Below are 139,665 nucleotides of genomic sequence, written 5' to 3' on the forward strand. Positions count from 1 at the left end.
GGATGTGTGTTGGTGTGTGTGTGTGTGTGTGTGTGTGTGTGTGTGTGTAAAAAGGACAGGAAGTCAGAAGCCCTTTAGGAATTTTCCAAAGGTATGAGTATCAGTGTGAAGGAGTGTGTGTATGTGAGTGTGTGTGTGTGTGTGTGTGTAAAAAGGACACGATGCCAGATACCCTCCAGAGATTCTGCAAGTGTGTGTGTGTAACAAGAACATGACGTCAGAGGCCTCAAGAGATTCTACAAGGGGGTGTGTGTGTGTGTGTGAGTGTGTGTAAAAAGGACACATGAAGTCAGAAACACCCCATAGATTCTTCAAAGGTGTATGTGTGTGCGTGTGTGTAAAAAGATCACGAAGTCAGAAGTCTTCCAGAGATTCAGTCAGTATGTGTGTGTGTGTGTGTGTGTGTGTGTTTGTGAAAAGGACACCTAGTAAGAAGCTCTCAAGAGATTCTACATGGGTGTATGTGTGAGTGTCTGTGGGTGTATGTGTGAGTGTCTGTGTGTGTATGTGTGTAAAAAGGACAAAAAGACAGAAGCCCTCTAGAGATTCTGCAAAGGTGTGTGTGTGTGTAAAACGGACACGATGTGAGAAGCCTTCTAGAGATTCTCCAAGGGTGTGTGGGTTTTTGCTATGTGTGTGTGTGTGTGTGTGTGTGTGCAAAAGAACACCAAGTCAGAAGCATTCTAGAGATTCTGCAAGGGTGTGTGTTTGTGTGTGTATGTTTGTGTAAAAAGTACACGATGTCAGAAGCACTCCAGAGATTTTGCCAGTACGTGTGTGTGCGTGATTGTAAAAAGGACACCAAGTACGAAGCTCACAATAGGTTCTGCAAGGATTTATGTGTGTGAGTGTGTGCGTGTGTAATAAGGTCACGAAGTCAGAAGCCCTCCAGAGATTATGCCAGTATGTGTGTGTGTGTGTGTTTGTGAAAAGGACACGTAGTAAGAGGCTCTCAAGAGATTCTGCAAGGGTGTATGTGTGTGTGTAAAAAGGACACGAATTCAAAAGCCTTCTAGGGTTTCTGCAAAGGAATGAGTGTGAGAGTGAGGGAGTGTGTGTGTGCGCTTGTGTGTGTGTGTGTGTAAAAAGGACACGAAGTCAGATGCCCTCCAGAGATTCTACAAGTGTGTCTGTGTGTGTATTAGTAAAAGGGACGAGAATTCAGGAACATTCTAGAAATTTTGCTAGGGTGTGTCTATGAGTATGTGTGTGTGTGTGAGTGTGTTTAAATAAACACGAAGTCAGAAGCACTCCAGAGACTCTTCAAGGGTGTGTGTGTGTGTGTGTGTGCGTGTGTTTTTGTAAAACGGACACAAAGTCAGAAGCCTTCTAGAGATTCTGCAATGGTGAGTGTGTTATGTTAAAAGGACATGAAGTCAGAAGTCATCCAGAGAATCGGCAAGGGTATGTGTGTGTTTGTGTGAGTGTGTGCGTGTGTAAAAAGAATAAGTCCGAAGCCCTCTAGAGTTAATGCAAGTGTGTGTGTGTGTGTGTGGGTGTTTGTATCTGTGTGAAATGGACACGAAATCAGAAGCCTTATGGAGATTCTGCAAAAATGTGTGTGTGTGTGTTTGTGTGTGTGTGTGTAAAAAAACACGAAGTCAGAAGCACTCCAGAGATTCTTCAAGTGTGTGTGTGTGTGTGTGTGTGTGTTTGTGTAAAACGGACACAAAGTCAGAAGCCTTCTAGAGATTCTGCAATGGTGAGTGTGTTATGTTAAAAGGACATGAAGTCAGAAGTCATCCAGAGATTCGGCAAGGGTATGTGTGTGTTTGTGTGAGTGTGTGCGTGTGTAAAAAGAACAATAAGTCCGAAGCCCTCTAGAGTTAATGCAAGTGTGTGTGTGTGTTTGTATCTGTGTGAAAAGGACACGAAATCAGAAGCCTTATGGAGATTCTGCAAAAATGTGTGTGTGTTTGTGTGTGTGTGTAAAAGTACATGTAGTCAGAAGCCTTGTAGAGATTCTGCAAGAGTTTATGTGTGTGTGTGTCTGTTCAAAAAGGACACAAAGTAAGAAGCCATCCAGGAATTCTGAAAGGATGTGTGTTGGTGTGTGTGTGTGTGTGTGTGTGTGTGTGTGTGTGTAAAAAGGACAGGAAGTCAGAAGCCCTTTAGGAATTTTCCAAAGGTATGAGTATCAGTGTGAAGGAGTGTGTGTATGTGAGTGTGTGTGTGTGTGTGTAAAAAGGACACGATGCCAGATACCCTCCAGAGATTCTGCAAGTGTGTGTGTGTAACAAGAACATGACGTCAGAGGCCTCAAGAGATTCTACAAGGGGGTGTGTGTGTGTGTGTGAGTGTGTGTAAAAAGGACACATGAAGTCAGAAACACCCCATAGATTCTTCAAAGGTGTATGTGTGTGCGTGTGTGTAAAAAGATCACGAAGTCAGAAGTCTTCCAGAGATTCAGTCAGTATGTGTGTGTGTGTGTGTGTGTGTGTGTTTGTGAAAAGGACACCTAGTAAGAAGCTCTCAAGAGATTCTACATGGGTGTATGTGTGAGTGTCTGTGGGTGTATGTGTGAGTGTCTGTGTGTGTATGTGTGTAAAAAGGACAAAAAGACAGAAGCCCTCTAGAGATTCTGCAAAGGTGTGTGTGTGTGTAAAACGGACACGATGTGAGAAGCCTTCTAGAGATTCTCCAAGGGTGTGTGGGTTTTTGCTATGTGTGTGTGTGTGTGTGTGTGTGTGCAAAAAGAACACCAAGTCAGAAGCATTCTAGAGATTCTGCAAGGGTGTGTGTTTGTGTGTGTATGTTTGTGTAAAAAGTACACGATGTCAGAAGCACTCCAGAGATTTTGCCAGTACGTGTGTGTGCGTGATTGTAAAAAGGACACCAAGTACGAAGCTCACAATAGGTTCTGCAAGGATTTATGTGTGTGAGTGTGTGCGTGTGTAATAAGGTCACGAAGTCAGAAGCCCTCCAGAGATTATGCCAGTATGTGTGTGTGTGTGTGTTTGTGAAAAGGACACGTAGTAAGAGGCTCTCAAGAGATTCTGCAAGGGTGTATGTGTGTGTGTAAAAAGGACACGAATTCAAAAGCCTTCTAGGGTTTCTGCAAAGGAATGAGTGTGAGAGTGAGGGAGTGTGTGTGTGCGCTTGTGTGTGTGTGTGTGTAAAAAGGACACGAAGTCAGATGCCCTCCAGAGATTCTACAAGTGTGTCTGTGTGTGTATTAGTAAAAGGGACGAGAATTCAGGAACATTCTAGAAATTTTGCTAGGGTGTGTCTATGAGTATGTGTGTGTGTGTGAGTGTGTTTAAATAAACACGAAGTCAGAAGCACTCCAGAGACTCTTCAAGGGTGTGTGTGTGTGTGTGTGTGCGTGTGTTTTTGTAAAACGGACACAAAGTCAGAAGCCTTCTAGAGATTCTGCAATGGTGAGTGTGTTATGTTAAAAGGACATGAAGTCAGAAGTCATCCAGAGAATCGGCAAGGGTATGTGTGTGTTTGTGTGAGTGTGTGCGTGTGTAAAAAGAATAAGTCCGAAGCCCTCTAGAGTTAATGCAAGTGTGTGTGTGTGTGTGGGTGTTTGTATCTGTGTGAAATGGACACGAAATCAGAAGCCTTATGGAGATTCTGCAAAAATGTGTGTGTGTGTGTTTGTGTGTGTGTGTAAAGGTACATGAACTCAGAAGCCTTGTAGAGATTCTGCAAGAGTTTATGTGTGTGTGTGTCTGTGTGTGTTTAAAAAGGACACAAAGTAAGAAGCCATCCAGGAATTCTGCAAGGATATGTGTGTGTGTGTGTGTGTGTGTGTGTGTGTGTGTGTGTGTGTAAAAAGGACAGGAAGTCAGAACCCCTCTAGGAATTTTCTAAAGGTATGAGTATCAGTGTGAGGGAGTGTGTGTATGTGGGTGTGTGTGTGTGTATAAAGAACACGATGTCAGAAACCCTCCAGAGATTCTGCAAGTGTGTGTGTGTAACAAGAACATGACGTCAGAGGCCTCAAGAGATTCTACAAGGGTGTGTGTGTGAGTGTGTGTAAAAAGGACACATGAAGTCAGAAACACTCCATAGATTCTGCAAAGGTGTGTGTATGTGTGTGCTTGTGTGTAAAAAGATCACGAAGTCAGAAGTCTTCCAGAGATTCAGTCAGTATGTGTGTGTGTGTGTGTTTGTGAAAAGGATACCTAGCAAGAAGCACTCAAGAGATTCTACATGGGTGTATGTGTGAGTGTCTGTGTGTGTATGTGTGTAAAAAGGACAAAAAGACAGAAGCCCTCTAGAGATTCTGCAAAGGTGTGTGTGTGTGTAAAACGGACACGATGTGAGAAGCCTTCTAGAGATTCTCCAAGGGTGTGTGGGTGTGTGTGCTATGTGTGTGTGTGTGTGTGTGTGTGCGTAAAAAGGACACCAAGTCAGATGCATTCTAGAGATTCTGCAAGGGTGTGTGTTTCTGTGTATATGTTTGTGTAAAAATGACACGATGTCAGAAGCACTCCAGAGATTCTGCCAGTATGTGTGTGTGTGTGTGATTGTAAAAAGGACACCAAGTACGAACCTCTCAATAGGTTCTGCAAGGTTTTATGTGTGTGAGTGTGTGCGTGTGTAATAAGGTCACGAAGTCAGAAGCCCTCCAGAGATTATGACAGTATGTGTGTGTGTGTGTTTGTGAAAAGGACTCGTAGTAAGAGGCTCTCAAGTGATTCTGCAAGGGTGTATGTGTGTGAGTGTGTATGTGTGTGTGTAAAAAGGACACGAAGTCAAAAGCCTTCTAGGGTTTCTGCAAAGGAATGAGTGTGAGAGTGAGGGAATGTGTGTGTGCGCTTGTGTGTGTGTGTGTGTAAAAAGGACACGAAATCAGATGCCCTCCAGAGATTCTACAAGCATGTCTGTGTGTGTATTAGTAAAAGGGACGAGAATTCTGGAGCCTTCTAGAAATTCTGCTAGGGTGTGTCTATGAGTATGTGTGTGTGTGTGTGTGTGAGTGTGTGTGTAAAAAAACACGAAGTCAGAAGCACTCCAGAGATTCTTCAAGTGTGTGTGTGTGTGTGTGTGTGTGTGCGTGTGTTAGTGTAAAACGGACACAAAGTCAGAAGCCTTCTAGAGATTCTGCAATGGTGAGTGTGTTATGTTAAAAGGACATGAAGTCAGAAGTCATCCAGAGATTCGGCAAGGGTATGTGTGTGTTTGTGTGAGTGTGTGCGTGTGTAAAAAGAACAATAAGTCCGAAGCCCTCTAGAGTTAAGGCAAGTGAGTGTGTGAGTGTGTGGGTGTTTGTATCTGTGTGAAAAGGACACGAAATCAGAAGCCTTATGGAGATTCTGCAAAAATGTGTGTGTGTGTTTGTGTGTGTGTGTAAAAGTACATGAAGTCAGAAGCCTTGTAGAGATTCTGCTAGAGTTTATGTGTGTGTGTGTCTGTGTGTGTTTAAAAAGGACACAAAGTAAGAAGCCATGCAGGAATTCTGCAAGGATATGTGTGTGTGTGTGTGTGTGTGTGTGTGTAAAAAGGACAGGAAGTCAGAAGCCCTCTAGAAATTTTCCAAAGGTATGAGTATCAGTGTGAGGGAGTGTGTGTATGTGAGTGTGTGTGTGTGTGTGTGTAAAAAGGACACGATGTCAGAAACCCTCCAGAAATTCTGCAAGTGTGTGTGTAACAAGAACATGACGTCAGAGGCCTCAAGAGATTCTACAAGTGTGTGTGTGTGTGTGTGTGTGAGTGTGTGTAAAAAGGACACATGAAGTCAGAAACACTCCATACATTCTGCAAAGGTGTGTGTATGTGTGTGCGTGTGTGTAAAAAGATCACGAAGTCAGAAGTCTTCCAGAGATTCAGTCCGTATGTGTGTGTGTATGTGTTTGTGAAAAGGACACCTAGTAAGAAGCTCTCAAGAGATTCTACATGGGTGTATGTGTGAGTGTCTGTGTGTGTATGTGTGTAAAAAGGACAAAAAGACAGAAGCCCTCTAGAGATTCTGCAAAGGTGTGTGTGTGTGTAAAACGGACACGATGTGAGAAGCCTTCTAGAGATTCTCCAAGGGTGTGTGGGTGTGTGTGCTATGTGTGTGTGTGTGTGTGTGTGTGTGTAAAAAGGAGACCAAGTCAGAAGCATTCTAGAGATTCTGCAAGGGTGTGTGTTTGTGTGTTTATGTTTGTGTAAAAAGGACACGATGTCAGAAGCACTCCAGAGATTCTGCCAGTATGTGTGTGTGTGTGTGTGTGTGATTGTAAAAAGGACACCAAGTACGAAGCTCTCAATAGGTTCTGCAAGGTTTTATGTGTGTGAGTGTGTGCGTGTGTAATAAGGTCACGAAGTCAGAAGCCCTTCAGAGATTATGCCAGTATGTGTGTGTGTGTGTGTGTTTGTGAAAAGGAGACGTAGGAAGAGGCTCTCAAGAGATTCTGCAAGGGTATATGTGTGTGAGTGTGTATGTGTGTGTGTAAAAAGGACACGAAGTCAAAAGCCTTCTAGGGTTTCTGCAAAGGAATGAGTGTCAGAGTGAGGGAGTGTGTGTGTGCGCTTGTGTGTGTGTGTGTGTAAAAAGGACACGAAGTCAGATGCCCTCCAGAGATTCTACAAGCGTGTCTGTGTGTGTATTAGTAAAAGGGACGAGAATTCAGGAGCCTTCTAGAAATTCTGCTAGGATGTGTCTATGAGTATGTGTGTGTGAGTGTGTGTGTGTGTAAAAAAACAAGAAGTCAGAAGCACTCCAGAGATTCTTCAAGTGTGTGTGTGTGTATGTGCGTGTGTTTGTGTGAAACGGACACAAAGTCAGAAGCCTTCTAGAGATTCTGCAATGGTGAGTGTGTTATGTTAAAAGGACATGAAGTCAGAAGTCATCCAGAGATTCGGCAAGGGTATGTGTGTGTTTGTGTGAGTGTGTGCGTGTGTAAAAAGAACAATAAGTCCGAAGCCCTCTATAGTTAATGCAAGTGTGTGTGTGTGTGTGTGTGTGCGGGTTTGTATCTGTGAGAAAAGGACACGAAATCAGAAGCCTTATGGAGATTCTGCAAAAATGTATGTGTGTGCTTGTGTGTGTGTGTAAAAGTACATGAAGTCAGAAGCCTTGTAGAGATTCTGCTAGAGTTTATGTGTGTGTGTGTCTGTGTGTGTTTAAAAAGGACAAAAAGTAAGAAGCCATCCAGGAATTCTGCAAGGATTTGTGTGTGTGTGTGTGTGTGTGTGTGTGTGTGTGTAAAAAGGACAGGAAGTCAGAAGCCCTCTAGGAATTTTCCAAAGGTATGAGTATCAGTTTGAGCGAGTGTGTGTATGTGAGTGTGTGTGTGTGTGTGTGTGTAAAAAGGACACGATGTCAGAAACCCTCCAGAGATTCTGCAAGTGTGTGTGTGTAACAAGAACATGACATCAGAGGCCTCAAGAGATTCTACAAGGGTGTGTGTGTGTGTGTGTGTGTGAGTGTGTGTAAAAAGGACACATGAAGTCAGAAACACTCCATAGATTCTGCAAAGGTGTGTGTATGTGTGTGTGTGTGTGTAAAAAGATCACGAAGTCAGAAGTCTTCCAGAGATTCAGTCAGTATGTGTGTGTGTGTGTGTTTGTGAAAAGGACACCTAGTAAGAAGCTCTCAAGAGATTCTACATGGGTGTATGTGTGAGTGTCTGTGTGTGTATGTGTGTAAAAAGGACAAAAAGACAGAAGCCCTCTAGAGATTCTGCAAAGGTGTGTGTGTGTGTGTGTAAAACGGACACGATGTGAGAAGCCTTCTAGAGATTCTCCAAGGGTGTGTGGGTGTGTGTGCTATGTGTGTGTGTGTGTGTGTGTAAAAAGGACACCAAGTCAGAGCATTCTAGAGATTCTGCAAGGGTGTGTGTTTCTGTGTATATGTTTGTGTAAAAATGACACGATGTCAGAAGCACTCCAGAGATTCTGCCAGTATGTGTGTGTGTGTGTGATTGTAAAAAGGACACCAAGTACGAAGCTCTCAATAGGTTCTGCAAGGTTTTATGTGTGTGAGTGTGTGCGTGTGTAATAAGGTCACTAAGTCAGAAGCCCTCCAGAGATTATGCCAGTATGTGTGTGTGTGTATGTGTTTGTGAAAAGGACACGTATTAAGATGCTCTCAAGACATTCTGCAAGGGTGTATGTGTGTGAGTGTGTATGTGTGTGTGTAAAAAGGACAGGAAGTCAAAAGCCTTCTAGGGTTTCTGCAAAGTAATGAGTGTGAGAGTGAGGGAATGTGTGTGTGCGCTTGTGTGTGTGTGTGGAAAGGACACAAAGTCAGATGCCCTCCAGAGATTCTACAAGCGTGTCTGTGTGTGTATTAGTAAAAGGGGCGAGAATTCAGGAGCCTTCTAGAAATTCTGCTAGGGTGTGTCTATGAGTATGTGTTTGTGTGTGAGTGTGTGTGTAAAAAAACACGAAGTCAGAAGCACTCCAGATATTCTTCACGTGTGTGTGTGTGCGTGTGTTTGTGTAAAACGGACACAAAGTCAGAAGCCTTCTAGAGATTCTGCAATGGTGAGTGTGTTATGTTAAAAGGACATGAAGTCAGAAGTCATCCAGAGATTAGGCAAGGGTATGTGTGTGTTTGTGTGAGTGTGTGCGTGTGTAAAAAGAACAATAAGTCCGAAGCCCTCTAGAGTTAATGCAAGTGTGTGTGTGTTTGTATCTGTGTGAAAAGGACACGAAATCAGAAGCCTTATGGAGATTCTGCAAAAATGTGTGTGTGTGTTTGTGTGTGTGTGTAAAAGTACATGAAGTCAGAAGCCTTGTAGAGATTCTGCTAGAGTTTATGTGTGTGTGTGTCTGTGTGTGTTTAAAAAGGACACAAAGTAAGAAGCCATCCAGGAATTCTGCAAGGATTTGTGTGTGTGTGTGTGTGTGTAAAAAGGACAGGAAGTCAGAAGCCCTTTAGGAATTTTCCAAAGGTATGAGTATCAGTGTGAGCGAGTGTGTGTATGTGAGTGTGTGTGTGTGTGTGTGTGTATAAAAAGGACACGATGTCAGAAACCAGAAACCCTCCAGAGATTCTGCAAAGGTGTGTGTATGTGTATGCGTGTGTGTAAAAAGATCACGAAGTCAGAAGTCTTCCAGAGATTCAGTCAGTATGTGTGTGTGTGTGTGTGTTTGTGAAAAGGACACCTAGTAAGAAGCTCTCAAGAGATTCTACATGGGTGTGTGGGTGAGTGTCTGTGTGTGTATGTATGTAAAAAGGACAAAAAGACAGAAGCCCTCTAGAGATTCTGCAAAGGTGTGTGTGTTTGTAAAACGGACACGATGTGAGAAGCCTTCTAGAGATTCTCCAAGGGTGTGTGGGTGTGTGTGCTATGTGTGTGTGTGTGTTTGTGTGTGTAAAAAGGACACCAAGTCAGAAGCATTCTAGAGATTCTGCAAGGGTGTGTGTATGTTTGTGTAAAAAGGACACGATGTCAGAAGCACTCCAGAGATTCTGCCAGTATGTGTGTGTGTGTGTGTGTGTGTGTGTGATTGTAAAAAGGACACCAAGTACGAATCTCTCAATAGGTTCTGCAAGGTTTTATGTGTGTGAGTGTGTGCGTGTGTAATAAGGTCACTAAGTCAGAAGCCCTCCAGAGATTATGCCAGTATGTGTGTGTGTGTATGTGTTTGTGAAAAGGACACGTATTAAGAGGCTCTCAAGACATTCTGCAAGGGTGTATGTGTGTGAGTGTGTATGTGTGTGTGTAAAAAGGACACGAAGTCAAAAGCCTTCTAGGGTTTCTGCAAAGTAATGAGTGTGAGAATGAGGGAATGTGTGTGTGCGCTTGTGTGTGTGTGTGGAAAGGACACAAAGTCAGATGCCCTCCAGAGATTCTACAAGCGTGTCTGTGTGTGTATTAGTACAAGGGACGAGAATTCAGGAGCCTTCTAGAAATTCTGCTAGGATGTGTCTATGAGTATGTGTGTGTGAGTGTGTGTGTGTGTAAAAAAACAAGAAGTCAGAACACTCCAGAGATTCTTCAAGTGTGTATGTGTGTGTGTGCGTGTGTTTGTGTAAAATGGACACAAAGTAAGAAGCCATCCAGGAATTCTGCAAGGATATGTGTGTGTGTGTGTGTGTGTGTGAGTGTGTTTGTAAAAAGTACAGGAAGTCAGAAACCCTCTAGGAATTTTCCAAAGGTATGCGTATCAGTGTGAGGGAGTGTGTGTATGTGTGAGTGTGTGAGTGTGTGTAAAAAGGACACATGAAGTCAGAAACACTCCATAGATTCTGCAAAGGTGTGTGTATGTGTGTGCGTGTGTGTAAAAAGATCACGAAGTCAGAAGTCTTCCAGAGATTCAGTCAGTATGTATGTGTGTGTGTGTGTGTGTGTTTGTGAAAAGGACACCTAGTAAGAAGCTCTCAAGATATTCTACATGGGTGTATGTGTGAGTGTCTGTGTGTAAAAAGGACAAAAAGACAGAAGCCCTCTAGAGATTCTGCAAAGGTGTGTGTGTGTGTGTGTAAAACGGACACGATGTGAGAAACCTTCTAGAGATTCTCCAAGAGTGGGTGGGTGTGTATGCTATGTGTGTGTGTGTGTGTAAAAAGGACACCAACACAGAAGCATTCTAGAGATTCTGCAAGGGTGTGTGTTTGTGTGTGTATGTTTGTGTAAAAAGGACACGATGTCAGAAGCTCTCCAGAGATTCTGCCAGTATGTGTGTGTGTGTGTGTGTGATTGTAAAAAGGACAACAAGTACGAAGCTCTCAATAGGTTCTGCAAGGTTTTATGTGTGTGAGTGTGTGCGTGTGTAATAAGGTCACTAAGTCAGAAGCCCTCCAGAGATTATGCCAGTATGTGTGTGTGTGTGTGTGTGTGTGTGTTTGTGAAAAGGACACGTAGTAAGAGGCTCTCAAGAGATTCTGCAAGGGTGTATGTGTGTGAGTGTGTATGTGTGTGTGTAAAAAGGACACGAAGTCAAAAGCCTTCTAGGGTTTCTGCAAAGGAAGGAGTGTGAGAGTGAGAGAGTGTGTGTGGGCGCTTGTGTGTGTGCGCTGGTGTGTGTGTGTGTAAAAAGGACACGAAGTCAGATGCCCTCCAGAGATTCTACAAGCGTGTCTGTGTGTGTATTAGTAAAAGGGACGAGAATTCAGGAGCCTTCTAGAAATTCTGCTAGGGTGTGTCTATGAGTATGTGTGTGCGTGTGAGTGTGTGTGTAAAAAACACGAAGTCAGAAGCACCCAGAGACTCTTCAAGTGTGTGTGTGTGCGTGTGTTTGTGTAAAACGGACACAAAGTCAGAGGCCTTCTAGAGATTCTGCAATGGTGAGTGTGTTATGTTAAAAGGACATGAAGTCAGAAGTCATCCAGAGATTCGGCAAGGGTATGTGTGTGTTTGTGTGAGTGTGTGCGTGTGTAAAAAGAACAATAAGTCCGAAGCCCTCTAGAGTTAATGCAAGTGTGTGTGTGTGTGTGTGTGTGTGTGTGTGTTTGTATCTGTGTGAAAAGGACACGAAATCAGAAGCCTTATCGAGATTCTGCAAAAATGTGTGTGTGTGTTTGTGTGTGTGTGTAAAAGTACATGAAGTCAGAAGCCTTGTAGAGATTCTGCAAGAGTTTATGTGTGTGTGTGTCTGTGTGTGTTTAAAAAGGACACAAAGTAAGAAGCCATCCAGGAATTCTGCAAGGATATGTGTGTGTGTAAAAAGGACAGGAAGTCAGAAACCCTCTAGGAATTTTCCAAAGGTATGAGTATCAGTGTGAGGGAGTGTGTGTATGTGAGTGTGTGTGTGTGTGTGTGTGTAAAAAGGAAACGATGTCAGAAACCCTCCAGAGATTCTGCAAGTGTGTGTGTGTAACAAGAACATGACGTCAGAGGCCTCAAGAGATTCTACAAGGGTGTGTGAGTGTGTGTGTGTGAGTGTGTGTAAAAAGGACACATGAAGTCAGAAACACTCCATAGATTCTGCAAAGGTGTGTGTATGTGTGTGCGTGTGTGTAAAAAGATCATGAAGTCAGACGTCTTCCAGAGATTCAGTCAGTATGTGTGTGTGTTTGTTTTTGTGTTTGTGAAAGGACACCTAGTAAGAAGCTCTCAAGATATTCTACATGGGTGTATGTGTGAGTGTCTGTGTGTGTATGTGTGTAAAAAGGACAAAAAGACAGAAGCCCTCTAGAGATTCTGCAAAGGTGTGTGTGTGTGTAAAACGGACACGATGTGAGAAGCCTTCTAGAGATTCTCCAAGGGTGTGTGGGTGTGTGTGCTATGTGTGTGTGTGTGTGTGTGTGTGTGTAAAAAGGACACCAACACAGAAGCATTCTAGAGATTCTGCAAGGGTGTGCGTATGTTTGTGTTAAAAGGACACGATGTCAGAAGCACTCCAGAGATTCTGCCAGTATGTGTGTGTGTGTGTGTGTGTGATTGTAAAAAGGACACCAAGTACGAAGCTCTCAATAGGTTCTGCAAGGTTTTATGTGTGTGAGTGTGTGCGTGTGTAATAAGGTCACTAAGTCAGAAGCCCTCCAGAGATTATGCCAGTATGTGTGTGTGTGTATGTGTTTGTGATAAGGACACGTATTAAGAGGCTCTCAAGACATTCTGCAAGGGTGTATGTGTGTGAGTGTGTATGTGTGTGTGTAAAAAGGACACGAAGTCAAAAGCCTTCTAGGGTTTCTGCAAAGTAATGAGTGTGAGAGTGAGGGAATGTGTGTGTGCGCTTGTGTGTGTGTGTGTGAAAAGGACACAAAGTCAGATGACCTCCAGAGATTCTACAAGCGTGTCTGTGTGTGTATTAGTAAAAGGGGCGAGAATTCAGGAGCCTTCTAGAAATTCTGCTAGGGTGTGTCTATGAGTATGTGTGTGTGTGAGTGTGTGTGTAAAAAAACACGAAGTCAGAAGCACTCCAGAGATTCTTCAAGTGTGTGTGTGTGTGTGTGTGTGTGTGTTTGTGTAAAACGGACACAAAGTCAGAAGCCTTCTAGAGATTCTGCAATGGTGAGTGTGTTATGTTAAAAGGACATGAAGTCAGAAGTCATCCAGAGATTCGGCAAGGGTATGTGTGTGTTTGTGTGAGTGTGTGCGTGTGTAAAAAGAACAATAAGTCCGAAGCCCTCTAGAGTTAATGCAAGTGTGTGTGTGTGTGTTTGTATCTGTGTGAAAAGGACACGAAATCAGAAGCCTTATGGAGATTCTGCAAAAATGTGTGTGTGTTTGTGTGTGTGTGTAAAAGTACATGTAGTCAGAAGCCTTGTAGAGATTCTGCAAGAGTTTATGTGTGTGTGTGTCTGTGTGTGTTCAAAAAGGACACAAAGTAAGAAGCCATCCAGGAATTCTGAAAGGATGTGTGTTGGTGTGTGTGTGTGTGTGTGTGTGTGTAAAAAGGACAGGAAGTCAGAAGCCCTTTAGGAATTTTCCAAAGGTATGAGTATCAGTGTGAAGGAGTGTGTGTATGTGAGTGTGTGTGTGTGTGTGTAAAAAGGACACGATGCCAGATACCCTCCAGAGATTCTGCAAGTGTGTGTGTGTAACAAGAACATGACGTCAGAGACCTCAAGAGATTCTACAAGGGGGTGTGTGTGTGTGTGTGAGTGTGTGTAAAAAGGACACATGAAGTCAGAAACACCCCATAGATTCTTCAAAGGTGTATGTGTGTGCGTGTGTGTAAAAAGATCACGAAGTCAGAAGTCTTCCAGAGATTCAGTCAGTATGTGTATGTGTGTGTGTGTGTGTGTTTGTGAAAAGGACACCTAGTAAGAAGCTCTCAAGAGATTCTACATGGGTGTATGTGTGAGTGTCTGTGGGTGTATGTGTGAGTGTCTGTGTGTGTATGTGTGTAAAAAGGACAAAAAGACAGAAGCCCTCTAGAGATTCTGCAAAGGTGTGTGTGTGTGTAAAACGGACACGATGTGAGAAGCCTTCTAGAGATTCTCCAAGGGTGTGTGGGTTTTTGCTATGTGTGTGTGTGTGTGTGTGTGCAAAAAGAACACCAAGTCAGAAGCATTCTAGAGATTCTGCAAGGGTGTGTGTTTGTGTGTGTATGTTTGTGTAAAAAGTACACGATGTCAGAAGCACTCCAGAGATTTTGCCAGTACGTGTGTGTGTGTGATTGTAAAAAGGACACCAAGTACGAAGCTCACAATAGGTTCTGCAAGGATTTATGTGTGTGAGTGTGTGCGTGTGTAATAAGGTCACGAAGTCAGAAGCCCTCCAGAGATTATGCCAGTATGTGTGTGTGTGTGTTTGTGAAAAGGACACGTAGTAAGAGGCTCTCAAGAGATTCTGCAAGGGTGTATGTGTGTGTGTAAAAAGGACACGAATTCAAAAGCCTTCTAGGGTTTCTGCAAAGGAATGAGTGTGAGAGTGAGGGAGTGTGTGTGTGCGCTTGTGTGTGTGTGTGTGTAAAAAGGACACGAAGTCAGATGCCCTCCAGAGATTCTACAAGTGTGTCTGTGTGTGTATTAGTAAAAGGGACGAGAATTCTGGAACATTCTAGAAATTTTGCTAGGGTGTGTCTATGAGTATGTGTGTGTGTGTGAGTGTGTTTAAATAAACACGAAGTCAGAAGCACTCCAGAGACTCTTCAAGGGTGTGTGTGTGTGTGTGTGTGTGCGTGTGTTTTTGTAAAACGGACACAAAGTCAGAAGCCTTCTAGAGATTCTGCAATGGTGAGTGTGTTATGTTAAAAGGACATGAAGTCAGAAGTCATCCAGAGAATCGGCAAGGGTATGTGTGTGTTTGTGTGAGTGTGTGCGTGTGTAAAAAGAATAAGTCCGAAGCCCTCTAGAGTTAATGCAAGTGTGTGTGTGTGTGTGGGTGTTTGTATCTGTGTGAAATGGACACGAAATCAGAAGCCTTATGGAGATTCTGCAAAAATGTGTGTGTGTGTGTTTGTGTGTGTGTGTAAAGGTACATGAAGTCAGAAGCCTTGTAGAGATTCTGCAAGAGTTTATGTGTGTGTGTGTCTGTGTGTGTTTAAAAAGGACACAAAGTAAGAAGCCATCCAGGAATTCTGCAAGGATATGTGTGTGTGTGTGTGTGTGTGTGTGTGTGTAAAAAGGACAGGAAGTCAGAAACCCTCTAGGAATTTTCTAAAGGTATGAGTATCAGTGTGAGGGAGTGTGTGTATGTGGGTGTGTGTGTGTGTATAAAGAACACGATGTCAGAAACCCTCCAGAGATTCTGCAAGTGTGTGTGTGTAACAAGAACATGACGTCAGAGGCCTCAAGAGATTCTACAAGGGTGTGTGTGTGAGTGTGTGTAAAAAGGACACATGAAGTCAGAAACACTCCATAGATTCTGCAAAGGTGTGTGTATGTGTGTGCTTGTGTGTAAAAAGATCACGAAGTCAGAAGTCTTCCAGAGATTCAGTCAGTATGTGTGTGTGTGTGTGTGTTTGTGAAAAGGATACCTAGCAAGAAGCACTCAAGAGATTCTACATGGGTGTATGTGTGAGTGTCTGTGTGTGTATGTGTGTAAAAAGGACAAAAAGACAGAAGCCCTCTAGAGATTCTGCAAAGGTGTGTGTGTGTGTAAAACGGACACGATGTGAGAAGCCTTCTAGAGATTCTCCAAGGGTGTGTGGGTGTGTGTGCTATGTGTGTGTGTGTGTGTGTGTGTAAAAAGGACACCAAGTCAGATGCATTCTAGAGATTCTGCAAGGGTGTGTGTTTCTGTGTATATGTTTGTGTAAAAATGACACGATGTCAGAAGCACTCCAGAGATTCTGCCAGTATGTGTGTGTGTGTGATTGTAAAAAGGACACCAAGTACGAAGCTCTCAATAGGTTCTGCAAGGTTTTATGTGTGTGAATGTGTGCGTGTGTAATAAGGTCACGAAGTCAGAAGCCCTCCAGAGATTATGACAGTATGTGTGTGTGTGTGTTTGTGAAAAGGACTCGTAGTAAGAGGCTCTCAAGTGATTCTGCAAGGGTGTATGTGTGTGAGTGTGTATGTGTGTGTGTAAAAAGGACACGAAGTCAAAAGCCTTCTAGGGTTTCTGCAAAGGAATGAGTGTGAGAGTGAGGGAATGTGTGTGTGCGCTTGTGTGTGTGTGTGTGTAAAAAGGACACGAAATCAGATGCCCTCCAGAGATTCTACAAGCATGTCTGTGTGTGTATTAGTAAAAGGGACGAGAATTCTGGAGCCTTCTAGAAATTCTGCTAGGGTGTGTCTATGAGTATGTGTGTGTGTGTGTGTGTGTGTGAGTGTGTGTGTAAAAAAACACGAAGTCAGAAGCACTCCAGAGATTCTTCTAGTGTGTGTGTGTGTGTGTGTGTGTGCGTGTGTTAGTGTAAAACGGACACAAAGTCAGAAGCCTTCTAGAGATTCTGCAATGGTGAGTGTGTTATGTTAAAAGGGCATGAAGTCAGAAGTCATCCAGAGATTCGGCAAGGGTATGTGTGTGTTTGTGTGAGTGTGTGCGTGTGTAAAAAGAACAATAAGTCCGAAGCCCTCTATAGTTAATGCAAGTGTGTGTGTGTGTGTGTGTGTGCGGGTTTGTATCTGTGAGAAAAGGACACGAAATCAGAAGCCTTATGGAGATTCTGCAAAAATGTATGTGTGTGCTTGTGTGTGTGTGTAAAAGTACATGAAGTCAGAAGCCTTGTAGAGATTCTGCTAGAGTTTATGTGTGTGTGTGTCTGTGTGTGTTTAAAAAGGACAAAAAGTAAGAAGCCATCCAGGAATTCTGCAAGGATTTGTGTGTGTGTGTGTGTGTGTGTGTGTGTGTGTGTGTGTGTGTGTAAAAAGGACAGGAAGTCAGAAGCCCTCTAGGAATTTTCCAAAGGTATGAGTATCAGTTTGAGCGAGTGTGTGTATGTGAGTGTGTGTGTGTGTGTGTGTAAAAAGGACACGATGTCAGAAACCCTCCAGAGATTCTGCAAGTGTGTGTGTGTAACAAGAACATGACATCAGAGGCCTCAAGAGATTCTACAAGGGTGTGTGTGTGTGTGTGTGTGTGTGAGTGTGTGTAAAAAGGACACATGAAGTCAGAAACACTCCATAGATTCTGCAAAGGTGTGTGTATGTGTGTGTGTGTGTGTAAAAAGATCACGAAGTCAGAAGTCTTCCAGAGATTCAGTCAGTATGTGTGTGTGTGTGTGTTTGTGAAAAGGACACCTAGTAAGAAGCTCTCAAGAGATTCTACATGGGTGTATGTGTGAGTGTCTGTGTGTGTATGTGTGTAAAAAGGACAAAAAGACAGAAGCCCTCTAGAGATTCTGCAAAGGTGTGTGTGTGTGTGTGTAAAACGGACACGATGTGAGAAGCCTTCTAGAGATTCTCCAAGGGTGTGTGGGTGTGTGTGCTATGTGTGTGTGTGTGTGTGTGTAAAAAGGACACCAAGTCAGAGCATTCTAGAGATTCTGCAAGGGTGTGTGTTTCTGTGTATATGTTTGTGTAAAAATGACACGATGTCAGAAGCACTCCAGAGATTCTGCCAGTATGTGTGTGTGTGTGTGATTGTAAAAAGGACACCAAGTACGAAGCTCTCAATAGGTTCTGCAAGGTTTTATGTGTGTGAGTGTGTACGTGTGTAATAAGGTCACGAAGTCAGAAGCCCTCCAGAGATTATGACAGTATGTGTGTGTGTGTGTGTGTGTGTGAAAAGGACACGTAGTAAGAGGCTCTCAAGAGATTCTGCAAGGGTGTATGTGTGTGAGTGTGTATGTGTGTGTGTAAAAAGGACACGAAGTCAAAAGCCTTCTAGGGTTTCTGCAAAGGAATGAGTGTGAGAGTGAGGGAATGTGTGTGTGCGCTTGTGTGTGTGTGTGTGTAAAAAGGACACGAAGTCAGATGCCCTCCAGAGATTCTACAAGCGTGTCTGTGTGTGTATTAGTAAAAGGGACGAGAATTCAGGAGCCTTCTAGAAATTCTGCTAGGGTGTGTCTATGAGTATGTGTGTGTGTGTGAGTGTGTGTGTAAAAAAACACGAAGTCAGAAGCACTCCAGAGATTCTTCAAGTGTGTGTGTGTGTGTGTGTTTGTGTGTGTGTTTGTGTAAAACGTACACAAAGTCAGAAGCCTTCTAGAGATTCTGCAATGGTGAGTGTGTTATGTTAAAAGGACATGAAGTCAGAAGTCATCCAGAGATTCGGCAAGGGTATGTGTGTGTTTGTGTGAGTGTGTGCGTGTGTAAAAAGAACAATAAGTCCGAAGCCCTCTAGAGTTAAGGCAAGTGAGTGTGTAAGTGTGTGGGTGTTTGTATCTGTGTGAAAAGGACACGAAATCAGAAGCCTTATGGAGATTCAGCTAAAATGTGTGTGTGTGTTTGTGTGTGTGTGCAAAAGTACATGAAGTCAGAAGCCTTGTAGAGATTCTGCTTGAGTTTATGTGTGTGTGTGTCTGTGTGTGTTTAAAAAGGACACAAAGTAAGAAGCCATCCAGGAATTCTGCAAGGATATCTGTGTGTGTGTGTGTGTGTGTGTAAACAGGACAGGAAGTCAGAAGCCCTATAGGAATTTTCCAAAGGTATGAGTATCAGTGTGAGGGAGTGTGTGTATGTGAGTGTGTGTGTGTGTGTGTGTAAAAAGGACACGATGTCAGACACCCTCCAGAGATTCTGCAAGTGTGTGTGTGTAACAAGAACATGACGTCAGAGGCCTCAAGAGATTCTACAAGGGTGTGTGTGTGTGTGTGTGTGTGTGTGTGAGTGTGTGTAAAAAGGACACATGAAGTCAGAAACACTCCATACATTCTGCAAATGTGTGTGTATGTGTGTGCGTGTGTGTAAAAAGATCACGAAGTCAGAAGTCTTCCAGAGATTCAGTCAGTATGTGTGTGTGTGTATGTGTTTGTGAAAAGGACACCTAGTAAGAAGCTCTCAAGAGATTCTACATGGGTGTATGTGTGAGTGTCTGTGTGTGTATGTGTGTAAAAAGGACAAAAAGACAGAAGCCCTCTAGAGATTCTGCAAAGGTGTGTGTGTGTGTGTAAAACGGACACGATGTGAGAAGCCTTCTAGAGATTCTCCAAGGGTGTGTGGGTGTGTGTGCTATGTGTTTGTGTGTGTGTGGGTGTGTAAAAATTACACCAAGTCAGAAGCATTCTAGAGATTCTGCAAGGGTGTGTGTTTGTGTGTGTATGTTTGTGTAAAAAGGACACGATGTCAGAAGCACTACAGAGATTCTGCCAGTATGTGTGTGTGTGTGTTTGATTGTAAAAAGGACACTAAGTACGAAGCTCTCAATAGGTTCTGCAAGGTTTTATGTGTGTGAGTGTGTGCGTGTGTAATAAGGTCACGAAGTCAGAAGCCCTTCAGAGATTATGCCAGTATGTGTGTGTGTGTGTGTGTGAAAAGGAGACGTAGGGAGAGGCTCTCAAGAGATTCTGCAAGGGTATATGTGTGTGTGTAAAAAGGACACGAAGTCAAAAGCCTTCTAGGGTTTCTGCAAAGGAATGAGTGTGAGAGTGAGGGAGTGTGTGTGTGCGCTTGTGTGTGTGTGTGTGTGTGTGTAAAAAGGACACGAAGTCAGATGCCCTCCAGAGATTCTACAAGCGTGTCTGTGTGTGTATTAGTAAAAGGGACGAGAATTCAGGAGCCTTCTAGAAATTCTGCTAGGATGTGTCTATGAGTATGTGTGTGTGAGTGTGTGTGTGTGTAAAAAAACAAGAAGTCAGAAGCACTCCAGAGATTCTTCAAGTGTGTGTGTGTGTTTGTGCGTGTGTTTGTGTGAAACGGACACAAAGTCAGAAGCCTTCTAGAGATTCTGCAATGGTGAGTGTGTTATGTTAAAAGGACATGAAGTCAGAAGTCATCCAGAGATTCGGCAAGGGTATGTGTGTGTTTGTGTGAGTGTGTGCGTGTGTAAAAAGAACAATAAGTCCGTAGCCCTCTAGAGTTAATGCAAATGTGTGTGTGTGTGTGTGGGTTTGTATCTGTGTGAAAAGGACACGAAATCAGAAGCCTTATGGAGATTCTGCAAAAATGTGTGTGTGTGTTTGTGTGTGTGTGTAAAAGTACATGAAGTCAGAAGCCTTGTAGAGATTCTGCTAGAGTTTATGTGTGTGTGTGTCTGTGTGTGTTTAAAAAGGACACAAAGTAAGAAGCCATCCAGGAATTCTGCAAGGATTTGTGTGTGTGTGTGTGTGTGTAAAAAGGACAGGAAGTCAAAAACCCTCTAGGAATTTTCCAAAGGTATGAGTATCAGTGTGAGCGCGTGTGTGTGTGTGAGTGTGTGTGTGTGTGTGTGTGTGTAAAAAGGAGACGATGTCAGAAACCCTCCAGAGATTCTGCAAGTGTGTGTGTGTAACAAGAACATGACGTCAGAGGCCTCAAGAGATTCTACAAGGGTGTGTGTGTGTGTGTGTGAGTGTGTGTAAAAAGGACACATGAAGTCAGAAACACTCCATAGATTCTGCAAATGTGTGTGTATGTGTGTGCGTGTGTGTAAAAAGATCACGAAGTCAGAAGTCTTCCAGAGATTCAGTCAGTATGTGTGTGTGTGTGTGTGTGTTTGTGAAAAGGACACCTAGTAAGAAGCTCTCAAGAGATTCTACATGGGTGTATGTGTGAGTGTCTGTGTGTGTATGTGTGTAAAAAGGACAAAAAGACAGAAGCCCTCTAGAGATTCTGCAAAGGTGTGTGTGTGTGTGTTTAAAACGGACACGATGTGAGAAGTCTTCTAGAGATTTTCCAAGGGTGTGTGTGCTATGTTTGTGTGTGTGTGTGTGTGTGTAATAAGGTCACGAAGTCAGAAGCCCTCCAGAGATTATGCCAGTATGTGTGTGTGTGTGTTTGTGAAAAGGACACGTAATAAGAGGCTCTCAAGAGATTCCGCAAGGGTGTATGTGTGTGAGTGTGTGTGTGTGTGTGTAAAAAGGACACGAAGTCAAAAGCCTTCTAGGGTTTCTGCAAAGGAATGAGTGTGAGAGTGAGGGAGTGTGTGTGTGCGCTTGTGTGTGTGTGTGTGTGTGTAAAAAGGACACGAAGTCAGATGCCCTCCAGAGATTCTACAAGCGTGTCTGTGTGTGTATTAGTAAAAGGGATGAGAATTCAGGCGCCTTCTAGAAATTCTGCTAGGGTGTGTCTATAAGTATGTGTGTGTGTGTGAGTGTGTGTGTAAAAAACACGAAGTCAGAAGCACTCCAGAGATTCTTCAAGTGTGTGTGTGTGTTTGTGCGTGTGTTTGTGTAAAACGGACACAAAGTCAGAAGCCTTCTAGAGATTCTGCAATGGTGAGTGTGTTATGTTAAAAGGACATAAAGTCAGAAGTCATTCAGAGATTCGGCAAGGGTATGTGTGTTTTTGTGTGCGTGTGTGCGTGTGTAAAAAAACAATAAGTCCGAAGCCCTCTAGAGTTAATGCAAGTGTGTGTGTGTGTTTGTATCTGTGTGAAAAGGACACGAAATCAGAAGCCTTATGGAGATTCTGCAAAAATGTGTGTGTGTGTTTGTGTGTGTATGTAAAAGTACATGAAGTCAGAAGCCTTGTAGAGATTCTGCAAGAGTTTATGTGTGTGTGTGTCTGTGTGTGTTTAAAAAGGACACAAAGTAAGAAGCCATCCAGGAATTCTGCAAGGATATGTGTGTGTGTGTGTGTGTGTGTGTGTGTGTGTGTAAAAAGGACAGGAAGTCAGAAGCCCTCTAGGAATTTTCCAAAGGTATGAGTATCAGTGTGAGGGAGTGTGTGTATGTGAGTGTGTGTGTGTGTAAAAAGGACACGATGTCAGAAACCCTCCAGAGATTCTGCAAGTGTGTGTGTGTGTAACAAGAACATGACGTCAGAGGCCTCAAGAGAATCTACAATGGTGTGTGTGTGTGTGAGTGTATGTAAAAAGGACACATGAAGTCAGAAACACTCCATAGATTCTGCAAAGGTGTGTGTATGTGTGTGCGTGTGTGTAAAAAGATCATGAAGTCCGACGTCTTCCAGAGATTCAGTCAGTATGTGTGTGTGTGTGTGTGTGTTTGTGAAAGGACACGTAGTAAGAAGCTCTCAAGATATTCTACATGGGTGTATGTGTGAGTGTCTGTGTGTGTATGTGTGTAAAAAGGACAAAAAGACAGAAGCCCTCTAGAGATTCTGCAAAGGTGTGTGTGTGTGTAAAACGGACACGATGTGAAAAGCCTTCTAGAGATTCTCCAAGGGTGTGTGGGTGTGTGTGCTATGTGTGTGTGTGTGTGTGTGTGTGTGTGTGTAAAAAGGACACCAAGTCAGAAGCATTCTAGAGATTCTGCAAGGGTGTGTGTTTGTGTGTGTATGTTTGTGTAAAAAGGACACGATGTCAGAAGCACTCCAGAGATTCTGCCAGTATGTGTGTGTGTGTGTGTGATTGTAAAAAGGACACGAAGTCAGATGCCCTCCAGAGATTCTACAAGCGTGTCTGTGTGTGTATTAGTAAAAGGGACGAGAGTTCAGGAGCCTTCTAGAAATTCTGCTAGGGTGTGTCTATGAGTATGTGTGTGTGTGTGTGTGTGAGTGTGTGTGTAAAAAAACACGAAGTCAGAAGCACTCCAGAGATTCTTCAAGTGTGTGTGTGTGTTTGTGCGTGTGTTTGTGTAAAACGGACACAAAGTCAGAAGCCTTCTAGAGATTCTGCAATGGTGAGTGTGTTATGTTAAAAGGACATGAAGTCAGAAGTCATCCAGAGATTCGGCAAGGGTATGTGTGTGTTTGTGTGAGTGTGTGCGTGTGTAAAAAGAACAATAAGTCCGAAGCCCTCTAGAGTTAATGCAAGTGTGTGTGTGTGTGTTTGTATCTGTGTGAAAATGACACGAAATCAGAAGCCTTATGGAGATTCTGCAAAAATGTGTGTGTGTGTGTGTGTGTGTGTGTGTAAAAAGGACAGGAAGTCAGGAGCCCTTTAGGAATTTTCCAAAGGTATGAGTATCAGTGTGAGGGAGTGTGTGTATGTGAGTGTGTGTGTGTGTGTGTAAAAAGGACACGATGTCAGAAACCCTCCAGAGATTCTGCAAGTGTGTGTGTGTAACAAGAACATGACGTGAGTGTCTGTTGGTGTATGTGTGAGTGTCTGTGTGTGTATGTGTGTAAAAAGGACAAAAAGACAGAAGCCCTCTAGAGATTCTGCAAAGGTGTGTGTGTGTGTAAAACGGACACGATGTGAGAAGCCTTCTAGAGATTCTCCAAGGGTGTGTGGGTGTGTGCTATGTGTGTGTGTGTGTGTGTGTGTGCAAAAAGGACACCAAGTCAGAAGCATTCTAGAGATTCTGCAAGGGTGTGTGTTTGTGTGTGTATGTTTGTGTAAAAAGGACACGATGTCAGAAGCACTCCAGAGATTTTGCCAGTATGTGTGTGTGTGTGTGTGCGTGATTGTAAAAAGGACACCAAGTACGAAGCTCTCAATAGGTTCTGCAAGGTTTTATGTGTGTGAGTGTGTGCGTGTGTAATAAGGTCACGAAGTCAGAAGCCCTCCAGAGATTATGCCAGTATGTGTGTGTGTGTGTGTGTTTGTGAAAAGGACACGTAGTAAGAGGCTCTCAAGAGATTCTGCAAGGGTGTATGTGTGTGAGTGTGTATGTGTGTGTGTTAAAAGTACACGAAGTCAAAAGCCTTCTAGGGTTTCTGCAAAGGAATGAGTGTGAGAGTGATGGAGTGTGTGTGTGCGCTTGTGTGTGTGTGTGTGTGTGTAAAAAGGACACGAAGTCAGATGCCCTCCAGAGATTCTACAAGCGTGTCTGTGTGTGTATTAGTAAAACGGACAAGAATTCAGGAGCCTTCAAGAAATTCTGCTAGGGTGTGTCTATGAGTATGTGTGTGTGTGTGAGAGTGTGTGTAAAAAAACACGAAGTCAGAAGCACTCCAGAGATTCTTTAAGTGTGTGTGTGTGTGTGCGTGTGTTTGTGTAAAACGGACACAAAGTCAGAAGCCATCTAGGGATTCTGCAATGGTGAGTGTGTTATGTTAAAAGGACATGAAGTCAGAAGTCATCCAGAGATTCGGCAAGGGTATGTGTGTGTTTGTGTGAGTGTGTGCGTGTGTAAAAAGAACAATAAGTCCGAAGCCCTCTAGAGTTAATGCAAGTGTGTGTGTGTGTGTTTGTATCTGTGTGAAAAGGACACGAAATCAGAAGCCTTATGGAGATTCTGCAAAAATGTGTGTGTGTAAAAGTACATGAAGTCAGAAGCCTTGTAGAGATTCTGCAAGAGTTTATGTGTGTGTGTGTCTGTGTGTGTTTAAAAAGGACACAAACTAAGAAGCCATCCAGGAATTCTGCAAGGATATGTGTGTGTGTGTGTGTGTGTGTGTGTGTGTGTGTGTGTGTAAAAAGGACAGGAAGTCAGAAACCCTCTAGGAATTTTCCAAAGGTATGAGTATCAGTGTGAGGGAGTGTGTGTATGTGAGTGTGTGTGTGTGTGTGTGTGTAAAAAGGACACGATGTCAGAAGCACTCCAGAGATTCTGCCAGTATGTGTGTGTGTGTGTGTGATTGTAAAAAGGACACCAAGTACGAAGCTCTCAATAGGTTCTGCAAGGTTTTATGTGTGTGAGTGTGTGCGTGTGTAATAAGGTCACTAAGTCAGAAGCCCTCCAGAGATTATGCCGGTATTTGTGTGTGTGTGTGTGTGTGTTTGTGAAAAGGACACGTAGTAAGAGGCTCTCAAGAGATTCTGCAAGGGTGTATGTGTGTGAGTGTGTATGTGTGTGTGTAAAAAGGACACGAAGTCAAAAGCCTTCTAGGGTTTTTGCAAAGGAATGAGTGTGAGAGTGAGGGAGTGTGTGTGTGCGCTTGTGTGTGTGTGTGTGTAAAAAGAACACGAAGTCAGATGCCATCCAGAGATTCTACAAGCGTGTCTGTGTGTGTATTAGTAAAAGGGACGAGAGTTCAGGAGCCTTCTAGAAATTCTGCTAGGGTGTGTCTATGAGTATGTGTGTGTGTGTGTGAGTGTGTGTGTAAAAAAACACGAAGTCAGAAGCACTCCAGAGATTCTTCAAGTGTGTGTGTGTGTTTGTGCGTGTGTTTGTGTAAAACGGACACAAAGTCAGAAGCCTTCTAGAGATTCTGCAATGGTGAGTGTGTTATGTTAAAAGGACATGAAGTCAGAAGTCATCCAGAGATTCGGCAAGGGTATGTGTGTGTTTGTGTGAGTGTGTGCGTGTGTAAAAAGAACAATAAGTCCGAAGCCCTCTAGAGTTAATGCAAGTGTGTGTGTGTGTTTGTATCTGTGTGAAAAGGACACGAAATCAGAAGCCTTATGGAGATTCTGCAAAAATGTGTGTGTGTGTTTGTGTGTGTGTGTAAAAGTACATGAAGTCAGAAGCCTTGTAGAGATTCTGCAAGAGTTTATGTGTGTGTGTGTCTGTGTGTGTTTAAAAAGGACACAAAGTAAGAAGCCATCCAGGAATTCTGAAAGGATGTGTGTGTGTGTGTGTGTGTGTGTGTGTGTAAAAAGGACAGGAAGTCAGGAGCCCTTTAGGAATTTTCCAAAGGTATGAGTATCAGTGTGAGGGAGTGTGTGTATGTGAGTGTGTGTGTGTGTGTGTGTGTAAAAAGGACACGATGTCAGAAACCCTCCAGAGATTCTGCAAGTGTGTGTGTGTAACAAGAACATGACGTCAGAGGCCTCAAGAGATTCTACAAGGGTGTGTGTGTGTGTGTGTGTGTCAGTGTGTGTAAAAAGGACACATGAAGTGAGAAACATCACTTAGATTCTGCAAAGGTGTGTGTATGTGTGTGCGTGTGTGTAAAAAGATCACGAAGTCAGAAGTCTTCCAGAGATTCAGTCAGTATGTGTGTGTGTGTGTGTGTTTGTGAAAAGGACACCTAGTAAGAAGCTCTCAAGAGATTCTACATTGGTGTATGTGTGAGTGTCTGTTGGTGTATGTGTGAGTGTCTGTGTGTGTATGTGTGTAAAAAGGACAAAAAGACAGAAGCCCTCTAGAGATTCTGCAAAGGTGTGTGTGTGTGTAAAACGGACACGATGTGAGAAGCCTTCTAGAGATTCTCCAAGGGTGTGTGGGTGTGTGCTATGTGTGTGTGTGTGTGTGTGTGTGTGCAAAAAGGACACCAAGTCAGAAGCATTCTAGAGATTCTGCAAGGGTGTGTGTTTGTGTGTGTATGTTTGTGTAAAAAGGACACGATGTCAGAAGCACTCCAGAGATTTTGCCAGTATGTGTGTGTGTGTGTGTGCGTGATTGTAAAAAGGACACCAAGTACGAAGCTCTCAATAGGTTCTGCAAGGTTTTATGTGTGTGAGTGTGTGCGTGTGTAATAAGGTCACGAAGTCAGAAGCCCTCCAGAGATTATGCCAGTATGTGTGTGTGTGTGTGTGTTTGTGAAAAGGACACGTAGTAAGAGGCTCTCAAGAGATTCTGCAAGGGTGTATGTGTGTGAGTGTGTATGTGTGTGTGTAAAAAGGACACGAAGTCAAAAGCCTTCTAGGGTTTCTGCAAAGGAGTGAGTGTGAGAGTGAGGGAGTGTGTGTGTGCGCTTTTGTGTGTGTGTGTGTGTAAAAAGGACACGAAGTCAGATGCCCTCCAGAGATTCTACAAGCGTGTCTGTGTGTGTATTAGTAAAAGGGACGAGAATTCAGGAACCTTCTAGAAATTCTGCTAGGGTGTGTTTATGAGTATGTGTGTGTGTGTGTGAGTGTGTTTAAATAAACACGAAGTCAGAGGCACTCCAGAGACTCTTCAAGGGTGTGTGTGTGTGTGTGCGTGTGTTTGTGTAAAACGGACACAAAGTCAGAAGCCTTCTAGAGATTCTGCAATGGTGAGTGTGTTATGTTAAAAGGACATGAAGTCAGAAGTCATCCAGAGATTCGGCAAGGGTATGTGTGTGTGTGAGTGTGTGCGTGTGTAAAAAGAACAATAAGTCCGAAGCCCTCTAGAGTTAATGCAAGTGTGTGTGTGTGTGGGTGTGGGTGTTTGTATCTGTGTGAAAAGGACACGAAATCAGAAGCCTTATGGAGATTCTGCAAAAATGTGTGTGTGTGTGTGTTTGTGTGTGTGTGTAAAAGTACATGAAGTCAGAAGCCTTGTAGAGATTCAGCAAGAGTTTATGTGTGTGTATGTCTGTGTGTGTTTAAAAAGGACACAAAGTAAGAAGCCATCCAGGAAAACTGCAAGGATATGTGTGTGTGTGTGTGTGTTTGTGTGTAAAAAGGACAGGAAGTCAGAACCCTCTAGGAATTTTCAAAAGGTATGAGTATCAGTGTGAGGGAGTGTGTGTATGTGAGTGTGTGCGTGTGTGTGTGTGTAAAAAGGACACGATGTCAGAAACCCTCTAGGAATTTTCCAAAGGTATGAGTATCAGTGTGAGGGAGTGTGTGTATGTGGGTGTGTGTGTGTGTATAAAGAACACTATGTCAGAAACCCTCCAGAGATTCTGCAAGTGTGTGTGTGTAACAAGAACATGACGTCAGAGGCCTCAAGAGATTCTACAAGGGTGTGTGTGTGAGTGTGTGTAAAAAGGACACATGAAGTCAGAAACACTCCATAGATTCTGCAAAGGTGTGTGTATGTGTGTGCGTGTGTGTAAAAAGATCACGAAGTCAGAAGTCTTCCAGAGATTCAGTCAGTATGTGTGTGTGTGTGTGTTTTTGAAAAGGATACCTAGCAAGAAGCACTCAAGAGATTCTGCATGGGTGTATGTGTGAGTGTCTGTGTGTGTATGTGTGTAAAAAGGACAAAAAGACAGAAGCCCTCTAGAGATTCTGCAAAGGTGTGTGTGTGTGTAAAACGGACACGATGTGAGAAGCCTTCTAGAGATTCTCCAAGGGTGTGTGTGTGTGTGTGCTATGTGTGTGTGTGTGTGTGTGTAAACAGGACACCAAGTCAGAAGCATTCTAGAGATTCTGCAAGGGTGTGTGTTTGTGTGTGTATGTTTGTGTAAAAAGGACACGATGTCAGAAGCACTCCAGAGATTCTGCCAGTATGTGTGTGTGTGTGATTGTAAAAAGGACACCAAGTACGAAGCTCTCAATAGGTTCTGCAAGGTTTTATGTGTGTGAGTGTGTGCGTGTGTAATAAGGTCACGGAGTCAGAAGCCCTCCAGAGATTATGCCAGTATGTGTGTGTGTGTGTTTGTGAAAAGGACACGTAGTAAGAGGCTCTCAAGAGATTCTGCAGGGGTGTATGTGTGTGAGTGTGTATGTGTGTGTGTAAAAAGGACACGAAGTCACAAGCCTTCTATTGTTTCTGTAAAGGAATGAGTGTGAAAGTGAGGGAGTGTGTGTGTGCGCTTGTGTGTGTGTGTGTGTGTAAAAAGGACACGAAGTCAGATGCCCTCCAGAGATTCTACAAGCGTGTCTGTGTGTGTATTAGTACAAGGGACGAGAATTCAGGAGCCTTCTAGAAATTCTGCTAGGGTGTGTCTATGAGTATGTGTGTGTAAAAAAACACGAAGTCAGAAGCACTCCAGCGATTCTTCAAGTGTGTGTGTGTGTGTGCGTGTGTTTGTGTAAAACGGACACAAAGTCAGAAGCCTTCTAGAGATTCTGCAATGGTGAGTGTGTTATGTTAAAAGGACATGAAGTCAGAAGTCATCCAGAGATTCGGCAAGGGTATGTGTGTGTTTGTGTGAGTGTGTGCGTGTGTAAAAAGAACAATAAGTCCGAAGCCCTCTAGAGTTAATGCAAGTGTGTGTGTCTGTTTGTATCTGTGTGAAAAGCACACGAAATCAGAAGCCTTATGGAGATTCTGCAAAAATGTGTGTGTGTTTGTGTGTGTGTGTAAAAGTACATGAAGTCAGAAGCCTTGTAGAGATTCTGCAAGAGTTTATGTGTGTGTGTGTTTCTGTGTGTGTTTAAAAAGGACACAAAGTAAGAAGCCATCCAGGAATTCTGCAAGGATATGTGTGTGTGTGTGTGTGTGTGTGTGTGAGTGTGTATAAAGGACAGGAAGTCAGAAGCCCTCTAGGAATTTTCCAAAGGTATGAGTATCAGTGTGAGGGAGTGTGTGTGTGTGTAAAAAGGACACGATGTCAGAAACCCTCCAGAGATTCTGCAAGTGTGTGTGTGTAACAAGAACATGACGTCAGAGGCCTCAAGAGATTCTACAAGGGTGTGTGTGTGTGTGTGTGAGTGTGTGTAAAAAGGACACATGAAGTCAGAAACACTCCATAGATTCTGCAAAGGTGTGTGTATGTGTGTGTGCGTGTGTAAAAAGATCACGAAGTCAGAAGTCTTCCAGAGATTCAGTCAGTATGTGTGAGTGTGTGTGTGTGTTTGTGAAAAGGACACCTAGTAAGAAGCTCTCAAGAGATTCTACATGGGTGTATGTGTGAGTGTCTCTGTGTATGTGTGTAAAAAGGACAAAAAGACAGAAGCCCTCTAGAGATTCTGCAAAGGTGTGTGTGTGTGTAAAACGGACACGATGTGAGAAGCCTTCTAGAGATTCTCCAAGGGTGTGTGGGTGTGTGTGCTATGTGTGTGTGTGTGTGTGTAAAAAGGACACCAAGTCAGAAGCATTCTAGAGATTCTGCAAGGGTGTGTGTTTGTGTGTGTATGTTTGTGTAAAAACGACACGATGTCAGAAGCACTACAGAGATTCTGCCAGTATGTGTGTGTGTGTGTTTGATTGTAAAAAGGACACCAAGTACGAAGCTCTCAATAGGTTCTGCAGGGTTTTATGTGTGTGAGTGTGTGCGTGTGTAATAATGTCAGGAAGTCAGAAGCCCTCCAGAGATTACTCCAGTATGTGTGTGTGTGTGTGTGTTTGTGAAAAGGACACATAGTAAGAGGCTCTCAAGAGATTCTGCAAGGGTGTATGTGTGTGAGTGTGTATGTGTGTGTGTAAAAAGGACACGAAGTCAAAAGCCTTCTAGGGTTTCTGCAAAGGAGTGAGTGTGAGAGTGAGGGAGTGTGTGTGTGCGCTTGTGTGTGTGTGTGTGTGTAAAAAGGACACGAAATCAGATACCCTCCAGAGATTCTACAAGCATGTCTGTGTGTGTATTAGTAAAAGAGACGAGAATTCAGAAGCCTTCCATAAATTCTGCTAGGGTGTGTCTATGAGTATGTGTGTGTGTGTGAGTGTGTGTGTAAAAAAACACGAAGTCAGAAGCACTCCAGAGACTCTTCAAGTGTGTGTGTGTGTGTGTGTGCGTGTGTTTGTGTAAAATGGACACAAAGTCAGAAGCCTTCTAGAGATTCTGCAATGGTGAGTGTGTTATGTTAAAAGGACATGAAGTCAGAAGTCATCCAGAGATTCGGCAAGGGTATGTGTGTGTTTGTGTGAGTGTGTGCGTGTGTAAAAAGAACAATAAGTCCGAAGCCCTCTAGAGTTAATGCAAGTGTGTTTGTGTGTGTTTGTATCTGTGTGAAAAGGACACGAAATCAGAAGCCTTATGGAGATTCTGCAAAAATGTGTGTGTGTGTTTGTGTGTGTGTGTAAAAGTACATGAAGTCAGAAGCCTTGTAGAGATTCTGCTAGAGTTTATGTGTGTGTGTGTCTGTGTGTGTTTAAAAAGGACACAAAGTAAGAAGCCATCCAGGAATTCTGCAAGGATTTGTGTGTGTGTGTGTGTGTGTAAAAAGGACAGGAAGTCAGAAGCCCTTTAGGAATTTTCCAAAGGTATGAGTATCAGTGTGAGCGAGTGTGTGTATGTGAGTGTGTGTGTGTGTGTGTGTGTATAAAAAGGACACGATGTCAGAAACCAGAAACCCTCCAGAGATTCTGCAAAGGTGTGTGTATGTGTATGCGTGTGTGTAAAAAGATCACGAAGTCAGAAGTCTTCCAGAGATTCAGTCAGTATGTGTGTGTGTGTGTGTGTGTTTGTGAAAAGGACACCTAGTAAGAAGCTCTCAAGAGATTCTACATGGGTGTGTGGGTGAGTGTCTGTGTGTGTATGTATGTAAAAAGGACAAAAAGACAGAAGCCCTCTAGAGATTCTGCAAAGGTGTGTGTGTGTGTAAAACGGACACGATGTGAGAAGCCTTCTAGAGATTCTCCAAGGGTGTGTGGGTGTGTGTGCTATGTGTGTGTGTGTGTTTGTGTGTGTAAAAAGGACACCAAGTCAGAAGCATTCTAGAGATTCTGCAAGGGTGTGTGTATGTTTGTGTAAAAAGGACACGATGTCAGAAGCACTCCAGAGATTCTGCCAGTATGTGTGTGTGTGTGTGTGTGTGTGATTGTAAAAAGGACACCAAGTACGAATCTCTCAATAGGTTCTGCAAGGTTTTATGTGTGTGAGTGTGTGCGTGTGTAATAAGGTCACTAAGTCAGAAGCCCTCCAGAGATTATGCCAGTATGTGTGTGTGTGTATGTGTTTGTGAAAAGGACACGTATTAAGAGGCTCTCAAGACATTCTGCAAGGGTGTATGTGTGTGAGTGTGTATGTGTGTGTGTAAAAAGGACACGAAGTCAAAAGCCTTCTAGGGTTTCTGCAAAGTAATGAGTGTGAGAATGAGGGAATGTGTGTGTGCGCTTGTGTGTGTGTGTGGAAAGGACACAAAGTCAGATGCCCTCCAGAGATTCTACAAGCGTGTCTGTGTGTGTATTAGTACAAGGGACGAGAATTCAGGAGCCTTCTAGAAATTCTGCTAGGATGTGTCTATGAGTATGTGTGTGTGAGTGTGTGTGTGTGTAAAAAAACAAGAAGTCAGAACACTCCAGAGATTCTTCAAGTGTGTATGTGTGTGTGTGCGTGTGTTTGTGTAAAATGGACACAAAGTAAGAAGCCATCCAGGAATTCTGCAAGGATATGTGTGTGTGTGTGTGTGTGTGTGTGAGTGTGTTTGTAAAAAGTACAGGAAGTCAGAAACCCTCTAGGAATTTTCCAAAGGTATGCGTATCAGTGTGAGGGAGTGTGTGTATGTGTGAGTGTGTGAGTGTGTGTAAAAAGGAAACATGAAGTCAGAAACACTCCATAGATTCTGCAAAGGTGTGTGTATGTGTGTGCGTGTGTGTAAAAAGATCACGAAGTCAGAAGTCTTCCAGAGATTCAGTCAGTATGTATGTGTGTGTGTGTGTGTGTTTGTGAAAAGGACACCTAGTAAGAAGCTCTCAAGATATTCTACATGGGTGTATGTGTGAGTGTCTGTGTGTAAAAAGGACAAAAAGACAGAAGCCCTCTAGAGATTCTGCAAAGGTGTGTGTGTGTGTGTGTGTGTAAAACGGACACGATGTGAGAAACCTTCTAGAGATTCTCCAAGAGTGGGTGGGTGTGTATGCTATGTGTGTGTGTGTGTGTAAAAAGGACACCAACACAGAAGCATTCTAGAGATTCTGCAAGGGTGTGTGTTTGTGTGTGTATGTTTGTGTAAAAAGGACACGATGTCAGAAGCTCTCCAGAGATTCTGCCAGTATGTGTGTGTGTGTGTGTGTGATTGTAAAAAGGACAACAAGTACGAAGCTCTCAATAGGTTCTGCAAGGTTTTATGTGTGTGAGTGTGTGCGTGTGTAATAAGGTCACTAAGTCAGAAGCCCTCCAGAGATTATGCCAGTATATGTGTGTGTGTGTGTGTGTGTGTGTGTTTGTGAAAAGGACACGTAGTAAGAGGCTCTCAAGAGATTCTGCAAGGGTGTATGTGTGTGAGTGTGTATGTGTGTGTGTAAAAAGGACACGAAGTCAAAAGCCTTCTAGGGTTTCTGCAAAGGAAGGAGTGTGAGAGTGAGAGAGTGTGTGTGGGCGCTTGTGTGTGTGCGCTGGTGTGTGTGTGTGTAAAAAGGACACGAAGTCAGATGCCCTCCAGAGATTCTACAAGCGTGTCTGTGTGTGTATTAGTAAAAGGGACGAGAATTCAGGAGCCTTCTAGAAATTCTGCTAGGGTGTGTCTATGAGTATGTGTGTGCGTGTGAGTGTGTGTGTAAAAAACACGAAGTCAGAAGCACCCAGAGACTCTTCAAGTGTGTGTGTGTGCGTGTGTTTGTGTAAAACGGACACAAAGTCAGAGGCCTTCTAGAGATTCTGCAATGGTGAGTGTGTTATGTTAAAAGGACATGAAGTCAGAAGTCATCCAGAGATTCGGCAAGGGTATGTGTGTGTTTGTGTGAGTGTGTGTGTGTGTAAAAAGAACAATAAGTCCGAAGCCCTCTAGAGTTAATGCAAGTGTGTGTGTGTGTGTGTGTGTGTTTGTATCTGTGTGAAAAGGACACGAAATCAGAAGCCTTATGGAGATTCTGCAAAAATGTGTGTGTGTGTTTGTGTGTGTGTGTAAAAGTACATGAAGTCAGAAGCCTTGTAGAGATTCTGCAAGAGTTTATGTGTGTGTGTGTCTGTGTGTGTTTAAAAAGGACACAAAGTAAGAAGCCATCCAGGAATTCTGCAAGGATATGTGTGTGTGTAAAAAGGACAGGAAGTCAGAAACCCTGTAGGAATTTTCCAAAGGTATGAGTATCAGTGTGAGGGAGTGTGTGTATGTGAGTGTGTGTGTGTGTGTGTGTAAAAAGGAAACGATGTCAGAAACCCTCCAGAGATTCTGCAAGTGTGTGTGTGTAACAAGAACATGACGTCAGAGGCCTCAAGAGATTCTACAAGGGTGTGTGAGTGTGTGTGTGTGAGTGTGTGTAAAAAGGACACATGAAGTCAGAAACACTCCATAGATTCTGCAAAGGTGTGTGTATGTGTGTGCGTGTGTGTAAAAAGATCATGAAGTCAGACGTCTTCCAGAGATTCAGTCAGTATGTGTGTGTGTTTGTTTTTGTGTTTGTGAAAGGACACCTAGTAAGAAGCTCTCAAGATATTCTACATGGGTGTATGTGTGAGTGTCTGTGTGTGTATGTGTGTAAAAAGGACAAAAAGACAGAAGCCCTCTAGAGATTCTGCAAAGGTGTGTGTGTGTGTAAAACGGACACGATGTGAGAAGCCTTCTAGAGATTCTCCAAGGGTGTGTGGGTGTGTGTGCTATGTGTGTGTGTGTGTGTGTGTGTGTGTAAAAAGGACACCAACACAGAAGCATTCTAGAGATTCTGCAAGGGTGTGTGTATGTTTGTGTTAAAAGGACACGATGTCAGAAGCACTCCAGAGATTCTGCCAGTATGTGTGTGTGTGTGTGTGTGTGTGATTGTAAAAAGGACACCAAGTACGAAGCTCTCAATAGGTTCTGCAAGGTTTTATGTGTGTGAGTGTGTGCGTGTGTAATAAGGTCACTAAGTCAGAAGCCCTCCAGAGATTATGCCAGTATGTGTGTGTGTGTATGTGTTTGTGATAAGGACACGTATTAAGAGGCTCTCAAGACATTCTGCAAGGGTGTATGTGTGTGAGTGTGTATGTGTGTGTGTAAAAAGGACACGAAGTCAAAAGCCTTCTAGGGTTTCTGCAAAGTAATGAGTGTGAGAGTGAGGGAATGTGTGTGTGCGCTTGTGTGTGTGTGTGTGAAAAGGACACAAAGTCAGATGACCTCCAGAGATTCTACAAGCGTGTCTGTGTGTGTATTAGTAAAAGGGGCGAGAATTCAGGAGCCTTCTAGAAATTCTGCTAGGGTGTGTCTATGAGTATGTGTGTGTGTGAGTGTGTGTGTAAAAAAACACGAAGTCAGAAGCACTCCAGAGATTCTTCAAGTGTGTGTGTGTGTGTGTGTGTGTGTGTTTGTGTAAAACGGACACAAAGTCAGAAGCCTTCTAGAGATTCTGCAATGGTGAGTGTGTTATGTTAAAAGGACATGAAGTCAGAAGTCATCCAGAGATTCGGCAAGGGTATGTGTGTGTTTGTGTGAGTGTGTGCGTGTGTAAAAAGAACAATAAGTCCGAAGCCCTCTAGAGTTAATGCAAGTGTGTGTGTGTGTTTGTATCTGTGTGAAAAGGACACGAAATCAGAAGCCTTATGGAGATTCTGCAAAAATGTGTGTGTGTTTGTGTGTGTGTGTAAAAGTACATGTAGTCAGAAGCCTTGTAGAGATTCTGCAAGAGTTTATGTGTGTGTGTGTCTGTGTGTGTTCAAAAAGGACACAAAGTAAGAAGCCATCCAGGAATTCTGAAAGGATGTGTGTTGGTGTGTGTGTGTGTGTGTGTGTAAAAAGGACAGGAAGTCAGAAGCCCTTTAGGAATTTTCCAAAGGTATGAGTATCAGTGTGAAGGAGTGTGTGTATGTGAGTGTGTGTGTGTGTGTGTAAAAAGGACACGATGCCAGATACCCTCCAGAGATTCTGCAAGTGTGTGTGTGTAACAAGAACATGACGTCAGAGGCCTCAAGAGATTCTACAAGGGGGTGTGTGTGTGTGTGTGAGTGTGTGTAAAAAGGACACATGAAGTCAGAAACACCCCATAGATTCTTCAAAGGTGTATGTGTGTGCGTGTGTGTAAAAAGATCACGAAGTCAGAAGTCTTCCAGAGATTCAGTCAGTATGTGTGTGTGTGTGTGTGTGTGTGTGTTTGTGAAAAGGACACCTAGTAAGAAGCTCTCAAGAGATTCTACATGGGTGTATGTGTGAGTGTCTGTGGGTGTATGTGTGAGTGTCTGTGTGTGTATGTGTGTAAAAAGGACAAAAAGACAGAAGCCCTCTAGAGATTCTGCAAAGGTGTGTGTGTGTGTAAAACGGACACGATGTGAGAAGCCTTCTAGAGATTCTCCAAGGGTGTGTGGGTTTTTGCTATGTGTGTGTGTGTGTGTGTGTGCAAAAAGAACACCAAGTCAGAAGCATTCTAGAGATTCTGCAAGGGTGTGTGTTTGTGTGTGTATGTTTGTGTAAAAAGTACACGATGTCAGAAGCACTCCAGAGATTTTGCCAGTACGTGTGTGTGTGTGATTGTAAAAAGGACACCAAGTACGAAGCTCACAATAGGTTCTGCAAGGATTTATGTGTGTGAGTGTGTGCGTGTGTAATAAGGTCACGAAGTCAGAAGCCCTCCAGAGATTATGCCAGTATGTGTGTGTGTGTGTGTTTGTGAAAAGGACACGTAGTAAGAGGCTCTCAAGAGATTCTGCAAGGGTGTATGTGTGTGTGTAAAAAGGACACGAATTCAAAAGCCTTCTAGGGTTTCTGCAAAGGAATGAGTGTGAGAGTGAGGGAGTGTGTGTGTGCGCTTGTGTGTGTGTGTGTGTAAAAAGGACACGAAGTCAGATGCCCTCCAGAGATTCTACAAGCGTGTCTGTGTGTGTATTAGTAAAAGGGACGAGAATTCAGGAACATTCTAGAAATTTTGCTAGGGTGTGTCTATGAGTATGTGTGTGTGTGTGAGTGTGTTTAAATAAACACGAAGTCAGAAGCACTTCAGAGACTCTTCAAGGGTGTGTGTGTGTGTGTGTGTGTGTGCGTGTGTTTTTGTAAAACGGACACAAAGTCAGAAGCCTTCTAGAGATTCTGCAATGGTGAGTGTGTTATGTTAAAAGGACATGAAGTCAGAAGTCATCCAGAGAATCGGCAAGGGTATGTGTGTGTTTGTGTGAGTGTGTGCGTGTGTAAAAAGAATAAGTCCGAAGCCCTCTAGAGTTAATGCAAGTGTGTGTGTGTGTGTGGGTGTTTGTATCTGTGTGAAATGGACACGAAATCAGAAGCCTTATGGAGATTCTGCAAAAATGTGTGTGTGTGTGTTTGTGTGTGTGTGTAAAGGTACATGAAGTCAGAAGCCTTGTAGAGATTCTGCAAGAGTTTATGTGTGTGTGTGTCTGTGTGTGTTTAAAAAGGACACAAAGTAAGAAGCCATCCAGGAATTCTGCAAGGATATGTGTGTGTGTGTGTGTGTGTGTGTGTGTGTGTAAAAAGGACAGGAAGTCAGAACCCCTCTAGGAATTTTCTAAAGGTATGAGTATCAGTGTGAGGGAGTGTGTGTATGTGGGTGTGTGTGTGTGTATAAAGAACACGATGTCAGAAACCCTCCAGAGATTCTGCAAGTGTGTGTGTAACAAGAACATGACGTCAGAGGCCTCAAGAGATTCTACAAGGGTGTGTGTGTGAGTGTGTGTAAAAAGGACACATGAAGTCAGAAACACTCCATAGATTCTGCAAAGGTGTGTGTATGTGTGTGCTTGTGTGTAAAAAGATCACGAAGTCAGAAGTCTTCCAGAGATTCAGTCAGTATGTGTGTGTGTGTGTGTTTGTGAAAAGGATACCTAGCAAGAAGCACTCAAGAGATTCTACATGGGTGTATGTGTGAGTGTCTGTGTGTGTATGTGTGTAAAAAGGACAAAAAGACAGAAGCCCTCTAGAGATTCTGCAAAGGTGTGTGTGTGTGTAAAACGGACACGATGTGAGAAGCCTTCTAGAGATTCTCCAAGGGTGTGTGGGTGTGTGTGCTATGTGTGTGTGTGTGTGTGTGTAAAAAGGACACCAAGTCAGATGCATTCTAGAGATTCTGCAAGGGTGTGTGTTTCTGTGTATATGTTTGTGTAAAAATGACACGATGTCAGAAACACTCCAGAGATTCTGCCAGTATGTGTGTGTGTGTGTGATTGTAAAAAGGACACCAAGTACGAAGCTCTCAATAGGTTCTGCAAGGTTTTATGTGTGTGAGTGTGTGCGTGTGTAATAAGGTCACGAAGTCAGAAGCCCTCCAGAGATTATGACAGTATGTGTGTGTGTGTGTTTGTGAAAAGGACTCGTAGTAAGAGGCTCTCAAGTGATTCTGCAAGGGTGTATGTGTGTGAGTGTGTATGTGTGTGTGTAAAAAGGACACGAAGTCAAAAGCCTTCTAGGGTTTCTGCAAAGGAATGAGTGTGAGAGTGAGGGAATGTGTGTGTGCGCTTGTGTGTGTGTGTGTGTAAAAAGGACACGAAATCAGATGCCCTCCAGAGATTCTACAAGCATGTCTGTGTGTGTATTAGTAAAAGGGACGAGAATTCTGGAGCCTTCTAGAAATTCTGCTAGGGTGTGTCTATGAGTATGTGTGTGTGTGTGTGTGTGTGTGTGAGTGTGTGTGTAAAAAAACACGAAGTCAGAAGCACTCCAGAGATTCTTCAAGTGTGTGTGTGTGTGTGTGTGCGTGTGTTAGTGTAAAACGGACACAAAGTCAGAAGCCTTCTAGAGATTCTGCAATGGTGAGTGTGTTATGTTAAAAGGACATGAAGTCAGAAGTCATCCAGAGATTCGGCAAGGGTATGTGTGTGTTTGTGTGAGTGTGTGCGTGTGTAAAAAGAACAATAAGTCGAAGCCCTCTAGAGTTAAGGCAAGTGAGTGTGTGAGTGTGTGGGTGTTTGTATCTGTGTGAAAAGGACACGAAATCAGAAGCCTTATGGAGATTCTGCAAAAATGTGTGTGTGTGTTTGTGTGTGTGTGTAAAAGTACATGAAGTCAGAAGCCTTGTAGAGATTCTGCTAGAGTTTATGTGTGTGTGTGTCTGTGTGTGTTTAAAAAGGACACAAAGTAAGAAGCCATGCAGGAATTCTGCAAGGATATGTGTGTGTGTGTGTGTGTGTGTGTGTGTAAAAAGGACAGGAAGTCAGAAGCCCTCTAGAAATTTTCCAAAGGTATGAGTATCAGTGTGAGGGAGTGTGTGTATGTGAGTGTGTGTGTGTGTGTGTGTAAAAAGGACACGATGTCAGAAACCCTCCAGAAATTCTGCAAGTGTGTGTGTAACAAGAACATGACGTCAGAGGCCTCAAGAGATTCTACAAGTGTGTGTGTGTGTGTGTGTGAGTGTGTGTAAAAAGGACACATGAAGTCAGAAACACTCCATACATTCTGCAAAGGTGTGTGTATGTGTGTGCGTGTGTGTAAAAAGATCACGAAGTCAGAAGTCTTCCAGAGATTCAGTCCGTATGTGTGTGTGTATGTGTTTGTGGAAAGGACACCTAGTAAGAAGCTCTCAAGAGATTCTACATGGGTGTATGTGTGAGTGTCTGTGTGTGTATGTGTGTAAAAAGGACAAAAAGACAGAAGCCCTCTAGAGATTCTGCAAAGGTGTGTGTGTGTGTAAAACGGACACGATGTGAGAAGCCTTCTAGAGATTCTCCAAGGGTGTGTGGGTGTGTGTGCTATGTGTGTGTGTGTGTGTGTGTGTGTAAAAAGGACACCAAGTCAGAAGCATTCTAGAGATTCTGCAAGGGTGTGTGTTTGTGTGTTTATGTTTGTGTAAAAAGGACACGATGTCAGAAGCACTCCAGAGATTCTGCCAGTATGTGTGTGTGTGTGTGTGTGATTGTAAAAAGGACACCAAGTACGAAGCTCTCAATAGGTTCTGCAAGGTTTTATGTGTGTGAGTGTGTGCGTGTGTAATAAGGTCACGAAGTCAGAAGCCCTTCAGAGATTATGCCAGTATGTGTGTGTGTGTGTGTGTTTGTGAAAAGGAGACGTAGGAAGAGGCTCTCAAGAGATTCTGCAAGGGTATATGTGTGTGAGTGTGTATGTGTGTGTGTAAAAAGGACACGAAGTCAAAAGCCTTCTAGGGTTTCTGCAAAGGAATGAGTGTGAGAGTGAGGGAGTGTGTGTGTGCGCTTGTGTGTGTGTGTGTGTGTAAAAAGGACACGAAGTCAGATGCCCTCCAGAGATTCTACAAGCGTGTCTGTGTGTGTATTAGTAAAAGGGACGAGAATTCAGGAGCCTTCTAGAAATTCTGCTAGGATGTGTCTATGAGTATGTGTGTGTGAGTGTGTGTGTGTGTAAAAAAACAAGAAGTCAGAAGCACTCCAGAGATTCTTCAAGTGTGTGTGTGTGTATGTGCGTGTGTGTGTGTGAAACAGACACAAAGTCAGAAGCCTTCTAGAGATTCTGCAATGGTGAGTGTGTTATGTTAAAAGGACATGAAGTCAGAAGTCATCCAGAGATTCGGCAAGGGTATGTGTGTGTTTGTGTGAGTGTGTGCGTGTGTAAAAAGAACAATAAGTCCGAAGCCCTCTATAGTTAATGCAAGTGTGTGTGTGTGTGTGTGTGTGCGGGTTTGTATCTGTGAGAAAAGGACACGAAATCAGAAGCCTTATGGAGATTCTGCAAAAATGTATGTGTGTGCTTGTGTGTGTGTGTAAAAGTACATGAAGTCAGAAGCCTTGTAGAGATTCTGCAAGAGTTTATGTGTGTGTGTGTCTGTGTGTGTTTAAAAAGGACAAAAAGTAAGAAGCCATCCAGGAATTCTGCAAGGATTTGTGTGTGTGTGTGTGTGTGTGTGTGTGTGTGTGTGTAAAAAGGACAGGAAGTCAGAAGCCCTCTAGGAATTTTCCAAAGGTATGAGTATCAGTTTGAGCGAGTGTGTGTATGTGAGTGTGTGTGTGTGTGTGTGTGTAAAAAGGACACGATGTCAGAAACCCTCCAGAGATTCTGCAAGTGTGTGTGTGTAACAAGAACATGACATCAGAGGCCTCAAGAGATTCTACAAGGGTGTGTGTGTGTGTGTGTGTGTGTGAGTGTGTGTAAAAAGGACACATGAAGTCAGAAACACTCCATAGATTCTGCAAAGGTGTGTGTATGTGTGTGTGTGTGTAAAAAGATCACGAAGTCAGAAGTCTTCCAGAGATTCAGTCAGTATGTGTGTGTGTGTGTGTTTGTGAAAAGGACACCTAGTAAGAAGCTCTCAAGAGATTCTACATGGGTGTATGTGTGAGTGTCTGTGTGTGTATGTGTGTAAAAAGGACAAAAAGACAGAAGCCCTCTAGAGATTCTGCAAAGGTGTGTGTGTGTGTGTGTAAAACGGACACGATGTGAGAAGCCTTCTAGAGATTCTCCAAGGGTGTGTGGGTGTGTGTGCTATGTGTGTGTGTGTGTGTGTGTAAAAAGGACACCAAGTCAGAGCATTCTAGAGATTCTGCAAGGGTGTGTGTTTCTGTGTATATGTTTGTGTAAAAATGACACGATGTCAGAAGCACTCCAGAGATTCTGCCAGTATGTGTGTGTGTGTGTGATTGTAAAAAGGACACCAAGTACGAAGCTCTCAATAGGTTCTGCAAGGTTTTATGTGTGTGAGTGTGTGCGTGTGTAATAAGGTCACGAAGTCAGAAGCCCTCCAGAGATTATGACAGTATGTGTGTGTGTGTGTGTGTGTGAAAAGGACACGTAGTAAGAGGCTCTCAAGAGATTCTGCAAGGGTGTATGTGTGTGAGTGTGTATGTGTGTGTGTAAAAAGGACACGAAGTCAAAAGCCTTCTAGGGTTTCTGCAAAGGAATGAGTGTGAGAGTGAGGGAATGTGTGTGTGCGCTTGTGTGTGTGTGTGTGTAAAAAGGACACGAAGTCAGATGCCCTCCAGAGATTCTACAAGCGTGTCTGTGTGTGTATTAGTAAAAGGGACGAGAATTCAGGAGCCTTCTAGAAATTCTGCTAGGGTGTGTCTATGAGTATGTGTGTGTGTGTGAGTGTGTGTGTAAAAAAACACGAAGTCAGAAGCACTCCAGAGATTCTTCAAGTGTGTGTGTGTGTGTGTGTTTGTGTGTGTGTTTGTGTAAAACGTACACAAAGTCAGAAGCCTTCTAGAGATTCTGCAATGGTGAGTGTGTTATGTTAAAAGGACATGAAGTCAGAAGTCATCCAGAGATTCGGCAAGGGTATGTGTGTGTTTGTGTGAGTGTGTGCGTGTGTAAAAAGAACAATAAGTCCGAAGCCCTCTAGAGTTAAGGCAAGTGAGTGTGTGAGTGTGTGGGTGTTTGTATCTGTGTGAAAAGGACACGAAATCAGAAGCCTTATGGAGATTCAGCTAAAATGTGTGTGTGTGTTTGTGTGTGTGTGCAAAAGTACATGAAGTCAGAAGCCTTGTAGAGATTCTGCAAGAGTTTATGTGTGTGTGTGTCTGTGTGTGTTTAAAAAGGACACAAAGTAAGAAGCCATCCAGGAATTCTGCAAGGATATCTGTGTGTGTGTGTGTGTGTGTGTGTGTGTAAACAGGACAGGAAGTCAGAAGCCCTATAGGAATTTTCCAAAGGTATGAGTATCAGTGTGAGGGAGTGTGTGTATGTGAGTGTGTGTGTGTGTGTGTGTGTGTAAAAAGGACACGATGTCAGACACCCTCCAGAGATTCTGCAAGTGTGTGTGTGTAACAAGAACATGACGTCAGAGGCCTCAAGAGATTCTACAAGGGTGTGTGTGTGTGTGTGTGTGTGTGTGTGAGTGTGTGTAAAAAGGACACATGAAGTCAGAAACACTCCATACATTCTGCAAATGTGTGTGTATGTGTGTGCGTGTGTGTAAAAAGATCACGAAGTCAGAAGTCTTCCAGAGATTCAGTCAGTATGTGTGTGTGTGTATGTGTTTGTGAAAAGGACACCTAGTAAGAAGCTCTCAAGAGATTCTACATGGGTGTATGTGTGAGTGTCTGTGTGTGTATGTGTGTAAAAAGGACAAAAAGACAGAAGCCCTCTAGAGATTCTGCAAAGGTGTGTGTGTGTGTGTAAAACGGACACGATGTGAGAAGCCTTCTAGAGATTCTCCAAGGGTGTGTGGGTGTGTGTGCTATGTGTTTGTGTGTGTGTGTGTGTGTAAAAATTACACCAAGTCAGAAGCATTCTAGAGATTCTGCAAGGGTGTGTGTTTGTGTGTGTATGTTTGTGTAAAAAGGACACGATGTCAGAAGCACTACAGAGATTCTGCCAGTATGTGTGTGTGTGTGTTTGATTGTAAAAAGGACACTAAGTACGAAGCTCTCAATAGGTTCTGCAAGGTTTTATGTGTGTGAGTGTGTGCGTGTGTAATAAGGTCACGAAGTCAGAAGCCCTTCAGAGATTATGCCAGTATGTGTGTGTGTGTGTGTGTGAAAAGGAGACGTAGGTAGAGGCTCTCAAGAGATTCTGCAAGGGTATATGTGTGTGTGTAAAAAGGACACGAAGTCAAAAGCCTTCTAGGGTTTCTGCAAAGGAATGAGTGTGAGAGTGAGGGAGTGTGTGTGTGCGCTTGTGTGTGTGTGTGTGTGTGTGTAAAAAGGACACGAAGTCAGATGCCCTCCAGAGATTCTACAAGCGTGTCTGTGTGTGTATTAGTAAAAGGGACGAGAATTCAGGAGCCTTCTAGAAATTCTGCTAGGATGTGTCTATGAGTATGTGTGTGTGAGTGTGTGTTTGTGTAAAAAAACAAGAAGTCAGAAGCACTCCAGAGATTCTTCAAGTGTGTGTGTGTGTTTGTGCGTGTGTTTGTGTGAAACGGACACAAAGTCAGAAGCCTTCTAGAGATTCTGCAATGGTGAGTGTGTTATGTTAAAAGGACATGAAGTCAGAAGTCATCCAGAGATTCGGCAAGGGTATGTGTGTGTTTGTGTGAGTGTGTGCGTGTGTAAAAAGAACAATAAGTCCGTAGCCCTCTAGAGTTAATGCAAATGTGTGTGTGTGTGTGTGTGTGGGTTTGTATCTGTGTGAAAAGGACACGAAATCAGAAGCCTTATGGAGATTCTGCAAAAATGTGTGTGTGTGTTTGTGTGTGTGTGTAAAAGTACATGAAGTCAGAAGCCTTGTAGAGATTCTGCTAGAGTTTATGTGTGTGTGTGTCTGTGTGTGTTTAAAAAGGACACAAAGTAAGAAGCCATCCAGGAATTCTGCAAGGATTTGTGTGTGTGTGTGTGTGTGTGTAAAAAGGACAGGAAGTCAAAAACCCTCTAGGAATTTTCCAAAGGTATGAGTATCAGTGTGAGCGCGTGTGTGTGTGTGAGTGTGTGTGTGTGTGTGTGTAAAAAGGAGACGATGTCAGAAACCCTCCAGAGATTCTGCAAGTGTGTGTGTGTAACAAGAACATGACGTCAGAGGCCTCAAGAGATTCTACAAGGGTGTGTGTGTGTGTGTGTGAGTGTGTGTAAAAAGGACACATGAAGTCAGAAACACTCCATAGATTCTGCAAATGTGTGTGTATGTGTGTGCGTGTGTGTAAAAAGATCACGAAGTCAGAAGTCTTCCAGAGATTCAGTCAGTATGTGTGTGTGTGTGTGTGTTTGTGAAAAGGACACCTAGTAAGAAGCTCTCAAGAGATTCTACATGGGTGTATGTGTGAGTGTCTGTGTGTGTATGTGTGTAAAAAGGACAAAAAGACAGAAGCCCTCTAGAGATTCTGCAAAGGTGTGTGTGTGTGTGTGTAAAACGGACACGATGTGAGAAGTCTTCTAGAGATTTTCCAAGGGTGTGTGTGCTATGTTTGTGTGTGTGTGTGTGTGTGTAATAAGGTCACGAAGTCAGAAGCCCTCCAGAGATTATGCCAGTATGTGTGTGTGTGTGTTTGTGAAAAGGACACGTAATAAGAGGCTCTCAAGAGATTCCGCAAGGGTGTATGTGTGTGAGTGTGTGTGTGTGTGTGTAAAAAGGACACGAAGTCAAAAGCCTTCTAGGGTTTCTGCAAAGGAATGAGTGTGAGAGTGAGGGAGTGTGTGTGTGCGCTTGTGTGTGTGTGTGTGTGTGTAAAAAGGACACGAAGTCAGATGCCCTCCAGAGATTCTACAAGCGTGTCTGTGTGTGTATTAGTAAAAGGGATGAGAATTCAGGCGCCTTCTAGAAATTCTGCTAGGGTGTGTCTATAAGTATGTGTGTGTGTGTGAGTGTGTGTGTAAAAAACACGAAGTCAGAAGCACTCCAGAGATTCTTCAAGTGTGTGTGTGTGTTTGTGCGTGTGTTTGTGTAAAACGGACACAAAGTCAGAAGCCTTCTAGAGATTCTGCAATGGTGAGTGTGTTATGTTAAAAGGACATAAAGTCAGAAGTCATTCAGAGATTCGGCAAGGGTATGTGTGTTTTTGTGTGCGTGTGTGCGTGTGTAAAAAAACAATAAGTCCGAAGCCCTCTAGAGTTAATGCAAGTGTGTGTGTGTGTTTGTATCTGTGTGAAAAGGACACGAAATCAGAAGCCTTATGGAGATTCTGCAAAAATGTGTGTGTGTGTTTGTGTGTGTATGTAAAAGTACATGAAGTCAGAAGCCTTGTAGAGATTCTGCAAGAGTTTATGTGTGTGTGTGTCTGTGTGTGTTTAAAAAGGACACAAAGTAAGAAGCCATCCAGGAATTCTGCAAGGATATGTGTGTGTGTGTGTGTGTGTGTGTGTGTGTGTGTAAAAAGGACAGGAAGTCAGAAGCCCTCTAGGAATTTTCCAAAGGTATGAGTATCAGTGTGAGGGAGTGTGTGTATGTGAGTGTGTGTGTGTGTAAAAAGGACACGATGTCAGAAACCCTCCAGAGATTCTGCAAGTGTGTGTGTGTGTAACAAGAACATGACGTCAGAGGCCTCAAGAGAATCTACAATGGTGTGTGTGTGTGTGAGTGTATGTAAAAAGGACACATGAAGTCAGAAACACTCCATAGATTCTGCAAAGGTGTGTGTATGTGTGTGCGTGTGTGTAAAAAGATCATGAAGTCAGACGTCTTCCAGAGATTCAGTCAGTATGTGTGTGTGTGTGTGTGTGTTTGTGAAAGGACACGTAGTAAGAAGCTCTCAAGATATTCTACATGGGTGTATGTGTGAGTGTCTGTGTGTGTATGTGTGTAAAAAGGACAAAAAGACAGAAGCCCTCTAGAGATTCTGCAAAGGTGTGTGTGTGTGTAAAACGGACACGATGTGAAAAGCCTTCTAGAGATTCTCCAAGGGTGTGTGGGTGTGTGTGCTATGTGTGTGTGTGTGTGTGTGTGTGTAAAAAGGACACCAAGTCAGAAGCATTCTAGAGATTCTGCAAGGGTGTGTGTTTGTGTGTGTATGTTTGTGTAAAAAGGACACGATGTCAGAAGCACTCCAGAGATTCTGCCAGTATGTGTGTGTGTGTGTGTGATTGTAAAAAGGACACCAAGTACGAAGCTCTCAATAGGTTCTGCAAGGTTTTATGTGTGTGAGTGTGTGCGTGTGTAATAAGGTCACGAAGTCAGAAGCCCTCCAGAGATTATGCCGGTATTTGTGTGTGTGTGTGTGTGTTTGTGAAAAGGACACGTAGTAAGAGGCTCTCAAGAGATTCTGCAAGGGTGTATGTGTGTGAGTGTGTATGTGTGTGTGTTAAAAGTACACGAAGTCAAAAGCCTTCTAGGGTTTCTGCAAAGGAATGAGTGTGAGAGTGATGGAGTGTGTGTGTGCGCTTGTGTGTGTGTGTGTGTGTGTGTGTAAAAAGGACACGAAGTCAGATGCCCTCCAGAGATTCTACAAGCGTGTCTGTGTGTGTATTAGTAAAACGGACAAGAATTCAGGAGCCTTCAAGAAATTCTGCTAGGGTGTGTCTATGAGTATGTGTGTGTGTGTGAGAGTGTGTGTAAAAAAACACGAAGTCAGAAGCACTCCAGAGATTCTTTAAGTGTGTGTGTGTGTGTGCGTGTGTTTGTGTAAAACGGACACAAAGTCAGAAGCCATCTAGGGATTCTGCAATGGTGAGTGTGTTATGTTAAAAGGACATGAAGTCAGAAGTCATCCAGAGATTCGGCAAGGGTATGTGTGTGTTTGTGTGAGTGTGTGCGTGTGTAAAAAGAACAATAAGTCCGAAGCCCTCTAGAGTTAATGCAAGTGTGTGTGTGTGTGTTTGTATCTGTGTGAAAAGGACACGAAATCAGAAGCCTTATGGAGATTCTGCAAAAATGTGTGTGTGTAAACGTACATGAAGTCAGAAGCCTTGTAGAGATTCTGCAAGAGTTTATGTGTGTGTGTGTCTGTGTGTGTTTAAAAAGGACACAAACTAAGAAGCCATCCAGGAATTCTGCAAGGATATGTGTGTGTGTGTGTGTGTGTGTGTGTGTAAAAAGGACAGGAAGTCAGAAACCCTCTAGGAATTTTCCAAAGGTATGAGTATCAGTGTGAGGGAGTGTGTGTATGTGAGTGTGTGTGTGTGTGTGTGTAAAAAGGACACGATGTCAGAAGCACTCCAGAGATTCTGCCAGTATGTGTGTGTGTGTGTGTGTGATTGTAAAAAGGACACCAAGTACGAAGCTCTCAATAGGTTCTGCAAGGTTTTATGTGTGTGAGTGTGTGCGTGTGTAATAAGGTCACGAAGTGAGAAGCCCTCCAGAGATTATGCCGGTATTTGTGTGTGTGTGTGTGTGTTTGTGAAAAGGACACGTAGTAAGAGGCTCTCAAGAGATTCTGCAAGGGTGTATGTGTGTGAGTGTGTATGTGTGTGTGTAAAAAGGACACGAAGTCAAAAGCCTTCTAGGGTTTTTGCAAAGGAATGAGTGTGAGAGTGAGGGAGTGTGTGTGTGCGCTTGTGTGTGTGTGTGTGTAAAAAGAACACGAAGTCAGATGCCATCCAGAGATTCTACAAGCGTGTCTGTGTGTGTATTAGTAAAAGGGACGAGAGTTCAGGAGCCTTCTAGAAATTCTGCTAGGGTGTGTCTATGAGTATGTGTGTGTGTGTGTGAGTGTGTGTGTAAAAAAACACGAAGTCAGAAGCACTCCAGAGATTCTTCAAGTGTGTGTGTGTGTTTGTGCGTGTGTTTGTGTAAAACGGACACAAAGTCAGAAGCCTTCTAGAGATTCTGCAATGGTGAGTGTGTTATGTTAAAAGGACATGAAGTCAGAAGTCATCCAGAGATTCGGCAAGGGTATGTGTGTGTTTGTGTGAGTGTGTGCGTGTGTAAAAAGAACAATAAGTCCGAAGCCCTCTAGAGTTAATGCAAGTGTGTGTGTGTGTTTGTATCTGTGTGAAAAGGACACGAAATCAGAAGCCTTATGGAGATTCTGCAAAAATGTGTGTGTGTGTTTGTGTGTGTGTGTAAAAGTACATGAAGTCAGAAGCCTTGTAGAGATTCTGCTAGAGTTTATGTGTGTGTGTGTCTGTGTGTGTTTAAAAAGGACACAAAGTAAGAAGCCATCCAGGAATTCTGCAAGGATTTGTGTGTGTGTGTGTGTGTGTGTAAAAAGGACAGGAAGTCAAAAACCCTCTAGGAATTTTCCAAAGGTATGAGTATCAGTGTGAGCGCGTGTGTGTGTGTGAGTGTGTGTGTGTGTGTGTGTGTGTAAAAAGGAGACGATGTCAGAAACCCTCCAGAGATTCTGCAAGTGTGTGTGTGTAACAAGAACATGACGTCAGAGGCCTCAAGAGATTCTACAAGGGTGTGTGTGTGTGTGTGTGAGTGTGTGTAAAAAGGACACATGAAGTCAGAAACACTCCATAGATTCTGCAAATGTGTGTGTATGTGTGTGCGTGTGTGTAAAAAGATCACGAAGTCAGAAGTCTTCCAGAGATTCAGTCAGTATGTGTGTGTGTGTGTGTGTTTGTGAAAAGGACACCTAGTAAGAAGCTCTCAAGAGATTCTACATGGGTGTATGTGTGAGTGTCTGTGTGTGTATGTGTGTAAAAAGGACAAAAAGACAGAAGCCCTCTAGAGATTCTGCAAAGGTGTGTGTGTGTGTGTGTAAAACGGACACGATGTGAGAAGTCTTCTAGAGATTTTCCAAGGGTGTGTGTGCTATGTTTGTGTGTGTGTGTGTGTGTGTAATAAGGTCACGAAGTCAGAAGCCCTCCAGAGATTATGCCAGTATGTGTGTGTGTGTGTTTGTGAAAAGGACACGTAATAAGAGGCTCTCAAGAGATTCCGCAAGGGTGTATGTGTGTGAGTGTGTGTGTGTGTGTGTAAAAAGGACACGAAGTCAAAAGCCTTCTAGGGTTTCTGCAAAGGAATGAGTGTGAGAGTGAGGGAGTGTGTGTGTGCGCTTGTGTGTGTGTGTGTGTGTGTAAAAAGGACACGAAGTCAGATGCCCTCCAGAGATTCTACAAGCGTGTCTGTGTGTGTATTAGTAAAAGGGATGAGAATTCAGGCGCCTTCTAGAAATTCTGCCAGGGTGTGTCTATAAGTATGTGTGTGTGTGTGAGTGTGTGTGTAAAAAACACGAAGTCAGAAGCACTCCAGAGATTCTTCAAGTGTGTGTGTGTGTTTGTGCGTGTGTTTGTGTAAAACGGACACAAAGTCAGAAGCCTTCTAGAGATTCTGCAATGGTGAGTGTGTTATGTTAAAAGGACATAAAGTCAGAAGTCATTCAGAGATTCGGCAAGGGTATGTGTGTTTTTGTGTGCGTGTGTGCGTGTGTAAAAAAACAATAAGTCCGAAGCCCTCTAGAGTTAATGCAAGTGTGTGTGTGTGTTTGTATCTGTGTGAAAAGGACACGAAATCAGAAGCCTTATGGAGATTCTGCAAAAATGTGTGTGTGTGTTTGTGTGTGTATGTAAAAGTACATGAAGTCAGAAGCCTTGTAGAGATTCTGCAAGAGTTTATGTGTGTGTGTGTCTGTGTGTGTTTAAAAAGGACACAAAGTAAGAAGCCATCCAGGAATTCTGCAAGGATATGTGTGTGTGTGTGTGTGTGTGTGTGTGTGTGTGTAAAAAGGACAGGAAGTCAGAAGCCCTCTAGGAATTTTCCAAAGGTATGAGTATCAGTGTGAGGGAGTGTGTGTATGTGAGTGTGTGTGTGTGTAAAAAGGACACGATGTCAGAAACCCTCCAGAGATTCTGCAAGTGTGTGTGTGTGTAACAAGAACATGACGTCAGAGGCCTCAAGAGAATCTACAATGGTGTGTGTGTGTGTGAGTGTATGTAAAAAGGACACATGAAGTCAGAAACACTCCATAGATTCTGCAAAGGTGTGTGTATGTGTGTGCGTGTGTGTAAAAAGATCATGAAGTCAGACGTCTTCCAGAGATTCAGTCAGTATGTGTGTGTGTGTGTGTGTGTTTGTGAAAGGACACGTAGTAAGAAGCTCTCAAGATATTCTACATGGGTGTATGTGTGAGTGTCTGTGTGTGTATGTGTGTAAAAAGGACAAAAAGACAGAAGCCCTCTAGAGATTCTGCAAAGGTGTGTGTGTGTGTAAAACGGACACGATGTGAAAAGCCTTCTAGAGATTCTCCAAGGGTGTGTGGGTGTGTGTGCTATGTGTGTGTGTGTGTGTGTGTGTGTAAAAAGGACACCAAGTCAGAAGCATTCTAGAGATTCTGCAAGGGTGTGTGTTTGTGTGTGTATGTTTGTGTAAAAAGGACACGATGTCAGAAGCACTCCAGAGATTCTGCCAGTATGTGTGTGTGTGTGTGTGATTGTAAAAAGGACACCAAGTACGAAGCTCTCAATAGGTTCTGCAAGGTTTTATGTGTGTGAGTGTGTGCGTGTGTAATAAGGTCACGAAGTCAGAAGCCCTCCAGAGATTATGCCGGTATTTGTGTGTGTGTGTGTGTGTTTGTGAAAAGGACACGTAGTAAGAGGCTCTCAAGAGATTCTGCAAGGGTGTATGTGTGTGAGTGTGTATGTGTGTGTGTTAAAAGTACACGAAGTCAAAAGCCTTCTAGGGTTTCTGCAAAGGAATGAGTGTGAGAGTGATGGAGTGTGTGTGTGCGCTTGTGTGTGTGTGTGTGTGTGTGTAAAAAGGACACGAAGTCAGATGCCCTCCAGAGATTCTACAAGCGTGTCTGTGTGTGTATTAGTAAAACGGACAAGAATTCAGGAGCCTTCAAGAAATTCTGCTAGGGTGTGTCTATGAGTATGTGTGTGTGTGTGAGAGTGTGTGTAAAAAAACACGAAGTCAGAAGCACTCCAGAGATTCTTTAAGTGTGTGTGTGTGTGTGCGTGTGTTTGTGTAAAACGGACACAAAGTCAGAAGCCATCTAGGGATTCTGCAATGGTGAGTGTGTTATGTTAAAAGGACATGAAGTCAGAAGTCATCCAGAGATTCGGCAAGGGTATGTGTGTGTTTGTGTGAGTGTGTGCGTGTGTAAAAAGAACAATAAGTCCGAAGCCCTCTAGAGTTAATGCAAGTGTGTGTGTGTGTGTTTGTATCTGTGTGAAAAGGACACGAAATCAGAAGCCTTATGGAGATTCTGCAAAAATGTGTGTGTGTGTTTGTGTGTGTGTGTAAAAGTACATGAAGTCAGAAGCCTTGTAGAGATTCTGCTAGAGTTTATGTGTGTGTGTGTCTGTGTGTGTTTAAAAAGGACACAAAGTAAGAAGCCATCCAGGAATTCTGCAAGGATTTGTGTGTGTGTGTGTGTGTGTGTAAAAAGGACAGGAAGTCAAAAACCCTCTAGGAATTTTCCAAAGGTATGAGTATCAGTGTGAGCGCGTGTGTGTGTGTGAGTGTGTGTGTGTGTGTGTGTGTGTAAAAAGGAGACGATGTCAGAAACCCTCCAGAGATTCTGCAAGTGTGTGTGTGTAACAAGAACATGACGTCAGAGGCCTCAAGAGATTCTACAAGGGTGTGTGTGTGTGTGTGTGAGTGTGTGTAAAAAGGACACATGAAGTCAGAAACACTCCATAGATTCTGCAAATGTGTGTGTATGTGTGTGCGTGTGTGTAAAAAGATCACGAAGTCAGAAGTCTTCCAGAGATTCAGTCAGTATGTGTGTGTGTGTGTGTGTTTGTGAAAAGGACACCTAGTAAGAAGCTCTCAAGAGATTCTACATGGGTGTATGTGTGAGTGTCTGTGTGTGTATGTGTGTAAAAAGGACAAAAAGACAGAAGCCCTCTAGAGATTCTGCAAAGGTGTGTGTGTGTGTGTGTAAAACGGACACGATGTGAGAAGTCTTCTAGAGATTTTCCAAGGGTGTGTGTGCTATGTTTGTGTGTGTGTGTGTGTGTGTGTAATAAGGTCACGAAGTCAGAAGCCCTCCAGAGATTATGCCAGTATGTGTGTGTGTGTGTTTGTGAAAAGGACACGTAATAAGAGGCTCTCAAGAGATTCCGCAAGGGTGTATGTGTGTGAGTGTGTGTGTGTGTGTGTAAAAAGGACACGAAGTCAAAAGCCTTCTAGGGTTTCTGCAAAGGAATGAGTGTGAGAGTGAGGGAGTGTGTGTGTGCGCTTGTGTGTGTGTGTGTGTGTGTAAAAAGGACACGAAGTCAGATGCCCTCCAGAGATTCTACAAGCGTGTCTGTGTGTGTATTAGTAAAAGGGATGAGAATTCAGGCGCCTTCTAGAAATTCTGCTAGGGTGTGTCTATAAGTATGTGTGTGTGTGTGAGTGTGTGTGTAAAAAACACGAAGTCAGAAGCACTCCAGAGATTCTTCAAGTGTGTGTGTGTGTTTGTGCGTGTGTTTGTGTAAAACGGACACAAAGTCAGAAGCCTTCTAGAGATTCTGCAATGGTGAGTGTGTTATGTTAAAAGGACATAAAGTCAGAAGTCATTCAGAGATTCGGCAAGGGTATGTGTGTTTTTGTGTGCGTGTGTGCGTGTGTAAAAAAACAATAAGTCCGAAGCCCTCTAGAGTTAATGCAAGTGTGTGTGTGTGTTTGTATCTGTGTGAAAAGGACACGAAATCAGAAGCCTTATGGAGATTCTGCAAAAATGTGTGTGTGTGTTTGTGTGTGTATGTAAAAGTACATGAAGTCAGAAGCCTTGTAGAGATTCTGCAAGAGTTTATGTGTGTGTGTGTCTGTGTGTGTTTAAAAAGGACACAAAGTAAGAAGCCATCCAGGAATTCTGCAAGGATATGTGTGTGTGTGTGTGTGTGTGTGTGTGTGTGTGTAAAAAGGACAGGAAGTCAGAAGCCCTCTAGGAATTTTCCAAAGGTATGAGTATCAGTGTGAGGGAGTGTGTGTATGTGAGTGTGTGTGTGTGTAAAAAGGACACGATGTCAGAAACCCTCCAGAGATTCTGCAAGTGTGTGTGTGTGTAACAAGAACATGACGTCAGAGGCCTCAAGAGAATCTACAATGGTGTGTGTGTGTGTGAGTGTATGTAAAAAGGACACATGAAGTCAGAAACACTCCATAGATTCTGCAAAGGTGTGTGTATGTGTGTGCGTGTGTGTAAAAAGATCATGAAGTCAGACGTCTTCCAGAGATTCAGTCAGTATGTGTGTGTGTGTGTGTGTGTTTGTGAAAGGACACGTAGTAAGAAGCTCTCAAGATATTCTACATGGGTGTATGTGTGAGTGTCTGTGTGTGTATGTGTGTAAAAAGGACAAAAAGACAGAAGCCCTCTAGAGATTCTGCAAAGGTGTGTGTGTGTGTAAAACGGACACGATGTGAAAAGCCTTCTAGAGATTCTCTAAGGGTGTGTGGGTGTGTGTGCTATGTGTGTGTGTGTGTGTGTGTGTGTAAAAAGGACACCAAGTCAGAAGCATTCTAGAGATTCTGCAAGGGTGTGTGTTTGTGTGTGTATGTTTGTGTAAAAAGGACACGATGTCAGAAGCACTCCAGAGATTCTGCCAGTATGTGTGTGTGTGTGTGTGATTGTAAAAAGGACACCAAGTACGAAGCTCTCAATAGGTTCTGCAAGGTTTTATGTGTGTGAGTGTGTGCGTGTGTAATAAGGTCACGAAGTCAGAAGCCCTCCAGAGATTATGCCGGTATTTGTGTGTGTGTGTGTGTGTTTGTGAAAAGGACACGTAGTAAGAGGCTCTCAAGAGATTCTGCAAGGGTGTATGTGTGTGAGTGTGTATGTGTGTGTGTTAAAAGTACACGAAGTCAAAAGCCTTCTAGGGTTTCTGCAAAGGAATGAGTGTGAGAGTGATGGAGTGTGTGTGTGCGCTTGTGTGTGTGTGTGTGTGTGTGTGTAAAAAGGACACGAAGTCAGATGCCCTCCAGAGATTCTACAAGCGTGTCTGTGTGTGTATTAGTAAAACGGACAAGAATTCAGGAGCCTTCAAGAAATTCTGCTAGGGTGTGTCTATGAGTATGTGTGTGTGTGTGAGAGTGTGTGTAAAAAAACACGAAGTCAGAAGCACTCCAGAGATTCTTTAAGTGTGTGTGTGTGTGTGCGTGTGTTTGTGTAAAACGGACACAAAGTCAGAAGCCATCTAGGGATTCTGCAATGGTGAGTGTGTTATGTTAAAAGGACATGAAGTCAGAAGTCATCCAGAGATTCGGCAAGGGTATGTGTGTGTTTGTGTGAGTGTGTGCGTGTGTAAAAAGAACAATAAGTCCGAAGCCCTCTAGAGTTAATGCAAGTGTGTGTGTGTGTGTTTGTATCTGTGTGAAAAGGACACGAAATCAGAAGCCTTATGGAGATTCTGCAAAAATGTGTGTGTGTAAACGTACATGAAGTCAGAAGCCTTGTAGAGATTCTGCAAGAGTTTATGTGTGTGTGTGTCTGTGTGTGTTTAAAAAGGACACAAACTAAGAAGCCATCCAGGAATTCTGCAAGGATATGTGTGTGTGTGTGTGTGTGTGTGTGTGTGTAAAAAGGACAGGAAGTCAGAAACCCTCTAGGAATTTTCCAAAGGTATGAGTATCAGTGTGAGGGAGTGTGTGTATGTGAGTGTGTGTGTGTGTGTGTGTGTGTAAAAAGGACACGATGTCAGAAGCACTCCAGAGATTCTGCCAGTATGTGTGTGTGTGTGTGTGTGATTGTAAAAAGGACACCAAGTACGAAGCTCTCAATAGGTTCTGCAAGGTTTTATGTGTGTGAGTGTGTGCGTGTGTAATAAGGTCACGAAGTGAGAAGCCCTCCAGAGATTATGCCGGTATTTGTGTGTGTGTGTGTGTGTTTGTGAAAAGGACACGTAGTAAGAGGCTCTCAAGAGATTCTGCAAGGGTGTATGTGTGTGAGTGTGTATGTGTGTGTGTAAAAAGGACACGAAGTCAAAAGCCTTCTAGGGTTTTTGCAAAGGAATGAGTGTGAGAGTGAGGGAGTGTGTGTGTGCGCTTGTGTGTGTGTGTGTGTAAAAAGAACACGAAGTCAGATGCCATCCAGAGATTCTACAAGCGTGTCTGTGTGTGTATTAGTAAAAGGGACGAGAATTCAGGAGCCTTCTAGAAATTCTGCTAGGGTGTGTCTATGAGTATGTGTGTGCGTGTGAGTGTGTGTGTAAAAAACACGAAGTCAGAAGCACCCAGAGACTCTTCAAGTGTGTGTGTGTGCGTGTGTTTGTGTAAAACGGACACAAAGTCAGAGGCCTTCTAGAGATTCTGCAATGGTGAGTGTGTTATGTTAAAAGGACATGAAGTCAGAAGTCATCCAGAGATTCGGCAAGGGTATGTGTGTGTTTGTGTGAGTGTGTGTGTGTGTAAAAAGAACAATAAGTCCGAAGCCCTCTAGAGTTAATGCAAGTGTGTGTGTGTGTGTGTGTGTGTTTGTATCTGTGTGAAAAGGACACGAAATCAGAAGCCTTATGGAGATTCTGCAAAAATGTGTGTGTGTGTTTGTGTGTGTGTGTAAAAGTACATGAAGTCAGAAGCCTTGTAGAGATTCTGCAAGAGTTTATGTGTGTGTGTGTCTGTGTGTGTTTAAAAAGGACACAAAGTAAGAAGCCATCCAGGAATTCTGAAAGGATGTGTGTGTGTGTGTGTGTGTGTGTGTGTGTGTGTGTGTGTAAAAAGGACAGGAAGTCAGGAGCCCTTTAGGAATTTTCCAAAGGTATGAGTATCAGTGTGAGGGAGTGTGTGTATGTGAGTGTGTGTGTGTGTGTGTGTAAAAAGGACACGATGTCAGAAACCCTCCAGAGATTCTGCAAGTGTGTGTGTGTAACAAGAACATGACGTCAGAGGCCTCAAGAGATTCTACAAGGGTGTGTGTGTGTGTGTGTGTGTCAGTGTGTGTAAAAAGGACACATGAAGTGAGAAACATCACTTAGATTCTGCAAAGGTGTGTGTATGTGTGTGCGTGTGTGTAAAAAGATCACGAAGTCAGAAGTCTTCCAGAGATTCAGTCAGTATGTGTGTGTGTGTGTGTTTGTGAAAAGGACACCTAGTAAGAAGCTCTCAAGAGATTCTACATTGGTGTATGTGTGAGTGTCTGTTGGTGTATGTGTGAGTGTCTGTGTGTGTATGTGTGTAAAAAGGACAAAAAGACAGAAGCCCTCTAGAGATTCTGCAAAGGTGTGTGTGTGTGTAAAACGGACACGATGTGAGAAGCCTTCTAGAGATTCTCCAAGGGTGTGTGGGTGTGTGCTATGTGTGTGTGTGTGTGTGTGTGTGCAAAAAGGACACCAAGTCAGAAGCATTCTAGAGATTCTGCAAGGGTGTGTGTTTGTGTGTGTATGTTTGTGTAAAAAGGACACGATGTCAGAAGCACTCCAGAGATTTTGCCAGTATGTGTGTGTGTGTGTGTGCGTGATTGTAAAAAGGACACCAAGTACGAAGCTCTCAATAGGTTCTGCAAGGTTTTATGTGTGTGAGTGTGTGCGTGTGTAATAAGGTCACGAAGTCAGAAGCCCTCCAGAGATTATGCCAGTATGTGTGTGTGTGTGTGTGTTTGTGAAAAGGACACGTAGTAAGAGGCTCTCAAGAGATTCTGCAAGGGTGTATGTGTGTGAGTGTGTATGTGTGTGTGTAAAAAGGACACGAAGTCAAAAGCCTTCTAGGGTTTCTGCAAAGGAGTGAGTGTGAGAGTGAGGGAGTGTGTGTGTGCGCTTTTGTGTGTGTGTGTGTGTAAAAAGGACACGAAGTCAGATGCCCTCCAGAGATTCTACAAGCGTGTCTGTGTGTGTATTAGTAAAAGGGACGAGAATTCAGGAACCTTCTAGAAATTCTGCTAGGGTGTGTTTATGAGTATGTGTGTGTGTGTGTGAGTGTGTTTAAATAAACACGAAGTCAGAGGCACTCCAGAGACTCTTCAAGGGTGTGTGTGTGTGTGTGCGTGTGTTTGTGTAAAACGGACACAAAGTCAGAAGCCTTCTAGAGATTCTGCAATGGTGAGTGTGTTATGTTAAAAGGACATGAAGTCAGAAGTCATCCAGAGATTCGGCAAGGGTATGTGTGTGTGTGAGTGTGTGCGTGTGTAAAAAGAACAATAAGTCCGAAGCCCTCTAGAGTTAATGCAAGTGTGTGTGTGTGTGGGTGTGGGTGTTTGTATCTGTGTGAAAAGGACACGAAATCAGAAGCCTTATGGAGATTCTGCAAAAATGTGTGTGTGTGTGTGTTTGTGTGTGTGTGTAAAAGTACATGAAGTCAGAAGCCTTGTAGAGATTCAGCAAGAGTTTATGTGTGTGTATGTCTGTGTGTGTTTAAAAAGGACACAAAGTAAGAAGCCATCCAGGAAAACTGCAAGGATATGTGTGTGTGTGTGTGTTTGTGTGTAAAAAGGACAGGAAGTCAGAACCCTCTAGGAATTTTCAAAAGGTATGAGTATCAGTGTGAGGGAGTGTGTGTATGTGAGTGTGTGCGTGTGTGTGTGTGTAAAAAGGACACGATGTCAGAAACCCTCTAGGAATTTTCCAAAGGTATGAGTATCAGTGTGAGGGAGTGTGTGTATGTGGGTGTGTGTGTGTGTATAAAGAACACTATGTCAGAAACCCTCCAGAGATTCTGCAAGTGTGTGTGTGTAACAAGAACATGACGTCAGAGGCCTCAAGAGATTCTACAAGGGTGTGTGTGTGAGTGTGTGTAAAAAGGACACATGAAGTCAGAAACACTCCATAGATTCTGCAAAGGTGTGTGTATGTGTGTGCGTGTGTGTAAAAAGATCACGAAGTCAGAAGTCTTCCAGAGATTCAGTCAGTATGTGTGTGTGTGTGTGTGTGTTTTTGAAAAGGATACCTAGCAAGAAGCACTCAAGAGATTCTGCATGGGTGTATGTGTGAGTGTCTGTGTGTGTATGTGTGTAAAAAGGACAAAAAGACAGAAGCCCTCTAGAGATTCTGCAAAGGTGTGTGTGTGTGTAAAACGGACACGATGTGAGAAGCCTTCTAGAGATTCTCCAAGGGTGTGTGTGTGTGTGTGCTATGTGTGTGTGTGTGTGTGTGTAAACAGGACACCAAGTCAGAAGCATTCTAGAGATTCTGCAAGGGTGTGTGTTTGTGTGTGTATGTTTGTGTAAAAAGGACACGATGTCAGAAGCACTCCAGAGATTCTGCCAGTATGTGTGTGTGTGTGTGTGATTGTAAAAAGGACACCAAGTACGAAGCTCTCAATAGGTTCTGCAAGGTTTTATGTGTGTGAGTGTGTGCGTGTGTAATAAGGTCACGGAGTCAGAAGCCCTCCAGAGATTATGCCAGTATGTGTGTGTGTGTGTTTGTGAAAAGGACACGTAGTAAGAGGCTCTCAAGAGATTCTGCAGGGGTGTATGTGTGTGAGTGTGTATGTGTGTGTGTAAAAAGGACACGAAGTCACAAGCCTTCTATGGTTTCTGTAAAGGAATGAGTGTGAAAGTGAGGGAGTGTGTGTGTGCGCTTGTGTGTGTGTGTGTGTGTAAAAAGGACACGAAGTCAGATGCCCTCCAGAGATTCTACAAGCGTGTCTGTGTGTGTATTAGTACAAGGGACGAGAATTCAGGAGCCTTCTAGAAATTCTGCTAGGGTGTGTCTATGAGTATGTGTGTGTAAAAAAACACGAAGTCAGAAGCACTCCAGCGATTCTTCAAGTGTGTGTGTGTGTGTGTGCGTGTGTTTGTGTAAAACGGACACAAAGTCAGAAGCCTTCTAGAGATTCTGCAATGGTGAGTGTGTTATGTTAAAAGGACATGAAGTCAGAAGTCATCCAGAGATTCGGCAAGGGTATGTGTGTGTTTGTGTGAGTGTGTGCGTGTGTAAAAAGAACAATAAGTCCGAAGCCCTCTAGAGTTAATGCAAGTGTGTGTGTCTGTTTGTATCTGTGTGAAAAGCACACGAAATCAGAAGCCTTATGGAGATTCTGCAAAAATGTGTGTGTGTTTGTGTGTGTGTGTAAAAGTACATGAAGTCAGAAGCCTTGTAGAGATTCTGCAAGAGTTTATGTGTGTGTGTGTTTCTGTGTGTGTTTAAAAAGGACACAAAGTAAGAAGCCATCCAGGAATTCTGCAAGGATATGTGTGTGTGTGTGTGTGTGTGTGTGTGTGTGAGTGTGTATAAAGGACAGGAAGTCAGAAGCCCTCTAGAAATTTTCCAAAGGTATGAGTATCAGTGTGAGGGAGTGTGTGTGTGTGTAAAAAGGACACGATGTCAGAAACCCTCCAGAGATTCTGCAAGTGTGTGTGTGTAACAAGAACATGACGTCAGAGGCCTCAAGAGATTCTACAAGGGTGTGTGTGTGTGTGTGTGAGTGTGTGTAAAAAGGACACATGAAGTCAGAAACACTCCATAGATTCTGCAAAGGTGTGTGTATGTGTGTGCGTGTGTGTAAAAAGATCACGAAGTCAGAAGTCTTCCAGAGATTCAGTCAGTATGTGTGAGTGTGTGTGTGTGTTTGTGAAAAGGACACCTAGTAAGAAGCTCTCAAGAGATTCTACATGGGTGTATGTGTGAGTGTCTCTGTGTGTATGTGTGTAAAAAGGACAAAAAGACAGAAGCCCTCTAGAGATTCTGCAAAGGTGTGTGTGTGTGTAAAACGGACACGATGTGAGAAGCCTTCTAGAGATTCTCCAAGGGTGTGTGGGTGTGTGTGCTATGTGTGTGTGTGTGTGTGTGTGTGTAAAAAGGACACCAAGTCAGAAGCATTCTAGAGATTCTGCAAGGGTGTGTGTTTGTGTGTGTATGTTTGTGTAAAAAGGACACGATGTCAGAAGCACTACAGAGATTCTGCCAGTATGTGTGTGTGTGTGTTTGATTGTAAAAAGGACACCAAGTACGAAGCTCTCAATAGGTTCTGCAGGGTTTTATGTGTGTGAGTGTGTGCGTGTGTAATAATGTCAGGAAGTCAGAAGCCCTCCAGAGATTACTCCAGTATGTGTGTGTGTGTGTGTTTGTGAAAAGGACACATAGTAAGAGGCTCTCAAGAGATTCTGCAAGGGTGTATGTGTGTGAGTGTGTATGTGTGTGTGTAAAAAGGACACGAAGTCAAAAGCCTTCTAGGGTTTCTGCAAAGGAGTGAGTGTGAGAGTGAGGGAGTGTGTGTGTGCGCTTGTGTGTGTGTGTGTGTGTAAAAAGGACACGAAATCAGATGCCCTCCAGAGATTCTACAAGCATGTCTGTGTGTGTATTAGTAAAAGAGACGAGAATTCAGAAGCCTTCCATAAATTCTGCTAGGGTGTGTCTATGAGTATGTGTGTGTGTGTGAGTGTGTGTGTAAAAAAACACGAAGTCAGAAGCACTCCAGAGACTCTTCAAGTGTGTGTGTGTGTGTGTGTGCGTGTGTTTGTGTAAAATGGACACAAAGTCAGAAGCCTTCTAGAGATTCTGCAATAGTGAGTGTGTTATGTTAAAAGGACATGAAGTCAGAATTCCTCCAGAGATTCAGCAAGGGAATGTGTGTGTTTGTGTGAATGTGTGCGTGTGTAAAAAGAACAATAAGTCCGAAGCCCTCTAGAGTTAATACAAGTGTGTGTGTGTGTGGGGGGGGGGGTGGTGTTTGTATCTGTGTGAAAAGGACACGAAATCAGAAACCTTATGGAGATTCTGCAAAAATGTGTGTGTGTGTGTTTGTGTGTGTGTGTAAAAGTACATGAAGTCAGAAGCCTTGTAGAGATTCTGCAAGAGTTTATGTGTGTGTGTGTGTCTGTGTGTGTTTAAAAAGGACACAAAGTAAGAAGCCATCCAGGAATTCTCCAAGGACATGTGTGTGTGTGTGTGTGTGTGTGTGTGTGTGTGTGTGTGTAAAAAGGACAGGAAGTCAGAAACCCTCTAGGAATTTTCCAAAGGTATGAGTATCAGTGTGAGGGAATGTGTGTATGTGAGTGTGTGTGTGTGTGTGTAAAAAGGACACGATATCAGACACTCTCCAGAGATTCTGTAAGTGTGTGTGTGTAACAAGAACATGACGTCAGAGGCCTCAAGAGATTCTACAAGGGTGTGTGTGTGTGTGTGTGTGTGAGTGTGTGTATAAAGGACACATGAAGTCAGAAACACTCCATAGATTCTGCAAAGGTGTGTGTATGTGTTTACGTGTGTGTAAAAAGATCACGAAGTCAGAAGTCTTCCAGAGATTCAGTCAGTATGTGTGTGTGTGTATGTGTTTGTGAAAAGGACACCTAGTAAGAAGCTCTCAAGAGATTCTACATGGGTGTATGTGTGAGTGTCTGTGTGTGTATGTGTGTAAAAAGGACAAAAAGACAGAAGCCCTCTAGAGATTCTGCAAAGGTGTGTGTGTGTGTAAAACGGACACGATGTGAGAAGCCTTCTAGAGATTCTCCAAGGGTGTGTGGGTGTGTGTGCTATGTGTGTGTGTGTGTGTGTGTAAAAAGGACACCAAGTCAGAAGCATTCTAGAGATTCTGCAAGGGTGTGTGTTTGTGTGTGTATGTTTGTGTAAAAAGGACACGATGTCAAAAGCTCTCCAGAGATTCTGTCAGTATGTGTGTGTGTGTGTGATTGTAAAAAGGACACCAAGTACGAAGCTCTCAATAGGTTCTGCAAGGTTTTATGTGTGTGAGTGTGTGCGTGTGTAATGAGGTTACGAAGTCTGAAGCCCTCCAGAGATTATCCCAGTATGTGTGTGTGTGTGTTTGTGAAAAGGAGACGTAGGAAGAGGCTCTCAAGAGATTCTGCAAGGGTGTATGTGTGTGAGTGTGTATGTGTGTGTGTAAAAAGGACACGAAGTCAAAAGCCTTCTAGTGTTTCTGCAAAGGAATGAGTGTGAGAGTGAGGGAGTGTGTGTGCGCGCTTGTGTGTGTGTGTGTGTAAAAAGGACACGAAGTCAGATGCCCTCCCGAGATTCTACTAGCGTGTCTGTGTGTGTATTAGTAAAAGGGACGAGAATTCAGGAGCCTTCTAGAAATTCTGCTAGGATGTGTCTATGAGTATGTGTGTGTGAGTGTGTGTGTGTGTAAAAAAACACGAAGTCAGAAGCACTCCAGAGATTCTTCAAGTGTGTGTGTGTGTTTGTGCGTGTGTTTGTGTGAAACGGACACAAAGTCAGAAGCCTTCTAGAGATTCTGCAATGGCGAGTGTGTTATGTTAAAAGGACATGAAGTCAGAAGTCATCCAGAGATTCGGCAAGGGTATGTGTGTGTTTGTGTGAGTGTGTGCGTGTGTAAAAAGAACAATAAGTCCGAAGCCCTCTAGAGTTAATACAAGTGTGTGTGTGGGTGTTTGTATCTGTGTGAAAAGGACACGAAATCAGAAACCTTATGGAGATTCTGCAAAAATGTGTGTGTGTGTGTATGTGTGTGTGTGTAAAAGTACATGAAGTCAGAAGCCTTGTAGAGATTCTGCAAGAGTTTATGTGTGTGTGTGTCTGTGTGTGTTTAAAAAGGACACAAAGTAAGAAGCCATCCAGGAATTCTCCAAGGACATGTGTGTGTGTGTGTGTGTGTGTGTGTGTGTGTGTGTAAAAAGGACAGGAAGTCAGAAACCCTCTAGGAATTTTCCAAAGGTATGAGTATCAGTGTGAGGGAGTGTGTGTATGTGAGTGTGTGTAAAAAGGACACGATATCAGAAACCATCCAGAGATTCTGTAAGTGTGTGTGTGTAACAAGAACATGACGTCAGAGGCCTCAAGAGATTCTACAAGGGTGTGTGTGTGTATGTGTGTGAGTATGTGTAAAAAGGACACATGAAGTCAGAAACACTCCATAGATTCTGCAAAGGTGTGTGTATGTGTTTACGTGTGTGTAAAAAGATGACGAAGTCAGAAGTCTTCCAGAGATTCAGTCAGTATGTGTGTGTGTGTATGTGTTTGTGAAAAGGAAACCTAGTAAGAAGCTCTCAAGAGATTCTACATGGGTGTATGTGTGAGTGTCTGTGTGTGTATGTGTGTAAAAAGGACAAAAAGACAGAAGCCCTCTAGAGATTCTGCAAAGGTGTGTGTGTGTGTAAAACGGACACGATGTGAGAAGCCTTCTAGAGATTCTCCAAGGGTGTGTGGGTGTGTGTGCTATGTGTGTGTGTGTGTGTGTGTGTGTAAAAAGAACACCAAGTCAGAAGCATTCTAGAGATTCTGCAAGGGTGTGTGTTTTTGTGTGTATGTTTGTGTAAAAAGGACACGATATCAGAAGCTCTCCAGAGATTCTGCCAGTATGTGTGTGTGTGTGTGTGATTGTAAAAAGGACACCAAGTACGAAGCTCTCAATAGGTTCTGCGGGGTTTTATGTGTGTGAGTGTGTGCGTGTGTAATAATGTCAGGAAGTCAGAAGCCCTCCAGAGATTACTCCAGTATGTGTGTGTGTGTGTTTGTGAAAAGGACACATAGTAAGAGGCTCTCAAGAGATTCTGCAAGGGTGTATGTGTGTGAGTGTGTATGTGTGTGTGTAAAAAGGACACGAAGTCAAAAGCCTTCTAGGGTTTCTGCAAAGGAGTGAGTGTGAGAGTGAGGGAGTGTGTGTGTGCGCTTTTGTGTGTGTGTGTGTGTGTAAAAAGGACACGAAATCAGATGCCCTCCAGAGATTCTACAAGCGTGTCTGTGTGTGTATTAGTAAAAGGGACGAGAATTCAGGAACCTTCTAGAAATTCTGCTAGGGTGTGTTTATGAGTATGTGTGTGTGTGTGTGAGTGTGTTTAAATAAACACGAAGTCAGAGGCACTCCAGAGACTCTTCAAGGGTGTGTGTGTGTGTGTGCGTGTGTTTGTGTAAAACGGACACAAAGTCAGAAGCCTTCTAGAGATTCTGCAATGGTGAGTGTGTTATGTTAAAAGGACATGAAGTCAGAAGTCATCCAGAGATTCGGCAAGGGTATGTGTGTGTGTGAGTGTGTGCGTGTGTAAAAAGAACAATAAGTCCGAAGCCCTCTAGAGTTAATGCAAGTGTGTGTGTGTGTGGGTGTGGGTGTTTGTATCTGTGTGAAAAGGACACGAAATCAGAAGCCTTATGGAGATTCTGCAAAAATGTGTGTGTGTGTGTGTTTGTGTGTGTGTGTAAAAGTACATGAAGTCAGAAGCCTTGTAGAGATTCAGCAAGAGTTTATGTGTGTGTATGTCTGTGTGTGTTTAAAAAGGACACAAAGTAAGAAGCCATCCAGGAAAACTGCAAGGATATGTGTGTGTGTGTGTTTGTGTGTAAAAAGGACAGGAAGTCAGAACCCTCTAGGAATTTTCAAAAGGTATGAGTATCAGTGTGAGGGAGTGTGTGTATGTGAGTGTGTGCGTGTGTGTGTGTGTAAAAAGGACACGATGTCAGAAACCCTCTAGGAATTTTCCAAAGGTATGAGTATCAGTGTGAGGGAGTGTGTGTATGTGGGTGTGTGTGTGTGTATAAAGAACACTATGTCAGAAACCCTCCAGAGATTCTGCAAGTGTGTGTGTGTAACAAGAACATGACGTCAGAGGCCTCAAGAGATTCTACAAGGGTGTGTGTGTGAGTGTGTGTAAAAAGGACACATGAAGTCAGAAACACTCCATAGATTCTGCAAAGGTGTGTGTATGTGTGTGCGTGTGTGTAAAAAGATCACGAAGTCAGAAGTCTTCCAGAGATTCAGTCAGTATGTGTGTGTGTGTGTGTGTTTTTGAAAAGGATACCTAGCAAGAAGCACTCAAGAGATTCTGCATGGGTGTATGTGTGAGTGTCTGTGTGTGTATGTGTGTGAAAAGGACAAAAAGACAGAAGCCCTCTAGAGATTCTGCAAAGGTGTGTGTGTGTGTAAAACGGACACGATGTGAGAAGCCTTCTAGAGATTCTCCAAGGGTGTGTGTGTGTGTGTGCTATGTGTGTGTGTGTGTGTGTGTAAACAGGACACCAAGTCAGAAGCATTCTAGAGATTCTGCAAGGGTGTGTGTTTGTGTGTGTATGTTTGTGTAAAAAGGACACGATGTCAGAAGCACTCCAGAGATTCTGCCAGTATGTGTGTGTGTGTGTGTGTGATTGTAAAAAGGACACCAAGTACGAAGCTCTCAATAGGTTCTGCAAGGTTTTATGTGTGTGAGTGTGTGCGTGTGTAATAAGGTCACGGAGTCAGAAGCCCTCCAGAGATTATGCCAGTATGTGTGTGTGTGTGTTTGTGAAAAGGACACGTAGTAAGAGGCTCTCAAGAGATTCTGCAGGGGTGTATGTGTGTGAGTGTGTATGTGTGTGTGTAAAAAGGACACGAAGTCACAAGCCTTCTATGGTTTCTGTAAAGGAATGAGTGTGAAAGTGAGGGAGTGTGTGTGTGCGCTTGTGTGTGTGTGTGTGTGTGTAAAAAGGACACGAAGTCAGATGCCCTCCAGAGATTCTACAAGCGTGTCTGTGTGTGTATTAGTACAAGGGACGAGAATTCAGGAGCCTTCTAGAAATTCTGCTAGGGTGTGTCTATGAGTATGTGTGTGTGTGTGAGTGTGTGTGTAAAAAAACACGAAGTCAGAAGCACTCCAGCGATTCTTCAAGTGTGTGTGTGTGTGTGTGCGTGTGTTTGTGTAAAACGGACACAAAGTCAGAAGCCTTCTAGAGATTCTGCAATGGTGAGTGTGTTATGTTAAAAGGACATGAAGTCAGAAGTCATCCAGAGATTCGGCAAGGGTATGTGTGTGTTTGTGTGAGTGTGTGCGTGTGTAAAAAGAACAATAAGTCCGAAGCCCTCTAGAGTTAATGCAAGTGTGTGTGTCTGTTTGTATCTGTGTGAAAAGCACACGAAATCAGAAGCCTTATGGAGATTCTGCAAAAATGTGTGTGTGTTTGTGTGTGTGTGTAAAAGTACATGAAGTCAGAAGCCTTGTAGAGATTCTGCAAGAGTTTATGTGTGTGTGTGTTTCTGTGTGTGTTTAAAAAGGACACAAAGTAAGAAGCCATCCAGGAATTCTGCAAGGATATGTGTGTGTGTGTGTGTGTGTGTGAGTGTGTATAAAGGACAGGAAGTCAGAAGCCCTCTAGGAATTTTCCAAAGGTATGAGTATCAGTGTGAGGGAGTGTGTGTGTGTGTAAAAAGGACACGATGTCAGAAACCCTCCAGAGATTCTGCAAGTGTGTGTGTGTAACAAGAACATGACGTCAGAGGCCTCAAGAGATTCTACAAGGGTGTGTGTGTGTGTGTGTGAGTGTGTGTAAAAAGGACACATGAAGTCAGAAACACTCCATAGATTCTGCAAAGGTGTGTGTATGTGTGTGCGTGTGTGTAAAAAGATCACGAAGTCAGAAGTCTTCCAGAGATTCAGTCAGTATGTGTGAGTGTGTGTGTGTGTTTGTGAAAAGGACACCTAGTAAGAAGCTCTCAAGAGATTCTACATGGGTGTATGTGTGAGTGTCTCTGTGTGTATGTGTGTAAAAAGGACAAAAAGACAGAAGCCCTCTAGAGATTCTGCAAAGGTGTGTGTGTGTGTAAAACGGACACGATGTGAGAAGCCTTCTAGAGATTCTCCAAGGGTGTGTGGGTGTGTGTGCTATGTGTGTGTGTGTGTGTGTGTAAAAAGGACACCAAGTCAGAAGCATTCTAGAGATTCTGCAAGGGTGTGTGTTTGTGTGTGTATGTTTGTGTAAAAAGGACACGATGTCAGAAGCACTACAGAGATTCTGCCAGTATGTGTGTGTGTGTGTTTGATTGTAAAAAGGACACCAAGTACGAAGCTCTCAATAGGTTCTGCAGGGTTTTATGTGTGTGAGTGTGTGCGTGTGTAATAATGTCAGGAAGTCAGAAGCCCTCCAGAGATTACTCCAGTATGTGTGTGTGTGTGTGTGTTTGTGAAAAGGACACATAGTAAGAGGCTCTCAAGAGATTCTGCAAGGGTGTATGTTTGTGAGTGTGTATGTGTGTGTGTAAAAAGGACACGAAGTCAAAAGCCTTCTAGGGTTTCTGCAAAGGAGTGAGTGTGAGAGTGAGGGAGTGTGTGTGTGCGCTTGTGTGTGTGTGTGTGTGTAAAAAGGACACGAAATCAGATGCCCTCCAGAGATTCTACAAGCATGTCTGTGTGTGTATTAGTAAAAGAGACGAGAATTCAGAAGCCTTCCATAAATTCTGCTAGGGTGTGTCTATGAGTATGTGTGTGTGTGTGAGTGTGTGTGTAAAAAAACACGAAGTCAGAAGCACTCCAGAGACTCTTCAAGTGTGTGTGTGTGTGTGTGCGTGTGTTTGTGTAAAATGGACACAAAGTCAGAAGCCTTCTAGAGATTCTGCAATAGTGAGTGTGTTATGTTAAAAGGACATGAAGTCAGAATTCCTCCAGAGATTCAGCAAGGGAATGTGTGTGTTTGTGTGAATGTGTGCGTGTGTAAAAAGAACAATAAGTCCGAAGCCCTCTAGAGTTAATACAAGTGTGTGTGTGTGTGTGGGGGGGGGTGGTGTTTGTATCTGTGTGAAAAGGACACGAAATCAGAAACCTTATGGAGATTCTGCAAAAATGTGTGTGTGTGTGTGTTTGTGTGTGTGTGTAAAAGTACATGAAGTCAGAAGCCTTGTAGAGATTCTGCAAGAGTTTATGTGTGTGTGTGTGTCTGTGTGTGTTTAAAAAGGACACAAAGTAAGAAGCCATCCAGGAATTCTCCAAGGACATGTGTGTGTGTGTGTGTGTGTGTGTGTGTGTGTGTGTGTGTAAAAAGGACAGGAAGTCAGAAACCCTCTAGGAATTTTCCAAAGGTATGAGTATCAGTGTGAGGGAATGTGTGTATGTGAGTGTGTGTGTGTGTGTGTAAAAAGGACACGATATCAGACACCCTCCAGAGATTCTGTAAGTGTGTGTGTGTAACAAGAACATGACGTCAGAGGCCTCAAGAGATTCTACAAGGGTGTGTGTGTGTGTGTGTGTGTGAGTGTGTGTAAAAAGGACACATGAAGTCAGAAACACTCCATAGATTCTGCAAAGGTGTGTGTATGTGTTTACGTGTGTGTAAAAAGATCACGAAGTCAGAAGTCTTCCAGAGATTCAGTCAGTATGTGTGTGTGTGTATGTGTTTGTGAAAAGGACACCTAGTAAGAAGCTCTCAAGAGATTCTACATGGGTGTATGTGTGAGTGTCTGTGTGTGTATGTGTGTAAAAAGGACAAAAAGACAGAAGCCCTCTAGAGATTCTGCAAAGGTGTGTGTGTGTGTAAAACGGACACGATGTGAGAAGCCTTCTAGAGATTCTCCAAGGGTGTGTGGGTGTGTGTGCTATGTGTGTGTGTGTGTGTGTGTGTAAAAAGGACACCAAGTCAGAAGCATTCTAGAGATTCTGCAAGGGTGTGTGTTTGTGTGTGTATGTTTGTGTAAAAAGGACACGATGTCAAAAGCTCTCCAGAGATTCTGTCAGTATGTGTGTGTGTGTGTGATTGTAAAAAGGACACCAAGTACGAAGCTCTCAATAGGTTCTGCAAGGTTTTATGTGTGTGAGTGTGTGCGTGTGTAATGAGGTTACGAAGTCAGAAGCCCTCCAGAGATTATCCCAGTATGTGTGTGTGTGTGTTTGTGAAAAGGACACGTAGGAAGAGGCTCTCAAGAGATTCTGCAGGGGTGTATGTGTGTGAGTGTGTATGTGTGTGTGTAAAAAGGACACGAAGTCACAAGCCTTCTATGGTTTCTGTAAAGGAATGAGTGTGAAAGTGAGGGAGTGTGTGTGTGCGCTTGTGTGTGTGTGTGTGTGTAAAAAGGACACGAAGTCAGATGCCCTCCAGAGATTCTACAAGCGTGTCTGTGTGTGTATTAGTACAAGGGACGAGAATTCAGGATCCTTCTAGAAATTCTGCTAGGGTGTGTCTATGAGTATGTGTGTGTGTGTGAGTGTGTGTGTAAAAAAACACGAAGTCAGAAGCACTCCAGCGATTCTTCAAGTGTGTGTGTGTGTGTGTGCGTGTGTTTGTGTAAAACGGACACAAAGTCAGAAGCCTTCTAGAGATTCTGCAATGGTGAGTGTGTTATGTTAAAAGGACATGAAGTCAGAAGTCATCCAGAGATTCGGCAAGGGTATGTGTGTGTTTGTGTGAGTGTGTGCGTGTGTAAAAAGAACAATAAGTCCGAAGCCCTCTAGAGTTAATGCAAGTGTGTGTGTCTGTTTGTATCTGTGTGAAAAGCACACGAAATCAGAAGCCTTATGGAGATTCTGCAAAAATGTGTGTGTGTTTGTGTGTGTGTGTAAAAGTACATGAAGTCAGAAGCCTTGTAGAGATTCTGCAAGAGTTTATGTGTGTGTGTGTTTCTGTGTGTGTTTAAAAAGGACACAAAGTAAGAAGCCATCCAGGAATTCTGCAAGGATATGTGTGTGTGTGTGTGTGTGTGTGTGAGTGTGTATAAAGGACAGGAAGTCAGAAGCCCTCTAGGAATTTTCCAAAGGTATGAGTATCAGTGTGAGGGAGTGTGTGTGTGTGTAAAAAGGACACGATGTCAGAAACCCTCCAGAGATTCTGCAAGTGTGTGTGTGTAACAAGAACATGACGTCAGAGGCCTCAAGAGATTCTACAAGGGTGTGTGTGTGTGTGTGTGAGTGTGTGTAAAAAGGACACATGAAGTCAGAAACACTCCATAGATTCTGCAAAGGTGTGTGTATGTGTGTGCGTGTGTGTAAAAAGATCACGAAGTCAGAAGTCTTCCAGAGATTCAGTCAGTATGTGTGAGTGTGTGTGTGTGTTTGTGAAAAGGACACCTAGTAAGAAGCTCTCAAGAGATTCTACATGGGTGTATGTGTGAGTGTCTCTGTGTGTATGTGTGTAAAAAGGACAAAAAGACAGAAGCCCTCTAGAGATTCTGCAAAGGTGTGTGTGTGTGTAAAACGGACACGATGTGAGAAGCCTTCTAGAGATTCTCCAAGGGTGTGTGGGTGTGTGTGCTATGTGTGTGTGTGTGTGTGTGTAAAAAGGACACCAAGTCAGAAGCATTCTAGAGATTCTGCAAGGGTGTGTGTTTGTGTGTGTATGTTTGTGTAAAAAGGACACGATGTCAGAAGCACTACAGAGATTCTGCCAGTATGTGTGTGTGTGTGTTTGATTGTAAAAAGGACACCAAGTACGAAGCTCTCAATAGGTTCTGCAGGGTTTTATGTGTGTGAGTGTGTGCGTGTGTAATAATGTCAGGAAGTCAGAAGCCCTCCAGAGATTACTCCAGTATGTGTGTGTGTGTGTGTGTTTGTGAAAAGGACACATAGTAAGAGGCTCTCAAGAGATTCTGCAAGGGTGTATGTTTGTGAGTGTGTATGTGTGTGTGTAAAAAGGACACGAAGTCAAAAGCCTTCTAGGGTTTCTGCAAAGGAGTGAGTGTGAGAGTGAGGGAGTGTGTGTGTGCGCTTGTGTGTGTGTGTGTGTGTAAAAAGGACACGAAATCAGATGCCCTCCAGAGATTCTACAAGCATGTCTGTGTGTGTATTAGTAAAAGAGACGAGAATTCAGAAGCCTTCCATAAATTCTGCTAGGGTGTGTCTATGAGTATGTGTGTGTGTGTGAGTGTGTGTGTAAAAAAACACGAAGTCAGAAGCACTCCAGAGACTCTTCAAGTGTGTGTGTGTGTGTGTGTGCGTGTGTTTGTGTAAAATGGACACAAAGTCAGAAGCCTTCTAGAGATTCTGCAATAGTGAGTGTGTTATGTTAAAAGGACATGAAGTCAGAATTCCTCCAGAGATTCAGCAAGGGAATGTGTGTGTTTGTGTGAATGTGTGCGTGTGTAAAAAGAACAATAAGTCCGAAGCCCTCTAGAGTTAATACAAGTGTGTGTGTGTGTGGGGGGGGTGGTGGTGTTTGTATCTGTGTGAAAAGGACACGAAATCAGAAACCTTATGGAGATTCTGCAAAAATGTGTGTGTGTGTGTTTGTGTGTGTGTGTAAAAGTACATGAAGTCAGAAGCCTTGTAGAGATTCTGCAAGAGTTTATGTGTGTGTGTGTGTCTGTGTGTGTTTAAAAAGGACACAAAGTAAGAAGCCATCCAGGAATTCTCCAAGGACATGTGTGTGTGTGTGTGTGTGTGTGTGTGTGTGTGTGTGTAAAAAGGACAGGAAGTCAGAAACCCTCTAGGAATTTTCCAAAGGTATGAGTATCAGTGTGAGGGAATGTGTGTATGTGAGTGTGTGTGTGTGTGTGTAAAAAGGACACGATATCAGACACCCTCCAGAGATTCTGTAAGTGTGTGTGTGTAACAAGAACATGACGTCAGAGGCCTCAAGAGATTCTACAAGGGTGTGTGTGTGTGTGTGTGTGTGAGTGTGTGTAAAAAGGACACATGAAGTCAGAAACACTCCATAGATTCTGCAAAGGTGTGTGTATGTGTTTACGTGTGTGTAAAAAGATCACGAAGTCAGAAGTCTTCCAGAGATTCAGTCAGTATGTGTGTGTGTGTATGTGTTTGTGAAAAGGACACCTAGTAAGAAGCTCTCAAGAGATTCTACATGGGTGTATGTGTGAGTGTCTGTGTGTGTATGTGTGTAAAAAGGACAAAAAGACAGAAGCCCTCTAGAGATTCTGCAAAGGTGTGTGTGTGTGTAAAACGGACACGATGTGAGAAGCCTTCTAGAGATTCTCCAAGGGTGTGTGGGTGTGTGTGCTATGTGTGTGTGTGTGTGTGTGTGTGTAAAAAGGACACCAAGTCAGAAGCATTCTAGAGATTCTGCAAGGGTGTGTGTTTGTGTGTGTATGTTTGTGTAAAAAGGACACGATGTCAAAAGCTCTCCAGAGATTCTGTCAGTATGTGTGTGTGTGTGTGATTGTAAAAAGGACACCAAGTACGAAGCTCTCAATAGGTTCTGCAAGGTTTTATGTGTGTGAGTGTGTGCGTGTGTAATGAGGTTACGAAGTCAGAAGCCCTCCAGAGATTATCCCAGTATGTGTGTGTGTGTGTTTGTGAAAAGGAGACGTAGGAAGAGGCTCTCAAGAGATTCTGCAAGGGTGTATGTGTGTGAGTGTGTATGTGTGTGTGTAAAAAGGACACGAAGTCAAAAGCCTTCTAGTGTTTCTGCAAAGGAATGAGTGTGAGAGTGAGGGAGTGTGTGTGCGCGCTTGTGTGTGTGTGTGTGTGTAAAAAGGACACGAAGTCAGATGCCCTCCCGAGATTCTACTAGCGTGTCTGTGTGTGTATTAGTAAAAGGGACGAGAATTCAGGAGCCTTCTAGAAATTCTGCTAGGATGTGTCTATGAGTATGTGTGTGTGAGTGTGTGTGTGTGTAAAAAAACACGAAGTCAGAAGCACTCCAGAGATTCTTCAAGTGTGTGTGTGTGTTTGTGCGTGTGTTTGTGTGAAACGGACACAAAGTCAGAAGCCTTCTAGAGATTCTGCAATGGCGAGTGTGTTATGTTAAAAGGACATGAAGTCAGAAGTCATCCAGAGATTCGGCAAGGGTATGTGTGTGTTTGTGTGAGTGTGTGCGTGTGTAAAAAGAACAATAAGTCCGAAGCCCTCTAGAGTTAATACAAGTGTGTGTGTGGGTGTTTGTATCTGTGTGAAAAGGACACGAAATCAGAAACCTTATGGAGATTCTGCAAAAATGTGTGTGTGTGTATGTGTGTGTGTGTAAAAGTACATGAAGTCAGAAGCCTTGTAGAGATTCTGCAAGAGTTTATGTGTGTGTGTGTCTGTGTGTGTTTAAAAAGGACACAAAGTAAGAAGCCATCCAGGAATTCTCCAAGGACATGTGTGTGTGTGTGTGTGTGTGTGTGTGTGTGTAAAAAGGACAGGAAGTCAGAAACCCTCTAGGAATTTTCCAAAGGTATGAGTATCAGTGTGAGGGAGTGTGTGTATGTGAGTGTGTGTAAAAAGGACACGATATCAGAAACCATCCAGAGATTCTGTAAGTGTGTGTGTGTAACAAGAACATGACGTCAGAGGCCTCAAGAGATTCTACAAGGGTGTGTGTGTGTATGTGTGTGAGTATGTGTAAAAAGGACACATGAAGTCAGAAACACTCCATAGATTCTGCAAAGGTGTGTGTATGTGTTTACGTGTGTGTAAAAAGATGACGAAGTCAGAAGTCTTCCAGAGATTCAGTCAGTATGTGTGTGTGTGTATGTGTTTGTGAAAAGGAAACCTAGTAAGAAGCTCTCAAGAGATTCTACATGGGTGTATGTGTGAGTGTCTGTGTGTGTATGTGTGTAAAAAGGACAAAAAGACAGAAGCCCTCTAGAGATTCTGCAAAGGTGTGTGTGTGTGTAAAACGGACACGATGTGAGAAGCCTTCTAGAGATTCTCCAAGGGTGTGTGGGTGTGTGTGCTATGTGTGTGTGTGTGTGTGTGTGTGTAAAAAGAACACCAAGTCAGAAGCATTCTAGAGATTCTGCAAGGGTGTGTGTTTTTGTGTGTATGTTTGTGTAAAAAGGACACGATATCAGAAGCTCTCCAGAGATTCTGCCAGTATGTGTGTGTGTGTGTGTGATTGTAAAAAGGACACCAAGTACGAAGCTCTCAATAGGTTCTGCAAGGTTTTATGTGTGTGAGTGTGTGCGTGTGTAAAAAGGTCACGAAGTCAGAAGCCCTCCAGAGATTATGCCAGTATGTGTGTGTGTGTGTTTGTGAAAAGGACACGTAGGAAGAGGCTCTCAAGAGATTCTGCAAGGGTGTATGTGTGTGAGTGTGTATGTGTGTGTGTAAAAAGGACACGAAGTCAAAAGCCTTCTAGTGTTTCTGCAAAGGAATGAGTGTGAGAGTGAGGGAGTGTGTGTGTGCGCTTGTGTGTGTGTAAAAAGGACACGAAGTCAGATGCCCTCCAGAGATTCTACAAGCGTGTCTGTGTGTGTATTAGTAAAAGGGACGAGAATTCAGGAGCCTTCTAGAAATTGTGCTAGGATGTGTCTATGAGTATGTGTGTGTGAGTGTGTGTGTGTAAAAAAACACGAAGTCAGAAGCACTCCAGAGATTCTTCAAGTGTGTGTGTGTGTTTGTGCGTGTGTTTGTGTGAAACGGACACAAAGTCAGAAGCCTTCTAGAGATTCTGCAATGGCGAGTGTGTTATGTTAAAAGGACATGAAGTCAGAAGTCATCCAGAGATTCGGCAAGGGTATGTGTGTGTTTGTGTGAGTGTGTGCGTGTGTAAAAAGAACAATAAGTCCGAAGCCCTCTAGAGTTAATGCAAGTGTGTGTGTGTGTGTGGGGGGGGGTGTTTGTATCTGTGTGAAAAGGACACGAAATCAGAAGCCTTATGGAGATTCTGCAAAAATGTGTGTGTATGTTTGTGTGTGTGTGTGTCTGTGTGTGTTTAAAAAGGACACAAAGTAATAAGCCATCCAGGAATTCTGAAAGGATGTGTGTTGGTGTGTGTGTGTGTGTGTGTGTGTGTGTGTGTAAAAAGGACAGGAAGTCAGAAGCCCTTTAGGAATTTTCCAAAGGTATGAGTATCAGTGTGAGGGAGTGTGTGTATGTGAGTGTGTGTGTGTGTGTGTGTAAAAAGGACACGATGTCAGAAACCCTCCAGAAAATCGGCAAGTGTGTGTGTGTGTGTAACAAGAACATGACGTCAGAGGCCTCAAGAGATTCTACAAGGGTGTGTGTGTGTGTGTGTGTGAGTGTGTGTAAAAAGGACACATGAAGTCAGAAACGCCCCATAGATTCTGCAAAGTTGTATGTGTGTGCGTGTGTGTAAAAAGATCACGAAGTCAGAAGTCTTCCAGAGATTCAGTCAGTATGTGTGAGTGTGTGTGTGTGTTTGTGAAAAGGACACCTAGTAAGAAGCTCTCAAGAGATTCTACATGGGTGTATGTGTGAGTGTCTGTGGGTGTATGTGTGAGTGTCTGTGTGTGTATGTGTGTAAAAAGGACAAAAAGACAGAAGCCCTCTAGAGATTCTGCAAAGGTGTGTGTGTGTGTAAAACGGACACGATGTGAGAAGCCTTCTAGAGATTCTCCAAGGGTGTGTGTGTGTGTGTGCTATGTGTGTGTGTGTGTGTGTGTAAACAGGACACCAAGTCAGAAGCATTCTAGAGATTCTGCAAGGGTGTGTGTTTGTGTGTGTATGTTTGTGTAAAAAGGACACGATGTCAGAAGCACTCCAGAGATTCTGCCAGTATGTGTGTGTGTGTGTGTGATTGTAAAAAGGACACAAAGTACGAAGCTCTCAATAGGTCTGCAAGGTTTTATGTGTGTCAGTGTGTGCGTGTGTAATAAGGTCACGAAGTCAGAAGCCCTCCAGAGATTATGCCAGTATGTGTGTGTGTGTGTGTTTGTGAAAAGGACACGTAGTAAGAGGCTCTCAAGAGATTCTGCAGGGGTGTATGTGTGTGAATGTGTATGTGTGTGTGTAAAAAGGACACGAAGTCAAAAGCCTTCTAGGGTTTCTGCAAAGGAATGAGTGTGAGAGTGAGGGAGTGTGTGTGTGCGCTTGTGTGTGTGTGTGTGTGTAAAAAGGACACGAAGTCAGATGCCCTCCAGAGATTCTACAAGCGTGTCTGTGTGTGTATTAGTAAAAGGGACGAGAATTCAGGAGCCTTCTAGAAATTCTGCTAGGGTGTGTCGATGAGTATGTGTGTGCGTGTGAGTGTGTGTTTAAATAAACACGAAGTCAGAAGCACTCCAGAGACTCTTCAAGTGTGTGTGTGTGTGTGCGTATGTTTGTGTAAAACGGACACAAAGTCAGAAGCCTTCTAGAGATTCTGCAATGGTGAGTGTGTTATGTTAAAAGGACATGAAGTCAGAAGTCATCCAGAGATTCGGCAAGTGTATGTGTGTGTTTGTGTGAGTGTGTGCGTGTGTAAAAAGAACAATAAGTCCGAAGCCCTCTAGAGTTAATGCAAGTGTGTGTGTGTGTGTGTGTTTGTATCTGTGTGAAAAGGACACGAAATCAGAAGCCTTATGGAGATTCTGCTAAATTTGTGTGTGTGTGTTTGTGTGTGTGTGTAAAAGTACATGAAGTCAGAAGCCTTGTAGAGATTCTGCAAGAGTTTATGTGTGTGTGTGTCTGTGTGTGTTGCCTTCTAGTGATTCTCCAAGGGTGTGTGGGTGTGTGTGCTATGTGTGTGTGTGTGTGTGTGTAAAAAGGACACCAAGTCGGAAGCATTCTAGAGATTCTGCAAGTGTGTGTGTTTGTGTGTGTATGTTTGTGTAAAAAGGACACGATGTCAGAAGCACTCCAGAGATTCTGCCAGTATGTGTGTGTGTGTTGTGTGTGTGTGTGATTGTAAAAAGGACACCAAGTACGAAGCTCTCAATAGGTTCTGTAAGGTTTTATGTGTGTGAGTGTGTGCGTGTGTAATAAGGTCACGAAGTCAGAAGCCCTCCGGAGATTATGCCAGTATGTGTGTGTGTGTGTGTGTTTGTGAAAAGGACTCGTAGTAAGAGGCTCTCAAGAGATTCTGCAAGGGTGTATGTGTGTGAGTGTGTATGTGTGTGTGTAAAAAGGACACGAAGTCAAAAGCCTTCTAGGGTTTCTGCAAAGGAATGAGTGTGAGAGTGAGGGAGTGTGTGTGTGCGCTTGTGTATGTGTGTGTGTGTAAAAAGGACACGAAATCAGATGCCCTCCAGAGATTCTACAAGCGAGTCTGTGTGTGTATTAGTACAAGGGACGAGAATTCAGGAGCCTTCTAGAAATTCTGCTAGGGTGTGTCTATGAGTATGTGTGTGTGTGTGAGTGTGTGTGTAAAAAAACACGAAGTCAGAAGCACTCCAGAGATTCTTCAAGTGTGTGTGTATGTGTGTGCGTGTGTTTGTGTAAAACGGACACAAAGTCAGAAGCCTTCTAGAGATTCTGCAATGGTGAGTGTGTTATGTTAAAAGGACATGAAGTCAGAAGTCATCCAGAGATTCGGCAAGGGTATGTGTGTGTTTGTGTGAGTGTGTGCGTGTGTAAAAAGAACAATAAGTCCGAAGCCCTCTAGAGTTAATGCAAGTGTGTGTGTGTGTTTGTATCTGTGTGAAAAGCACACGAAATCAGAAGCCTTATGGAGATTCTGCAAAAATGTGTGTGTGTTTGTGTGTGTGTGTAAAAGTACATGAAGTCAGAAGCCTTGTAGAGATTCTGCAAGAGTTTATGTATGTGTGTGTGTGTCTGTGTGTGTTTAAAAAGGACACAAAGTAAGAAGCCATCCAGGAATTCTGCAAGGATATGTGTGTGTGTGTGTGTGTGTGTGTGTGTGTAAAAAGGACAGGAAGTCAGAAACCCTCCAGAGATTCTGCAAGTGTGTGTGTGTAACAAGAACATGACGTCAGAGGCCTCAAGAGATTCTACAAGGGTGTGTGTGTGTGTGAATGTGTGTAAAAAGGACACATGAAGTCAGAAACACTCCATAGATTCTGCAAAGGTGTGTGTATGTGTGTGCGTGTGTGTAAAAAGATCACGAAGTCAGAAGTCTTCCAGAGATTCAGTCAGTATGTGTGTGTGTGTGTGTTTGTGAAAAGGACACCTAGTAAGAAGCTCTCAAGAGATTCTACATGGGTGTATGTGTGAGTGTCTCTGTGTGTATGTGTGTAAAAAGGACAAAAAGACAGAAGCCCTCTAGAGATTCTGCAAAGGTGTGTGTGTGTGTAAAACGGACACGATGTGAGAAGCCTTCTATAGATTCTCCAAGGGTGTGTGGGTGTGTGTGCTATGTGTGTGTGTGTGTGTGTGTGTGTAAAAAGGACACCAAGTCAGAAGCATTCTAGAGATTCTGCAAGGGTGTGTGTTTGTGTGTGTATGTTTGTGTAAAAAGGACACGATGTCAGAAGCACTACAGAGATTCTGCCAGTATGTGTGTGTGTGTGTTTGATTGTAAATAGGACACCAAGTACGAAGCTCTCAATAGGTTCTGCAGGGTTTTATGTGTGTGAGTGTGTGCGTGTGTAATAATGTCAGGAAGTCAGAAGCCCTCCAGAGATTATGCCAGTATGTGTGTGTGTGTGTGTGTTTGTGAAAAGGACTCGTAGTAAGAGGCTCTCAAGAGATTCTGCAAGGGTGTATGTGTGTGAGTGTGTATGTGTGTGTGTAAAAAGGACACGAAGTCAAAAGCCTTCTAGGGTTTCTGCAAAGGAATGAGTGTGAGAGTGAGGGAGTGTGTGTGTGCGCTTGTGTATGTGTGTGTGTGTAAAAAGGACACGAAATCAGATGCCCTCCAGAGATTCTACAAGCGAGTCTGTGTGTGTATTAGTACAAGGGACGAGAATTCAGGAGCCTTCTAGAAATTCTGCTAGGGTGTGTCTATGAGTATGTGTGTGTGTGTGAGTGTGTGTGTAAAAAAACACGAAGTCAGAAGCACTCCAGAGATTCTTCAAGTGTGTGTGTATGTGTGTGCGTGTGTTTGTGTAAAACGGACACAAAGTCAGAAGCCTTCTAGAGATTCTGCAATGGTGAGTGTGTTATGTTAAAAGGACATGAAGTCAGAAGTCATCCAGAGATTCGGCAAGGGTATGTGTGTGTTTGTGTGAGTGTGTGCGTGTGTAAAAAGAACAATAAGTCCGAAGCCCTCTAGAGTTAATGCAAGTGTGTGTGTGTGTTTGTATCTGTGTGAAAAGCACACGAAATCAGAAGCCTTATGGAGATTCTGCAAAAATGTGTGTGTGTTTGTGTGTGTGTGTAAAAGTACATGAAGTCAGAAGCCTTGTAGAGATTCTGCAAGAGTTTATGTATGTGTGTGTGTGTCTGTGTGTGTTTAAAAAGGACACAAAGTAAGAAGCCATCCAGGAATTCTGCAAGGATATGTGTGTGTGTGTGTGTGTGTGTGTGTGTGTAAAAAGGACAGGAAGTCAGAAACCCTCCAGAGATTCTGCAAGTGTGTGTGTGTAACAAGAACATGACGTCAGAGGCCTCAAGAGATTCTACAAGGGTGTGTGTGTGTGTGAATGTGTGTAAAAAGGACACATGAAGTCAGAAACACTCCATAGATTCTGCAAAGGTGTGTGTATGTGTGTGCGTGTGTGTAAAAAGATCACGAAGTCAGAAGTCTTCCAGAGATTCAGTCAGTATGTGTGTGTGTGTGTGTTTGTGAAAAGGACACCTAGTAAGAAGCTCTCAAGAGATTCTACATGGGTGTATGTGTGAGTGTCTCTGTGTGTATGTGTGTAAAAAGGACAAAAAGACAGAAGCCCTCTAGAGATTCTGCAAAGGTGTGTGTGTGTGTAAAACGGACACGATGTGAGAAGCCTTCTATAGATTCTCCAAGGGTGTGTGGGTGTGTGTGCTATGTGTGTGTGTGTGTGTGTGTGTGTAAAAAGGACACCAAGTCAGAAGCATTCTAGAGATTCTGCAAGGGTGTGTGTTTGTGTGTGTATGTTTGTGTAAAAAGGACACGATGTCAGAAGCACTACAGAGATTCTGCCAGTATGTGTGTGTGTGTGTTTGATTGTAAATAGGACACCAAGTACGAAGCTCTCAATAGGTTCTGCAGGGTTTTATGTGTGTGAGTGTGTGCGTGTGTAATAATGTCAGGAAGTCAGAAGCCCTCCAGAGATTATGCCAGTATGTGTGTGTGTGTGTGTGTTTGTGAAAAGGACACATAGTAAGAGGCTCTCAAGAGATTCTGCAAGGGTGTATGTGTGTGAGTGTGTATGTGTGTGTGTAAAAAGGACACGAAGTCAAAAGCCTTCTAGGGTTTCTGCAAAGGAGTGAGTGTGAGAGTGAGGGAGTGTGTGTGTGCGCTTGTGTGTGTGTGTGTGTGTGTAAAAAGGACACGAAATCAGATGCCCTCCAGAGATTCTACAAGCATGTCTGTGTGTGTATTAGTAAAAGAGACGAGAATTCAGGAGCCTTCTAGAAATTCTGCTAGGGTGTGTCTATGAGTATGTGTGTGTGTGTGAGTGTGTGTGTAAAAAAACACGAAGTCAGAAGCACTCCAGAGACTCTTCAAGTGTGTGTGTGTGTGTGTGTGTGCGTGTGTTTGTGTAAAATGGACACAAAGTCAGAAGCCTTCTAGAGATTCTGCAATAGTGAGTGTGTTATGTTAAAAGGACATGAAGTCAGAAGTCCTCCAGAGATTCAGCAAGGGTATGTGTGTGTTTGTGTGAATGTGTGCGTGTGTAAAAAGAACAATAAGTCCGAAGCCTCTAGAGTTAATACAAGTGTGTGTGTGTGGGGGGGGGGGGTGTTTGTATCTGTGTGAAAAGGACACGAAATCAGAAACCTTATGGAGATTCTGCAAAAATGTGTGTGTGTGTGTTTGTGTGTGTGTGTAAAAGTACATGAAGTCAGAAGCCTTGTAGAGATTCTGCAAGAGTTTATGTGTGTGTGTGTCTGTGTGTGTTTAAAAAGGACACAAAGTAAGAAGCCATGCAGGAATTCTCCAAGGACATGTGTGTGTGTGTGTGTGTGTGTGTGTGTGGAAAAAGGACAGGAAGTCATAAACCCTCTAGGAATTTTCCAAAGGTATGAGTATCAGTGTGAGGGAATGTGTGTATGTGAGTGTGTGTGTGTGTAAAAAGGACACGATATCAGACACCCTCCAGAGATTCTGTACGTGTGTGTGTGTAACAAGAACATGACGTCAGAGGCCTCAAGAGATTCTACAAGCGTGTGTGTGTGTGTGTGTGTGTGAGTGTGTGTAAAAAGGACACATGAAGTCAGAAACACTCCATACATTCTGCAAAAGTGTGTGTATGTGTTTACGTGTGTGTAAAAAGATCACGAAGTCAGAAGTCTTCCAGAGATTCAGTCAGTATGTGTGTGTGTGTATGTGTTTGTGAAAAGGACACCTAGTAAGAAGCTCTCAAGAGATTCTACATGGGTGTATGTTTGAGTGTCTGTGTGTGTATGTGTGTAAAAAGGACAAAAAGACAGAAGCCCTCTAGAGATTCTGCAAAGGTGTGTGTGTGTGTAAAACGGACACGATGTGAGAAGCCTTCTAGAGATTCTCCAAGGGTGTGTGGGTGTGTGTGCTATGTGTGTGTGTGTGTGTGTGTGTAAAAAGGACACCAAGTCAGAAGCATTCTAGAGATTCTGCAAGGGTGTGTGTTTGTGTGTGTATGTTTGTGTAAAAAGGACACGATGTCAAAAGCTCTCCAGAGATTCTGCCAGTATGTGTGTGTGTATGTGTGTGTGATTGTAAAAAGGACACCAAGTACGAAGCTCTCAATAGGTTCTGCAAGGTTTTATGTGTGTGAGTGTGTGCGTGTGTAATAAGGTCACGAAGTCAGAAGCCCTCCAGAGATTATGCCAGTATGTGTGTGTGTGTGTTTGTGAAAAGGAGACGTAGGAAGAGGCTCTCAAGAGATTCTGCAAGGGTGTATGTGTGTGAGTGTGTATGTGTGTGTGTAAAAAGGACACGAAGTCAAAAGCCTTCTAGTGTTTCTGCAAAGGAATGAGTGTGAGAGTGAGGGAGTGTGTGTGTGCGCTTGTGTGTGTGTGTGTGTGTGTGTGTGTGTAAAAAGGACACGAAGTCAGATGCCCTCCCGAGATTCTACAAGCGTGTCTGTGTGTGTATTAGTAAAAGGGACGAGAATTCAGGAGCCTTCTAGAAATTCTGCTAGGATGTGTCTATGAGTATGTGTGTGTGAGTGTGTGTGTGTGTAAAAAAACACGAAGTCAGAAGCACTCCAGAGATTCTTCAAGTGTGTGTGTGTTTGTGCGTGTGTTTGTGTGAAACGGACACAAAGTCAGAAGCCTTCTAGAGATTCTGCAATGGCGAGTGTGTTATGTTAAAAGGACATGAAGTCAGAAGTCATCCAGAGATTCGGCAAGGGTATGTGTGTGTTTGTGTGAGTGTGTGCGTGTGTAAAAAGAACAATAAGTCCGAAGCCCTCTAGAGTTAATACAAGTGTGTGTGTGGGTGTGTGGGTGTTTGTATCTGTGTGAAAAGGACACGAAATCAGAAACCTTATGGAGATTCTGCAAAAATGTGTGTGTGTGTGTGTTTGTGTGTGTGTGTAAAACTACATGAAGTCAGAAGCCTTGTAGAGATTCTGCAAGAGTTTATGTGTGTGTGTGTCTGTGTGTGTTTAAAAAGGACACAAAGTAAGAAGCCATCCAGGAATTCTCCAAGGACATGTGTGTGTGTGTGTGTGTGTGTGTGTGTAAAAAGGACAGGAAGTCAGAAACCCTCTAGGAATTTTCCAAAGGTATGAGTATCAGTGTGAGGGAGTGTGTGTATGTGAGTGTGTGTAAAAAGGACACGATATCAGAAACCATCCAGAGATTCTGTAAGTGTGTGTGTGTAACAAGAACATGACGTCAGAGGCCTCAAGAGATTCTACAAGGGTGTGTGTGTGTATGTGTGTGAGTGTGTGTAAAAAGGACACATGAAGTCAGAAACACTCCATAGATTCTGCAAAGGTGTGTGTATGTGTGTGCGTGTGTGTAAAAAGATCACGAAGTCAGAAGTCTTCCAGAGATTCAGTCAGTATGTGTGTGTGTATGTGTTTGTGAAAAGGAAACCTAGTAAGAAGCTCTCAAGAGATTCTACATGGGTGTATGTGTGAGTGTCTGTGTGTGTATGTGTGTAAAAAGGACAAAAAGACAGAAGCCCTCTAGAGATTCTGCAAAGGTGTGTGTGTGTGTAAAACGGACACGATGTGAGAAGCCTTCTAGAGATTCTCCAAGGGTGTGTGGGTGTGTGTGCTATGTGTGTGTGTGTGTGTGTGTAAAAAGAACACAAAGTCAGAAGCATTCTAGAGATTCTGCAAGGGTGTGTGTTTTTGTGTGTATGTTTGTGTAAAAAGGACACGATATCAGAAGCTCTCCAGAGATTCTGCCAGTATGTGTGTGTGTGTGTGTGATTGTAAAAAGGACACCAAGTACGAAGCTCTCAATAGGTTCTGCAAGGTTTTATGTGTGTGAGTGTGTGCATGTGTAATAAGGTCACGAAGTCAGAAGCCCTCCAGAGATTATGCCAGTATGTGTGTGTGTGTGTTTGTGAAAAGGACACGTAGGAAGAGGCTCTCAAGAGATTCTGCAAGGGTGTATGTGTGTGAGTGTGTATGTGTGTGTGTAAAAAGGACACGAAGTCAAAAGCCTTCTAGTGTTTCTGCAAAGGAATGAGTGTGAGAGTGAGGGAGTGTGTGTGTGCGCTTGTGTGTGTGTAAAAAGGACACGAAGTCAGATGCCCTCCAGAGATTCTACAAGCGTGTCTGTGTGTGTATTAGTAAAAGGGACGAGAATTCAGGAGCCTTCTAGAAATTCTGCTAGGATGTGTCTATGAGTATGTGTGTGTGAGTGTGTGTGTGTAAAAAAACACGAAGTCAGAAGCACTCCAGAGATTCTTCAAGTGTGTGTGTGTGTTTGTGCGTGTGTTTGTGTGAAACGGACACAAAGTCAGAAGCCTTCTAGAGATTCTGCAATGGCGAGTGTGTTATGTTAAAAGGACATGAAGTCAGAAGTCATCCAGAGATTCGGCAAGGGTATGTGTGTGTTTGTGTGAGTGTGTGCGTGTGTAAAAAGAACAGTAAGTCCGAAGCCCTCTAGAGTTAATGCAAGTGTGTGTGTGTGTGTGTGGGTGGGTGTTTGTATCTGTGTGAAAAGGACACGAAATCAGAAGCCTTATGGAGATTCTGCAAAAATGTGTGTGTATGTTTGTGTGTGTGTGTGTCTGTGTGTGTTTAAAAAGGACACAAAGTAAGAAGCCATCCAAAATTCTGAAAGGATGTGTGTTGGTGTGTGTGTGTGTGTGTGTGTGTGTAAAAAGGACAGGAAGTCAGAAGCCCTTTAGGAATTTTCCAAAGGTATGAGTATCAGTGTGAGGGAGTGTGTGTATGTGAGTGTGTGTGTGTGTGTGTGTAAAAAGGACACGATGTCAGAAACCCTCCAGAGATTCGGCAAGTGTGTGTGTGTAACAAGAACATGACGTCAGAGGCCTCAAGAGATTCTACAAGGGTGTGTGTGTGTGTGTGTGTGAGTGTGTGTAAAAAGGACACATGAAGTCAGAAACACCCCATAGATTCTGCAAAGGTGTATGTGTGTGCGTGTGTGTAAAAAGATCACGAAGTCAGAAGTCTTCCAGAGATTCAGTCAGTATGTGTGTGTGTGTGTGTGTGTGTTTGTGAAAAGGACACCTAGTAAGAAGCTCTCAAGAGATTCTACATGGGTGTATGTGTGAGTGTCTGTGTGTGTATGTGTGTAAAAAGGACAAAAAGACAGAAGCCCTCTAGAGATTCTGCAAAGGTGTGTGTGTGTGTAAAACGGACACGATGTGAGAAGCCTTCTAGAGATTCTCCAATGTTGTGTGGGTTTGTGCTATGTGTGTGTGTGTGTGTGTGTGTGTGTGCAAAAAGGACACCAAGTCAGAAGCATTCTAGAGATTCTGCAAGGGTGTGTGTTTGTGTGTGTATGTTTGTGTAAAAAGTACACGATGTCAGAAGCACTCCAGAGATTTTGCCAGTATGTGTGTTTGTGTGATTGTAAAAAGGACACCAAGTACGAAGCTCACAATAGGTTCTGCAAGGTTTTATGTGTGTGAGTGTGTGCGTGTGTAATAAGGTCACGAAGTCAGAAGCCCTCCAGAGATTATGCCAGTATGTGTGTGTGTTTGTGAAAAGGACACGTAGTAAGAGGCTCTCAAGAGATTCTGCAAGGGTGTATGTGTGTGAGTGTGTATGTGTGTGTGTAAAAAGGACACGAAGTCAAAAGCCTTCTAGGGTTTCTGCAAAAAGTGAGTGTGAGAGTGAGGGAGTGTGTTTGTGCGCTTGTGTGTGTGTGTGTGTGTGTGTGTAAAAAGGACACGAAGTCAGATGCCCTCCAGAGATTCTACAAGCGTGTCTGTGTGTGTATTAGTAAAAGGGACGAGAATTCAGGAACATTCTAGAAATTCTGCTAGGGTGTGTCTATGAGTATGTGTGTGTGTGTGAGTGTGTTTAAATAAACACGAAGTCAGAAGCACTCCAGAGACTCTTCAAGGGTGTGTGTGTGTGTGTGTGTGTCCGTGTGTTTGTGTAAAACGGACACAAAGTCAGAAGCCTTCTAGAGATTCTGCAATGGTGAGTGTGTTATGTTAAAAGGACATGAAGTCAGAAGTCATCCAGAGAATCGGCAAGGGTATGTGTGTGTTTGTGTGAGTGTGTGCGTGTGTAAAAAGAACAATAAGTCCGAAGCCCTCTAGAGTTAATGCAAGTGTGTGTGTGTGTGTGTGTGGGTGTTTGTATCTGTGTGAAAAGGACACGAAATCAGAAGCCTTATGGAGATTCTGCAAAAATGTGTGTGTGTGTGTTTGTGTGTGTGTGTAAAGGTACATGAAGTCAGAAGCCTTGTAGAGATTCTGCAAGAGTTTATGTGTGTGTGTGTCTGTGTGTGTTTAAAAAGGACACAAAGTAAGAAGCCATCCAGGAATTCTGCAAGGATATGTGTGTGTGTGTGTGTGTGTGTGTAAAAAGGACACATGAAGTCAGAAACACTCCATAGATTCTGCAAAGGTGTGTGTATGTGTGTGCGTGTGTGTAAAAAGATCACGAAGTCAGAAGTCTTCCAGAGATTCAGTCAGTATGTGTGTGTGTGTGTGTGTGTGTTTGTGAAAAGGACACCTAGTAAGAAGCTCTCGAGAGATTCTACATGGGTGTATGTGTGAGTGTCTGTGTGTGTATGTGTGTAAAAAGGACAAAAAGACAGAAGCCCTCTAGAGATTCTGCAAAGGTGTGTGTGTGTGTAAAACGGACACGATGTGAGAAGCCTTCTAGAGATTCTCCAAGGGTGTGTGGGTGTGTGTGCTATGTGTATGTGTGTGTGTGTAAAAAGGACACCAAGTCAGAAGCATTCTAGAGATTCTGCAAGGGTGTGTGTTTGTGTGTGTATGTTTGTGTAAAAAGGACACGATGTCAGAAGCACTCCAGAGATTCTGCCAGTATGTGTGTGTGTGTGTTTGTGTGTGTGATTTTAAAAAGGACACCAAGTACGAAGCTTTCAATAGGTTCTGCAAGGTTTTATGTGTGTGAGTGTGTGCGTGTGTAATAAGGTCACGAAGTCAGAAGCCCTCCAGAGATTATGCCAGTATGTGTGTTTGTGTGTGTGTGTTTGTGAAAAGGACAGGTAGTAAAAGGCTCTCAAGAGATTCTGCAAGGGTGTATGTGTGTGAGTGTGTATGTGTGTGTGTAAAAAGGAAACGAAGTCAAAAGCCTTCTAGGGTTTCTGCAAAGGAATGAGTGTGAGAGTGAGGGAGTGTGTGTGTGCGCTTGTGTGTGTGTGTGTAAAAAGGACACGAAGTCAGATGCCCTCCAGAGATTCTACAAGCGTGTCTGTGTGTGTATTAGTAAAAGGGACGAGAATTCAGGAGCCTTCTAGAAATTCTGCTAGGGTGTGTCTATGAGTATGTGTGTGCGTGTGAGTGTGTGTGTAAAAAACACGAAGTCAGAAGCACTCCAGATACTCTTCAAGTGTGTGTGTGTGTGTGTGTGCGTGTGTTTGTGTAAAACGGACACAAAGTCAGAAGCCTTCTAGAGATTCTGCAATGGTGAGTGTGTTATGTTAAAAGGACATGAAGTCAGAAGGCATCCAGAGATTCGGCAAGGGTATGTGTGTGTTTGTGTGCGTGTGTGCGTGTGTAAAAAGAACAATAAGTCCGAAGCCCTCTAGAGTTAATACAAGTGTGTCTGTGTGTTTGTATCTGTGTGAAAAGGACACGAAATCAGAAGCCTTATGGAGATTCTGCAAAAAATGTGTGTGTGTGTTTGTGTGTGTGTGTAAAAGTACATGAAGTCAGAAGCCTAGTAGAGATTCTGCAAGAGTTTATGTGTGTGTGTGTCTGTGTGTGTTTAAAAAGGACACAAAGTAAGAAGCCATCCAGGAATTCTGCAAGGATATGTGTGTGTGTGTGTTAAAAGGACAGGAAGTCAGAAACCCTCTAGGAATTTTCCAAAGGTTTGAGTATCAGTGTGAGGGAGTGTGTGTATGTGGGTGTGTGTGTGTGTATAAAGAACACTATGTCAGAAACCCTCCAGAGATTCTGCAAGTGTGTGTGTGTAACAAGAACATGACGTCAGAGGCCTCAAGAGATTCTACAAGTGTGTGTGTGTGAGTATGTGTAAAAAGGACACATGAAGTCAGAAACACTCCATAGATTCTGAAAGGTGTGTGTATGTGTGTGCGTGTGTGTAAAAAGATCACGAAGTCAGAAGTCTTCCAGAGATTCAGTCAGTATGTGTGTGTGTGTGTGTGTTTGTGAAAAGGATACCTAGCAAGAAGCACTCAAGAGATTCTACATGGGTGTATGTGTGAGTGTCTGTGTGTGTATGTGTGTAAAATGGACAAAAAGACAGAAGCCCTCTAGAGATTCTGCAAAGGTGTGTGTGTGTGTGTAAATCGGACACGATGTGAGAAGCCTTCTAGAGATTCTCCAAGGGTGTGTGTGTGTGTGTGTGCTATGTGTGTGTGTGTGTGTGTAAACAGGACACCAAGTCAGAAGCATTCTAGAGATTCTGCAAGGGTGTGTGTTTGTGTGTGTATGTTTGTGTCAAAAGGACACGATGTCAGAAGCACTCCAGAGATTCTGCCAGTATGTGTGTGTGTGTGTGTGATTGTAAAAAGGACACCAAGTACGAAGCTCTCAATAGGTTCTGCAAGGTTTTATGTGTGTGAGTGTGTGCGTGTGTAATAAGGTCACGAAGTCAGAAGCCCTCCAGAGATTATGCCAGTATGTGTGTGTGTGTGTGTGTTTGTGAAAAGGACACGTAGTAAGAGGCTCTCAAGAGATTCTGCAAGGGTGTATGTGTGTGAGTGTGTATGTGTGTGTGTAAAAAGGACACGAAGTCAAAAGCCTTCTAGGGTTTCTGCAAAGGAATGAGTGTGAGAGTGAGGGAGTGTGTGTGTGCGCTTGTGTGTGTGTGTGTGTGTGTGTAAAAAGGACACGAAATCAGATGCCCTCCAGAGATTCTACAAGCGTGTCTGTGTGTGTATTAGTACAAGGGACGAGAATTCAGGAGCCTTCTAGAAATTCTGCTAGGGTGTGTCTATGAGTATGTGTGTGTGTGTGAGTGTGTGTGTAAAAAAACACGAAGTCAGAAGCACTCCAGAGATTCTTCAAGTGTGTGTGTGTGTGTGTGTGCGTGTGTTTGTTTAAAACGGACACAAAGTCAGAAGCCTTCTAGAGATTCTGCAATGGTGAGTGTGTTATGTTAAAAGGACATGAAGTCAGAAGTCATCCAGAGATTCGGCAAGGGTATGTGTGTGTTTGTGTGAGTGTGTGCGTGTGTAAAAAGAACAATAAGTCCGAAGCCCTCTAGAGTTAATGCAAGTGTGTTTGTGTGTGTTTGTATCTGTGTGAAAAGGACACGAAATCAGAAGCCTTATGGAGATTCTGCAAAAATGTGTGTGTGTTTGTGTGTGTGTGTAAAAGTACATGAAGTCAGAAGCCTTGTAGAGATTCTGCAAGAGTTTATGTGTGTGTGTGTCTGTGTGTGTTTAAAAAGGACACAAAGTAAGAAGCCATCCAGGAATTTTCCAAGGACATGTGTGTGTGTGTGTGTGTGTGTGTAAAAAGGACAGGAAGTCAGAAGCCCTCTAGGAATTTTCCAAAGGTATGAGTATCAGTGTGAGGGAGTGTGTGTATGTGAGTGTGTGTAAAAAGGACACGATATCAGAAACCATCCAGAGATTCTGTAAGTGTGTGTGTGTAACAAGAACATGACGTCAGAGGCCGCAAGAGATTCTACAAGGGTGTGTGTGTGTGTGTGTGAGTGTGTGTAAAAAGGACACATGAAGTCAGAAACACTCCATAGATTCTGCAAAGGTGTGTGTATGTGTGTGTGTAAAAAGATCACGAAGTCAGAAGTCTTCCAGAGATTCAGTCAGTATGTGTGTGTGTGTGTGTGTGTTTGTGAAAAGGACACCTAGTAAGAAGCTCTCAAGAGATTCTACATGGGTGTATGTGTGAGTGTCTGTGTGTGTATGTTTGTAAAAAGGACAAAAAGACAGAAGCCCTCTAGAGATTCTGCAAAGGTGTGTGTGTGTGTGTAAAACAGACACGATGTGAGAAGCCTTCTAGAGATTCTCCAAGGGTGTGTGGGTGTGTGTGTGTGTGTGTGTAAAAAGGACACCAAGTCAGAAGCATTCTAGAGATTCTGCAAGGGTGTGTGTTTGTGTGTGTATGTTTGTGTAAAAAGGACACGATGTCAGAAGCACTCCAGAGATTCTGCCAGTATATGTGTGTGTGTGTGTGATTGTAAAAAGGACACCAAGTACGAAGCTCTCAATAGGTTCTGTAGGGTTTTATGTGTGTGAGTGTGTGCGTGTGTAATAAGGTCACGAAGTCAGAAGCCCTCCAGAGATTATGCCAGTATGTGTGTGTGTGTGTGTTTGTGAAAAGGAGACGTAGGAAGAGGCTCTCAAGAGATTCTGCAAGGGTGTATGTGTGTGAGTGCGTATGTGTGTGTGTAAAAAGGACACGAAGTCAAAAGCCTTCTAGGGTTTCTGCAAAGGAATGAGTGTGAGAGTGAGGGAGTGTGTGTGTGCGCTTGTGTGTGTGTGTGTGTGTAAAAAGGACACGAAGTCAGATGCCCTCCAGAGATTCTACAAGCGTGTCTGTGTGTGTATTAGTAAAAGGGACGACAATTCAGGAGCCTTCTAGAAATTCTGCTAGGGTGTGTCTATGAGTATGTGTGTGTGTGTGAGTGTGTGTGTAAAAAAACACGAAGTCAGAAGCACTCCAGAGACTCTTCAAGTGTGTCTGTGTGTGTGTGCGTGTGTTTGTGTAAAACGGACACAAAGTCAGAAGCCTTCTAGAGATTCTGCAATGGTGAGTGTGTTATGTTAAAAGGACATAATGTCAGAAGTCATCCAGAGATTCGGCAAGGGTATGTGTGTTTTTGTGTGAGTGTGTGCGTGTGTAAAAAGAACAATAAGTCCGAAGGCCTCTAGAGTTAATGCAAGTGTGTGTGGGTGTTTGTATCTGTGTGAAAAGGACACGAAATCAGAAGCCTTATGGAGATTCTGCAAAAATGTGAGTGTGTGTTTGTGTGTGTGTGTAAAAATACATGAAGTCAGAAGCCTTGTAGAGATTCTGCAAGAGTTTATGTGTGTGTGTGTCTGTGTGTGTTTAAAAAGGACACAAACTAAGAAGCCATCCAGGAATTCTGCAAGGATATGTGTGTGTGTGTGTGTGTGTGTGTGTGTGTGTAAAAAGGACAGGAAGTCAGAAACCCTCTAGGAATTTTCCAAAGGTATGAGTATCAGTGTGAGGGAGTGTGTGTATGTGAGTGTGTGTGTGTGTGTGTGTGGGTGTAAAAAGGACACGATGTCAGAAACCCTCCAGAGATTCTGCAAGTGTGTGTGTGTAACAAGAACATGACGTCAGAGGCCTCAAGAGATTCTACAAGGGTGTGTGTGTGTGTGTGAGTGTGTGTAAAGAGGACACATGAAGTCAGAAACACTCCATAGATTCTGCAAAGGTGTGTGTATGTGTGTGCGTGGGTGTAAAAAGATCACGAAGTCAGAAGTCTTCCAGAGATTCAGTCAGTATGTGTGTATGTGTGTGTTTGTGAAAAGGACACCTAGTAAGAAGCTCTCAAGAGATTCTACATGGGTGTGTGGGTGAGTGTTTGTGTGTGTATGTGTGTAAAAAGGACAAAAAGACAGAAGCCCTCTAGAGATTCTGCAAAGGTGTGTGTGTGTAAAACGGACACGATGTGAGAAGCCTTCTAGAGATTCTCCAAGGGTGTGTGGGTGTGTGTGCTATGTGTGTGTGTGTGTGTGTGTGTGTGTGTGTAAAAAGGACACCAAGTCAGAAGCATTCTAGAGATTCTGCAAGGGTGTGTGTTTGTGTGTGTATATTTGTGTAAAAAGGACACGATGTCAGGAGCACTGCAGAGATTCTGCCAGTGTGTGTGTGTGTGTGTGTGTGTGTGTGATTGTAAAAAGGACACCAAGTACGAAGCTCTCAATAGGTTCTGCAGGGTTTTATGTGTGTGAGTGTGTGCGTGTGTAATAAGGTCACGAAGTCAGAAGCCCTACAGAGATTATGCCAGTATGTGTGTGTGTGTGTGTTTGTGAAAAGGACACGTAGTAAGAGGCTCTCAAGAGATTCTGCAAGGGTGTATGTGTGTGAATGTGTGTATATGTGTGTGTAAAAAGGACACGAAGTCACAAGCATTCTAGGGTTTCTGCAAAGGAATGAGTGTGAGAGTCAGGGAGTGTGTGTGTGCGCTTGTGTGTGTGTGTGTGTGTGTGTAAAAAGGACACGAAGTCAGATGCCCTCCAGAGATTCTACAAGCGTGTCTGTGTGTGTATTAGTAAAAGGGACGAGAATTCAGGAGCCTTCTAGAAATTCTGCTAGGGTGTGTCTATGAGTATGTGTGTGTGTGAGTGTGTGTGTAAAAAACACGAAGTCAGAAGCACTCCAGAGATTCTTCAAGTGTGTGTGTGTGTGTGCTTGTGTTTGTGTAAAACGGACACAAAGTCAGAAGCCTTCTAGAGATTCTGCAATGGTGAGTGTGTTATGTTAAAAGGACATGAAGTCAGAAGGCATCCAGAGATTCGGCAAGGGTATGTGTGTGTTTGTGTGAGTGTGTGCGTGTGTAAAAAGAACAATAAGTCCGAAGCCCTCTAGAGTTAATGCAAGTGTGTTTGTGTGTGTTTGTATCTGTGTGAAAAGGACACGAAATCAGAAGCCTTATGGAGATTCTGCAAAAATGTGTGTGTATGTTTGTGTGTGTGTGTAAAAGTACATGAAGTCAGAAGCCTTGTAGAGATTCTGCAAGAGTTTATGTGTGTGTGTGTCTGTGTGTGTTTAAAAAGGACACAAAGTAAGAAGCCATCCAGGAATTCTCCAAGGACATGTGTGTGTGTGTGTAAAAAGGACAGGAAGTCAGAAACCCTCTAGGAATTTTCCAAAGGTATGAGTATCAGTGTGAGGGAGTGTTTGTATGTGAGTGTGTGTGTGTGTAAAAAGGACACGATATCAGAAACCATCCAGAGATTCTGTAAGTGTGTGTGTGTAACAAGAACATGACGTCAGAGGCCTCAAGAGATTCTACAAGGGTGTGTGTGTGTGTGTGTGTGTGTGAGTGTGTGTAAAAAGGACACATGAAGTCCGGAACACTCCATACATTGTGCAAAGGTGTGTGTATGTGTTTACGTGTGTGTAAAAAGATCACGAAGTCAGAAGTCTTCCAGAGATTCAGTCAGTATGTGTGTGTGTGTATGTGTTTGTGAAAAGGAAACCTAGTAAGAAGCTCTCAAGAGATTCTACATGGGTGTATGTGTGAGTGTCTGTGTGTGTATGTGTGTAAAAAGGACAAAAAGACAGAAGCCCTCTAGAGATTCTGCAAAGGTGTGTGTGTGTGTAAAACGGACACGATGTGAGAAGCCTTCTAGAGATACTCCAAGGGTGTGTGGGTGTGTGTGCTATGTGTGTGTGTGTGTGTGTGTGTGTAAAAAGAACACCAAGTCAGAAGCATTCTAGAGATTCTGCAAGGGTGTGTGTTTTTGTGTGTATGTTTGTGTAAAAAGGACACGATGTCAGAAGCTCTCCAGAGATTCTGCCAGTATGTGTGTGTGTGTGTGTGTGTGATTGTAAAAAGGACACCAAGTACGAAGCTCTCAATAGGTTCTGCAAGGTTTTATGTGTGTGTGTGTGCATGTGTAATAAGGTCACGAAGTCAGAAGCCCTCCAGAGATTATGCCAGTATGTGTGTGTGTGTGTGTTTGTGAAAAGGGGACGTAGGAAGAGGCTCTCAAGAGATTCTGCAAGGGTGTATGTGTGTGAGTGTGTATGTGTGTGTGTAAAAAGGACACGAAGTCAAAAGTCTTCTAGTGTTTCTGCAAAGGAATGAGTGTGAGAGTGAGGGAGTGTGTGTGTGCGCTTGTGTGTGTGTGTGTGTGTAAAAAGGACACGAAGTCAGATGCCCTCCAGAGATTCTACAAGCGTGTCTGTGTGTGTATTAGTAAAAGGGACGAGAATTCAGGAGCCTTCTAGAAATTCTGCTAGGATGTGTCTATGAGTATGTGTGTGTGAGTGTATGTGTGTGTGTAAAAAAACACGAAGTCAGAAGCACTCCAGAGATTCTTCAAGTGTGTGTGTGTGTTTGTGCGTGTGTTTGTGTGAAACGGACACAAAGTCAGAAGCCTTCTAGAGATTCTGCAATGGCGAGTGTGTTATGTTAAAAGGACATGAAGTCAGAAGTCATCCAGAGATTCGGCAAGGGTATGTGTGTGTTTGTGTGAGTGTGTGCGTGTGTAAAAAGAACAATAAGTCCGAAGCCCTCTAGAGTTAATGCAAGTGTGTGTGTGTGTGTGTGTGTGTGTGTGGGTGTTTGTATCTGTGTGAAAAGGACACGAAATCAGAAGCCTTATGGAGATTCTGCAAAAATGTGTGTGTATGTTTGTGTGTGTGTGTAAAAGTACATGAAGTCAGAAGCCTTGTAGAGATTCTGCAAGAGTTTATGTGTGTGTGTGTCTGTGTGTGTTTAAAAAGGACACAAAGTAAGAAGCCATCCAGGAATTCTGCAAGGATATGTGTGTGTGTGTGTGTGTGTGTGTAAAAAGGACACATGAAGTCAGAAACACTCCATAGATTCTGCAAAGGTGTGTGTATGTGTGTGCGTGTGTGTAAAAAGATCACGAAGTCAGAAGTCTTCCAGAGATTCAGTCAGTATGTGTGTGTGTGTGTGTGTGTGTGTGTGTGTTTGTGAAAAGGACATCTAGTAAGAAGCTCTCGAGAGATTCTACATGGGTGTATGTGTGAGTGTCTGTGTGTGTATGTGTGTAAAAAGGACAAAAAGACAGAAGCCCTCTAGAGATTCTGCAAAGGTGTGTGTGTGTGTAAAACGGACACGATGTGAGAAGCCTTCTAGAGATTCTCCAAGGGTGTGTGGGTGTGTGTGCTATGTGTATGTGTGTGTGTGTAAAAAGGACACCAAGTCAGAAGCATTCTAGAGATTCTGCAAGGGTGTGTGTTTGTGTGTGTATGTTTGTGTAAAAAGGACACGATGTCAGAAGCACTCCAGAGATTCTGCCAGTATGTGTGTGTGTGTGTTTGTGTGTGTGATTTTAAAAAGGACACCAAGTACGAAGCTTTCAATAGGTTCTGCAAGGTTTTATGTGTGTGAGTGTGTGCGTGTGTAATAAGGTCACGAAGTCAGAAGCCCTCCAGAGATTATGCCAGTATGTGTGTTTGTGTGTGTGTGTTTGTGAAAAGGACAGGTAGTAAGAGGCTCTCAAGAGATTCTGCAAGGGTGTATGTGTGTGAGTGTGTATGTGTGTGTGTAAAAAGGAAACGAAGTCAAAAGCCTTCTAGGGTTTCTGCAAAGGAATGAGTGTGAGAGTGAGGGAGTGTGTGTGTGCGCTTGTGTGTGTGTGTGTAAAAAGGACACGAAGTCAGATGCCCTCCAGAGATTCTACAAGCGTGTCTGTGTGTGTATTAGTAAAAGGGACGAGAATTCAGGAGCCTTCTAGAAATTCTGCTAGGGTGTGTCTATGAGTATGTGTGTGCGTGTGAGTGTGTGTGTAAAAAACACGAAGTCAGAAGCACTCCAGATACTCTTCAAGTGTGTGTGTGTGTGTGTGCGTGTGTTTGTGTAAAACGGACACAAAGTCAGAAGCCTTCTAGAGATTCTGCAATGGTGAGTGTGTTATGTTAAAAGGACATGAAGTCAGAAGTCATCCAGAGATTCGGCAAGGGTATGTGTGTGTTTGTGTGCGTGTGTGCGTGTGTAAAAAGAACAATAAGTCCGAAGCCCTCTAGAGTTAATACAAGTGTGTCTGTGTGTTTGTATCTGTGTGAAAAGGACACGAAATCAGAAGCCTTATGGAGATTCTGCAAAAAATGTGTGTGTGTGTTTGTGTGTGTGTGTAAAAGTACATGAAGTCAGAAGCCTAGTAGAGATTCTGCAAGAGTTTATGTGTGTGTGTGTCTGTGTGTGTTTAAAAAGGACACAAAGTAAGAAGCCATCCAGGAATTCTGCAAGGATATGTGTGTGTGTGTGTTAAAAGGACAGGAAGTCAGAAACCCTCTAGGAATTTTCCAAAGGTTTGAGTATCAGTGTGAGGGAGTGTGTGTATGTGGGTGTGTGTGTGTGTATAAAGAACACTATGTCAGAAACCCTCCAGAGATTCTGCAAGTGTGTGTGTGTAACAAGAACATGACGTCAGAGGCCTCAAGAGATTCTACAAGTGTGTGTGTGTGAGTATGTGTAAAAAGGACACATGAAGTCAGAAACACTCCATAGATTCTGAAAGGTGTGTGTATGTGTGTGCGTGTGTGTAAAAAGATCACGAAGTCAGAAGTCTTCCAGAGATTCAGTCAGTATGTGTGTGTGTGTGTGTGTGTTTGTGAAAAGGATACCTAGCAAGAAGCACTCAAGAGATTCTACATGGGTGTATGTGTGAGTGTCTGTGTGTGTATGTGTGTAAAATGGACAAAAAGACAGAAGCCCTCTAGAGATTCTGCAAAGGTGTGTGTGTGTGTGTAAATCGGACACGATGTGAGAAGCCTTCTAGAGATTCTCCAAGGGTGTGTGTGTGTGTGTGTGCTATGTGTGTGTGTGTGTGTGTAAACAGGACACCAAGTCAGAAGCATTCTAGAGATTCTGCAAGGGTTTGTGTTTGTGTGTGTATGTTTGTGTCAAAAGGACACGATGTCAGAAGCACTCCAGAGATTCTGCCAGTATGTGTGTGTGTGTGTGATTGTAAAAAGGACACCAAGTACGAAGCTCTCAATAGGTTCTGCAAAGTTTTATGTGTGTGAGTGTGTGCGTGTGTAATAAGGTCACGAAGTCAGAAGCCCTCCAGAGATTATGCCAGTATGTGTGTGTGTGTGTGTGTTTGTGAAAAGGACACGTAGTAAGAGGCTCTCAAGAGATTCTGCAAGGGTGTATGTGTGTGAGTGTGTATGTGTGTGTGTAAAAAGGACACGAAGTCAAAAGCCTTCTAGGGTTTCTGCAAAGGAATGAGTGTGAGAGTGAGGGAGTGTGTGTGTGCGCTTGTGTGTGTGTGTGTGTGTGTGTAAAAAGGACACGAAATCAGATGCCCTCCAGAGATTCTACAAGCGTGTCTGTGTGTGTATTAGTACAAGGGACGAGAATTCAGGAGCCTTCAAGAAATTCTGCTAGGGTGTGTCTATGAGTATGTGTGTGTGTGTGAGTGTGTGTGTAAAAAAACACGAAGTCAGAAGCACTCCAGAGATTCTTCAAGTGTGTGTGTGTGTGTGTGTGCGTGTGTTTGTTTAAAACGGACACAAAGTCAGAAGCCTTCTAGAGATTCTGCAATGGTGAGTGTGTTATGTTAAAAGGACATGAAGTCAGAAGTCATCCAGAGATTCGGCAAGGGTATGTGTGTGTTTGTGTGAGTGTGTGCGTGTGTAAAAAGAACAATAAGTCCGAAGCCCTCTAGAGTTAATGCAAGTGTGTTTGTGTGTGTTTGTATCTGTGTGAAAAGGACACGAAATCAGAAGCCTTATGGAGATTCTGCAAAAATGTGTGTGTGTTTGTGTGTGTGTGTAAAAGTACATGAAGTCAGAAGCCTTGTAGAGATTCTGCAAGAGTTTATGTGTGTGTGTGTCTGTGTGTGTTTAAAAAGGACACAAAGTAAGAAGCCATCCAGGAATTTTCCAAGGACATGTGTGTGTGTGTGTGTGTGTGTGTAAAAAGGACAGGAAGTCAGAAGCCCTCTAGGAATTTTCCAAAGGTATGAGTATCAGTGTGAGGGAGTGTGTGTATGTGAGTGTGTGTAAAAAGGACACGATATCAGAAACCATCCAGAGATTCTGTAAGTGTGTGTGTGTAACAAGAACATGACGTCAGAGGCCGCAAGAGATTCTACAAGGGTGTGTGTGTGTGTGTGTGAGTGTGTGTAAAAAGGACACATGAAGTCAGAAACACTCCATAGATTCTGCAAAGGTGTGTGTATGTGTGTGTGTAAAAAGATCACGAAGTCAGAAGTCTTCCAGAGATTCAGTCAGTATGTGTGTGTGTGTGTGTGTGTTTGTGAAAAGGACACCTAGTAAGAAGCTCTCAAGAGATTCTACATGGGTGTATGTGTGAGTGTCTGTGTGTGTATGTTTGTAAAAAGGACAAAAAGACAGAAGCCCTCTAGAGATTCTGCAAAGGTGTGTGTGTGTGTGTAAAACAGACACGATGTGAGAAGCCTTCTAGAGATTCTCCAAAGGTGTGTGTGTGTGTGTGTGTGTGTGTGTAAAAAGGACACCAAGTCAGAAGCATTCTAGAGATTCTGCAAGGGTGTGTGTTTGTGTGTGTATGTTTGTGTAAAAAGGACACGATGTCAGAAGCACTCCAGAGATTCTGCCAGTATATGTGTGTGTGTGTGTGATTGTAAAAAGGACACCAAGTACGAAGCTCTCAATAGGTTCTGTAGGGTTTTATGTGTGTGAGTGTGTGCGTGTGTAATAAGGTCACGAAGTCAGAAGCCCTCCAGAGATTATGCCAGTATGTGTGTGTGTGTGTGTTTGTGAAAAGGAGACGTAGGAAGAGGCTCTCAAGAGATTCTGCAAGGGTGTATGTGTGTGAGTGTGTATGTGTGTGTGTAAAAAGGACACGAAGTCAAAAGCCTTCTAGGGTTTCTGCAAAGGAATGAGTGTGAGAGTGAGGGAGTGTGTGTGTGCGCTTGTGTGTGTGTGTGTGTGTGTAAAAAGGACACGAAGTCAGATGCCCTCCAGAGATTCTACAAGCGTGTCTGTGTGTGTATTAGTAAAAGGGACGACAATTCAGGAGCCTTCTAGAAATTCTGCTAGGGTGTGTCTATGAGTATGTGTGTGTGTGTGAGTGTGTGTGTAAAAAAACACGAAGTCAGAAGCACTCCAGAGACTCTTCAAGTGTGTGTGTGTGTGTGTGCGTGTGTTTGTGTAAAACGGACACAAAGTCAGAAGCCTTCTAGAGATTCTGCAATGGTGAGTGTGTAATGTTAAAAGGACATAATGTCAGAAGTCATCCAGAGATTCGGCAAGGGTATGTGTGTTTTTGTGTGAGTGTGTGCGTGTGTAAAAAGAACAATAAGTCCGAAGGCCTCTAGAGTTAATGCAAGTGTGTGTGGGTGTTTGTATCTGTGTGAAAAGGACACGAAATCATAAGCCTTATGGAGATTCTGCAAAAATGTGAGTGTGTGTTTGTGTGTGTGTGTAAAAATACATGAAGTCAGAAGCCTTGTAGAGATTCTGCAAGAGTTTATGTGTGTGTGTGTCTGTGTGTGTTTAAAAAGGACACAAAGTAAGAAGCCATCCAGGAATTCTGCAAGGATATGTGTGTGTGTGTGTGTGTGTGTGTGTGTGTGTGTGTGTGTGTAAAAAGGACAGGAAGTCAGAAACCCTCTAGGAATTTTCCAAAGGTATGAGTATCAGTGTGAGGGAGTGTGTGTATGTGAGTGTGTGTGTGTGTGTGTGTGGGTGTAAAAAGGACACGATGTCAGAAACCCTCCAGAGATTCTGCAAGTGTGTGTGTGTAACAAGAACATGACGTCAGAGGCCTCAAGAGATTCTACAAGGGTGTGTGTGTGTGTGTGAGTGTGTGTAAAGAGGACACATGAAGTCAGAAACACTCCATAGATTCTGCAAAGGTGTGTGTATGTGTGTGCGTGGGTGTAAAAAGATCACGAAGTCAGAAGTCTTCCAGAGATTCAGTCAGTATGTGTGTATGTGTGTGTTTGTGAAAAGGACACCTAGTAAGAAGCTCTCAAGAGATTCTACATGGGTGTGTGGGTGAGTGTTTGTGTGTGTATGTGTGTAAAAAGGACAAAAAGACAGAAGCCCTCTAGAGATTCTGCAAAGGTGTGTGTGTGTAAAACGGACACGATGTGAGAAGCCTTCTAGAGATTCTCCAAGGGTGTGTGGGTGTGTGTGCTATGTGTGTGTGTGTGTGTGTGTGTGTAAAAAGGACACCAAGTCAGAAGCATTCTAGAGATTCTGCAAGGGTGTGTGTTTGTGTGTGTATATTTGTGTAAAAAGGACACGATGTCAGGAGCACTGCAGAGATTCTGCCAGTGTGTGTGTGTGTGTGTGTGTGATTGTAAAAAGGACACCAAGTACGAAGCTCTCAATAGGTTCTGCAGGGTTTTATGTGTGTGAGTGTGTGCGTGTGTAATAAGGTCACGAAGTCAGAAGCCCTCCAGAGATTATGCCAGTATGTGTGTGTGTGTGTGTTTGTGAAAAGGACACGTAGTAAGAGGCTCTCAAGAGATTCTGCAAGGGTGTATGTGTGTGAATGTGTGTATGTGTGTGTGTAAAAAGGACACGAAGTCACAAGCATTCTAGGGTTTCTGCAAAGGAATGAGTGTGAGAGTGAGGGAGTGTGTGTGTGCGCTTGTGTGTGTGTGTGTGTGTGTGTGTAAAAAGGACACGAAGTCAGATGCCCTCCAGAGATTCTACAAGCGTGTCTGTGTGTGTATTAGTAAAAGGGACGAGAATTCAGGAGCCTTCTAGAAATTCTGCTAGGGTGTGTCTATGAGTATGTGTGTGTGTGAGTGTGTGTGTAAAAAACACGAAGTCAGAAGCACTCCAGAGATTCTTCAAGTGTGTGTGTGTGTGTGCGTGTGTTTGTGTAAAACGGACACAAAGTCAGAAGCCTTCTAGAGATTCTGCAATGGTGAGTGTGTTATGTTAAAAGGACATGAAGTCAGAAGGCATCCAGAGATTCGGCAAGGGTATGTGTGTGTTTGTGTGAGTGTGTGCGTGTGTAAAAAGAACAATAAGTCCGAAGCCCTCTAGAGTTAATGCAAGTGTGTTTGTGTGTGTTTGTATCTGTGTGAAAAGGACACGAAATCAGAAGCCTTATGGAGATTCTGCAAAAATGTGTGTGTATGTTTGTGTGTGTGTGTAAAAGTACATGAAGTCAGAAGCCTTGTAGAGATTCTGCAAGAGTTTATGTGTGTGTGTGTCTGTGTGTGTTTAAAAAGGACACAAAGTAAGAAGCCATCCAGGAATTCTCCAAGGACATGTGTGTGTGTGTGTAAAAAGGACAGGAAGTCAGAAACCCTCTAGGAATTTTCCAAAGGTATGAGTATCAGTGTGAGGGAGTGTTTGTTTGTGAGTGTGTGTGTGTGTAAAAAGGACACGATATCAGAAACCATCCAGAGATTCTGTAAGTGTGTGTGTGTAACAAGAACATGACGTCAGAGGCCTCAAGAGATTCTACAAGGGTGTGTGTGTGTGTGTGTGTGTGTGTGTGAGTGTGTGTAAAAAGGACACATGAAGTCAGAAACACTCCATACATTGTGCAAAGGTGTGTGTATGTGTTTACGTGTGTGTAAAAAGATCACGAAGTCAGAAGTCTTCCAGAGATTCAGTCAGTATGTGTGTGTGTGTATGTGTTTGTGAAAAGGAAACCTAGTAAGAAGCTCTCAAGAGATTCTACATGGGTGTATGTGTGAGTGTCTGTGTGTGTATGTGTGTAAAAAGGACAAAAAGACAGAAGCCCTCTAGAGATTCTGCAAAGGTGTGTGTGTGTGTAAAACGGACACGATGTGAGAAGCCTTCTAGAGATTCTCCAAGGGTGTGTGGGTGTGTGTGCTATGTGTGTGTGTGTGTGTGTGTGTAAAAAGAACACCAAGTCAGAAGCATTCTAGAGATTCTGCAAGGGTGTGTGTTTTTGTGTGTATGTTTGTGTAAAAAGGACACGATGTCAGAAGCTCTCCAGAGATTCTGCCAGTATGTGTGTGTGTGTGTGTGTGTGATTGTAAAAAGGACACCAAGTACGAAGCTCTCAATAGGTTCTGCAAGGTTTTATGTGTGTGTGTGTGCATGTGTAATAAGGTCACGAAGTCAGAAGCCCTCCAGAGATTATGCCAGTATGTGTGTGTGTGTGTGTTTGTGAAAAGGGGACGTAGGAAGAGGCTCTCAAGAGATTCTGCAAGGGTGTATGTGTGTGAGTGTGTATGTGTGTGTGTAAAAAGGACACGAAGTCAAAAGCCTTCTAGTGTTTCTGCAAAGGAATGAGTGTGAGAGTGAGGGAGTGTGTGTGTGCGCTTGTGTGTGTGTGTGTGTAAAAAGGACACGAAGTCAGATGCCCTCCAGAGATTCTACAAGCGTGTCTGTGTGTGTATTAGTAAAAGGGACGAGAATTCAGGAGCCTTCTAGAAATTCTGCTAGGGTGTGTCTATGAGTATGTGTGTGTGTATGAGTGTGTGTGTAAAAAAACACGAAGTCAGAAGCACTCCAGAGACTCTTCAAGTGTGTGTGTGTGTGTGTGTGCGTGTGTTTGTGTAAAACGGACACAAAGTCAGAAGCCTTCTAGAGATTCTGCAATGGTGAGTGTGTTATGTTAAAAGGACATAATGTCAGAAGTCATCCAGAGATTCGGCAAGGGTATGTGTGTTTTTGTGTGAGTGTGTGCGTGTGTAAAAAGAACAATAAGTCCGAAGGCCTCTAGAGTTAATGCAAGTGTGTGTGGGTGTTTGTATCTGTGTGAAAAGGACACGAAATCAGAAGCCTTATGGAGATTCTGCAAAAATGTGAGTGTGTGTTTGTGTGTGTGTGTAAAAATACATGAAGTCAGAAGCCTTGTAGAGATTCTGCAAGAGTTTATGTGTGTGTGTGTGTCTGTGTGTGTTTAAAAAGGACACAAACTAAGAAGCCATCCAGGAATTCTGCAAGGATATGTGTGTGTGTGTGTGTGTGTGTGTGTGTGTGTGTAAAAAGGACAGGAAGTCAGAAACCCTCTAGGAATTTTCCAAAGGTATGAGTATCAGTGTGAGGGAGTGTGTGTATGTGAGTGTGTGTGTGTGTGTGTGGGTGGGTGTAAAAAGGACACGATGTCAGAAACCCTCCAGAGATTCTGCAAGTGTGTGTGTGTGTAACAAGAACATGACGTCAGAGGCCTCAAGAGATTCTACAAGGGTGTGTGTGTGTGTGAGTGTGTGTAAAGAGGACACATGAAGTCAGAAACACTCCATAGATTCTGCAAAGGTGTGTGTATGTGTGTGCGTGGGTGTAAAAAGATCACGAAGTCAGAAGTCTTCCAGAGATTCAGTCAGTATGTGTGTATGTGTGTGTTTGTGAAAAGGACACCTAGTAAGAAGCTCTCAAGAGATTCTACATAGGTGTGTGGGTGAGTGTTTGTGTGTGTATGTGTGTAAAAAGGACAAAAAGACAGAAGCCCTCTAGAGATTCTGCAAAGGTGTGTGTGTGTAAAACGGACACGATGTGAGAAGCCTTCTAGAGATTCTCCAAGGGTGTGGGGGTGTGTGTGCTATGTGTGTGTGTGTGTGTGTGTGTGTAAAAAGGACACCAAGTCAGAAGCATTCTAGAGATTCTGCAAGGGTGTGTGTTTGTGTGTGTATATTTGTGTAAAAAGGACACGATGTCAGGAGCACTGCAGAGATTCTGCCAGTGTGTGTGTGTGTGTGTGTGTGTGTGTGATTGTAAAAAGGACACCAAGTACGAAGCTCTCAATAGGTTCTGCAGGGTTTTATGTGTGTGAGTGTTTGCGTGTGTAATAAGGTCACGAAGTCAGAAGCCCTCCAGAGATTATGCCAGTATGTGTGTGTGTGTGTGTTTGTGAAAAGGACACGTAGTAAGAGGCTTTCAAGAGATTCTGCAAGGGTGTATGTGTGTGAGTGTGTATGTGTGTGTGTAAAAAGGACACGAAGTCACAAGCATTCTAGGGTTTCTGCAAAGGAATGAGTGTGAGAGTGAGGGAGTGTGTGTGTGCGCTTGTGTGTGTGTGTGTGTGTGTGTGTAAAAAGGACACGAAGTCAGATGCCCTCCAGAGATTCTACAAGCGTGTCTGTGTGTGTATTAGTAAAAGGGACGAGAATTCAGGAGCCTTCTAGAAATTCTGCTAGGGTGTGTCTATGAGTATGTGTGTGTGTGAGTGTGTGTGTAAAAAACACGAAGTCAGAAGCACTCCAGAGATTCTTCAAGTGTGTGTGTGTGTGTGCGTGTGTTTGTGTAAAACGGACACAAAGTCAGAAGCCTTCTAGAGATTCTGCAATGGTGAGTGTGTTATGTTAAAAGGACATGAAGTCAGAAGTCATCCAGAGATTCGGCAAGGGTATGTGTGTGTTTGTGTGAGTGTGTGCGTGTGTAAAAAGAACAATAAGTCCGAAGCCCTCTAGAGTTAATGCAAGTGTGTTTGCGTGTGTTTGTATCTGTGTGAAAAGGACACGAAATCAGAAGCCTTATGGAGATTCTGCAAAAATGTGTGTGTGTTTGTGTGTGTGTGTAAAAGTACATGAACTCAGAAGCCTTGTAGAGATTCTGCAAGAGTTTATGTGTGTGTGTGTCTGTGTGTGTTTAAAAAGGACACAAAGTAAGAAGCCATCCAGGAATTCTGCAAGGATATGTGTGTGTGTGTGTGTGTGTGTGTAAAAAGGACAGGAAGTCAGAAGCCCTCTAGGAATTTTCCAAAGGTATGAGTATCAGTGTGAGGGAGTGTGTGTATGTTAGTGTGTGTGTGTGTGTGTGTAAAAAGGACACGATGTCAGAAACCCTCCAGAGATTCTGCAAGTGTGTGTGTGTAACAAGAACATGACGTCAGAGGCCTCAAGAGATTCTACAAGGGTGTGTGTGTGTGTGTGAGTGTGTCTAAAAAGGACACATGAAGTCAGAAACACTCCATAGATTCTGCAAAGGTGTGTGTATGTGTGTGCGTGTGTGTAAAACGATCACGAAGTCAGAAGTCTTCCAGAGATTCAGTCAGTATGTGTGTGTGTGTGTGTTTGTGAAAAGGACACCTAGTAAGAAGCTCTCAAGAGATTCTACATGGGTGTATGTGTGAGTGTCTGTGTGTGTATGTGTGTAAAAAGGACAAAAAGACAGAAGCCCTCTAGAGATTCTGCAAAGGTGTGTGTGTGTGTGTAAAACGGACACAATGTGAGAAGCCTTCTAGAGATTCTCCAAGGGTGTGTGGGTGTGTGTGCTATGTGTGTGTGTGTGTGTAAAAAGGACACCAAGTCAGAAGCATTCTAGAGATTCTGCAAGGGTGTGTGTTTGTGTGTGTATGTTTGTGTAAAAAGGACACGATGTCAGAAGCACTCCAGAGATTCTGCCAGTATGTGTGTGTGTGTGTGTGATTGTAAAAAGGACACCAAGTACGAAGCTCTCAATAGGTTCTGCAAGGTTTTATGTGTGTGAGTGTGTGCGTGTGTAATAAGGTCACGATGTCAGAAGCCCTCCAGAGATTATGCCAGTATGTGTGTGTGTGTTTGTGAAAAGGACACGTAGTAAGAGGCTCTCAAGAGATTCTGCAAGGGAGTATGTGTGTGAGTGTGTATGTGTGTGTGTAAAATGACACGAAGTCAAAAGCCTTCTAGGGTTTCTGCAAAGGAATGAGTGTGAGAGTGAGGGAGTGTGTGTGTGCGCTTGTGTGTGAGTGTGTGTGTGTGTAAAAAGGACACGAAGTCAGATGCCCTCCAGAGATTCTACAAGCGTGTCTGTGTGTGTATTAGTAAAAGGGACGAGAATTCAGGAGCCTTCTAGAAATTCTGCTAGGGTGTGTCTATGATTATGTGTGTGTGTGTGAGTGTGTGTGTAAAATAACACGAAGTCAGAAGCACTCCAGAGATTCTTCAAGTGTGTGTGTGTGTGTGTGTGTGCGTGTGTTTGTGTAAAACGGACACAAAGTCATAAGCCTTCTAGAGATTCTGCAATGGTGAGTGTGTTATGTTAAAAAGACATGAAGTCAGAAGTCATCCAGAGATTCGGCAAGGGTATGTGTGTGTTTGTGTGAGTGTGTGCGTGTGTAAAAAGAACAATAAGTCCGAAGCCCTCTAGAGTTAATGCAAGTGTGTTTGTGTGTGTTTGTATCTGTGTGAAAAGGACACGAAATCAGAAGCCTTATGGAGATTCTGCAAAAATGTGTGTGTGTTTGTGTGTGTGTGTGTAAAAGTACATGAAGTCAGAAGCCTTGTAGAGATTCTGCAAGAGTTTATGTGTGTGTGTGTCTGTGTGTGTATAAAAAGGACACAAAGTAAGAAACCATCCAGGAATTCTGCAAGGATATGTGTGTGTGTGTGTGTGTGTGTGTGTAAAAAGGACAGGAAGTCAGAAACCCTCTAGGAATTTTCAAAAGGTATGAGTATCAGTGTGAGGGAGTGTTTGTATGTGAGTGTGTGTTTGTGTGTAAAAAGGACACGATGTCAGAAACCCTCCAGAGATTCTGCAAGTGTGTGTGTGTAACAAGAACATGACATCAGAGGCCTCAAGAGATTCTACAAGGGTGTGTGTGTGTGTGTGTGTGAGTGTGTGTAAAAAGGACACATGAAGTCAGAAACACTCCATAGATTCTGCAAAGGTGTGTGTATGTGTGTGCGTGTGTGTAAAAATATCACGAAGTCAGAAGTCTTCCAGAGATTCAGTCAGTATGTGTGTGTGTGTGTGTGTGTTTGTGAAAAGGACACCTAGTAAGAAGCTCTCAAGAGATTCTACATGGGTGTATGTGTGAGTGTCTGTGTGTGTATGTGTGTAAAAAGGACAAAAAGACAGAAGCCCTCTAGAGATTCTGCAAAGGTGTGTGTGTGTGTGTAAAACGGACACGATGTGAGAAGCCTTCTAGAGATTCTCCAAGGTGTGTGTGTGTGTGTGTGTGTGTGTGTTTCTGTAAAAAGGACATCAAGTCAGAAGCATTCTAGAGATTCTGCAAGGGTGTGTGTTTGTGTGTGTATGTTTGTGTAAAAAGGACACGATGTCAGAAGCACTCCAGAGATTCTGCCAGTATGTGTGTGTGTGTGTGTGTGATTGTAAAAAGGACACCAAGTACGAAGCTCTCAATAGGTTCTGCAAGGTTTTATGTGTGTGAGTGTGTGCGTGTGTAATAAGGTCACGAAGTCAGAAGCCCTCCAGAGATTATGCCAGTGTGTGTGTGTGTGTGTGTGTTTGTGAAAAGGACACGTAGTAAGAGGCTCTCAAGAGATTCTGCAAGGGTGTATGTGTGTGAGTGTGTATGTGTGTGTGTAAAAAGTACACGAAGTCAAAAGCCTTCTAGGGTTTCTGCAAAGGAATGAGTGTGAGAGTGAGGGAGTGTGTGTGTGCGCTTGTGTGTGTGTGTGTGTAAAAAGGACACGAAGTCAGATGCCCTCCAGAGATTCTACAAGCGTGCTTGTGCGTGTATTAGTAAAAGGGACGAGAATTCAGGAGCCTTCTAGAAATTCTGCTAGGGTGTGTCCATGAGTATGTGTGTGTGTGTGTGAGTGTGTGTGTAAAAAACACGAAGTCAGAAGCACTCCAGAGATTCTTCAAGTGTGTGTGTGTGTGTGTGCGTGTGTTTGTGTAAAACGGACACAAAGTCAGAAGCCTTCTAGAGATTCTGCAATGGTGAGTGTGTTATGTTAAAAGGACATAATGTCAGAAGTCATCCAGAGATTCGGCAAGGGTATGTGTGTGTTTGTGTGAGTGTGTGCGTGTGTAAAACGAACAATAAGTCCGAAGCCCTCTAGAGTTAATGCAAATGTGTGTGTGTGTGTGTGTGGGTGTTTGTATCTGTGTGAAAAGGACACGAAATCAGAAGCCTTATGGAGATTCTGCAAAAAATGTGTGTATGTGTTTGTGTGTGTGTGTAAAAGTACATGAAGTCAGAAGCCTTGTAGAGATTCTGCAAGAGTTTATGTGTGTGTGTGTCTGTGTGTGTTTATAAAGGACACAAAGTAAGAAGCCATCCAGGAATTCTGCAAGGATATATGTGTGTGTGTGTGTGTGTGTGTGTGTAAAAAGGACAGGAAGTCAGAAACCCTCCAGAGATTCTGCAAGTGTGTGTGTAACAAGAACATGACGTCAGAGGCCTCAAGATATTCTACAAGTGTGTGTGTGTGTGTGTGTGTGAGTGTGTGTAAAAAGGACACATGAAGTCAGAAACACTCCATAGATTCTGCAAAGGTGTGTGTATGTGTGTGCGTGTGTGTAAAAAGATCACGAAGTCAGAAGTCTTCCAGAGATTCAGTCAGTATGTGTGTGTGTGTGTGTGTGTGTTTGTGAAAAGGACACCTAGTAAGAAGCTCTCAAGAGATTCTACATGGGTGTATGTGTGAATGTCTGTGTGTGTATATGTGTAAAAAGGACAAAAAGACAGAAGCCCTCTAGAGATTCTGCAAAGTGTGTGTGTGTAAAACGGACACGATGTGAGAAGCCTTCTAGAGATTCTCCAAGGGTGTGTGGGTGTGCTATGTGTGTGTGTGTGTGTGTGTGTGTAAAAAGGACACCAAGTCAGAAGCATTCTAGAGATTCTGCAAGGTTGTGTGTTTGTGTGTGTATGTTTGTGTAAAAAGGACACGATGTCAGAAGCACTCCAGAGATTCTGCCAGTATGTGTGTGTCTGTGTGTGTGTGATTGTTAAAAGGACACCAAGTACGAAGCTCTCAATAGGTTCTGCAAGGTTTTATGTGTGTGAGTGTGTGCGTGTTTAATAAGGTCACGAAGTCAGAAGCCCTCCAGAGATTCTACCAGTATGTGTGTGGTTGTGTGTGTGTTTGTGAAAAGGACACGTAGTAAGAGGCTCTCAAGAGATTATGCAAGGGTGTATGTGTGTGAGTGTGTATGTGTGTGTGTAAAAAGGACACGAAGTCACAAGCCTTCTAGGGTTTCTGCAAAGGAATGAGTGTGAGAGTGAGGGAGTGTGTGTGTGCGCTTGTGTGTTTGTGTGTGTGTAAAAAGGACACGAAGTCAGATGCCCTCCAGAGATTCTACAAGCATGTCTGCGTGTGTATTAGTAAAAGGGACGAGAATTTAGGAGCCTTCTAGAAATTCTGCTAGGGTGTGTCTATGAGTATGTGTGTGTGTGTGTGAGTGTGTGTGTAAAAAAACACGAAGTCAGAAGCACTCCAGAGATTTTTGAAGTGTGTGTGTGTGTGTGCGTGTGTTTGTGTAAAACGGACACAAAGTCAGAAGCCTTCTAGAGATTCTGCAATGGTGAGTGTGTTATGTTAAAAGGACATGAAGTCATAAGTCATCCAGAGATTCGGCATGGGTATGTGTGTGTTTGTGTGAGTTTGTGTGTGTGTAAAAAGAACAATAAGTCCGAATCCCTCTAGAGTTAATGCAAGTGTGTGTGTGTGTGTTTGTATCTGTGTGAAAAGGACGCGAAATCAGAAGCCTTATAGAGATTCTGCAAAAATGTGTGTGTGTGTTTGTGTGTGTGTGTAAAAGTACATGAAGTCAGAAGCCTTGTAGAGATTCTGCAAGAGTTTATGTGTGTGTGTGTCTGTGTGTGTTTAAAAAGGACACAAAGTAAGAAGCCATCCAGGAATTCTGCAAGGATATGTGTGTGCGTGTGTGTGTGTGTAAAAAGGACAGGAAGTCAGAAGCCCTCTAGGAATTTTCCAAAGGTATGAGTATCAGTGTGAGGGAGTGTGTGTATGTGATTGTGTGTGTGTGTGTGTGTGTAAAAAAGACACGATGTCAGAAACCCTCCAGAGATTCTGCAAGTGTGTGTGTGTAACAAGAACATGACGTCAGAGGCCTCAAGAGATTCTACAAGGGTGTGTGTGTGTGTGTGAGTGTGTGTAAAAAGGACACATGAAGTCAGAAACACTCCATAGATTCTGCAAAGGTGTGTGTATGTGTGTGCGTGTGTGTAAAAAGATCACGAAGTCAGAAGTCTTCCAGAGATTCAGTCATTATGTGTGTGTGTGTGTTTGTGAAAAGGACACCTAGTAAGAAGCTCTCAAGATATTCTACATGGGTGTATGTGTGAGTGTCTGTGTGTGTATGTGTGTAAAAAGGACAAAAAGACAGAAGCCCTCTAGAGATTCTGCAAAGGTGTGTGTGTGTGTAAAACGGACACGATGTAAGAAGCCTTCTAGAGATTCTCCAAGGGTGTGTGGGTGTGTGTGCTATGTGTGTGTGTGTGTGTGTGTGTGTAAAAAGGACACCAAGTCAGAAGCATTCTAGAGATTCTGCAAGGGTGTGTGTTTGTGTGTGTATGTTTGTGTAAAAAGGACACGATGTCAGAAGCACTCCAGAGATTCTGCTAGTATTTGTGTGTGTGTGTGTGTGTGTGTGATTGTAAAATGGACACCAAGTACGAAGCTCTCAATAGGTTCTGCAAGGTTTTATGTGTGTGAGTGTGTGCGTGTGTAATAAGGTCACGAAGTCAGAAGCCCTCCAGAGATTATGCCAGTATGTGTGTGTGTGTGTGTGTTTGTGAAAAGGACACGTAGTAAGTGGCTCTCAAGAGATTCTGCAAGGGTGTATGTGTGTGAGTGTGTATGTGTGTGTGCAAAAAGGACACGAAGTCAAAAGCCTTCTAGGGTTTCTGCAAAGGAATGCGTGTGAGAGTGAGGGAGTGTGTGTGTACGCTTGTGTATGTGTGTGTGTGTGTGTAAAAAGGACACGAAGTCAGAAGCACTCCAGAGATTCTTCAAGTGTGTATGTGTGTGTGTGCGTGTGTTTGTGTAAAACGGACACAAAGTCAGAAGCCTTCTAGAGATTCTGTAATGGTGAGTGTGTTATGTTAAAAGGACATGAAGTCGGAAGTCATCCAGAGATTTGGCAAGGGTATGTGTGTGTTTGTGTGAGTGTGTGCGTGTGTAAAAAGAACAATAAGTCCGAAGCCCTCTAGAGTTAATGCAAATGTGTGTGTGTGTGTGTGGGTGGGTGGGTGTTTGTATCTGTGTGAAAAGGACACGAAATCAGAAGCCTTATGGAGATTCTGCAAAAATGTGTGTGTGTGTTTGTGTGTGTGTGTAAAAGTACATGAAGTCAGAAGCCTTGTAGAGATTCTGCAAGAGTTTATGTGTGTGTGAGTCTGTGTGTGTTTATAAAGGACACAAAGTAAGAAGCCATCCAGGAATTCTGCAAGAATATGTGTGTGTGTGTGTGTGTGTGTAAAAAGGACAGGAAGTCAGAAACCCTCCAGAGATTCTGCAAGTGTGTGTGTGAAACAAGAACATGACGTCAGAGGCCTCAAGAGATTCTACAAGGGTGTGTGTGTGTGTGTGTGTGAGTGTGTGTAAAAAGGACACATGAAGTCAGAAACACTCCATAGATTCTGCAAAGGTGTGATTATGTGTGTGCGTGTGTGTAAAAAGATCACGAAGTCAGAAGTCTTCCAGTGATTCAGTCAGTATGTGTGTGTGTGTGTGTGTGTGTGTTTGTGAAAAGGACACCTAGTAAGAAGCTCTCAAGAGATTCTACATGGGTGTATGTGTGAATGTCTGTGTGTGTATATGTGTAAAAAGGACAAAAAGACAGAAGCCCTCTAGAGATTCAGCAAAGGTTTGTGTGTGTAAAAAGGACACGATGTGAGAAGCCTCCTAGAGATTCTCCAAGGGTGTGTGGGTGTGCTATGTGTGTGTGTGTGTGTGTGTAAAAAGGACACCAAGTCAGAAGCATTCTAGAGATTCTGCAAAGTTGTGTGTTTGTGTGTGTATGTTTGTGTAAAAAGGACACGATGTCAGAAGCACTCCAGAGATTCTGCCAGTATGTGTGTGTCTGAGTGTGTGTGATTGTAAAAAGGACACCAAGTACGAAGCTCTCAATAGGTTCTGCAAGGTTTTATGTGTGTGAGTGTGTGCGTGTGTAATAAGGTCACGAAGTCAGAAGACCTCCAGAGATTATACCAGTATGTGTGTGGTTGTGTGTGTGTTTGTGAAAAGGACACGTAGTAAGAGGCTCTCAAGAGATTATGCAAGGGTGTATGTGTGTGAGTGTGTATGTGTGTGTGTAAAAAGGACACGAAGTCACAAGCCTTCTATGGTTTCTGCAAAGGAATGAGTGTGAGAGTGAGGGAGTGTGTGTGTGCGTTTGTGTGTTTGTGTGTGTGTAAAAAGGACACGAAGTCAGATGCCCTCCAGAGATTCTACAAGCGTGTCTGTGTGTGTATTAGTAAAAGGGACGAGAATTCAGGAGCCTTCTAGAAATTCTGCTAGGGTGTGTCCATGAGTATGTGTGTGTGTGTGAGTGTGTGTGTAAAAAAACACGAAGTCAGAAGCACTCCAGAGATTCTTCAACTGTGTGTGTGTGTGCGTGTGTTTGTGTAAAACGGACACAAAGTCAGAAGCCTTCTAGAGATTCTGCAATGGTGAGTGTGTTATGTTAAAAGGACATGAAGTCGGAAGTCATCCAGAGATTCGACAAGGGTATGTGTGTGTTTGTGTGAGTGTGTGCGTGTGTAAAAAGAACAATAAGTCCGAAGCCATCTAGAGTTAATGCAAGTGTGTGTGTGCGTGTGTGTGGGTGTTTGTATCTGTGTGAAAAGGACACGGAATCAGAAGCCTTATGGAGATTCTGCAAAAATGTGTGTGTGTGTTTGTGTGTGTGTGTAAAAGTACATGAAGTCAGAAGCCTTGTAGAGATTCTGCAAGAGTTTATGTGTGTGTGTGTCTGTGTGTGTTTTAAAAGGACACAAAGTAAGAAGCCATCCAGGAATTCTGCAAGGATATGTGTGTGTGTGTGTGTGTGTGTGTGTGTGTGTAAAAAGGACAAGAAGTTAGAAACCCTCTAGGAATTTTCCAAAGGTATGAGTATCAGTGTGAGGGAGTGTGTGTATGTGAGTGTGTGTGTGTGTGTGTAAAAAGGACACGATGTCAGAAACCCTCCAGAGATTCTGCAAGTGTGTGTGTGTAACAAGAACATGACGTCAGAGGCCTCAAGAGATTCTACAAGGGTGTGTGTGTGTGTGTGTGTGTGTGTGTGTGAGTGTATGTAAAAAGGACACAGGAAGTCAGAAACACTCCATAGATTCTGCAAAGGTGTGTGTATGTGTGTGCGTGTGTGTAAAAAGATCACGAAGTCAGAAGTCTTCCATAGATTCAGTCAGTATGTGTGTGAGTGTGTGTTTGTGAAAAGGACACCTAGTTAGAAGCTCTCAAGAGATTCTACATGGGTGTATGTGTGAGTGTCTGTTTGTGTATGTGTGTAAAAAGGACAAAAAGACAGAAGCCCTCTAGAGATTCTGCAAAGGTGTGTGTGTGTGTAAAACGGACACGATGTGAGAAGCCTTCTAGAGATTCTACAAGGGTGTGTGGGTGTGTGTCTTTGTGTGTGTAAAAAGGACACCAAGTCAGAAGCATTCTAGAGATTCTGCAAGGGTGTGTGTTTGTGTGTGTATGTTTGTGTAAAAAGGACACGATGTCAGAAGCACTCCAGAGATTCTGCCAGTATGTGTGTGTCTGTGTGTGTGTGATTGTAAAAAGGACACCAAGTACGAAGCTTCAATAGGTTCTGCAAGGTTTTATGTGTGTGAGTGTGTGCGTGTGTAATAAGGTCACGAAGTCAGAAGCCCTCCAGAGATTATGCCAGTATGTGTGTGTGTGTGTGTGTTTGTGAAAAGTACACGTAGTAAGGGGCTCTCAAGAGATTCGGCAAGGGTGTATGTGTGTGAGTGTGTATGTGTGTGTGTAAAAAGGACATGAAGTCAAAAGCCTTCTAAGGTTTCTGCAAAGGAATGAGTGTGAGAGTGAGGGAGTGTGTGTGTGCGCTTGTGTGTGTGTGTGTGTAAAAAGGACACGAAGTCTGATGCCCTCCAGAGATTCTACAAGCATGTCTGTGTGTGTATTAGTAAAAGGGACGAGAATTCAGGAGCCTTCTAGAAATTCTGCTAGGGTGTGTCTATGAGTATGTGTGTGCGTGTGAGTGTGTGTGTAAAAAAACACGAAGTCAGAAGCACTCCAGAGACTCTTCAAGTGTGTGTGTGTGTGCGTGTGTTTGTGTAAAACGGACACAAAGTCAGAAGCCTTCTAGAGATTCTGCAATGGTGAGTGTGTTATGTTAAAAGGACATGAAGTCAGAAGTCATCCAGAGATTCGGCAAGGGTATGTGTGTGTTTGTGTGAGTGTGTGCGTGTGTAAAAAGAACAATAAGTCCGAAGCCCTCAAGAGTTAATGCAAGTGTGTGTGTGTGTTTGTATCTGTGTGAAAAGGACACGAAATCAGAAGCCTTATGGAGATTCTGCAAAAAATGTGTGTGTGTGTTTGTGTGTGTGTGTAAAAGTACATGAAGTCAGAAGCCTTGTAGAGATTCTGCAAGAGTTTATGTGTGTGTGTGTCTGTGTGTGTTTAAAAAGGACACAAAGTAAGAAGCCATCCAGGAATTCTGCAAGGATATGTGTGTGTGTGTGTGTGTGTGTGTGTGTGTGTGTGTGTTAAAAGGACAGGAAGTCAGAAACCCTCTAGGAATTTTCCAAAGGTATGAGTATCAGTGTGAGGGAGTGTGTGTATGTGAGTGTGTGTGTGTGTGTGTAAAAAGGACACGATGTCAGAAACCCTCCAGAGATTCTGCAAGTGTGTGTGTGTAACAAGAACATGACGTCAGAGGCCTCAAGAGATTCTACAAGGGTGTGTGTGTGTGTGTGAGTGTGTTTAAAAAGGACACATGAAGTCAGAAACACTCCATAGATTCTGCAAAGGTGTGTGTATGTGTGTGCGTGGGTTTAAAAAGATCACGAAGTCAGAAGTCTTCCAGAGATTCAGTCAGTATGTGTGTGTGTGTGTTTGTGAAAAGGACACCTAGTAAGAAGCACTCAAGAGATTCTACATGGGTGTATGTGTGAGTGTCTGTGTGTATGTGTGTAAAAAGGACAAAAAGACAGAAGCCCTCTAGAGATTCTGCAAAGGTGTGTGTGTGTGTGTGTGTAAAATGGACACGATGTGAGAAACCTTCTAGAGATTCTCCAAGGGTGTGTGGGTGTGTGTGCTATGTGTGTGTGTGTGTGTGTGTGTGTGTGTAAAAAGGACACCAAGTCAGAAGCATTCTAGAGATTCTGCAAGGGTGTGTGTTTGTGCGTGTATGTTTGTGTAAAAAGGACACGATGTCAGAAGCACTCCAGAGATTCTGCCAGTATGTGTGTGTGTGTGTGTGTGATTGTAAAAAGGACACCAAGTACGAAGCTCTCAATAGGTTCTGCAAGGTTTTATGTGTGTGAGTGTGTGCCTGTGTAATAAGGTCACGAAGTCAGAAGCCCTCCAGAGATTATGCCAGTATGTGTGTGTGTGTGTGTTTGTGAAAAGGACACGTAGTAAGAGGCTCTCAAGAGATTCTGCAAGGGTGTATGTGTGTGAGTGTGTATGTGTGTGTGTAAAAAGGACACGAAGTCACAAGCATTCTAGGGTTTCTGCAAAGGAATGAGTGTGAGAGTGAGGGAGTGTGTGTGTGCGCTTGTGTGTGTGTGTGTGTGTAAAAAGGACACGAAGTCTGATGCCCTCCAGAGATTCTACAAGCATGTCTGTGTGTGTATTAGTAAAAGGGACGAGAATTCAGGAGCCTTCTAGAAATTCTGCTAGGGTGTGTCTATGAGTATGTGTGTGTGTGTGAGTGTGTGTGTAAAAAAACACGAAGTCAGAAGCACTCCAGAGATTCTTCAAGTGTGTGTGTGTGCGTGTGTTTGTGTAAAACGGACACAAAGTCAGAAGCCTTCTAGAGATTCTGCAATGTTGAGTGTGTTATGTTAAAAGGACATGAAGTCAGAAGTTATCCAGAGATTCGGCAAGGGTATGTGTGTGTTTGTGTGAGTGTGTGCGTGTGTAAAAAGAACAATAAGTCCGAAGCCCTCTAGAGTTAATGCAAGTGTGTGTGTGTGTTGTATCTGTGTGAAAAGGACAAGAAATCAGACGCCTTTTGGAGATTCTGCAAAAATGTGTGTGTGTGTTTGTGTGTGTGTGTGTAAAAGTACATGAAGTCAGAAGCCTTGTAGAGATTCTGCAAGAGTTTATGTGTGTGTGTGTCTGTGTGTGTTTAAAAAGGACAAAAAGAAAGAAGCCATCCAGGAATTCTGCAAGGATATGTGTGTGTGTGTGGGTGTAAAAAGGACAGGAAGTCAGAAGCCCTCTAGGAATTTTCCAAAGGTATGAGTATCAGTGTGAGCGAGTGTGTGTATGTGAGTGTGTGTGTGTGTGTGTGTGTGTGTGTAAAAAGGACACGATGTCAGAAACCCTCCAGAGATTCTGCAAGTGTGTGTGTGTAACAAGAACATGACATCAGAGGCCTCAAGAGATTCTACAATGGTGTGTGTGTGTGTGTGTGAGTGTGTGTAAAAAGGACACATGAAGTCAGAAACACTCCATAGATTCTGCAAAGGTGTGTGTATGTGTGTGCGTGTGTGTAAAATGATCACGAAGTCAGAAGTCTTCCAGAGATTCAGTCAGTATGTGTGTGTGTGTGTTTGTGAAAAGGACACCTAGTAAGAAGCACTCAAGAGATTCTACATGGGTGTATGTGTGAGTGTCTGTGTATGTATGTGTGTAAAAAGGAGAAAAAGACAGAAGCCCTCTAGAGATTCTGCAAAGGTGTGTGTGTGTAAAATGGACACGATGTGAGAAGCCTTCTAGAGATTCTCCAAGGGTGTGTGGGTGTGTGTGCTATGTGTGTGTGTGTGTGTGTGTGTGTGTGTGTAAAAAGGACACCAAGTCAGAAGCATTCTAGAGTTTCTGCAAGGGTGTATGTTTGTGTGTGTATGTTTGTGTAAAAAGGACACGATGTCAGAAGCACTCCAGAGATTCTGCAAGTATGTGTGTGTGTGTGTGTGATTGTAAAAAGGACACCAAGTACGAAGCTCTCAATAGGTTCTGCAAGGTTTTATGTGTGTGAGTGTGTGCGTGTGTAATAAGGTCACGAAGTCAGAAGCCCTCCAGAGATTATGCCAGTATGTGTGTGTGTGTGTGTATTTGTGAAAAGGACACGTAGTAAGAGCCTCTCAAGAGATTCGGCAAGGGTGTATGTGTGTGAGTGTGTATGTGTGTGTGTAAAAAGGACACGAAGTCACAAGCCTTCTAGGGTTTCTGCAAAGGAATGAGTGTGAGAGTGTGGGAGTGTGTGTGTGGGCTTGTGTGTGTGTGTGTGTGTGTAAAAAGGACACGAAGTCAGATGCCCTCCAGAGATTCTACAAGCGTGTCTGTGTGTGTATTAGTAAAAGTGACGAGAATTCAGGAGCCTTCTAGAAATTGTGCTAGGGTGTGTCTATGAGTATGTGTGTGTGTGTGAGTGTGTGTGTAAAAAAACACGAAGTCAGAAGCACTCCAGAGATTCTTCAAGTGTGTGTGTGTGCGTGTGTTTGTGTAAAACGGACACAAATTCAGAAGCCTTCTAGAGATTCTGCAATGGTGAGTGTGTTATGTTAAAAGGACATGAAGTCAGAAGTCATCCAGAGATTCGGTAAGGGTATGTGTGTGTTTGTGTGAGTGTGTGCGTGTGTAAAAAGAACAATAAGTCCGAAGCCCTCTAGAGTTAATGCAAGTGTGTGTGTGTGTGTGTGTTGTATCTGTGTGAAAAGGACACGAAATCAGAAACCTTATGGAGATTCTGCAAAAATGTGTGTGTGTGTATGTGTGTGTGTGTAAAAGTACATGAAGTCAGAAGCCTTGTAGAGACTCTGCAAGAGTTTATGTGTGTGTGTGTCTGTGTGTGTTTAAAATGGACACAAAGTAAGAAGCCATCCAGGAATTCTGCAAGGATATGTGTGTGTGTGTGTGTATGTGTGTAAAAAGGACAGGAAGTCAGAAGCCCTCTAGGAATTTTCCAAAGGTATGAGTATCAGTGTGAGCGAGTGTGTGTATGTGACTGTGTGTGTGTGTGTGTAAAAAGGACACGATGTCAGAAACCCTCCAGAGATTCTGCAAGTGTGTGTGTGTAACAAGAACATGACGTCAGAGGCCTCAAGAGATTCTACAAGGGTGTGTGTGTGTGTGTGTGAGTGTGTGTAAAAAGGACACATGAAGTCAGAAACACTCCATAGATTCTGCAAAGGTGTGTGTATGTGTGTGCGTGGGTGTAAAAAGATCACGAAGTCAGAAGTCTTCCAGAGATTCAGTCAGTATGTGTGTGTGTGTGTTTGTGAAAAGGACACCTAGTAAGAAGCTCTCAAGAGATTCTACATGGGTGTATGTGTGAGTGTCTGTGTGTGTATGTGTGTAAAAAGGACAAAAAGACAAAAGCCCTCTAGAGATTCTGCAAAGGTGTGTGTGTGTAAAACGGACACGATGTGAGAAGCCTTCTAGAGATTCTCCAGGGGTGTGTGGGTGTGTGTGCTATGTGTGTGTGTGTGTGTGTGTAAAAAGGACACCAAGTCAGAAGCATTCTAGAGATTCTGCAAGGGTGTGTGTTTGTGTGTGTATGTTTGTGTAAAAAGGACACGATGTCAGAAGCACTCCAGAGATTCTGCCAGTATGTGTGTGTGTGTGTGTGTGATTGTAAAAAGGACACCAAGTACGAAGCTCTCAATGGGTTCTGCAAGGTTTTATGTGTGTGAGCGTGTGCGTGTGTAATAAGGTCACGAAGTCAGAAGCCCTCCAGAGATTATGCCAGTATGTGTGTGTGTGTGTTTGTGAAAAGGACACGTAGTAAGAGGCTCTCAAGAGATTCTGCAAGGGTGTATGTGTGTGAGTGTGTATGTGTGTGTGTAAAAAGGACACGAAGTCAAAAGCCTTCTAGGGTTTCTGCAAAGGAATGAGTGTGAGAGTGAGGGAGTGTGTGTGTGCGCTTGTGTGTGTGTGTGTGTGTGTAAAAAGGACACGAAGTCAGATGCCCTCCAGAGAATCTACAAGCGTGTCTGTGTGTGTATTATTAAAAGGGACGAGAATTCAGGAGCCTTCTAGAAATTCTGCTAGGGTGTGTCTATGAGTATGTGTGTGTGTGTGAGTGTGTGTGTAAAAAAACAAGAAGTCAGAAGCACTCCAGAGACTCTTCAAGTGTGTGTGTGTGTGTGCGTGTGTTTGTGTAAAACGGACACACAGTCAGAAGCCTTCTAGAGATTCTGCAATGGTGAGTGTGTTATGTTAAAAGGACGTGAAGTCAGAAGTCATCCAGAGATTCGGCAAGGGTATGTGTGTGTTTGTGTGAGTGTGTGCGTGTGTAAAAAGAACAATAAGTCCGAAGCCCTCTAGAGTTAATGCAAGTGTGTGTGTGTGTGGGGGGGTGTTTGTATCTGTGTGAAAAGGACACGAAATCAGAAGCCTTATGGAGATTCTGCAAAAATGTGTGTGTGTGTTTGTGTGTGTGTGTAAAGGTAAATGAAGTCAGAAGCCTTGTAGAGATTCTGCAAAAGTTTATGTGTGTGTGTCTGTGTGTGTTTAAAAAGGACACAAAGTAAGAAGCCATCCAGGAATTCTGCAAGGATATGTGTGTGTGTGTGTGTGTGTGTGTGTGTGTGTAAAAATGACAGGAAGTCAGAAACCCTCTAGGAATTTTCCAAAGGTATGAGTATCAGTGTGAGGGAGTGTGTGTATGTGAGTGTGTGTGTGTGTGTGTGTGTGTGTAAAAAGAATACGATATCAGAAACCCTCCAGAGATTCTGGAAGTGTGTGTGTGTGACAAGAACATGACATCAGAGGCCTCAAGAGATTCTACAAGGGTGTGTGTGTGTGTGTGTGAGTGTGTGTAAAAAGGACACATGAAGTCAGAAACATTCCATAGATTCTGCAAAGGTGTGTGTATGTGTGTGCGTGTGTGTAAAAAGATCACGAATTCAGAAGTCTTCCAGAGATTCAGTCAGTATGTGTGTGTGTGTGTTTGTGAAAAGGACACCTAGTAAGAAGCTCTCAAGAGATTCTACATGGGTGTATGTGTGAGTGTCTGTGTGTGTATGTGTGTAAAAAGGACAAAAAATCAGAAGCCCTCTAGAGATTCTGCAAAGGTGTGTGTGTGTGTGTGTAAAACGGACACGATGTGAGAAGCCTTCTAGAGATTCTCCAAGGGTGTGTGGGTGTGTGTGCTATGTGTGTGTGTGTGTCTGTGTGTGTGTAAAAAGGACACCAACACAGAAGCATTCTAGAGATTCTGCAAGGGTGTGTGTTTGTGTGTGTATGTTTGTGTAAAAAGGACAAGATGTCAGAAGCACTCCAGAGATTCTGCCAGTATGTGTGTGTGTGTGTGTGTGTGATTGTAAAAAGGACACCAAGTACGAAGCTCTCAATAGGTTCTGCAAGGTTTTATGTGTGTGAGTGTGTGCGTGTGTAATAAGGTCACGAAGTCAGAAGCCCTCCAGAGATTATGCCAGTATGTGTGTGTGTGTGTGTGTTTGTGAAAAGGACACGTACTAAGAGGCTCTCAAGAGATTCTGCAAGGGTGTATGTGTGTGAGTGTGTATGTGTGTGTGTAAAAAGGACACGAAGTCAAAAGCCTTCTAGGGTTTCTGCAAAGGTATGAGTGTGAGAGTGAGGGAGTGTGTGTGTGCGCTTGTGTGTGTGTGTGTAAAAAGGACACGAAGTCAGATGCCCTCCAAAGATTCTACAAGCGTGTCTGTGTGTGTATTAGTAAAAGGGACGAGAATTCAGGAGCCTTCTAGAAATTCTGTTAGGGTGTGTCTATGAGTATGTGTGTGTGTGTGAGTGTGTGTGTAAAAAAACACGAAGTCAGAAGCACTCCAGAGATTCTTCAAGTGTGTGTGTGTGCGTTTGTTTGTGTAAAACGGACACAAAGTCAGAAGCCTTCTAGAGATTCTGCAATGGTGAGTGTGTTATGTTAAAAGGACATGAAGTCAGAAGTCATCCAGAGATTCGGCAAGGGTATGTGTGTGTTTGTGTGAGTGTGTGCGTGTGTAAAAAGAACAATAAGTCCGAAGCCCTCTAGAGCTAATGCAAGTGTGTGTGGGTGTTTGTATCTGTGTGAAAAGGACACGAAATCAGAAGCCTTATGGAGATTCTGCAAAAATGTGTGTGTGTGTTTGTGTGTGTGTGTAAAGGTACATGAAGTCAGAAGCCTTGTAGAGATTCTGCAAGAGTTTATGTGTGTGTGTGTCTGTGTGTGTTTAAAAAGGACACAAAGTAAGAAGCCATCCAGGAATTCTGCAAGGATATGTGTGTGTGTGTGGGTGTAAAAAGGACAGGAAGTCAGAAGCCCTCTAGGAATTTTCCAAAGGTATGAGTATCAGTGTGAGGGAGTGTGTGTATGTGAGTGTGTGTGTGTGTGTGTGTGTAAAAAGGACACGATGTCAGAAACCCTCCAGAGATTCTGCAAGTGTGTGTGTGTAACAAGAACATGACATCAGAGGCCTCAAGAGATTCTACAAGGGTGTGTGTGTGTGTGTGAGTGTGTGTAAAAAGGACACATGAAGTCAGAAACACTCCATACATTGTGCAAAGGTGTGTGTATGTGTGTGCGTGTGTGTAAAAAGATCACGAAGTCAGAAGTCTTCCAGAGATTCAGTCAGAATGTGTGTGTGTGTGTTTGTGAAAAGGACACCTAGTAAGAAGCACTCAAGAGATTCTACATGGGTGTATGTGTGAGTGTCTGTGTGTGTATGTGTGTAAAAAGGACAAAAAGACAGAAGCCCTCTAGAGATTCTGCAAAGGTGTGTGTGTGTAAAATGGACACGATGTGAGAAGCCTTCTAGAGATTCTCCAAGGGTGTGTGGGTGTGTGTGCTATGTGTGTGTGTGTGTGTGTGTGTAAAAAGGACACCAAGTCAGAAGCATTCTAGAGTTTCTGCAAGGGTGTATGTTTGTGTGTGTATGTTTCTGTAAAAAGGACAATATGTCAGAAGCACTCCAGAGATTCTGCCAGTATGTGTGTGTGTGTGTGTGTGATTGTAAAAAGGACACCAAGTACGAAGCTCTCAATAGGTTCTGCAAGGTTTTATGTGTGTGAGTGTGTGCGTGTGTAATAAGGTCACGAAGTCAGAAGCCCTCCAGAGATTATGCCAGTATGTGTGTGTGTGTGTGTGTTTGTGAAAAGGACACGTAGTAAGAGCCTCTCAAGAGATTCGGCAAGGGTGTATGTGTGTGAGTGTGTATGTGTGTGTGTAAAAAGGACACGAAGTCAAAAGCCTTCTAGGGTTTCTGCAAAGGAATGAGTGTGAGAGTGAGGGAGTGTGTGTGTGCGCTTGTGTGTGTGTGTGTTACAAGCGTGTCTGTGTGTGTATTAGTAAAAGGGACGAGAATTCAGGAGCCTTCTAGAAATTCTGCAAGGGTGTGTCTATGAGTATGTGTGTGTGTGTGAGTGTGTGTGTAAAAAAACACAAAGTCAGAAGCACTCCAGAGATTCTTCAAGTGTGTGTGTGTGCGTGTGTTTGTGTAAAACGGACACAAATTCAGAAGCCTTCTAGAGATTCTGCAATGGTGAGTGTGTTATGTTAAAAGGACATGAAGTCAGAAGTCATCCAGAGATTCGGCAAGGGTATGTGTGTTTTTGTGTGAGTGTGTGCGTGTGTAAAAAGAACAATAAGTCCGAAGTCCTCTAGAATTAATGCAAGTGTGTGTGTATGTGTGTGTTGTATCTGTGTGAAAAGGACACGAAATCAGAAGCCTTATGGAGATTCTGCAAAAATGTGTGTGTGTGTTTGTGTGTGTGTGTAAAAGTACATGAAGTCAGAAGCCTTGTAGAGATTCTGCAAGAGTTTATGTGTGTGTGTGTGTGTGTCTGTGTGTGTTTAAAAAGGACACAAAGTAAGAAGCCATCCAGGAATTCTGCAAGGATATGTGTGTGTGTGTGTGTAGGTAAAAAAGGACAGGAAGTCAGAAACCCTCTAGGAATTTTCCAAAGGTATGAGTATCAGTGGGAGGGAGTGTGTGTATGTGAGTGTGTGTGTGTGTGTGTGTGTAAAAAGGACACGATGTCAGAAACCCTCCAGAGATTCTGCAAGTGTGTGTGTGTAACAAGAACATGACGTCAGAGGCCTCAAGAGATTCTACAAGGGTGTGTGTGTGTGTGTGTGAGTGTGTGTAAAAAGGACACATGAAGTCAGAAACACTCCATAGATTCTGCAAAGGCGTGTGTATGTGTGTGCGTGTGTGTAAAAAGATCACGAAGTCAGACGTCTTCCAGAGATTCAGTCAGTATGTGTGTGTGTGTGTGTTTGTGAAAAGGACACCTAGTAAGAAGCTCTCAAGATATTCTACATGGGTGTATGTGTGAGTGTCTGTGTGTGTATTTGTGTAAAAAGGACAAAAAGACAGAAGCCCTCTAGAGATTCTGCAAAGTTGTGTGTGTGTGTAAAACGGACACGATGTGAGAAGCCTTCTAGAGATTCTCCAAGGGTGTGTGGGTGTGTGTGCTATGTGTGTGTGTGTGTGTAAAAAGGACACCAAGTCAGAAGCATTCTAGAGATTCTGCAAGGGTGTGTGTTTGTGTGTGTATGTTTGTGTAAAAAGGACACGATGTCAGAAGCACTCCAGAGATTCTGCCAGTATGTGTGTGTGTGTGTGATTATAAAAAGGACACCAAGTACGAAGCTCTCAATAGGTTCTGCAAGGTTTTATGTGTGTGAGCGTGTGCGTGTGTAATAAGGTCACGAAGTCAGAAGCCCTCCAGAGATTATGCCAGTATGTGTGTGTGTGTGTGTTTGTGAAAAGGACACGTAGTAAGAGGCTCTCAAGAAATTCTGCAAGGGTGTATGTGTGTGAGTGTGTATGTGTGTGTGTAAAAAGGACACGAAGTCAAAAGCCTTCTAGGGTTTCTGCAAAGGAATGAGTGTGAGAGTGAGGGAGTGTGTGTGTGCGCTTGTGTGTGTGTGTGTGTGTAAAAAGGACACGAAGTCAGATGCCCTCCAGAGATTCTACAAGCGTGTCTGTGTGTGTATTATTAAAAGGGACGAGAATTCAGGAGCCTTCTAGAAATTCTGCTAGGGTGTGTCTATGAGTATGTGTGTGTGTGTGAGTGTGTGTGTAAAAAAACACGAAGTCAGAAGCACTCCAGAGACTCTTCAAGTGTGTGTGTGTGTGTGCGTGTGTTTGTGTAAAACGGACACAAAGTCAGAAGCCTTCTAGAGATTCTGCAATGGTGAGTGTGTTATGTTAAAAGGACATGAAGTCAGAAGTTATCCAGAGATTCGGCAAGGGTATGTGTGTGTTTGTGTGAGTGTGTGCGTGTGTAAAAAGAACAATAAGTCCGAAGCCCTCTAGAGTTAATGCAAGTGTGTGTGGGTGTTTGTATCTGTGTGAAAAGGACACGAAATCAGAAGCCTTATGGAGATTCTGCAAAAATGTGTGTGTGTGTGTGTTTGTGTGTGTGTGTGTAAAAGTACATGAAGTCAGAAGCCTTGTAGAGATTCTGCAAGAGTTTATGTGTGTGTGTGTCTGTGTGTGTTTAAAAAGGACAAAAAGAAAGAAGCCATCCAGTAATTCTGCAAGGATATGTGTGTGTGTGTGGGTGTAAAAAGGACAGGAAGTCAGAAGCCCTCTAGGAATTTTCCAAAGGTATGAGTATCAGTGTGAGGGAGTGTGTGTATGTGAGTGTGTGTGTGTGTGTGTTTGTAAAAAGGACACGATGTCAGAAACCCTCCAGAGATTCTGCAAGTGTGTGTGTGTAACAAGAACATGACATCAGAGGCTTCAAGAGATTCTACAATGGTGTGTGTGTGTGTGTGAGTGTGTGTAAAAAGGACACCAAGTCAGAAGCATTCTAGAGTTTCTGCAAGGGTGTATGTTTGTGTGTGTATGTTTGTGTAAAAAGGACACGATGTCAGAAGCACTCCAGAGATTCTGCAAGTATGTGTGTGTGTGTGTGTGTGTGATTGTTAAAAGGACACCAAGTACGAAGCTCTCAATAGGTTCTGCAAGGTTTTATGTGTGTGAGTGTGTGCGTGTGTAATAAGGTCACGAAGTCAGAAGCCCTCCAGAGATTATGCCAGTATGTGTGTGTGTGTGTGTATTTGTGAAAAGGACACGTAGTAAGAGCCTCTCAAGAGATTCGGCAAGGGTGTATGTGTGTGAGTGTGTATGTGTGTGTGTAAAAAGGACACGAAGTCACAAGCCTTCTAGGGTTTCTGCAAAGGAATGAGTGTGAGAGTGCGGGAGTGTGTGTGTGCGCTTGTGTGTGTGTGTGTGTGTGTGTGTAAAAAGGACACGAAGTCAGATGCCCTCCAGAGATTCTACAAGCGTGTCTGTGTGTGTATTAGTAATAGTGACGAGAATTCAGGAGCCTTCTAGAAATTCTGCTAGGGTGTGTCTATGAGTATGTGTGTGTGTGTGAGTGTGTGTGTAAAAAAACACGAAGTCAGAAGCACTCCAGAGACTCTTCAAGTGTGTGTGTGTGTGTGTGTGTGCGTGTGTTTGTGTAAAACGGACACAAAGTCAGAAGCCTTCTAGAGATTCTGCAATGGTGAGTGTGTTATGTTAAAAGGACATAATGTCAGAAGTCATCCAGAGATTCGGCAAGGGTATGTGTGTTTTTGTGTGAGTGTGTGCGTGTGTAAAAAGAACAATAAGTCCGAAGGCCTCTAGAGTTAATGCAAGTGTGTGTGGGTGTTTGTATCTGTGTGAAAAGGACACGAAATCAGAAGCCTTATGGAGATTCTGCAAAAATGTGAGTGTGTGTTTGTGTGTGTGTGTAAAAATACATGAAGTCAGAAGCCTTGTAGAGATTCTGCAAGAGTTTATGTGTGTGTGTGTCTGTTTAAAAAGGACACAAACTAAGAAGCCATCCAGGAATTCTGCAAGGATATGTGTGTGTGTGTGTGTGTGTGTGTGTGTGTGTGTAAAAAGGACAGGAAGTCAGAAACCCTCTAGGAATTTTCCAAAGGTATGAGTATCAGTGTGAGGGAGTGTGTGTATGTGAGTGTGTGTGTGTGTGTGTGTGTGGGTGTAAAAAGGACACGATGTCAGAAACCCTCCAGAGATTCTGCAAGTGTGTGTGTGTAACAAGAACATGACGTCAGAGGCCTCAAGAGATTCTACAAGGGTGTGTGTGTGTGTGTGAGTGTGTGTAAAGAGGACACATGAAGTCAGAAACACTCCATAGATTCTGCAAAGGTGTGTGTATGTGTGTGCGTGGGTGTAAAAAGATCACGAAGTCAGAAGTCTTCCAGAGATTCAGTCAGTATGTGTGTGTGTGTGTGTGTTTGTGAAAAGGACACCTAGTAAGAAGCTCTCAAGAGATTCTACATGGGTGTGTGGGTGAGTGTTTGTGTGTATATGTGTGTAAAAAGGACAAAAAGACAGAAGCCCTCTAGAGATTCTGCAAAGGTGTGTGTGTGTAAAACGGACACGATGTGAGAAGCGTTCTAGAGATTCTCCAAGGGTGTGTGGGTGTGTGTGCTATGTGTGTGTGTGTGTGTGTGTGTGTAAAAAGGACACCAAGTCAGAAGCATTCTAGAGATTCTGCAAGGGTGTGTGTTTGTGTGTGTATATTTGTGTAAAAAGGACACGATGTCAGGAGCACTGCAGAGATTCTGCCAGTGTGTGTGTGTGTGTGTGTGTGTGTGTGATTGTAAAAAGGACACCAAGTACGAAGCTCTCAATAGGTTCTGCAGGGTTTTATGTGTGTGAGTGTGTGCGTGTGTAATAAGGTCACGAAGTCAGAAGCCCTCCAGAGATTATGCCAGTATGTGTGTGTGTGTGTGTTTGTGAAAAGGACACGTAGTAAGAGGCTCTCAAGAGATTCTGCAAGGGTGTATGTGTGTGAATGTGTGTATGTGTGTGTGTAAAAAGGACACGAAGTCACAAGCATTCTAGGGTTTCTGCAAAGGAATGAGTGTGAGAGTGAGGGAGTGTGTGTGTGCGCTTGTGTGTGTGTGTGTGTGTGTGTGTAAAAAGGACACGAAGTCAGATGCCCTCCAGAGATTCTACAAGCGTGTCTGTGTGTGTATTAGTAAAAGGGACGAGAATTCAGGAGCCTTCTAGAAATTCTGCTAGGGTGTGTCTATGAGTATGTGTGTGTGTGAGTGTGTGTGTAAAAAACACGAAGTCAGAAGCACTCCAGAGATTCTTCAAGTGTGTGTGTGTGTGTGCGTGTGTTTGTGTAAAACGGACACAAAGTCAGAAGCCTTCTAGAGATTCTGCAATGGTGAGTGTGTTATGTTAAAAGGACATGAAGTCAGTAGTCATCCAGAGATTCGGCAAAGGTATGTGTGTGTTTGTGTGAGTGTGTGCGTGTGTAAAAAGAACAATAAGTCCGAAGCCCTCTAGAGTTAATGCAAGTGTGTTTGTGTGTGTTTGTATCTGTGTGAAAAGGACACGAAATCAGAAGCCTTATGGAGATTCTGCAAAAATGTGTGTGTGTTTGTGTGTGTGTGTAAAAGTACATGAAGTCAGAAGCCTTGTAGATATTCTGCAAGAGTTTATGTGTTTGTGATATTGTGTGTGTTTAAAAAGGACACAAAGTAAGAAGCCATCCAGGAATTCTCCAAGGACATGTGTGTGTGTGTGTAAAAAGGACAGGAAGTCAGAAACCCTCTAGGAATTTTCCAAAGGTATGAGTATCAGTGTGAGGGAGTGTTTGTATGTGAGTGTGTGTGTGTGTAAAAAGGACACGATATCAGAAACCATCCAGAGATTCTGTAAGTGTGTGTGTGTAACAAGAACATGACGTCAGAGGCCTCAAGAGATTCTACAAGGGTGTGTGTGTGTGTGTGTGTGTGAGTGTGTGTAAAAAGGACACATGAAGTCAGAAACACTCCATACATTGTGCAAAGGTGTGTGTATGTGTTTACGTGTGTGTAAAAAGATCACGAAGTCAGAAGTCTTCCAGAGATTCAGTCAGTATGTGTGTGTGTGTATGTGTTTGTGAAAAGGAAACCTAGTAAGAAGCTCTCAAGAGATTCTACATGGGTGTATGTGTGAGTGTCTGTGTGTGTATGTGTGTAAAAAGGACCAAAAGACAGAAGCCCTCTAGAGATTCTGCAAAGGTGTGTGTGTGTGTAAAACGGACACGATGTGAGAAGCCTTCTAGAGATTCTCCAAGGGTGTGTGGGTGTGTGTGCTATGTGTGTGTGTGTGTGTGTGTGTAAAAAGAACACCAAGTCAGAAGCATTCTAGAGATTCTGCAAGGGTGTGTGTTTTTGTGTGTATGTTTGTGTAAAAAGGACACGATGTCAGAAGCTCTCCAGAGATTCTGCCAGTATGTGTGTGTGTGTGTGTGATTGTAAAAAGGACACCAAGTACGAAGCTCTCAATAGGTTCTGCAAGGTTTGGTGTGTGTGTGTGTGTGCATGTGTAATAAGGTCACGAAGTCAGAAGCCCTCCAGAGATTATGCCAGTATGTGTGTGTGTGTGTTTGTGAAAAGGAGACGTAGGAAGAGGCTCTCAAGAGATTCTGCAAGGGTGTATGTGTGTGAGTGTGTATGTGTGTGTGTAAAAAGGACACGAAGTCAAAAGCCTTCTAGTGTTTCTGCAAAGGAATGAGTGTGAGAGTGAGGGAGTGTGTGTGTGCGCTTGTGTGTGTGTGTGTGTGTAAAAAGGACACGAAGTCAGATGCCCTCCAGAGATTCTACAAGCGTGTCTGTGTGTGTATTAGTAAAAGGGACGAGAATTCAGGAGCCTTCTAGAAATTCTGCTAGGATGTGTCTATGAGTATGTGTGTGTGAGTGTGTGTGTGTGTGTAAAAAAACACGAAGTCAGAAGCACTCCAGAGATTCTTCAAGTGTGTGTGTGTGTTTGTGCGTGTGTTTGTGTGAAACGGACACAAAGTCAGAAGCCTTCTAGAGATTCTGCAATGGCGAGTGTGTTATGTTAAAAGGACATGAAGTCAGAAGTCATCCAGAGATTCGGCAAGGGTATGTGTGTGTTTGTGTGAGTGTGTGCGTGTGTAAAAAGAACAATAAGTCCGAAGCCCTCTAGAGTTAATGCAAGTGTGTGTGTGTGTGTGTGTGTGTGTGGGTGTTTGTATCTGTGTGAAAAGGACACGAAATCAGAAGCCTTATGGAGATTCTGCAAAAATGTGTGTGTATGTTTGTGTGTGTGTGTAAAAGTACATGAAGTCAGAAGCCTTGTAGAGATTCTGCAAGAGTTTATGTGTGTGTGTGTCTGTGTGTGTTTAAAAAGGACACAAAGTAAGAAGCCATCCAGGAATTCTGCAAGGATTTGTGTGTGTGTGTGTGTGTGTGTAAAAAGGACAGGAAGTCATAAACCCTCTAGGAATTTTCCAAAGGTATGAGTATCAGTGTGAGCGAGTGTGTGTATGTGAGTGTGTGTGTGTGTGTGTGTAAAAAGGACACGATGTCAGAAACTCTCCAGAGATTCTGCAAGTGTGTGTGTGTAACAAGAACATGACGTCAGAGGCCTCAAGAGATTCTACAAGGGTGTGTGTGTGTGTGTGTGAGTGTGTGTAAAAAGGACACATGAAGTCAGAAACACACCATAGATTCTGCAAATGTGTGTGTATGTGTGTGCGTGTGTGTAAAAAGATCACGAAGTCAGAAGTCTTCCAGAGATTCAGTCAGTATGTGTGTGTGTGTGTGTGTGTTTGTGAAAAGGACACCTAGTAAGAAGCTCTCAAGAGATTCTACATGGGTGTATGTGTGAGTGTCTGTGTGTGTATGTGTGTAAAAAGGACAAAAAGACAGAAGCCCTCTAGAGATTCTGCAAAGATGTGTGTGTGTGTGTGTAAAACGGACACGATGTGAGAAGCCTTCTAGAGATTCTCCAAGGGTGTGTGGGTGTGTGTGCTATGTGTGTGTGTGTGTGTGTGTGTGTGTGTAAAAAGGACACCAAGTCAGAAGCATTCTAGAGATTCTGCAAGGGTGTGTGTTTCTGTGTATATGTTTGTGTAAAAATGACACGATGTCAGAAGCACTCCAGAGATTCTGCCAGTATGTGTGTGTGTGTGTGATTGTAAAAAGGACACCAAGTACGAAGCTCTCAATAGGTTCTGCAAGGTTTTATGTGTGTGAGTGTGTGCGTGTGTAATATGGTCACGAAGTCAGAAGCCCTCCAGAGATTATGACAGTATGTGTGTGTGTGTGTGTGTTTGTGAAAAGGACTCGTAGTAAGAGGCTCTCAAGAGATTCTGCAAGGGTGTATGTGTGTGAGTGTGTATGTGTGCGTGTAAAAAGGACACGAAGTCAAAAGCCTTCTAGGGTTTCTGCAAAGGAATGGGTGTGAGAGTGAGGGAATGTGTGTGTGCGCTTGTGTGTGTGTGTGTGTGTAAAAAGGACACGAAGTCAGATGCCCTCCAGAGATTCTACAAGCGTGTCTGTGTGTGTATTAGTAAAAGGGACGACAATTCAGGAGCCTTCTAGAAATTCTGCTAGGGTGTGTCTATGAGTATGTGTGTGTGTGTGAGTGTGTGTGTAAAAAAACACGAAGTCAGAAGCACTCCAGAGATTCTTCAAGTGTGTGTGTGTGTGTGTGTGTGTGTGCGTGTGTTTGTGTAAAACGGACACAAAGTCAGAAGCCTTCTAGAGATTCTGCAATGGTGAGTGTGTTATGTTAAAAGGACATAATGTCAGAAGTCATCCAGAGATTCGCAAGGGTATGTGTGTTTTTGTGTGAGTGTGTGCGTGTGTAAAAAGAACAATAAGTCCGAAGGCCTCTAGAGTTAATGCAAGTGTGTGTGGGTGTTTGTATCTGTGTGAAAAGGACACGAAATCAGAAGCCTTATGGAGATTCTGCAAAAATGTGAGTGTGTGTTTGTGTGTGTGTATGTAAAAGTACATGAAGTCAGAAGCCTTGTAGAGATTCTGCAAGAGTTTATGTGTGTGTGTGTCTGTGTGTGTTTAAAAAGGACACAAACTAAGAAGCCATCCAGGAATTCTGCAAGGATATGTGTGTGTGTGTGTGTGTGTGTGTGTGTGTGTGTGTGTGTGTAAAAAGGACAGGAAGTCAGAAACCCTCTAGGCATTTTCCAAAGGTATGAGTATCAGTGTGAGGGAGTGTGTGTATGTGAGTGTGTGTGTGTGTGTGTGTGTATGGGTGTAAAAAGGACACGATGTCAGAAACCCTCCAGAGATTCTGCAAGTGTGTGTGTGTAACAAGAACATGACGTCAGAGGCCTCAAGAGATTCTACAAGGGTGTGTGTGTGTGTGTGTGAGTGTGTGTAAAGAGGACACATGAAGTCAGAAACACTCCATAGATTCTGCAAAGGTGTGTGTATGTGTGTGCGTGGGTGTAAAAAGATCACGAAGTCAGAAGTCTTCCAGAGATTCAGTCAGTATGTGTGTGTGTGTGTTTGTGAAAAGGACACCTAGTAAGAAGCTCTCAAGTGATTCTACATGGGTGTATGTGTGAGTGTCTGTGTGTGTATGTGTGTAAAAAGGACAAAAAGACAGAAGCCCTCTAGAGATTCTGCAAAGGTGTGTGTGTGTGTAAATCGGACACGATGTGAGAAGCCTTCTAGAGATTCTCCAAGGGTGTGTGGGTGTGTGTGCTATGTGTATGTGTGTGTGTGTAAAAAGGACACCAAGTCAGAAGCATTCTAGAGATTCTGCAAGGGTGTGTGTTTGTGTGTGTATGTTTGTGTAAAAAGGACACGATGTCAGAAGCACTCCAGAGATTCTGCCAGTATGTGTGTGTGTGTTTGTGTGTGTGATTTTAAAAAGGACACCAAGTACGAAGCTTTCAATAGGTTCTGCAAGGTTTTATGTGTGTGAGTGTGTGCGTGTGTAATAAGGTCACGAAGTCAGAAGCCCTCCAGAGATTATGCCAGTATGTGTGTTTGTGTGTGTGTGTTTGTGAAAAGGACAGGTAGTAAGAGGCTCTCAAGAGATTCTGCAAGGGTGTATGTGTGTGAGTGTGTATGTGTGTGTGTAAAAAGGAAACGAAGTCAAAAGCCTTCTAGGGTTTCTGCAAAGGAATGAGTGTGAGAGTGAGGGAGTGTGTGTGTGCGCATGTGTGTGTGTGTGTAAAAAGGACACGAAGTCAGATGCCCTCCAGAGATTCTACAAGCGTGTCTGTGTGTGTATTAGTAAAAGGGACGAGAATTCAGGAGCCTTCGAGAAATTCTGCTAGGGTGTGTCTATGAGTATGTGTGTGCGTGTGAGTGTGTGTGTAAAAAACACGAAGTCAGAAACACTCCAGATACTCTTCAAGTGTGTGTGTGTGTGTGTGCGTGTGTTTGTGTAAAACGGACACAAAGTCAGAAGCCTTCTAGAGATTCTGCAATGGTGAGTGTGTTATGTTAAAAGGACATGAAGTCAGAAGTCATCCAGAGATTCGGCAAGGGTATGTGTGTGTTTGTGTGCGTGTGTGCGTGTGTAAAAAGAACAATAAGTCCGAAGCCCTCTAGAGTTAATACAAGTGTGTCTGTGTGTTTGTATCTGTGTGAAAAGGACACGAAATCAGAAGCCTTATGGAGATTCTGCAAAAATGTGTGTGTGTGTTTGTGTGTGTGTGTAAAAGTACATGAAGTCAGAAGCCTAGTAGAGATTCTGCAAGAGTTTATGTGTGTGTGTGTCTGTGTGTGTTTAAAAAGGACACAAAGTAAGAAGCCATCCAGGAATTCTGCAAGGATATGTGTGTGTGTGTGTGTTAAAAGGACAGGAAGTCAGAAACCCTCTAGGAATTTTCCAAAGGTATGAGTATCAGTGTGAGGGAGTGTGTGTATGTGGGTGTGTGTGTGTGTGTATAAAGAACACTATGTCAGAAACCCTCCAGAGATTCTGCAAGTGTGTGTGTGTAACAAGAACATGACGTCAGAGGCCTCAAGAGATTCTACAAGGGTGTGTGTGTGAGTGTGTGTAAAAAGGACACATGAAGTCAGAAACACTCCATAGATTCTGAAAGGTGTGTGTATGTGTGTGCGTGTGTGTAAAAAGATCACGAAGTCAGAAGTCTTCCAGAGATTCAGTCAGTATGTGTGTGTGTGTGTGTGTGTGTTTGTGAAAAGGATACCTAGCAAGAAGCACTCAAGAGATTCTACATGGGTGTATGTGTGAGTGTCTGTGTGTGTATGTGTGTAAAATGGACAAAAAGACAGAAGCCCTCTAGAGATTCTGCAAAGGTGTGTGTGTGTGTAAATCGGACACGATGTGAGAAGCCTTCTAGAGATTCTCCAAGGGTGTTGTGTGTGTGTGCTATGTGTGTGTGTGTGTGTGTAAACAGGACACCAAGTCAGAAGCATTCTAGAGATTCTGCAAGGGTGTGTGTTTGTGTGTGTATGTTTGTGTAAAAAGGACACGATGTCAGAAGCACTCCAGAGATTCTGCCAGTATGTGTGTGTGTGTGTGTGATTGTAAAAAGGACACCAAGTACGAAGCTCTCAATAGGTTCTGCAAGGTTTTATGTGTGTGAGTGTGTGCGTGTGTAATAAGGTCACGAAGTCAGAAGCCCTCCAGAGATTATGCCAGTATGTGTGTGTGTGTGTGAGTTTGTGAAAAGGACACGTAGTAAGAGGCTCTCAAGAGATTCTGCAAGGGTGTATGTGTGTGAGTGTGTATGTGTGTGTGTAAAAAGGACACGAAGTCAAAAGCCTTCTAGGGTTTCTGCAAAGGAATGAGTGTGAGAGTGAGGGAGTGTGTGTGTGCGCTTGTGTGTGTGTGTGTGTAAAAATGACACGATATCAGATGCCCTCCAGAGATTCTACAAGCGTGTCTGTGTGTGTATTAGTACAAGGGACGAGAATTCAGGAGCCTTCTAGAAATTCTGCTAGGGTGTGTCTATGAGTATGTGTGTGTGTGTGAGTGTGTGTGTAAAAAAACACGAAGTCAGAAGCACTCCAGAGATTCTTCAAGTGTGTGTGTGTGTGTGTGTGTGTGCGTGTGTTTGTGTAAAACGGACACAAAGTCAGAAGCCTTCTAGAGATTCTGCAATGGTGAGTGTGTTATGTTAAAAGGACATGAAGTCAGAAGTCATCCAGAGATTCGGCAAGGGTATGTGTGTGTTTGTGTGAGTGTGTGCGTGTGTAAAAAGAACAATAAGTCCGAAGCCCTCTAGAGTTAATGCAAGTGTGTTTGTGTGTGTTTGTATCTGTGTGAAAAGGACACGAAATCAGAAGCCTTATGGAGATTCTGCAAAAATGTGTGTGTGTAAAAGTACATGAAGTCAGAAGCCTTGTAGAGATTCTGCAAGAGTTTATGTGTGTGTGTGTCTGTGTGTGTTTAAAAAGGACACAAAGTAAGAAGCCATCCAGGAATTCTGCAAGGATATGTGTGTGTGTGTGTGTGTGTGTGTGTGTAAAAAGGACAGGAAGTCAGAAGCCCTCTAGGAATTTTCCAAAGGTATGAGTATCAGTGTGAGGGAGTGTGTGTATGTTAGTGTGTGTGTGTGTGTGTGTAAAAAGGACACGATGTCAGAAACCCTCCAGAGATTCTGCAAGTGTGTGTGTGTAACAAGAACATGACGTCAGAGGCCTCAAGAGATTCTACAAGGGTGTGTGTGTGTGTGTGTGTGAGTGTGTGTAAAAAGGACACATGAAGTCAGAAACACTCCATAGATTCTGCAAAGGTGCGTGTATGTGTGTGCGTGTGTGTAAAAAGATCACGAAGTCAGAAGTCTTCCAGAGATTCAGTCAGTATGTGTGTGTGTGTGTGTTTGTGAAAAGGACACCTAGTAAGAAGCTCTCAAGAGATTCTACATGGGTGTATGTGTGAGTGTCTGTGTGTGTATGTGTGTAAAAAGGACAAAAAGACAGAAGCCCTCTAGAGATTCTGCAAAGGTGTGTGTGTGAGTGTAAAACGGACACGATGTGAGAAGCCTTCTAGAGATTCTCCAAGGGTGTGTGTGTGTGTGTGTGTGTGTGTGTGTAAAAAGGACACCAAGTCAGAAGCATTCTAGAGATTCTGCAAGGGTGTGTGTTTGTGTGTGTATGTTTGTGTAAAAAGGACACGATGTCAGAAGCACTCCAGAGATTCTGCCAGTATATGTGTGTGTGTGTGTGATTGTAAAAAGCACACCAAGTACGAAGCTCTCAATAGGTTCTGTAGGGTTTTATGTGTGTGAGTGTGTGCGTGTGTAATAAGGTCACGAAGTCAGAAGCCCTCCAGAGATTATGCCAGTATGTGTGTGTGTGTGTGTTTGTGAAAAGGAGACGTAGGAAGAGGCTCTCAAGAGATTCTGCAAGGGTGTATGTGTGTGAGTGTGTATGTGTGTGTGTAAAAAGGACACGAAGTCAAAAGCCTTCTAGGGTTTCTGCAAAGGAATGAGTGTGAGAGTGAGGGAGTGTGTGTGTGCGCTTGTGTGTGTGTGTGTGTAAAAAGGACACGAAGTCAGATGCCCTCCAGAGATTCTACAAGCGTGTCTGTGTGTGTATTAGTAAAAGGGACGACAATTCAGGAGCCTTCTAGAAATTCTGCTAGGGTGTGTCTATGAGTATGTGTGTGTGTAAAAAAACACGAAGTCAGAAGCACTCCAGAGACTCTTCATGTGTGTGTGTGTGTGTGTGCGTGTGTTTGTGTAAAACGGACACAAAGTCAGAAGCCTTCTAGAGATTCTGCAATGGTGAGTGTGTTATGTTAAAAGGACATAATGTCAGAAGTCATCCAGAGATTCGGCAAGGGTATGTGTGTTTTTGTGTGAGTGTGTGCGTGTGTAAAAAGAACAATAAGTCCGAAGGCCTCTAGAGTTAATGCAAGTGTGTGTGGGTGTTTGTATCTGTGTGAAAAGGACACGAAATCAGAAGCCTTATGGAGATTCTGCAAAAATGTGAGTGTGTGTTTGTGTGTGTGTGTAAAAATACATGAAGTCAGAAGCCTTGTAGAGATTCTGCAAGAGTTTATGTGTGTGTGTGTCTGTGTGTGTTTAAAAAGGACAGAAACTAAGAAGCCATCCAGGAATTCTGCAAGGATATGTGTGTGTGTGTGTGTGTGTGTGTGTAAAAAGGGCAGGAAGTCAGAAACCCTCTAGGAATTTTCCAAAGGTATGAGTATCAGTGTGAGGGAGTGTGTGTATGTGAGTGTGTGTGTGTGTGTGTGTGGGTGTAAAAAGGACACGATGTCAGAAACCCTCCAGAGATTCTGCAAGTGTGTGTGTGTAACAAGAACATGACGTCAGAGGCCTCAAGAGATTCTACAAGGGTGTGTGTGTGTGTGTGAGTGTGTGTAAAGAGGACACATGAAGTCAGAAACACTCCATAGATTCTGCAAAGGTGTGTGTATGTGTGTGCGTGGGTGTAAAAAGATCACGAAGTCAGAAGTCTTCCAGAGATTCAGTCAGTATGTGTGTATGTGTGTGTTTGTGAAAAGGACACCTAGTAAGAAGCTCTCAAGAGATTCTACATGGGTGTGTGGGTGAGTGTTTGTGTGTGTATGTGTGTAAAAAGGACAAAAAGACAGAAGCCCTCTAGAGATTCTGCAAAGGTGTGTGTGTGTAAAACGGACACGATGTGAGAAGCCTTCTAGAGATTCTCCAAGGGTGTGTGGGTGTGTGTGCTATGTGTGTGTGTGTGTGTGTGTGTGTGTGTGTAAAAAGGACACCAAGTCAGAAGCATTCTAGAGATTCTGCAAGGGTGTGTGTTTGTGTGTGTATATTTGTGTAAAAAGGACACGATGTCAGGAGCACTGCAGAGATTCTGCCAGTGTGTGTGTGTGTGTGTGTGTGTGTGTGATTGTAAAAAGGACACCAAGTACGAAGCTCTCAATAGGTTCTGCAGGGTTTTATGTGTGTGAGTGTGTGCGTGTGTAATAAGGTCACGAAGTCAGAAGCCCTCCAGAGATTATGCCAGTATGTGTGTGTGTGTGTGTTTGTGAAAAGGACACGTAGTAAGAGGCTCTCAAGAGATTCTGCAAGGGTGTATGTGTGTGAGTGTGTATGTGTGTGTGTAAAAAGGACACGAAGTCACAAGCATTCTAGGGTTTCTGCAAAGGAATGAGTGTGAGAGTGAGGGAGTGTGTGTGTGCGCTTGTGTGTGTGTGTGTGTGTGTGTGTGTGTGTGTGTAAAAAGGACACGAAGTCAGATGCCCTCCAGAGATTCTACAAGCGTGTCTGTGTGTGTATTAGTAAAAGGGACGAGAATTCAGGAGCCTTCTAGATATTCTGCTAGGGTGTGTCTATTAGTATCTGTGTGTGTGTGAGTGTGTGTGTAAAAAAACACGAAGTCAGAAGCACTCCAGAGATTCTTCAAGTGTGTGTGTGTGTGTGTGCGTGTGTTTGTGAAAAAAGGACACAAAGTCAGAAGCCTTCTAGAGATTCTGCAATGGTGAGTGTGTTATGTTAAAAGGACATGAAGTCAGAAGTCATCCAGAGATTCGGCAAGGGTATGTGTGTGTTTGTGTGAGTGTGTGCGTGTGTAAAAAGAACAATAAGTCCGAAGCCCTCTAGAGTTAATGCAAGTGTGTGTGTGTTTGTATCTGTGTGAAAAGAACACGAAATCAGAAGCCTTATGTAGATTCTGCAAAAATGTGTGTGTGTGTTTGTGTGTGTGTGTAAAAGTCCATGAAGTCAGAAGCCTTGTAGAGATTCTGCAAGAGTTTATGTGTGTGTGTGTCTGTGTGTGTTTAAAAAGGACACAAAGTAAGAAGCCATCCAGGAATTCTCCAAGGACATGTGTGTGTGTGTGTGTGTAAAAAGGACAGGAAGTCAGAAACCCTCTAGGAATTTTCCAAAGGTATGAGTATCAGTGTGAGGGAGTGTGTGTATGTGAGTGTGTGTGTGTGTAAAAAGGACACGATATCAGAAACCATCCAGAGATTCTGTAAGTGTGTGTGTGTAACAAGAACATGACGTCAGAGGCCTCAAGAGATTCTAGAAGGGTGTGTGTGTGTGTGTGTGAGTGTGTGTAAAAAGGACACATGAAGTCAGAAACACTCCATACATTGTGCAAAGGTGTGTGTATGTGTTTACGTGTGTGTAAAAAGATCACGAAGTCAGAAGTCTTCCAGAGATTCAGTCAGTATGTGTGTGTGTGTATGTGTTTGTGAAAAGGAAACCTAGTAAGAAGTTCTCAAGAGATTCTACATGGGTGTATGTGTGAGTGTCTGTGTGTGTATGTGTGTAAAAAGGACAAAAAGACAGAAGCCCTCTAGAGATTCTGCAAATGTGTGTGTGTTTGTAAAACGGACACGATGTGAGAAGCCTTCTAGAGATTCTCCAAGGGTGTGTGGGTGTGTGTGCTATGTGTGTGTGTGTGTGTAAAAAGAACACCAAGTCAGAAGCATTCTAGAGATTCTGCAAGGGTGTGTGTTTTTGTGTGTATGTTTGTGTAAAAAGGACACAATGTCAGAAGCTCTCCAGAGATTCTGCCAGTATGTGTGTGTGTGTGTGTGTGTGTGTGATTGTAAAAAGGACACCAAGTACGAAGCTCTCAATAGGTTCTGCAAGGTTTTATGTGTGTGAGTGTGTGCATGTGTAATAAGGTCACGAAGTCAGAAGCCCTCCAGAGATTATGCCAGTATGTGTGTGTGTGTGTTTGTGAAAAGGAGACGTGGGAAGAGGCTCTCAAGAGATTCTGCAAGGGTGTATGTGTGTGAGTGTGTATGTGTGTGTGTAAAAAGGACACGAAGTCAAAAGCCTTCTAGTGTTTCTGCAAAGGAATGAGTGTGAGAGTGAGGGAGTGTGTGTGTGCGCTTGTGTGTGTGTGTGTGTGTAAAAAGGACACGAAGTCAGATGCCCTTCAGAGATTCTACAAGCGTGTCTGTGTGTGTATTAGTAAAAGGGACGAGAATTCAGGAGCCTTCTAGAAATTCTGCTAGGATGTGTCTATGAGTATGTGTGTGTGAGTGTGTGTGTGTGTGTAAAAAGGACAGGAAGTCAGAAACCCTCTAGGCATTTTCCAAAGGTATGAGTATCAGTGTGAGGGAGTGTGTGTATGTGAGTGTGTGTGTGTGTGTGTGTGTATGGGTGTAAAAAGGACACGATGTCAGAAACCGTCCAGAGATTCTGCAAGTGTGTGTGTGTAACAAGAACATGACGTCAGAGGCCTCAAGAGATTCTACAAGGGTGTGTGTGTGTGTGTGTGAGTGTGTGTAAAGAGGACACATGAAGTCAGAAACACTCCATAGATTCTGCAAAGGTGTGTGTATGTGTGTGCGTGGGTGTAAAAAGATCACGAAGTCAGAAGTCTTCCAGAGATTCAGTCAGTATGTGTGTGTGTGTGTTTGTGAAAAGGACACCTAGTAAGAAGCTCTCAAGTGATTCTACATGGGTGTATGTGTGAGTGTCTGTGTGTGTATGTGTGTAAAAAGGACAAAAAGACAGAAGCCCTCTAGAGATTCTGCAAAGGTGTGTGTGTGTGTAAATCGGACACGATGTGAGAAGCCTTCTAGAGATTCTCCAAGGGTGTGTGGGTGTGTGTGCTATGTGTATGTGTGTGTGTGTAAAAAGGACACCAAGTCAGAAGCATTCTAGAGATTCTGCAAGGGTGTGTGTTTGTGTGTGTATGTTTGTGTAAAAAGGACACGATGTCAGAAGCACTCCAGAGATTCTGCCAGTATGTGTGTGTGTGTTTGTGTGTGTGATTTTAAAAAGGACACCAAGTACGAAGCTTTCAATAGGTTCTGCAAGGTTTTATGTGTGTGAGTGTGTGCGTGTGTAATAAGGTCACGAAGTCAGAAGCCCTCCAGAGATTATGCCAGTATGTGTGTTTGTGTGTGTGTGTTTGTGAAAAGGACAGGTAGTAAGAGGCTCTCAAGAGATTCTGCAAGGGTGTATGTGTGTGAGTGTGTATGTGTGTGTGTAAAAAGGAAACGAAGTCAAAAGCCTTCTAGGGTTTCTGCAAAGGAATGAGTGTGAGAGTGAGGGAGTGTGTGTGTGCGCTTGTGTGTGTGTGTGTAAAAAGGACACGAAGTCAGATGCCCTCCAGAGATTCTACAAGCGTGTCTGTGTGTGTATTAGTAAAAGGGACGAGAATTCAGGAGCCTTCGAGAAATTCTGCTAGGGTGTGTCTATGAGTATGTGTGTGCGTGTGAGTGTGTGTGTAAAAAACACGAAGTCAGAAACACTCCAGATACTCTTCAAGTGTGTGTGTGTGTGTGTGTGCGTGTGTTTGTGTAAAACGGACACAAAGTCAGAAGCCTTCTAGAGATTCTGCAATGGTGAGTGTGTTATGTTAAAAGGACATGAAGTCAGAAGTCATCCAGAGATTCGGCAAGGGTATGTGTGTGTTTGTGTGCGTGTGTGCGTGTGTAAAAAGAACAATAAGTCCGAAGCCCTCTAGAGTTAATACAAGTGTGTCTGTGTGTTTGTATCTGTGTGAAAAGGACACGAAATCAGAAGCCTTATGGAGATTCTGCAAAAATGTGTGTGTGTGTTTGTGTGTGTGTGTAAAAGTACATGAAGTCAGAAGCCTAGTAGAGATTCTGCAAGAGTTTATGTGTGTGTGTGTCTGTGTGTGTTTAAAAAGGACACAAAGTAAGAAGCCATCCAGGAATTCTGCAAGGATATGTGTGTGTGTGTGTGTTAAAAGGACAGGAAGTCAGAAACCCTCTAGGAATTTTCCAAAGGTATGAGTATCAGTGTGAGGGAGTGTGTGTATGTGGGTGTGTGTGTGTGTGTATAAAGAACACTATGTCAGAAACCCTCCAGAGATTCTGCAAGTGTGTGTGTGTAACAAGAACATGACGTCAGAGGCCTCAAGAGATTCTACAAGGGTGTGTGTGTGAGTGTGTGTAAAAAGGACACATGAAGTCAGAAACACTCCATAGATTCTGAAAGGTGTGTGTATGTGTGTGCGTGTGTGTAAAAAGATCACGAAGTCAGAAGTCTTCCAGAGATTCAGTCAGTATGTGTGTGTGTGTGTGTGTGTGTTTGTGAAAAGGATACCTAGCAAGAAGCACTCAAGAGATTCTACATGGGTGTATGTGTGAGTGTCTGTGTGTGTATGTGTGTAAAAAGGACAAAAAGACAGAAGCCCTCTAGAGATTCTGCAAAGGTGTGTGTGTGTGTAAATCGGACACGATGTGAGAAGCCTTCTAGAGATTCTCCAAGGGTGTTGTGTGTGTGTGCTATGTGTGTGTGTGTGTGTGTAAACAGGACACCAAGTCAGAAGCATTCTAGAGATTCTGCAAGGGTGTGTGTTTGTGTGTGTATGTTTGTGTAAAAAGGACACGATGTCAGAAGCACTCCAGAGATTCTGCCAGTATGTGTGTGTGTGTGTGTGATTGTAAAAAGGACACCAAGTACGAAGCTCTCAATAGGTTCTGCAAGGTTTTATGTGTGTGAGTGTGTGCGTGTGTAATAAGGTCACGAAGTCAGAAGCCCTCCAGAGATTATGCCAGTATGTGTGTGTGTGTGTGAGTTTGTGAAAAGGACACGTAGTAAGAGGCTCTCAAGAGATTCTGCAAGGGTGTATGTGTGTGAGTGTGTATGTGTGTGTGTAAAAAGGACACGAAGTCAAAAGCCTTCTAGGGTTTCTGCAAAGGAATGAGTGTGAGAGTGAGGGAGTGTGTGTGTGCGCTTGTGTGTGTGTGTGTGTGTGTGTAAAAATGACACGATATCAGATGCCCTCCAGAGATTCTACAAGCGTGTCTGTGTGTGTATTAGTACAAGGGACGAGAATTCAGGAGCCTTCTAGAAATTCTGCTAGGGTGTGTCTATGAGTATGTGTGTGTGTGTGAGTGTGTGTGTAAAAAAACACGAAGTCAGAAGCACTCCAGAGATTCTTCAAGTGTGTGTGTGTGTGTGTGTGTGTGCGTGTGTTTGTGTAAAACGGACACAAAGTCAGAAGCCTTCTAGAGATTCTGCAATGGTGAGTGTGTTATGTTAAAAGGACATGAAGTCAGAAGTCATCCAGAGATTCGGCAAGGGTATGTGTGTGTTTGTGTGAGTGTGTGCGTGTGTAAAAAGAACAATAAGTCCGAAGCCCTCTAGAGTTAATGCAAGTGTGTTTGTGTGTGTTTGTATCTGTGTGAAAAGGACACGAAATCAGAAGCCTTATGGAGATTCTGCAAAAATGTGTGTGTGTAAAAGTACATGAAGTCAGAAGCCTTGTAGAGATTCTGCAAGAGTTTATGTGTGTGTGTGTCTGTGTGTGTTTAAAAAGGACACAAAGTAAGAAGCCATCCAGGAATTCTGCAAGGATATGTGTGTGTGTGTGTGTGTGTGTGTGTAAAAAGGACAGGAAGTCAGAAGCCCTCTAGGAATTTTCCAAAGGTATGAGTATCAGTGTGAGGGAGTGTGTGTATGTTAGTGTGTGTGTGTGTGTGTGTGTAAAAAGGACACGATGTCAGAAACCCTCCAGAGATTCTGCAAGTGTGTGTGTGTAACAAGAACATGACGTCAGAGGCCTCAAGAGATTCTACAAGGGTGTGTGTGTGTGTGTGTGTGAGTGTGTGTAAAAAGGACACATGAAGTCAGAAACACTCCATAGATTCTGCAAAGGTGCGTGTATGTGTGTGCGTGTGTGTAAAAAGATCACGAAGTCAGAAGTCTTCCAGAGATTCAGTCAGTATGTGTGTGTGTGTGTGTTTGTGAAAAGGACACCTAGTAAGAAGCTCTCAAGAGATTCTACATGGGTGTATGTGTGAGTGTCTGTGTGTGTATGTGTGTAAAAAGGACAAAAAGACAGAAGCCCTCTAGAGATTCTGCAAAGGTGTGTGTGTGAGTGTAAAACGGACACGATGTGAGAAGCCTTCTAGAGATTCTCCA

Source organism: Tenrec ecaudatus, chromosome 6 (genome assembly GCF_050624435.1).
Source record: "Tenrec ecaudatus isolate mTenEca1 chromosome 6, mTenEca1.hap1, whole genome shotgun sequence".
NCBI lineage: Eukaryota > Metazoa > Chordata > Mammalia > Afrosoricida > Tenrecidae > Tenrec > Tenrec ecaudatus.